Source organism: Nicotiana tabacum, chromosome 14, assembly GCF_000715075.1.
Source record: "Nicotiana tabacum cultivar K326 chromosome 14, ASM71507v2, whole genome shotgun sequence".
Classification (NCBI taxonomy): Eukaryota; Viridiplantae; Streptophyta; class Magnoliopsida; order Solanales; family Solanaceae; genus Nicotiana; species Nicotiana tabacum.
Genome location: NC_134093.1, coordinates 85,483,001 through 85,627,179, shown reverse-complemented (window position 1 = coordinate 85,627,179; position 144,179 = coordinate 85,483,001). Strand labels below are relative to the sequence as shown.

The 144,179-nt window shown below is 40.4% G+C and overlaps 2 protein-coding genes across 2 annotated transcripts; one reads left to right on the top strand and one right to left on the bottom strand.

Annotated features, from left to right (window-relative positions):
• Positions 1–42,706: 42,706 nt before the first annotated feature.
• Positions 42,707–64,237, top strand: LOC107780970 (protein neprosin-like). Its single transcript, XM_075230216.1, has 9 exons — positions 42,707–42,815; positions 61,789–61,961; positions 62,180–62,272; positions 62,370–62,561; positions 62,659–62,706; positions 62,970–63,125; positions 63,313–63,366; positions 63,499–63,639; positions 63,746–64,237. Exons 1-9 carry the CDS (start codon positions 42,707–42,709, stop codon positions 64,118–64,120), a joined length of 1,341 nt encoding a protein of 446 aa, XP_075086317.1. The 3' UTR covers positions 64,121–64,237.
• Positions 64,238–109,545: 45,308 nt separating this feature from the next.
• LOC142169028 (uncharacterized) lies at positions 109,546–110,169 on the bottom strand. The gene has a single exon (XM_075230215.1). It carries the CDS (start codon positions 110,167–110,169, stop codon positions 109,546–109,548), a length of 624 nt encoding a protein of 207 aa, XP_075086316.1.
• Positions 110,170–144,179: the final 34,010 nt, after the last annotated feature.

Genomic DNA, 144,179 nt, shown 5'->3' with positions numbered 1-144,179 from the left:
GAATTGGAATAGTTTCGTTATTTCATTTGGGACTTGTGTGCAAAATCTGAGTTCATTCCGGATTGATTTGACATGTTTCGGCGCGAGTTTAAGTTTTTGATTCGTCGTTTTGATGTTGTTATGCATGATTTGAGGCCTCAAATAGGTCTGAATTATATTATGGGACTTGTTGGTATATTTGGACGGGGTCCCGAGTGGCTCGGGTGAGTTACGGATGTTGTTCAGATCATTTTTCCTCTTGTTGCATTGTGGACGATTTGCTGGTACTGGTGTGCGGCATCTGCAGAGTCTCGGTCGCGGAAGAGACTTTGCAAATGCAGGTTGTCCATCATAGAAGCGAGAAGAGGCTGGGTGAGGAAGATCGCAGAAGCGGAGAATTTCGCACAGGTGCGGATGTGCTGGTGCGATGAATTGGAGAGCAAGGCCGAAGGTTTTCGTAGAAGCGGAGTATTGCAACCGCAGGTGCGAGGGGTGATGGGCAAACTGTTTTCGCAGAAGCGAAGAACTTTACCGTAGAAGCAGGGGTCGCATATGCGGAATTGCTGGGCAGGAGCTATAAAATTGAGGTTTTTGGTTATTTTATCATATCTTGAGATTTGGGGCTCGGAGTGAAGCGACTTTGAAGGCAAATTTCACCACAAGGATTGGGGTATATGTTCTATACTAGATTTTGATTATATTTCGTGAATCTATCTTTGTTTTTGGTAATTGGATTATGAGTTTTAAAGAGAAAATTGGGGGTATTGTCTAAAGTTTCATAGAGCAAAATTTGGAGGTTTGAACAACGATTTGGAGTTGGATTTGAGTGAAACTAGTATGGTTGGACTCGTAACTGAATGGCTTGTCGTATTTTACAAGTTTTGTCGGGTCCCGAGGCACAGGCTCGGGTTTGACCTTTTGGTCGAATTTGCGCTTTTGATTGAAGATTCGACCTTTATCATTTGGAATTGTCCCTTAGGCACTATTTGATGTTCTTGAGTTGTTTTTTGCTAGTTTCAAGCCTTTCGGAGCTCGGTACGTGCGAGATGGCATTTCTGAAGCATCGCTTGGCTTGCTCGGTATTGGATTTGGCTTGTTCAGGTAAGTAACATTTCTAAACTTGATGCTGAGGGTATGAAACCCTGAATTACGTGTTATGTGATTGATGTTGAGGTGTCTCGCATGCTAGGTGACGGGTGTGTGCGCGTACACCGTAGAAATGGTTATTTTGTCGATTTCATTGAACTATGTAGTTATCTTATCTGAATACTTGTATTATACTCGATGTGTTAGAGCACTTGAGCTGTGATGTATGCTATAAAACATGTTTAGGCTATATATTGGTACTATTTAGACCGAAAGTGGTCGTTCTTTGTTCTTGAGTTATTTTCTTAATTGTAGTTATGTACTCAGTCGCATTCATCATTACATATCATATCTTAGTCTATGCTATTGTATATTTTCACATCTCATATCATTGATTTAGGTTGCTTAGCAGGAGTGTTGTGAGCTCAAGAGACTGGAAGGATTGATGATTGAGTGAGGCCGAGGGCTTGTTGTAAGTGATATTTATGGGATCGGGCTGCACGCCGCAGTAGGCTTTATTGATTCATGCCAGGACTTGGATTATTATAGCGCTTGGGTTGGATCGGCCCCTCCAAAATCTACATATCCACAGTGGGCCCAACTGCTAGTAATTATTTACATTTGGGCTTGATTTGCCCTGCTTTATTTGCATTTGGGTTGGATCTACCCTAGATTTATTATGTTTGGGCTGGATCTGCCCTGTACAATACCGAGTGATTGAGTGTGCTGAGTATCGAGCAGGGTGAGTGAGAATACGGGACAGGGAGATTGAGTACTCTGAGAGTGTGAGTACATGTGTTCATCATTGAGATGCATTATATTTGACATGCGTACTTGAGATACAACCATAGAGATGTATTCCCTCACGCCACCCAGTTTTGGTGATATTTATGATTTCACCTGCATATTGACATGTAGGCATAGAGACGTACTTTCCTCATGCTATCTGAAAAATGAAATATCTTATTTATTGTTGAAAGGATTTCGGGAAAATCACAGTTTTCAAACTTACTCATATGTTTTTTTTGGTGTTTTTGGTGAAAGATTTGGGACTTACTGTCATACTTGAAAAGCATGCCTATTTTCTGTAACTGTGAACGAGCTGAGTTATTTCGTGTACCATCTTTAATATATTGTTATGAACTGTTGCTGGTTACTGGAGTTGGAATCTGACCCAGCTCATCACTAATTTCAACCTAAGGTTAGGTTTGTTACTTATTGAGTACATGGGGTCGGTTGTACTCATACTACACTTCTACACCTTGCGTGCAGATGTTGGATGTTGATATTGCTACATACGGCAGAAGCTGGATCTGAAAGTGTACCTGCATTCTAGTTATGGCTATCACTTGCCCTTGGTAGCATTAGATTTGAATTCTGTTCAGTTACATTTCAAACAGATGATGTAATTATTTCAACTCAGTCTTATAAAAACCTAAATCTTAAAAGCTCGTAATTTGTACTACCAATCCTTGGGGAGTTGTATAAAATTCAGTTATCTTATTTTTGACTCATATCAGTATCCTTATATTGTATTTTATTGTTAATTGGATTACCTAGCGGGTTGGGTTAGGTGCCATCACAATGGTTTGGATTTTGGGTCGAGACAAGTTGGTATCAGTGCTCTAGGTTCATAGGTTCTACGAGTCATTAACAAATGTCTAGTAGAGTCTTGTGGATCGGTATGATGACGTCCATACCTATCTTCGAGAGGCCACATGGCATTTAGGATAAACTTCCCATCTTTCTTTCCGTATCGTGCGACACTGATTATGCTTGAAGCGTTACTCTTAGAATTCCTTCCACACATTCGTATGCACGTGTAAGTACTCGGTATCAGCTGTACATCGACAGCTTGTAATTTCATGAATGATGTGCAAGATATGATATCTATGTGCTGATGATGGGCCAGTATGGAGGACTTGAGGACGGGTTTTGACTATAGCTTGAGCACGGGGATTTCGGTTTTGTAAGCACGAGCTTTTGGACTTATAAGTCTGGTAGTGTCCCTATAAGTGGATTTTATTGCTCGATGAGTGATTGGATGGCTATATGATGAGTATGATGTGATGAAGAAATGTGTTCAAGTGGTTTGAATGTGATGAGAAGAGGTTGCTTGAGATGTAGAAAAGACTATTGGGTGCTTAATTTCTGTCTTGATATGACGTATAGTCTCGAGTTATGATCGTAATGCAGAATTTTTCATGTTGATTAATTGTGGAACGAATTACATTCTCATGTCTTATTGATGAGTTCAGACTCATGAAGATTATGTAATGGCGTAGTAGTTTTGGCTGCTAAATGGTATAAAGAGATTTTCGCTTGAGGCTAAGCAGGTGGGTTATAACCTGCGCGGTAATCTAAGGATTTGTGATCCTTATGATGTTGTGTGGAGGTTTCCTATTCTACCAGTGGGTTATATTTGTGTGATCAAAGTTTGGATCGATTGTAATAGTTGACCTGACCACCACGAAGATGAATGTGAGATTTGCAGATGATTTGGGGTATTAGATGGTTTGTGTTACATGAGCTTATAAAAAATTGATTTGAATCTCACTGCGGTATTATGGAAGTAATGGAGTATGGTTATTGTAAGTTATCAGATATTTTATTCTATGGCTTTGAGCCAAGTGGGGGAGTCGGCTATCGACGTATTGATTGCACGATTACGTGTTGTATTGGGTTCGATTTGAGGTGTACTTATTAATCGGTTATGAGTTGCAGAGATTAAGATCGAGGATGACTCAAGTAAAGAAATTTCTGAATACAGGTTATGTTACACTTTATGGGTATATGGAAATCATGGAATGAGTTGAGTTGTTATTCATTACAGATGTAGTGCGCATGGTGTATGAATTTGCTCGGTTGCCTTAAGGTAGGATTAATTCTTTGGGTGTTACCCCGACAATGGGGCACAAATCATTTGGCCAGTTTGATCAGTGCAATTGAGATTTGAGCAGAGTGGATGAATCTCGGGAAGGTTCTAATGGAATCAAGATTTATATGTAGCCATTGAAAATTTTGCGGATTGGTATTTGGCTGGAATCTGAGATTTACATTGGCTGATATCGAGACTCGTGGTCTTTTTATATCATTATGGATTCTACATTTCAGTATTACGAGGGTGAAGGAAACGACTTTAGATTTACAAAAGGTCTTTTCAGAGTGGGTGTCTCGGTTGTGGTACTTTTGGGGTGATTAAGAGGGAATCCGCGGCTTATAGGCTTTAGGGTGTGTAGTTTTATGCTAGGATCTCTTGTGGTGAGTTTGGGTAAGGATCGTGGTGTTCTTGCAAGGAGAAGTGTCACCTTGAGGGTAATTCGGAAGGAACTCATAGAAATAAGACAGCTTAGTTGTAGGTTGGATCAGTACGACAATGAATATGATCGGTTCTTTGGGTACTTATGATGTGGTGAGTCTCTATAGGTGTTTTGTGGAAATACTCATGGATTTAGCGACCCGCGTGGCTTGGTTGAGTTAGAGATATTCAGTTCTGATGGCTTGGATATGTGAAAATAGGTTTCGAAGAGTTCTCGATGGTTACTACCCCCGTTTGAGATGGATATTTCCTACCGGCATGAGGAGAATGTTACGTGTAATGATTTTCTCCTAGATGGGATCAAATGGAAGGTTCCTAGCTAATTGAGTATGTAATTTGATTCTGCCTCAGAGTTGATTATGAGATTCTTATACTTTTTCTATGATGGCATGATAGGTGTGGCGTGTTGTGTGGGATTGAAATTTGCATGTGCAAGGTCACAGGTCAGTTTTGAAGGAAAGATCATAAATATTTAGACAGCATGGACGATTTTTGATGTTTAGATGAATGATATAACTACTTGGTATTTCCTGAGAAGGGTGCGTATCTCAAGAAGTGCACTGATGTTTGACTTACGGACGCTTCATTGGTATTGCGGTACTTGCCTGGTTGATCGACAGCTGATATTCAGATTTTGCTATGTGGCACGGAAGAATTATATAAGTTTCCTCATGGGATGATCGTGTATGAGAGATGTGATAAATATTCGGGCAGTGGAGTTGGAAACAAATATGGTGATTTGTATGTTCTAAGGATTCAGAGACCGGGAGTTCTCAGCAGTAGATTGTTTTGTGGTTATGTACTGTGAAGATGTGGCCAAAGCTAGCCAAACAATAGTTTGTGTTATGTTTCAATCATAGTGGACTTTCAGAGGGTTATTTATCTATTTATGGATGACCAGGGTTGATCTGGGGCCCATTGGTAGGCCTAATGAGGATGTGCATCCTATACTGGATCGAATTCATGTTTAGATATGTTCTATGAGTTACTCTTCTATGCTACGAGGAGTTGTGATTCGTTTGTTACATGCATACATGGTGCGGTTCTATTTGGGCCTTATAGCGGAATTTGAGCGAGATGGATATTAGGGTGTTTAATGACCGATTGCGCATTGGTTATATTCTTTCCGAACTGTGGTATTGTGTTATTTGTTACACCGTGGTTATGGTCATGTACCTTGGGTACTTGATGTCGAATTGCACATGATGGTTGACTTTGGGCATTGTGGCTTGAGGTATTTCATATAGACCAGTGTTTGGGTGGGGTCACGCATTGCCGCAGGGCTATGTTGAGATATGATACATTGTGTTAGATTCGTGTGCCTTGGTTCTACTATGTATGATAGACTCATGGCATTGCAGTTGTGGTGGTACTTGTTAAACTTGCGGGACGGTTCTCTCATTTGATTCATTTTCTATATTTTAGTACACTTGAATTGTTGCATATTGGTGCACCGATTGCACGGTTTATGGCTTAAGGTTGTATTGGTATGGCATGTCAGTAGAGCGGTTGTATTTGATAAGATGAGGTCATCGAACCTAGAATGGGTGCTATCAGATCTGATTGCGATTTATTTGAAAGGATAATGTCACCGATAGGCTTAGAAATTGGCTATAGTTCTTGTCGAAGGAGATGAAGCTCCATGATTTGTTGATCTGATAAGTTGTTATGAGTTTCTGCGTGTTTCTTTCATCATCGGCAGTGTACGAAGGTTTTAGAGCAATGTTTTATTTGATATGAGGTTTGTTACCGGTATTGGGTTGGTTATCGAGCAGCTACGGTGATTAGAAATTATTGCTATAAGTATTCGAGTAATGTGGTATAACTTGTGATTGTGTCTTGAGTGATGGTTATGGATTGATGCAGCATGTACAGACTTATACAGTGTGTAGATGCGAGATTCGGGTCTTAAAAGAAATTATGGGTGGGAAAAATTTTGATTTCAAGGTTTATGGGCTCAAGTTGAATTAAGGATCATCAGCTAGGTTGTGTCGTCAAGCTTATATAGATTAGGGTGACGCGGGATCACCCCAGGGTATGTACATGGTAAGTTTACACGATGGTTTGATGTCTTTGGAACGACTCTTGGCACGTTCGAGGACTAACGTATGTTTAAGTGGGGAAGAAAATAACTACCTGACCGGTCGTTTTGAGTATTTTCACTTTGCTTGTAGTTTAAGAGCATAAGTAGCTCCGTATGATGTATTAATACTTGTCTGAATTGTTAGTTTTGGTTTTTAGCTTGTATGGAATCGATTTGGATGAATGAATTTCATGATTTAAGCTTTAAGTTGGATGAGTGGACCAAGTTTGACTTTTTATTATTTAACCTCGGATTGGAGTTTTTATGGTTCCATTAGGTCCGGATGGTGATTTTGGACTCGGTCGTATGCCCAGATTTGCATTTGGATATTTCTAGAAGGATTCAGCACAAATTGGCGAAAGTTAAAATATCGAAGGTTTGAAAAGTTCATAAGTTTAACCGAGAGTTGACTTTGATGATATCAGATTCGCATTGTGGTTTCGGAAATTGTAATAGCTTGGTAATGACATTTAGGACTTGTGTGCAAAATTTGAGTTCATTCCGGGTTGATTTGATATGTTTCGGCGCGAGTATTGGAAGTTGAAAGTTCAAAGTTCTTTAAGTTTGAATTGATGTGCGATTCGTCGTTTTAATGTTGATATGCGTGATTTAAGGCTTTGAATAGGTCTGTATTTTGTTATAGGACTTGTTGGTATATTTGGACATGGTCCCGAGTGGCTCGGGTGAGTTACTGACGTGGTTCGGTTCATTTTTCCACTTGTTGTATTGCGGAAGAGTTGCGGGTACTGGTGTGCCGCATCTGCGGAGTCTAGCTCCAGAAGCGACTTCGCAGATGTGGAATGTCCATCGCAAAAGCGAGAAGAAGCTGGGTGAGGAAAATTGCAGAAACAGAGAATTTGGCGCATGTGCGGATACGCAGGTACGACGAATTGGAGCGCAGGCACGAAGGTTTTCCCAGAAGCGGAGTTTTGCTATTGCAGGTGCGAGGGGTGCTGGGCCAAACTGTTTTCGCAAGAACCAAAGCAATTTACTATAGAAGCGGGGGTCGCATGCGGAGTTGCTTGGCAGAAATTTAAAATCGAGGTTTTTGGTTCTTTTATTATATTTTGAGATTTGGCGCTCGAAGTGAAGCGATTTTTGTGGCAAATTTCATCACAGGGATTGGGGTAAGTTTTCTATACTCGGTTTTGATTATATTTCGTGAATCTATCTTCGTTTCTTCAAATTGGATTGTGAATTTTATAGAGAAAATTGGGGAGTTTTGTCTAAAGTTTCGTAGAGCGAAATTTGGAGTTCTGAACATCGACTTGGAGTCGAATTTAAGTGAAACTAGTATGGTTGGAAATGTAACTAAATGGGTTGTCGGACTTTACAAGTTTCGTCGGGTTCTGAGGCATGGGACCGAGTTTGACTTTTTTGCCGATTTTGGAGTTTTGAATGAAGATTTGACCTTTATCATTTGGAATTGTTCCTTAGGCATTATTTTATATTCTTGAGTTGTTTTTGGCTAGTTTTGAGTCGTTCGGAGGTCGGTACGCGCGAGATGGCATTTCTGGAGCATCGCTTGGCTTGCTCAGTATTGAATTAGGCTTGTTCGAAGTAACACTTCTAAACATGGTATTGAGGGTATGAAACACAAAATAACGTGTTATATGATTGATGTTTAGGTGACGTGCATATTAGGTGACGGGCGTATGGGTGTGCACCGTAGAAATAGTGATTTGGTCGATTTCATGGAACTGTGTAGCTATCTTATCTAAATACTTTTATTGTACTCTATGTTTTAGAGCACTTGAGCTGTGAATTATGAATGAGGTGCAAGATGTGATTTCTATGTGCTGATGATGGGCCAGTATGGAGGACTTGAGGATGGGTTTTGACTATAGCTTGAGCACGGGGATTTCGGTTGTGTGAGCACGTGGGCTTATAAGTCCGGTAATGTCCCTTTGAGTGGATTTTATGGCTTGATGAGTGGTTGGATGGCTATATGATGAGTGTGATGTGATGAAGGAATGTGTTCAAGTGGTTTGAATGTGATGAGAAGAGGTTGCTTGAGATGTAGAAGGGACTATTGGGTGCTTGATTTCTTTCTTGATATGACGTATAGTCTCGAGTTATGACTCTGGAAGATTAAGTAATGGTGTAGTAGTTTTGGCTGCTAAATGGTATAAAGAATTTTCCCTTTGAGGCTAAGCAGGTGGGTTATAACCTGCACGGTAATCTAGGGATTTGTGATCTTTATGATGTTGTGTGGGGGTGTCCTATTCTACCAGTAGGTTATATTTGTGTCATCAGTTTGGATCGTTGTAATAGTTGACCTGACCGTCACGAGGATAAATGTGAGATTTGTAGATGATTAGGGGTATTAGATGGTTTGTGTTACATGAGCTTATAAAAGATTGAGTTGAATCTCACTCCACTATTATGGCAATAATGAGGTATGATTATTTTAAGTTATCAGATGTTTTATTCCATGGCTTTGAGCCAAGTGGGAGAGTCTGTTATCGACGAGTTGATTGCACGGTTACATTTTGTATTGGGTTCGGTTTGAGGTGTACTTATGAATCGGTTATGACTTGCAGAGATTAAGATCGAGGATGACTCGAGTAAAGGAATTTCTGAATACAGGTTATGTTACACTTTATGGGTATATGGAAATCAAGGAATGAGTTAAGTTGTTATTCATGACGGATGTAGTGCGCATGGTGTATCAATTTGCTCGGTTGCGTTAAGGCAAGATTACTTCTTTGGGTGTTGCCATGACAATGGGGCACATATCGTTTGACCCGTTTGATCGGTGCAATTGAGATTTGAGCAGAGTGGATGAATCTCGAGAAGGTTCTTATGGATTCAAGATTTATATGTAGCAATTGAAAATTCTGCGGATTGGTATTTGGCTGAATTCTGAGATTTACATTGGCTGGTATCGAGACTCGCGTTATTCTTATATCATTATAGATTCTATATTTCAGGATCAGGAAAGTGAAGGAAACGACTTTAGATTTACAAAAGGTCTTTTCAGAGTGGGTGTCTCGGTTGTGGTACCTTTGGGTGATTAAGAGGGAATCAACGGCTTATGGACTTTAGGATGTGTGGTTTTATGCCAGAACCTCTTGTGGTGAGTTTGGGCAAGGATCGTGGTGTTCTGGCAAGGATAAGTGTCACCTTGAGGGTAATTCGGAAGGAACTCGAAGAAATAGGACATCTTGGAGCGCTGGCGCGAAGGTTTTCACAGAAGCAGAGTTTTGCTACTGCAAGTGCGAGGGGTGCTAGGCCAAACTGTTTTCACAAAACCGAAGCATTTTACCGTAGAAACGGGGGTCGTAGATGCTACAGTGTGACCGCGTATGCGGAGTTGCTTGGGAGAAACTATAAAATCGAGGTTTTTGGTTTTATTTTTTCATATTTTGAGATTTGGGGCTCGAAGTGAAGCGATTTTGGAGGCAAATTTCATCACAAAGATTGGGGTAAGTGTTCTATATTCGGTTTTGATTATATTTCGTGAATTTTAAAGAGAAAATTGGGGGTTTTGTCTAATGTTTCTTAGAGCAAAATTTGGAGTTTTGAACATTGATTTGGGGTCGGATTTAAGTGAAACTATTATGGTTGGAATCGTAACTGAATGGGTTGTCGGACTTTACAAGTTTCTTCGGGTTCCGAGCCGCGGGCCCGGGTATGACTTTTTGGTCAATTTTGGGATTTTGAATGAAGATTCGGCCTTTATCATTTGGAATTGTGCCTTATGCATTATTTTATGTTCTTGAGTTGGTTTGGCTAGTTTCGAGCCGTTCGAAGGTCGGTACGCGCGAGATGGTATTTCTGGAGCATCGCTTGGCTTGCTCGGTATTGGATTTGGCTTATTCGAAGTAACACTTCTAAACATGGTGTTGAGGGTATGAAACCCCAAATTACGTGTTATGTGATTGATATTTAGGTGACACGCATGTAGGTGACAGGCGTATGGGCATGCACCGTAGAAATAGTGATTTAGTCGATTTCATGGAATTGTGTAGCTATCTTATCTAAATACTTGTACTGTACTCTATGTGTTAAAGCACTTGACCTGTGATTTATGAATGAGGTGCAAGATGTGATTTCTATGTGCAGATGATGGGCCAGTATGGAGAACTTGAGGACGGGTTTTGACTATAGATTGAGCACGAGGATTTCGGTTGTGTGAGCATGTGCTTTTGGACTTCTAAGTCTGGTAGTGTCCCTATGAGTGGATTTTATGGCTCGATGAGTGGTTGGATGGCTATATTATGAGTGTGATGTGATTAGGGAATGTTTTAAGCGGTTTGAATGTGATGAGAAGAGGTTGCTTGAGATGTAGAAAGGACTATTGGGTGCATGATTTCTTTCTTGATGTGACGTATAGTCTCAAGTTATGATCATAATGCAGAATTTTCATATTGATTAATTGTGGAACAGATTAGATTCTCATGTCTTATTGATGAGTTCAGGCTCAGTAAGATTAAGTGATGGCGTAGTAGTTTTGGATACTAAATTGAATAAAGAGATTTCCGTTTGAGGCTAAGCAGGTGGGTTATAACAAAACCGAAGGGCTACGACGGGCACCTGGTACCTTACTCAACCGAGTACCAACGTAACGTATCTTTCTTATTACATCATCGTATACACGTGACATACGGGCCTAATAGGCCAACATCATCATTTATAAACACAAAACATAGGCCGACAAGGCCGTATAATCTTTCACGTACACGAGATATGTCTACAAGCCTCTAAGAGTACATAATTGTCATAAAGGTCGGGACAGAACCCCGCCATACCAAACCATACACATCTAAATCATACTGACCAAACAAGCAACTCTGTAGCAAATAAAGTGCACCAATATCTTCTGCTGAGCTGATCGCCTACTAGGAGGACTCTCGACCTATCTATCGAGACCTGCGGGCATGAAACGCAGCATCCCCAGACAAAAGGGATGTCAGTACAAATAATGTACCGAGTATTTAAGGAATGAAAATCAGTAAATAACAGACATGACAGAAACATGGAGTAAAAGACTCGACATGTACGTCTGCATAGCTCTGTGAATCATTTTATTTTTATAATGTCATGCATATGCGTATAAATTTCATATCATGCATTGGTATATGCGTTCATAAAATCATCAAGCCTCTTAGGGCATCCAATCATATCATTTCGGCTACTGAGGGCAAATCATCAACGTATACCAGCTGATCAAGTGGTGGTGCGTATGTAATGCCATAACCTTTTCCCTTAACCCATATACATATAATATATGGGTATATAACGTCATCTAGTCATGGGTCAATGTACATGTATAAATGCATGAAATGCATAAGAAATACGTTGATAAGATTTTCTCGGAATGTCATAAAAATAATATGCCTGTCGGATAAATTTTATCAAATGCGTATTTTTCTGAGACCCATGAATAGAAGATATAAAGATAATTCACATGGGGAATCAAGAATATAGACACCCCTAATATTTCTATGAATAGAGTCATTTATGAAAATTGTGCGTTTGCTCGTTTCGTTTGTATCGTATTGATCATGCCAAAAAGAAAGAAGGGATAGCCTTAACATACCTGGAGTAGGAAAAAATCAATATGATGTTCTTGGAAAAGGTTGCACTGTACTCCTTTAGAATCGTAAAATTTTACGTTGCTAATAATTCTCGTTGGATTCCTTTTGATTGCAAGAATTCACGTTTTTATTTTGTGGGAATTTGCAGAAAATAGGTAAGAAGTCACGTTGCTAACATCTCATCTTTTGTGAGTGAGTTTGCTGAATGTTTCTTTGAGCTTTGTATAGATTTACTAGTGCATTAGAGAGGTTTCTTTTTAATATTTGAGTGTGGGCCCCACTTAGCAAGACTTGGCTACAAAAATTAATCTAACTTTGCCACCATGCTTTGTGAATAAGGAGTCATTTGCTTGACTGTGTCTTGCTGCCACGTTGGGATTCAAGGCTTATCCAAAAGATTTCAATTAATTATCCCTCAACTTCTTAATTAACTTGGTAATCCCCTATTAGTTCAATAATTAACCAATTACCCACAAAATTAAGAATTATCCCAAATTACTTAAAATATTGCTCATTTTTAGCATACCTTATACACCTTACTATCATGGCCATGTGGTACCTTGTATGGTACTAGTCCATAAATATCGGGTATTTTAGCTCGGGCCGTATTTTATCCCAAAATGCCAAACTTCGACGAAACTCATTTTTTTTATTTGCTTACCCTCTCACCTTCACGAATTTACTTATCCCTTGTCTGAAATAGCATAATACTTATAATCCCAAAATAATCTCATTCCCGAGCTTATATCAATTTACTTATGGCATACTTTTATGTATGAAAACATGGGGTGTAACATCATTCCCCCCTTTGGAACATTCGTCCTCGAATGTTGACTGATGCACTTATCATTCTCATAACCCATAGCTCTTGCGAATACTTTAATACTCTTCTTGCCATTTAGGCAACTATTCTTTGAATAAATCCAAAGGCCAGGGAATTCCCCCCTTTAGGCCTCTTTTTCACACCACGGTCTGTGGTCGGAATTCTTCCTATCTCGTAACTCTTGCTACCTTCTGTCATGTAGCTTGTACGACTTTTTCCTTGTATGTGCGCCTATGCGACTCTTCTCTCCTTTTTCCTCCAATTTTTAGCCAATCTCTAGGCCTTACTTTTTAAGCATATACAGAGCTTGATAAGATGTCTCTCTGGGCATCTATAGGTATACTGAAGTTCTTTGCTCGATACTTTGTTGAACTTACGAATATTACTATATCTTATTTCATAGACTCGGTTATCCATTCGTATGACTTTACTGCATCTAGGTAGGTCATACTATACCATAACTCTTACTTAGATTTATTGATACTGAGGTCTGCTATCGAACTCCAGGTTACTTTTGTTGCTTGTCCCATATGTAAAAATCTAAATCCTTTAATGCTTCCTCATTACTGTTCATCTTAAGAATGACGGCCTAATCTCATCTTATACTTTGTGACTTTTGTCCAACCATTGTTGATTCAGCTCAATATTGATCTACAATATACCACTGATGACTTGAAACTTCTTACGTAATACCTTGCCACTAGGGCTTACGTTGCATCGAGGAATATTTGAAGTGATTTTCTTGATCCACTTAACGGCGATACTGTACTTCAATAACCATATTTTGTAGCATCCCAATATGATTCACCTACGTGGGTATTTTAATCTAGTGCAATTCATGAAATCCTCATCAAATCATTACTTAATCGAGGGCCCAATCATCATTCTTTATCTATCACAATCACACATTCATTCTACTACTAGGGCAATATTCCATCTCTTCCAAATGCTATTAGTCTTAGAATCCTTTGAGTTCATTCAGGCTTATACTGAGCTTTCTATAACTTAGAGAGACAATTAGATCTCTTGTTTTCATGGGCTTAATCTCAAGAACTTATCCATTCTCGTCACCTTCTCACTCATCTTTTCTTACCCTTACTCCTGTCGTCCTAAAACCTTGTCGCTCCACCATACTTTAGTTTGCGACCTACATATCTATTTATATTATTCACAACCTTTCTTCAACTTGCTTGCATCATAGATTTCCTTATGTCATCCTGGAACATCAAGTGAGACATCACATCCTCTCTAAATCTTCTTTACTCTCTTAATTATGCTTCTCGATATCTAGAAACCATAGGCTGGAAGATATGCCACTAACGAAGCCGCTATCATTCTTGGATACTGAATCCTAGAGCTTCTAGCCTTCTATCTGATGTATAGATTATTCATAACCTTCTGCACCTGAGTATCTCGTGCGTTGTTCACCTTTGCCTTAAAATATCGCATCATATCTTCTATCTCTTTCATGCCCTCCCTTCCATATAGGTATAATTCACATCCATAACTTGAAGCTCTTATTATAACACTTGCACATTTGGTGCATACACAATCCGGTTGGAGCTTCATACTGACTTTTAATGAGGCTGGTACTCTTCTAACTAGCTTTATCGTAGAGCCATTATAGAATAGGGCTACTGCACTATCTCTCTTGTACCTCTGATATTTAAGAGTGATCCTGCAATGTTCTCAATCACGAGGTCTATAATTTTCTGGGTCCAATAATCAGACTCCTGATTTACTTGGTTGATGTAACTCTTTAGTTTCCCCTTCATTCTGATCAACATTTATGTAGGCTTAAGCTATCTTCCGATTTACGGCTCCTGGTATTAGTTATTACTTTAGCCCATCATGGACGCTATGGAATATCCATGATACTATCTCCCAACAATTCAATCCTTTGTCTATGACCTGGGCTCAATTCTTTCTTTTAACTTATACCGGAATCTTCTACGGCTATATGATTGTCAACATATATGATGCATGGATAATACTCCAAACTATTAAGTGCATTCATAACGTAACTAACTCTAACTTCTTATCTTATTTGAGTTGACCAGTGAGTTCCACATCATATGCAACAAAAGTAAAGAGGGATAATTCTGTTCTATTCACAAATAGAACTCTCAACTTCTTTATGAGATAATTAATCCTTCCTCAAACCATCACTTGGAGAAATAAGGTTTCTTAGCAGTTACTGCGACCATCATTCTGCAAACGTCTTTCATCACCCTTATCCACATCCATGTGACATTCCAACAGTTGTTTTTAGCAGCCATTCAATACTTAACCAATATATCCCCAATTACTTAGGTAATATCCCATTAATCAATAATTAACCAATTACCCACATAATAAAGAATTATCTCAACTTACTTAAAATACTACTCACTTTTAACATACCTTATACACATTACTATTATGGCTATGTGGTACCTTATATGGTACTAGTCCATAAATACCTAGTATTTTAGCTCGGGCACAAATGAAGTGAGCGGACTTGGTCAGCCGATCCACAATCACCCAAATAGCATCAAACCTCCTCAAAGTCCGTGGGAGTCCAACTACGAAATCCATGGTGAGTTGCTCTGTCACGACCCAAACCGATGGGCCGCGATGGGCACCTGGTACCTTACTCAACCGAGTACCAATGTAACGTATCTTTCTTATTACATCATCATATACACGTGACATACGGCCTAATAGGCCAACATCATCATTTATAAACACAAAACATAGGCCGGCAAGGCCGTACAATCTTTCACGTAAACGACATATGTCTACAAGACTCTAAGAGTAGATAATTATCATAAAGGTCGGGACAGAGCCCTGCCATACCAAACCATACACATCTAAATCATACTAACCACACCAAACCATACACATCTAAAACATACTGACCAAACAAGCAACTCCGGAGCAAATGGAGTGCACCAATATCTTCTGCTGAGCTGATCACCTACTTGGAGGACTCTCGACCTATCTATTAAAACTTGCGGGCATGAAATGCAGCGTCCCCAAGCAAAAGGGACATCAGTACAAATAATGTACCGAGTATGTAAGGAATCAAAATCAGTAAATAATAGACATGAGAGAAACATAGAGTAAAAGACTCGATATGTACGTGTGCATAGCTCTGTGAGTCATTTTATTTTTATAATATCATGCATATGCGTATAAATATCATACCATTCATAGGTATATGTGTTCATAGCATCATCAAGCCTCTGAGGGTATCCCATCATATCATTTCGGCAACTGTGGGCAAATCATCAACGTATACCAGCTGATCAGGTGGTGGTGCGTATAAAATACCGTAACCTTTTTCCATATCCCATATACATATATAGACATATATACGCGTATATAATGCCATCTGGTCATGGGTCAATGTATATGTATAAATGCATGAAATGTATAAGAAATACGTTAATAATATTTTCTCGGAATGTCATAAAAATAATATGCTTTAAGAAATACGTTAATAAGATTTTCTCGAAATGTCATGAAAATAATATGCATGTCGGATAAATTTTATCAAATATGTATTTTTCTGAGACCCATAAACAGAAGATATAATAATAATAATTCACATGAGGAATCAAGAATATAGACACCCCTAATATTTCTATGAATAGAGTCATTTATGGAAATTGTGCATTTGCTCGTTTCGTATAGATCATGCCAAAAGGAAAGAAGGGACAGCCTTGACATACCTGAGCCGGTTCTCTGGACAATCCTTCTAACATATGACAATTGCGACAAAATGCGTGACGGCAAGATTGGAGTTTTGAAAAATCCGTATAATATTCTCTAGAAATATTGTAGCGGGCTTTCTTTGAACTAGCCTTTCATGTTGGATCTTGTAAAATTTCAGAGAGAATTCATGTTGGATTATTGTCATCTTCTCTGTTAATGGTATAGGAATGTTATCTTAACTTTGAAAAGTCCTATAGTTTTTCAATAAAGAGGCCAAGAAATCTTTACGTGTAAATGGGTTGTCACTTTTTCTAGTGACTCATTTGTATAATTTTCCAAATAATATAATGGTTTAAAGAGTCATTCTTGGGGTTTAAGGGATGCTGCCACGTGAGTGCCCCTTACTAATCCAATTATCTACCCCTTTTTTCTTAATCAATCCATTAATTCCCCCACTAGTCCAATAATTAACTAATTACCCACATAATTAAGAATTATCTAAAATTACCTAAAATACTACTTCTTTTTATTACACTTTATACATCATACTATCATGGCCATATGGTACCTTGTAAGGCATTAATCCATAAATACCGGGTATTATAGCTCGAACCGTATTTTATCCCAAATTGTCAAACTTTGAGGAATTTTATTTTCTTCGATTTGCTTACCCTCTCTCCTTCATGAATATTCTCATCACTTGTTTGGAATAGCATAATACTTATAATCACAAAATAATCTCGTTCCTGAGCTTACGTCGATTAACTTAAGATGAAATATTAGCGTACAAAAAAAATACGGGATGTAACATCTCATTTTCGAGCTCTCATCAATTTATTTATGGAGTGCTTTCATATACGAAAATGTGGGGTGTAACATCATTCCCCCCTTTGGAACATTTGTCCTCGAATGTTGACTGGTGCACTGATCATTTTCATAGCCTATGTCTTCCGAATACTTTATTACTCTCCTTGCCATCTAGGCAACTATTCTGTGAATAAATCCAAAGGCCAGGGCATTCTCTCCCTTTAGGCCTCTTTCTCACACCACGACTTGTGGTCAGAATTCTTCCAATCTCGTAACTATTGCTACCTTCTATCATGCAGCCTGTATGACTCTAACCTTGTAAATGCGCCTATGCGACTCTTTCATTCGGCTTTTAGCCAATCTCTAGGCCTCACTTTGTGAACATATACAAAACTAAAGATGTCCCTCTAGAAATCTAATCTAGGTAGGTCATAATATACCATAACACTTACTTCGATTTATCGTTACTGAGGCCTGCTACCAAACTCCAGGTTATTCTCGTTGCTTATCCCATATGTATAAATCTAAGTCCTTTAATGCTTCCTCATTACTGTTCATCTTAAGAACGACGGTCTAATCTCATCTCGTACGTTGTGACTTTTGTCCATCCTTTGTTGATTCACCTTAATATTGATCTACAATATACCACTAATAACTTGAAATTTCTTACGTAAAACCTTGCCACTAGGGCTTACGTTGCATCGAGGAATATTTGAAGTGATTTCCGTAATCGTATTTCATAGTATCTCGATATGATTTGCCTTATAGGGGTATTCTGATCTCATGCCGTTTGCGAAATCTTTTCTCCTTCTCCCCTTTATTTTTCTTTCTTCAAATCATTATTCAATCGAAGGCCCAACCGTTATATTTTATCTGTCACAATTACACTTTCATTTCACTACCAGGACAATATTCCATCTCTTCTAAATGCTACTAGTCTTAGACTCCTTTGAGTTCACTCAGGCTATACTGAGCCTTCTATAACTTAGAGAACCCATCGGCTCTCATGGTTTCATGGGCTTAATCCCGAGAACTGACCCATTCTCGTCACTTTCTTACTCGCCCTTTCTCATCCTTACTCCTGTCATAAAACCATGTTGCTTTACTATACTTTAGCTTGCGACCTCTACGTATCTATTTATACTATTCACAACCTTCCTTCAACTTGCTTGCACCATTGATTCCCTTATGTTATTGTGGAATATTAAGTGAGACATCACATCGTCTCTAACTTTTCTTTACTCTCTTGACTAGATCTCTCGGTATTTAGAAACCATAGGCTGGAAGGTACACCACTGACGACGCTACTATCGTTCTTGGATATTGAATCCCAGTGCTTCTAGCCTTCTATCCGAAGCATAGACTATTCACGATCTTCTGCCTTGGCGTATCTTGTACGTTGTTCACCTTTACCTTACTTACCTTAAAATCCCGCATCGTATCCTCTATCTCTTTCATGACCTCCCTTCCACATAGGTATAATTCACATCCATAACTTGAAGCTCTATTATAATACTTGCACCTCTGGTGCATACACAATCCGTGGGAGTTTTGTACTAACTTCTTATGAGGCTGGTACTTTTCTAACCGGCTTTATCGTAGGGCCGTTATAGAATATGGTTGTTGTACTATCCCTCTGGTACCTCTGATATTAAGAGTGATCCTGTAATGCTCTCAATCATGATTTCTATAATTTTCTGGGTCCAATAATCAGATTCTTGATTTACTTCGTTGATATAACTCTTTAGTTTCCTCCTTCTTCTGATCAGTGTTTATGTAGGCTTAAACTATCTCTTGATCAGCGGCTCATGGTATTAGTTATTACTTTTAGCCTTTCATGGGTGCTGAGGAATGTGCATGATACAATCCTTTAATAATGCAATCCTTCATCTATGACCTAGGCTCAATTCTTTCTTTTGACTTATACCGTAATCTTCTACGGTTGTATATGCTGCATGTATAAAACTTCCAAACGCTTAAGTGTGTTCATAACGTAACTAACTCTGGATCATGAATCTAATAATTCTTTTTGTTCCATCTCAGCTTTCTTCAAACGTAAGCGATTACTTTTCCTGGTCTTTCTGCCCCCTTTTTTGCGTGCATACTTAGCTTATCTTCGTGCCCATGCATATTGGAATTCCATACAACTCATATGATCTTGAATATCACTTCTGATTTCACTTCCCATTCCTTAGCCACAGTAGGTGCTATTTTCTTATTGGGTGCATACAATGTTGTTGTGAGACTGTTGTTATAAGACCATTTCCTCCTTAGGTCACCCAGCTTAGGTTAAAGCTTCCTTCCTTACTTTCTCAGCCAGTCTTTCATTGTAGTATTTAGGGAGGATTCTCTGACTATTGTAAAGCTGCGAGCTAATTACACCGAATACTTAATGTCCTTTCTCTCCTATAATTATCAGTAGTTTACACTCGTGTGCTTGTAGGGTTGCTTTTGAAATTAAATGTTGACTGTTTCCAGTGGCATCCTCTTTTATTTACGTAACACTTATACGTCACCTTTCCATCTTTTCAGCATATTGGCACAACTGGCTTTAATTATAAAGTCGTTCTTGGCACTTGGCCTTATTTCATAGTTCAAGTTCTTTTCCACAATCCAACATTATTATTATCATCAATAACAACACGGTTTTCATTCAAGACTCTTGATTTCACATGTGAGAAATTTAGAATTCAAGGCACATAGAGGCTTTTCACACAATTTGGCATAACATGCTTTAATCGTATTTGACTTGAAGTCTAGGCATATTAGCATATATACTAAGTCTTGAACATTTCCTCATATGAGGAGATAACATGATGAAAGCATGTGAATACATATTACACATATATTTGCAAAGCAAGCACATTCGGGATAGCAATTTGCGGCCGTTATGCGGCCCGCAGACCTGTTCTGCGGTCGCATAATGCGCTGCAGAACCTCCCACCGCAAACGTCCAAGGACGATTATGCGGACAAAGTGCAGCCCGCGAAACGGTTATGCGGTCGCATAATTGGCCGTGGAATTCACCTCAAAATTGTCCAAAAAGGTTGCTTCACTCTGCGGCCCGCGGAGTGATTATGCGGCCACATAATGGGCCGCAGAAATGCCTATTTCTACAAAACTATTTCCTTCAACTCCCCAGCGCACTGTTGTTTTTACTATATTTATCTTGCATGGTCTGCTACCTCATCAGTAACCCCCTGTTTAGCCATAACTAGGCTCTTCCTGGATCAACTACTAACTACTCGTTGGCCCCTTCTCATATCAATATTAAGCGTAATCTTTCTTGGGTCATTTCCTTTATCTTAACTTACGTCTCACACGTGCTCCTTATTTATTAATAACATCTCAAGCATGAACCCTTACTTCCTCTCCTTGACGTCATGCTTGCATAATATTCTGGAATCGTAGCACATGTGTAGGATTTGAATACGTGCAATTTCATCCCCTTTTCATTTTTGTCGCACTCTTCCTTTACCATTTCATAGTTACTAGAATTACTTAATTCCCACTTAATGCCAGGTAACTCCATATTCCCCCCTTTAGGAGAGTACTAAGAGCTGAAGCCACGAGGATCTACCTATAGATGTTTTACCTCTTCATCTTTGGCATCGTTTCACAACATCAATAACCCTTACTCTCCTTGCGGCAATCCTTCTGTACCCAGGATAACAAATTCCCTTACTCACAATGGTGACAGTGCAACAGGCACATACAATCCCTTAAGCTTAACTTTGCTCATATTGCTTGCTTTAGGGAAGCGTCTTCCTAAATGACCATTTTCTGAATTTCTCATGAATCGTCTTCTGTTGTCCATTCTATTATCGCCGGAACGCAAATCAAAAATTCTCGTGATACTAACTATTATCAAGTCACTCAGTCCCTAATTCATGTTTAATTTATCTTCTTCACCAGCCCATACTGATTTCTATTATTCTGGGGTCTAACTTTTCCTTTCGATAGATGCGTTGGAGTCACGAACTTATTTTTCGAAGTGAGGCAATGAATTTATGGCATATACTCTTTTGTTGCCTCAAGGCCTGTCATCTCTCGTATTTTCCTTCCCCTGACTATTGACTCTATAATACTGCCATTTTTGTTTTGATCTACCGTTGTCATCCATGTTGACATCTTACTCATAATGCTTCATTAACTCTCTTCTTATTTACCTGCTAACATTTGTGTCTATCACCTTATTCTAAAAACTGCAACAAGACATTCTCTTGCTTTTAGCTCCCCTTGCTCCATCTACTGGCTCTTCGGGTTGTCTAACATTCTTTCTCTACTTGGGATGGGAGCCATACTAAGATAATATTTATCCTTTCCAGGCTTCCAGTGCTTATCTTTGTAGTACTCATATGTAGCTATATTACCACGTTTGCACTATCCTTCGGAAATATCAACCAACTCAAATATTCCATCCACCCTTTTTGGGTCACTCTAACCCCAGTCGGACCTTGATATCCGTCCTTCTCTTATACTACTTCTGTTAGCTTCCATATGGCATAAATGAGATGGGTGTGGCCGGTTGTACATACCTCTACTACCATTGAAGGTAACTCAAAATGCTTATATCTCCCGTCATGAATGGTAAATAATGATAGTCTTCATTAACTGGGCGCTTCGTACCCTTCTTCGCCTTGCTTCATTTACTTGTTGAGACTTGTAATATCTTCTGAATTCTCATTGCCTTTCACCTTAGGGGTGGATAGATATCTTTGCCTTAAGGCTTCTTATCAAGAGGCTTACACGTTTTAGTACACACATGATCTAATGAAGACCTTACATTTTCTCATCATAAGCATTATGAAAAATCGAGTTCCTCTAACTCAATTCTTCCATATCAGTATTCAATCTCTTACCAATTGGAGGTATCATCATATTACGGATAAAATAGAAGCTAAGAATTTGAATTCTTATAAATGAGCTCTACCATACGATCTAGAGTAAGAAGAAAGAGCGACAGTCCTAAATGCCATATAGCCTCCTGCTTATAAGTGCGGTGCACGACACACCCATAAACAAGACTCTACTAGACATGGCTTGTAGACTCCCTAGGACAAAACTGCTCTGATACCACTTTTGTCATGACCCAAACTGATGGGCCGCGACGGGCACCCGGTACCTTACTCAACCGAGTACCACTGTAACGTATCTTTTTTATTAGTATCATCATATACACGTGACATACGGGCCTAATAGGCCAACATCATCATTTATAAATTCAAAACATAGGCCAACAAGGCCGTACAATCTTTCACGTACACGACATTTGTCTACAAGCCTCTAAGAATACATAATTGTCATAAAGGTCGGGACATAGCCCCGCCATACCAAACCATACACATCTAAATCATACTGACCAAACAAGCAACTCTAGAGCAAATGGAGTGCTCCAACATCTTCCGCTAAGCAGATCGCCTACTTGGAGGACTCTTGACCTGTCTATCGAGACCTGCGAGCATGAAACGCAGCGTCCCCAGGCAAAAGGGACGTCAGTACAAATAATGTACCGAGTGTGTAAGGAATGAAAATCAGTAAATAATAGATAAGAGAGAAACATGGAGTAAAAGACTCAACATGTATGTGTGCATAGCTCTGTGAGTCATTTTATTTTTATAATGTCATGCATATGCGTATAAATATCATACCATGCATAGGTATATGCGTTCATAGCATCATCAAGCCTCTGAGGGCATCCCATCATATCATTTCAGCCACTGTGGGCAAATAATCAACGTATACCAGCTGATCAGGTGGTAGTGCGTATATAACATCGTAATCTTTTTCCATATCCCATATACATATATATACATATATACGCGTATATAACGCCATCTAGTCATAGGTCAATGTATACGTATAAATGCATGAAATGCATAAGAAATACGTTAATAATATTTTCTCGGAATGTCGTAAAAATAATATGCCTTAAGAAATACGTTCTTAAGATTTTCTCGGAATGTCATGAAAATAATATGCCCGTCGGATAAATTTTATCAAATACGTATTTTTCTGAGACCCATGAACAGAAGATATAATAATAATTCACATGGGGAATCAAGAATATATACACCCCTAATATTTCTATGAATAGAGTCATTTATGAAAATTGTGCATTTTCTTGTTTCGTATAGATCATGCCAAAATTAAAGAAGGGATAGCCTTAACATACCTGAGCCGGTTCTCTGGACAATCCTTCTAACATACGACAATTGCGACAAAACTCATAACGGCAAGATCGGAGTAGGAAAAAATCCGTATAATATTCTTGAGAACTATTGTACTGGCCTTTCTTTGAACTAGCCTTTCACGTTGGATCTTGTAAAATTTCAGAGAGAATTCACGTTGGATTATTGTCATCTTCTTTGTTAATGGTATAGGAATGTTATCTTAACTTTGAAAAGTCCTAGACTTTTCCAATAAATATACCAAGAAATCTTTACGTGTAAATGGGTTGTCCCTTTGTCTAGTGACTCATTTGTATAATTTGCCACATAATATAATGGTTTAAAGAGTCATTCTTGGGGTTTAAGGGGTGCTGCCACGTGAGTGCCCCTTACTTATCCAATTATCCACCCCTTTTCTTAATCAATCCATTAATTCCCCCACTAGTCCAATAATTAACCAATTACCCACATAATTAAGAATTATCTCAAATTACCTAAAATACTACTCCTTTTTAATACACTTTATACATCATACTATCATGGCTATATGGTACCTTGTATGGCACTAATCTACAAATACCGATTATTATAGGTGGGACCGTATTTTATCCCAAATTATCAAACTTCGAGGAATTTTATTTTCTTCGATTTGCTTACCCTCTCTCCTTCATGAATATTCTCATCACTTGTTTTGAATAGCATAATACTTATAATCCCAAAATAATCTCATTCCCGAGCTTACGTCGATTATTTTACGACGAAACATTAGCGTACAAAGAAAATACGTGATACAATATCTCATTTCCGAGCTCTCATCAATTTATTTATGGCGTTCTTTCATATACAAAAATATGGTGTGTAACATCGGGGCGAGACCATTTCCTATTCTACCAGTGGGTTATATTTGTGTGATCTGAGTTTGGATCGGTTGTAATAGTTGACCTGACTGTCAGGAGGATGAATATGAGATTTGCAGATGATTTGGGGTAATAGATGGTTTTTGTTACATGAGCTTATAATATTTTGAGTTGAATCTCATTACGGTATTATGGCAGTAATGAGGTATGGTTATTGTTAGTTATCAGATGTTTTATTCCATGGCTTTGAGCCAAGTGGGGGAGTCTGGTATCGACGAGTTGATTTCACAGTTACGTGTTGTATTGGGTTCGGTTTGAGGTATACTTATGAATCGTTTATGACTAGCAGAGATTAAGATCGAGGATGACTCGAGTAAAGAAATTTCTGAATACATGTTATGTTACACTTTATGGGTATATTGAAATCATGGAATGAGTTGAGTTGTTATTCGTGACGGATGTAGTACGCATGGTGTATGAAATTGTTCGGCTGCGTTAAGGCAGGATTATTTCTTTGGGTGTTGCCCTGACAATGGGGCACAGATCCTTTGGCCCGTTTGATTAGGGCAATTGAGATTTGAGCAGAGTGGATGAATCTTAAGAAGGTTCTAATAGATTCAAGATTTATATGTAGCAATTAAAAATTTTGCGGATTGGTATTTTAATGGAATCTGAGATTTACATTGGCTGGTATCAAGACTCGAGGTATTTTTATATCATTACGGATTCTACATTTCAGTATCAGGAAGGTGAAGGAAACGACTTTAGATTTACAAAAGGTCTTTTCAGAGTGGGTGTCTCGGTTGTGGTACTTTTGGGGTGTATAAGAGGAAATCAGTGGCTTATGGGCTTTGGGGCGTGTGGTTTTATGCCAAGATCTCTTGTGGTGAGTTTGGGTAAGGATCGTGGTGTTCTGGCAAGCAGAAGTGTCACCTTGAGGGTAATTCGGAAGGAACTCGGAGAAATGAGACAGCTTGGAGCGCATGCGCGAAGGTTTTCACAGAAGCAGAGTTTTGCTACCTGACCGCGTATGTGGAGTTGCTTAGGAGAAACTATAAAATTGAGGTTTTTGGTTCTTTTGTCATATTTTGAGACTTGGGGCTCGAAGTCAAGCAATTTTGGAGGCTAATTTTATCACAAGGATTGGGGTAAGTGTTCTATACTCGATTTTGATTATATTTCGTGAATCTATCTTCGTTTTTGCAAATTGGATTGTGAATTTTAAAGAGAAATTTGGGGGGGTTTGTCTAAAGTTTCATAGAGCGAAATTTTGAGTTTTGAACATCGATTTGGAGTCGGATTTAAGTGAAACTAGTATGGTTGGAATCGTAACCAAATGAATTGTCGGATTCTACAAGATTCGTCGAGTTTTGAGGCGTGGGCCCATGTTTGACTTTTTAGTCAATTTTGGGCTTTTGAATGAAGATTCGACCTTTATCATTTGGAATTGTTCCTTGGGCATTATTTTATGTTCTTGAGTTGGTTTTGGCTAGTTTTGAGTTGTTCAGAGGTCGGTACACGCGAGATGGCATTTCTGGAGCATCGCTTGGCTTGCTCGGTATTGGATTTGGCTTGTTCTAAGTAACATTCTAAACAAGGTGTTAAGGGTATGATACCCCAAATTACGTGTTATGTGATTGTTGTTTTGGTGTTGCGCATGCTAGGTGACAGCGTATGGGCGTGCACCATAGAAATGGTGATTTAGTCGATTTCATGGAACTGTGTAGCTATCTTATCTAAATACTTGTACTGTACTCTATGTGTTAGAGCACTTGAGCTGTTATTTATGAATGCGGGGCAAGATGTGATTTCTATGTGCTGATGATGGGCCAGTGTGGAGGACTTGAGGACGGGTTTTGACTATACCATGAGCACGGGGATTTCGATTGTGTGAGCACGTGTTTTTGGACTTATAAGTCCGGTAGTGTCCCAATGAGTGGATTTTATGGCTCGATGAGTAGTTGGATGGCTATATGATGAGTGTGATGTGATGAAGGAATGTGTTCAAGTGGTTTGAATGTGATGAGAAGAGGTTGCTTGAGATGTAGAAGGGACTATTGGGTGGTTGATTTCTTTTTTGATATGACGTATAGTCTCGAGTTATCATCGTAATGCAGAATTTTTCATGTTGATTAATTGTGGAACGAATTAGATTCTCATGTCTTATTGATGAGTTCAGACTCAGGAAGATTAAGTGATGCCGTAGTAGTTTTGGCTGCTAAATGGAATAAAGAGATTTTCGTTTGAGGTTAAACCGATGGGTTATAACCTACATGGTAATCTAGGGATTTGTAATCCTTATAATACTGTGTGGAGGTTTCCTATATTCAACCAGTGGGTTATATTAGTGTGATTTGAGTTTGGATCGGCCGTAATAGTTGACCTGACCGTTACGAGGATGAATGTGAGATTTGCAGATTATTTAGGGTATTAGATGGTTTGTGTTACATGAGCTTATAAAATATTGAGTTGAATCTCACGACGGTATTATGGCAGTAATGAGGTATGGTTATTGTAAGTTATCAGATGTTTTATTCCATGGCTTTGAACCAACTGGGGGAGTCTGCTATCGACGAGTTGATTGCACAGTTACGTGTTGTATTGGGTTTAGTTTGAGGTGTACTTATGAATCAGTTATGAGTTGCAGAGATTAAGGTCGAGGATGACTCGAGTAAATGAATTTCTGAATACATGTTATGTTACACTTTATGGGTATATGGAAATAATAGAATGGGTTGAGTTGCTATTCGTGACGGATGTAGTGTGCATGGTGTATGAATTTTCTAGGTTGCATTAAGGCAGGATTACTTCTTTGGGTGTTTCCCTAACAATGGGGCACAGATCGTTTAGCTCGTTTGATTGGTGCAATTGAGATTTGAGCAGAGTGGATAAATCTCGAGAAGGTTCCAATGGATTCAAGATTTATATGTAGAAATTGAAAATTTTGCGGATTGGTATTTGGCTGGAATTTGAGATTTACATTGGCTGGTATCGCGGTATTTTTATATCATTATAGATTCTACATTTCAGTATCAGGAAGGTGAAGGAAACGACTTTAGATTTACAAAAGGTCTTTTCAGAGTAGGTGTCTCGGTTGTGGTACCTTTGGGTGATTAAGAGGGAATCAACGGCTTATAAGCTTTAGGATGTGTGATTTTATGCCAGAACCTCTTGTGGTGAGTTTGGGTAAGGATCGTGGTGTTCTGGCAAGGAGAAGTGTCACCTTGAGGGTAATTCGGAAGGAACTCGGAGAAAAAGGACATCTTGGAGCGCAGGCGCGAAGGTTTTCACAGAAGCAGAGTTTTGCTACTGCAAGTGCGAGGGGTGCTAGGCCAAACTGTTTTCACAGAAGCAAAGCATTTTACTGTAGAAGCGGGGGTCGTAGATGCGATAGTGTGACCGCGTATGCGGAGTTGCTTGGGAGAAACTATAAAATCGAGGTTTTTGGTTCTTTTATCATATTTTGAGATTTGGGGATAGAAGTGAAGCAATTTTGGAGGCAAATTTCATCACAAGGATTGGGGTAAGTGTTCTATACACGGTTTTGATTATATTTTGTGAATCTATCTTCGTTTTTACAAATTGGATTGTGAATTTTAAAGACAATTTTGGGGGGGTTTTATCTAAAGTTTCATAGAGCAAAATTTGGAGTTTTGAACATCGATTTGGAGTTGAATTTAAGTGAAACTAGTATGGTTGAAATCGTAACTGAATGGGTTGTCGGATTTTACAAGTTTCGTCGGGTTCTGAGGCACGGGTGTGGGTTTGACTTTTTGGTCGATTTTGGGCTTTTGAATGAATATTCGACCTTTATCATTTGGAATTGTTTCTTAGACATTATTTTATGTTCCTAAATTATTTTTGGCTAGTTTCGAGCCGTTCGAAGGTCGGTACGTGCGAGATGGCATTTCTGGAGCCTCGCTTGGCTTGCTCGGTATTGGATTTAGCTTGTTCTAAGTAACATTTCTAAACATGGTGTTGAGGGTATGAGACCCCAAATTACGTGTTATGTGATTGATGTTTAGGTGAAGCGCATGCTAGGTGACGGGCGTATGGGCGTGCACCGTAGAAATGGTGATTTAGTCGATTTGATGGAACTGTGTAGCTATCTTATCTAAATACTTGTAATGTACTCTATGTGTTAGAGCACTTGAGCTGTGATTTATACTAAAAACATGTTTAGTCTATATGATGCTACTATTGGGACCAAAGTGGTCATTTTTTGCTGTTGAGTTGTTTTCTTAATTGCAGTTATGTACTATGTCGTATTTATCATTACATATAATATCTCAGCATATGTTATTATATATTGTCACATCTCATATGTTTGATTTAGGCTACCTATCACGAGTGTTGTGAGCCCGATAGACTGGAGGGATTGATGACTGAGTGAGGCCGAGGGTTTGTTGTGAGTTATATTTATGGGATCCGGTTGCACGCCACAGCAGGCATTTTTGATTCATGCCAAGATTAGGCTTATTTTTGTGCTTGGGCTGGATTGACCCTTCCGGAGTCTGTACATCCACAAGGGGCGCAATTGCTAGCAATTATTTACATTTGGGCTGGATCTGCCCTGGTTTATTTCATTTGGACTGGATCTAACCTGGATTTATTATGTTTGGGTTGGATCTGCCCTGTACAGTACTGAGTGACTGAGTGTGCTGGGTATCGAGCATAGTGAGTGAGAATATAGGACTAAGAGATTGAGTAATTTGAGAGTGTGAGTACATGAGTTCATCACTAAGATGCATTATATTTGACATGCATACTTGAGATATAGGCATAGAGATGTATTTCCCCACGCTACCTGGTTTTGCTGACATTCATGATTTTACCTGCATATTGACATGTAGGCATAGAGATGTACTTTTCTCATGCTATCTAAAAAATGAAACATCTTATTTATTGTTGAAAGGTTTTCGGGGAAATCACAGTTTTCAAACTTACTCATATGTTGTTTTTGGTGTTTTCGGTAAAAGATTTAAGATTTACTGTCATACTTGAAAAGCATGCATATTTTCCATAACTGTGAACGATATAAATTATTTCTTGTACCATCTTTATTATATTGTTATGAATTGTTGCTGGTTATTGGATTGCACTCTCACCCTTGTCCCAGCTCGTCACTACTTTCAACCTAAGGTTAGGTTTGTTACTTATTGAGTACATGGGGTTGGTTGTACTCATACTTTACTTCTGCACCTCGCGTGCAGATATTGGATGTTGATTTTGCTGCGTACGTTGGGAGCTGGATCTGAAGGTGTATCTACGTTCCAGTTACGACTATCACTTGTCCTTGATAGCATTAGATTTGAATTCTATTCAGTTACATTTCAAATAGATGTTATCATTATTTAAACTCAGTCTTGTAACAACCTGAATCTGAGAAGCTCATGATTTGTAATACCAGTCTTTAGGGAGTTGTATAAAATTCAGTTATCCCATATTTGACTCATATCACTATCCTTATATTGTATTTTATTTTTAATTAGCTTACCTAGCGGGTTGGATTAGGTGTCATCACGACGGTTTAGATTTTGGTTTGTGGCAGAGGGGGATGAAGATTTTATTATGATGTGATCGAACCACGAGGCTTCCTAAGTATCCCCTATTAAATAGGAATCAGGTCAAGCGTAGTTTATGTTACATCAAAAGAAAGTGAAAATACAATCTCAAACATAATATCTCTTGATGGCATCTGAATTGATAAGTTTTGGCCATATCTCTCAGTCTGTATCTGTAAGTATGAGTGCTCCTCCTTTCCATACATAATGCACCACGTAAGGACCTTTCTAGTTGGGTGAGAATTTTCCTTTTTGCTTCATCCTGATGCAGGAAGGTCCGCTTCAACACCAATTGCCCCGATATGAATTGCCTCGATCTAACCTTCTTGCTGAAAGCCTTGAGCTGAGCTCATTCTATTCTGGTAGAGTTGACCGTGAAACATCACATTCATAATTTTACCGTCAATGAGAGCTAGTTTCTCATACCGGCTTTGTATCCATTCCGCATCGCTGAGCTCGGCTTCCTATAAGATCCTGAGGGAGGGAATCTCCACCTCGGCGGGTATGACGGCTTTTGTACCGTAGACTAGTAGATAGTGGGTTGCCCTAGTTGACGTGTGAATCGTGGTGCAGTGCCACATCCCAAACTCGGGGAGCACGACCGGCGCTTAACCGAGAGACCCCGGCCGAGCAAGCCTGTTAGATTTTCTTCTACCCAAACTCATCCATGAATAAAGAGGAGATGTATTTCATTAATCAAACACTGAAAAGATTTTATTAACACCTTCTTTTTAATTCTCATTAGCAGCTTCATTCATAAATTCCAAAATATTACGAGTTTATATAATTAATGAAAAATATGATTTCCAAATACCAATATTTCTAGTTCAATTCCCCAACATCAACCACAACCCACTTATTGTCTACAGAACCTCTAAGTACAATAGAAGAGTAATATGGAGATGCCGGCAACAAGGCCCCAGCTGTACCTCAAAACACAGTACATGAGAAACAAAAGATACATGACCCCCAAATGAAGTGGGGCTCACCAAATCAGCTGAAAGAGTGTACTGCGATCACTGATCAATGCCGCCTGTTGTAGAACCAGCTGCATCAATTAAAGATTCAGCGCCCCCGGAAAGAGGGACGTTAGTACCATCGAATAGCACTAGAATATATAGCTAAAAGTCCTCTTCCAAAATAGAATACCCATATAAGAAAAGGCAACACATAGAAACACCAAGTCACCATCCACAATAGCCAAATGTCCAGTTAAAAATATAATAATTTTCAAAATACGAACTTCATTTACAATATTTGGTTGGGAGATCATTATCACTGATATACCACCGTCTTTGTTAGCACGGAGTCCGATCACGCTGTTGATACCCAATTTTTCCCTCATATTTTAAACATATATATATATATATATATATATATATATATATATATATATATATATATATATATATATATATATATATATATATATATATATATATACATACATACATACATACATACATACATACATCATTTGATTTATAAGCATACACAAGTATTTTTCATTGTTTTCCATTATTTTTAAAGACTTTAAACAAATTTATTTCTGAATTTTTATTGTATAAATATCCAATAATTATCCTTCAAATTATTTTATGATGATTTAATCATCTAAACTTATCATTTATACCAACATGAGGTTTTAAATATTTTTCAGTGCATTTCTAAGGCTAAATTGCACATTTTGCAATAATAGCCCACATGCATATATAATTACATTATTTATGCAGAAAATGACTTTTTATATTTTTATAATGTTAAGTAGTTAATTTTGATCACTTTAGTGCACAAATGATATTTTTGATATTTATTAATTACTTTTATAAATTATTTATTTATTAAACATTGGGTATTTAAAATCTGGCCCAAACCTTACCTATTTTCGGACCAAACAATGTCCCAAAGTACCTAATACACTATCCCAAATACCCCAGCCTAAACCAAATTAACCCAACCTCCTAAACCCGGTCGCGACCCGTTTAACCACCCGACCCAAGACCCCTTTTCAATCATGGTCGTTGATCTCTGAGATCAACGGCCCACATTACACCCTCCCTTTTATTTACCACCCAAACCCCCTAACCCTAATCACTTCCTAGCGTCTGCCGCCCTCAAATCCCACCTCCCTTCTCCCTCCTAAGAACTCTAGCGTCGCCTCCCCTAAAATCTCTCATAATCCCACCAGACATGGGGATTATACGGCCATTTCTTGCCATATACGACTTTTCCCTGATACGGGATCCTTCTCTATACTGCTTTCCTAAACATGGAAAGTGGATCTTATCATAATCGAACCAAAGTCGGTTAAACTTCTTGACCTTTCTGCTATTCCGTCTATGTTCATTCTTGTTCTATTATGGGTATGAATCTCTGTGTATCTCTGTTGATTCTTACTTACCCTAAAAATTAGGGTTTTCAGATCTCTTTTAATCGAACCAAGATTGGTTTGATCCTCAAATTTTAGGTATTATTATGTCCATATTCACCCGATATTCTACTGTGGCCTAATTTCATTTTTATTTCTGTCAATATTTGACTTACCCTAAAATTTGGGTTTTCAGATTTTTCTTAAAGTAGTTTGATTCTCTGATTTTAGTACTATTTATGTCTCTATTCATCTTGTGCTACTTCGTTTTTGAATATGCTGTTAATATTTGTCTTTTTTCCTAAAATTAGGGTTTACCGGTTTACTTTCCTTATTTGATTTTTAATCAATTTATGTGTTTCTTTCCTTTTATGGTCTGATTGTTTATATTTCCTTATATATGTGATTGTTCTACTGCTATATAAACTGATCCCCCTTCCCTTTTGTGGGGAAAATTTTGGGGAATCACTATTTTCTCACTAAAAACTGAAGTTTTCTACTCTATATTTGTTCACTATTCTATTCTGTTTGGCTCTTGGCTGGCTGAAAGCCACGGCCACCGGATTTCTACTCTTTTGACCTCTCTTGGGTGTGGGCACTGCCTGGGTTCTTGAAACCCTTGGAACTTGACACCTTCGGGATTCTAGGTCCTTTCTGCAATCTTTTCTTGTTTATCGAATAAACACTGGTTAGTTTCTAAACCTTTGTAATGTTTACTCTATTATGTTAAGCAAGTTCTCTGAAACTGCATAATCCAATGCATCTCCTTGACTCTTTTCTGCCTAATTCTTCTTACTAGCTTAATGATGTTCTGCACTTAGCCTAATTAATTTAGATACAATGAAGCATGCTTAGTTTAATTCATGATGACTGGAATGATATGTTTGACTATATGCTTTGAGCCATGTTCCCTGCCTAATTCTGAACTTCTAACGACCAATTGGTATTATTAGTATGCCCTAACTTATTTAATATACCTTTAATCTGAATGTTGTATGCTCCTATGACTATGGTTATCACCCTATTAACTTCTGCTATGTCCAACCTATACCCTTAATGACATATGATCTTTTGAAACTAATCTCCTTTGTTTTAGTACCCGCCATGATACATGATCTTGTTTGTGTAATGCTGTTTAAACCTAGGTTAGCATGATCTGACCCCTTTAGTAATTCAGTTGCAATAGCCTAATACTAGTGCATGTTAACTTGTCATCCCAGGCTCCTTGTTCCTTGTCATAAGCCACCCTGTCCAGTGTGTTAATTTGTTTTTCTTTGGAATTCATTATGTTATTATCTTACCAGCTAGCAAATGCTTTCAAAACCTATTACCCTACTATTATTTTTTATGGGTTGTTTCTCGTTTAACTCTGGGGCTGGCTGAAAGCCAAAGCCCTTCCATAAGTCTCCTCTGTCAACCTCCCTAGTGTGAGTACTACCCTGGGTTCTTGAAGCCCTTGGGAACTCTGACACACTAGGGTCTAGGTTTCTCTGCCACTTTTCCCTAATTGCTCAAACTCTGCCCCTCTTCTCACCCACTAGATTAAACAATTTGATTTGTGTAAACGGTTATACTTCTGGAACTTTTGTTCAAACTATGGTTGCTGGATGTGGTCTGTTTTGTGTAAAATGGAGATTGGTTTTGGGTTTTTGAGAAATTGTATAGACATGAGAACGAAGGCCTGGCCAGGCTGGGTATATTTTGGGCCTATTGTAGGCCCACTATAGCTATTCTATAATTCTATAATTTATTTCACTCATTGAGCCTATAATAATATTGTAATAGCAATTGGGGTGTTAGTAAAAATTGGAAAAAGGGGGTTTATCTTAATACTTACATTGAAATGGGTAGAAATCCTGCCTATAGGTGTTTTACTTTGCTCAAATATGTTCTGCTATTCTGTGTGTTAGATGACCTGCCTATAGGTGTTTTCTTTGCTCAAATATGTTCTGCTACTGTGGGAGTTAGATAACCTGCCTATAGGTATTTAATTTGTTTGACATATTTTGCTTCCACATACTAGAAACCGTGCCTATAGGAAATTAAATGACCAATGTCTCAATCTGCATTACAGCATACTCATTAGGCGCTATAGGATTCTGTTAATTTATATGCTACCTAATCTACAATTTAAAAATCCTGCCTATAGGTCTTAATTATTGATTATAGAAATCATGCCTATAGGATCTAAAATCAGTCTTAATTATTGATTATAGAAATCATGTCTATAGGATCTAAAATCAGCCTTAATTGTGACTATAGAAATCATGCCTGTAGGATCAAAAATCAGTCTTAATTATTGATTTTCTTGCTCGTTTCCTTTGAGTGCTAATGTTGAACTTTCAACATTGTGTCATTATCGCTATTAGAAAGGACGCCTATAGGATCCAACTAAGCAGTTCTGAATATTCTCCTGCAATTATCATTGCTAATTACTGCATAAATTACCTAGATATCATGCCTATAGGTTTAACCTCTTATAACCTATAATCAGTAGGCAACTGCGTAGTCACTTAGAAGTCATTCTAAAATTGCATCTTGCACTAAAACTGCCTGCACGCTTGAATCCCAAGGTCACATAGAAACCATGTCTATAGGGCTTAATGGCTTTAACTTGTCTCAATTATGAAATTGTCAAATGCCTAATTTGTTGGCGTGCATTTGTTGTCTAAGGGTGGAGGCTAACTTGAGCCTTTAATTGCCTTCACATGAAGTCCAACTTTTTTTGTATGTCGCCTAGTTTTATCATTTTGAGCAACCTAAGTTAAGTCTAGAACCACCCAAAATAGAGGTCCAAACGCCTTCTGGACCATAGGCGTGGGACATGTAGTGCACGCATAAGTCACGGTTTAGAATCAACTAGCGCGTTTTAGGTAAAAACTTAAAGATAGTAATGGGTAGCAGGAGATGATAGTTTGTGCCCGCTAAATAATACGAGTAACGCCCCACATCGAGGGATTTACGAGGTATTATTTATGTTGCACGGGGTGATCCTTTAGGCTAAAAAACATAGGACCCCCCATCTTGTCTTAAAGTCAATTGTTTGTGTTTATTTGTAGACTTTTGATAATAATTGCCCAAACTTCTTGTTTTTACCTCTTGTTTTTGACTAATTCATATAATTCGAGTTCGGCCGGGATCCACAGTTGTGGACTTCAAGGAATGCCTAAAAACTTCTCCTCGAGGTAATTTGAGCCCTTACCTGATCTTTGGTAACGCAAACTGGTTAAAGCAGAGTTATTTGCAAATAGGTGCCCTAACACACCTCAAACCCGCTAGGTGGAGACTCTCTCTTTTAACACCTTTCTTTAAAAGAGTTGTCACGTGTCGAAACCCGATTTCACAGGAAAGAAGGGGTGCGACAGCATGGGGACTCTGCTGGAGATATTTTTAGGCTCGTACCATTCAAACTTAGTCTATATGAATTAGTCTTCTTTTATGAATGTGTTTCCTTGTTCTTTATTGTTACATGAACATCCCGCTTCCATTTTCCCTTTTTATGGCTACATGCACACCATTTCCCCTATTTCCCTCTACTTTGAATTTGTATTAACATGCAAATCTTTTCTTAATTTGGTTACAATGTGCGTTTTCCTTTATTTTCTAGTCATGTTCACTTGCTCCGAATCATTTTTAAATTTTCTACATCATGTCTCTCCCTACCCCTACCACTTTGCTTGCTTTATTACAATTCTTTCATATTACGCGAACTAACTTCTTCCTTGTTTTCCTTTCTTTTTTATGTCTTTACGCTCCATTTAATACTGCGTTTATTGTCTTCATCATGCAAAATACTTGACAACGTGTTGTTTTATCTTTACATAAAGCATGCTCCACATCGTATTCCACTCGTGCGTAATTAATACCATAGCGAAACTTGATGAGTGTCCGCGCTCTTCCTAAATCACCCTTTAAATTTGGAAAGGCTTATTTGCGGTAAAACTAGTCGATCAGCAGTGCAATCGACGGTTCCGTGCCTTCCCCTCTCAAGTTGTCCACTTGAGGGTACCGGTCTTGACTCTTCTAGAAACCCCCACTCTAATATTAACTGTGAATGCATCATGTCTAAACCTAGTATGGGTTAGAACGCTGTCCGCGTAATAACTCTCTAAGGCAAGCCTTGTCCAAAGCCCGCCGGGATTTCCTTAAATCCCAATAGGTACAATCATAATATGTGCATTATTTGGAGAAAGCATGTATGCTAATCATTAATGTGTTAATAGTCGAATCCGAAGGGGGAAAATGGCTAACTTTATTTGTTTTGTAGAAATGAGGCACGAAGTCCCCAGGTTCAGCATGGTTCGAAGTATCCCACCTTTGTTGATAGATTGGTGGGAAAATCTCTCACCAAGTGACAAAAACCATATGAAAAGAGTTCTCGGGAATTTACCTTCTTTGTTAGATATTCAGCCAAACAATGTGTTAATTGAGGCTGCCACCATGTTCTGGGATGAGAAGAGGGTCGTCTTTCATTTTGGTGATATAGAAAAGACTCCCCTTCTAGAGGAAATAGGAGGCTTCGCTGGGCTCCCGTGGGATAGCCCTGGCTTGTTGGCACGGGAAAATCGTACTTCTCGAGGTTTCCTAAAAATGATGGGTTTCAGGAAAAATGATGAGTTAGTCTGTAGAACAAATCTTACATACCATTCGACTTCCTTTATGAGCGTTATGGTCACAGCAAGTCATATCGTTTTTACCATGATGAACTTGCTATCTCTTCTTTGGGTTGGACTCACCGCCAGGATTTTGTATTCATTGTCTGTTTTCTAGGGATGCTGATATTCCCGATACAAGGAGAAAGGATCCATACTCACCTAGCTATGGTCACTAAGACCCTAATGGAAGGAATTGAGGGGCAAACTTACACTATTGTCCCAATGATCGTGGCTGAGATGTACCGAGCCTTAGACCGTTAAAAAAAGGGATATAGGCATTTCGAGGGTTGCAATATGTTGCTGCAAATATGGTTGTTGGAACACCTTCAGAGAGGACAATACCGTCAAGAATTTCCGCGACGACCATTGAATGACCACATAGCTTATCACCATCCGAAGAGAATGACTTTTATCCTAGACAAATTTGCACAACCGGGAAACACTGTGAGCTGGGTACATTTCTTTAGCAATTTGACTGATGACAAGGTACATTGGATGTTCGAGTGGTTCCCTAGCAGTGAATTTATCATAAGGCGAGAGATGTTCCTCATCTAGTGTTAATCGTATTAAGGGGAATCTATCCTTATGCTCCTATCAGAGTCATGAGGCAGGCTGGGAGAAAATAGGTTATACCACGAGTTTCCAAAATGGTTCATTACGAAGCAAACTTCCAAGGGAATGTCATTCCATTCAAGTTCGAGGTACAACACATGTGGCATCAAAAGATTATTGAGGAGAAAGATACCATCGATCCAGACATGTATCATGCCAGCCATATGTAGTTCTACCCATCATGGTTGGTCGATGACATAGCAGGAGAGGTCAAGCCAGGGGTTGATTTGAGAAATAGGGTCATAGATGACGCTGCTAAGCACAAGTCAAATACATGAGGTTGCGCAAAAGGGTCTTTGAATCTGAGGCCAGGCATTTGGAACAACATAAAGTGGACATGGAAGCCATCAATGAATGGAGGGTAATCGCTACTAAATCAACAGAAAGGTTAGAGTATTTGGAGCAGGGTTTGATGGAACTTGAGGGGAAGATGAGGAAAAGGGTCTCAAACTGTCAGAATACAGAGGGCAACAAAGGAGGGAATCTAGCAAGGGCATATCTGTTGTTGGACGTGTGCGACCTGGGGAATCCGATTGATGGAGCCAAGAAGGCCAAGCATGGAGAAGGTCCCTCTGGGACCAAATAGATTAGGAATGATGTTTTACTTGCTTTCTAAATTCGTTTTAGACTTTGGTTGTAATAACGCAAATGTTGGAGTTACAAGGGGAACTTGAGCAGGTCCGTAACTTGGAAAACCTTTCCCTTACCCTGAATGTTCCCGGCATCAGCCAACAAAATGCCCAAAATCCAACACCTCCTCAAAACACACAAAACCAGTACCCGCAAAATCCTCCCGCACCTCACCAATATGCCACGCCTCCCCAAATTTAAATCCTCCACCAGTACCAACTCCTCTATAGCATCATCATCATCAGATCCAATACCCACAAATACCACCTACCACACTTCTCAGAATGCACCACAGCCTACTCATGACCCGCAAAACTCAACCAATGACCACCATTACACCCAGATTCCCGGAGTCCACCAAAGTAATCCCATATATGTGGAAACCTTACCCCTATACCCCACAACAGACCCTATACATACTTGAATCCGCCGAGAAGGACCTGCTCATCAAGAACATGGCAGAGGAACTCAAGAAACATACCGGCAGGGTTCAAAGTGTCGAAGGGGGCAAAGGCATTGAGGGTTTGAATTATGAAGATTTGTGTATTCAACCAGATGTAGAACTGCCAAAGGGTTACAAACCTCCTAAGTTCAAAATGTTTGACGGAATTAGTGATCTGAAGGTGCACTTGAGAACATATTGTGACAAGCTTGTAGGAGTTGGCAGGGATGAAAGAATCTGCATGAAGCTGTTCATGAGAAGCCTCATTGGAGATGCTCTGTCTTGGTACATCAGTCAGAACCCAAAGAAATGGGTTAATTGGGTAAGCATGGTATCAGATTTCATGGATCAGTTCAGGTTTAACACAGAAAATGCACCAGACGTTTTCTACATTCACAATCTCAAGAAGAAGCCAATGGAAACTTTTTGCGAGTATGCTACTCGGTGGAGATCTGAAGCTGCAAAAGTAAGGCCAGCGATGGAAGAAGAACAGATGAATAAGTTTTTCTTCAGAGCTTAGGATCCGCAATACTACAAAAGATTGATGGTTATTGAAAATCATAAATTTTTTGATATCATCAAGTTGGGAGAGAGAATAGAAGAAGGGATCAAAAGCTGAACAATGACAAATATTGAGGCACTTCAAGCCACAAATAAGGACATGCAGTCAGGAGGTATCTCCAAGAAGAAAGAAGTAGGTGCAGTAATGGTAGCCCAAGGTCCGAAGTCTCCTCTCACAAACCAAACACCTCCACCCATATATCAGCCTTCACCTCGCAGATACCAACAACCTGCCACCACTTACAATACCTATAACACCCAAGCAGCGTACTACCACTCACCACCAACCCGCCAAAACTACCAAAAACCTAGACCAAATTTCGACCATAGACCACCCAGACAATACATTCCAATTGCTGAACCTATAGACCAATTGTACGAGAGACTGAATGTTGCCGGTTATATCACTCCCATTCCCGTTGTTGCTATGGAAAACTCTTCCCAGTGGATTAATCCAAATAAGACATGTGCCTATCACTCAGGCATGAAAGGTCATACTATTGATGAGTATCGTACTTTGAAGGATGAGATTCAGACATTAATTGACACCAAAGTCATACAGGCAAAGGAGGTTGCACCCAATGTCCGTAACAATCCTCTCCTGGATCACAGGGGCGGAGGGGTAAACATGATAGAGACCGATGAAGAATGGGACTCGGAAGGGGATAATCCTGAAACATCTCCAGTCACTCTCACACCTATCATGGTACAAACTCAGGCACCAATTGAAGTTTAGGTAGTTGCACCAACTCCGTTTGAGGTTGAAATAACAACACCCTTCAACGTGATGGTAGCACCTACACCGTCTTATAAGTCTAATGCTATACCATGGGATTATGTTGCGGAAGCAGGGAGGAAAGGAAAGGAAAAAATGGAAGAAACTGGTGCAGCGTAAGGCCTGACCAAAACTAGTAGAATTTATACACCAGAGCATTTGGAAGGAACGAACAAAGAAGCGGCCTCTAAACCGCCTATCAGTGAGACTGGTCTAGATGATCTTTGGAGAAAGGTGCAGGCAAGAGAGTATTCTGTGGTTGATCATCTGAACAAAACCCCTGCTCAATTATCAATTTTATCACTACTGCAAAACTCTGAGGCATATAGGAATGCCTTGATGAAGGTGTTGAACGAAGCCTATGTACCCAATAACATTACCAGTGGGGAGATGGCTAATATGGTAGGACAGGTGTTAGAAAGCCACAAGATCACTTTTCATGAAGACGAGCTGCCACTAGAAGGACTAAGTCACAACAGGGCACTGCATATCACAATGCAGTTTGAGGATAAGTTCATTGCCAGAGTCCTGATAGATGGGGGTTCGAGTCTTAACATATGTCCATTAACTACTCTGAAAAGATTAGGTAAAGGCCTGCACGAGATACGAGCAGGAAATATGAATGTGAAGCATTTGATGGGTCTCAAAGGGACACAATTTTGGGAAACCAAGCTCAACCTACAGATGGGCCCAACCTTATTTTAATGTTGACTTTTAAGTGTTGGACATATCTTCTACCTACGACCTATTGTTGGGACGACCTTGGATACATGTCGCTGGGGCCGTAGCTTCTACTCTACATCAGGTCGTGATGTTTGAGTGGAACCATCAGGAAGTGATCATCCATGGGGATGGAAGTAATCCCATTTACACCAGTCAAACTGTTCCGAGAATAGAAGGAAGTTGGGTGGAGAAACATACCATCGCATCGAGCGCGTCAGCGCAATTAAAAAGGACAAATGGTAGAGAAGTAAGATAGAAGGCATATTGGCATGGATAGGGTATGAGCCTGGCAAAGGTCTCTGTAAGAATCTCCAGGGGATCACCAAATTAATACAGCTAAAGCGTCATGACACAACTTTGGGTTTTGGGTATGAATACACCTGGCATGAGTATCAAAATTGGTCGCCACCATGGCGTGGTCTTTATTACCCTCTAGAGCAACTAGTACCACACTTGAGCTAGTCATTTCATCAAGCTGACATAATGTGGCAGTCCGAAGAAGATGAAGTTCTAGCTGGTACAAGGAATCCGTTTTTGGATGATGAAGACATGGATTGCAGTGCGATAGTTGAGGAGGAGGAGGAGGAAGGCCTTATTATTCAGACCATGGAGAAGGGAGCTATTCTCAAGAACTAGACTGCTGCACCATCAAGGGCCCGTCAAGTTCCTGGGTAGCCTAGCAATTAGCATTATTTATTTTAAAAGCAAATTTTTTATGAGCATTTAAGACATTTTCAGTATTTTGTTTAAAGCATGTTTTGTTTTGAAATAATTGCTCGGGTTATCGAGCCGTACTTGTTTGATGTTTTCAAAATTTATCTAATGCATTGTTATTTTTAGTATTTATTATTATTCTTTACTTTTTTTCTCTACAACATTATTATTACCTATCTAGATGAACTTACGACAGTGACATGTAGTGAGATAATGCAACATAAGGATAATGATTCAGAGGATCTGGTAGAGGATATAATACCCGAGGAAATTGTCAGAGAAGTGGAAAACTTTGAAAACAAGCCTAAGTCCAATTTGGATGAGACTGAAACAGTTAATCTAGGAGACTCTGAAATAGTCAAGGAAACACGTGTAAGCATCCACCTATCACCATCAGAGAAGGCAGAGTATGCACGGTTCTTGAAGAAGTATGAAGATATCTTTGCATGGTCCTATGATGATATGACCGGTTTGAGAACGTCCATAGTGGCTCATAAACTACCTACCAACCCAATGTGTCAGCCGGTAAAGTAGAAGCTCATAAAGTTAAAGCCAGATATGAGTTTGAAAATCAAAGAAGAAGTCACCAAGCAGATCAAAATTAAGGTTCTCATAGTGGTTGAATATCCAACTTGGTTGGCTAACATCGTGCCAGTTCCAAAGAAGGATGGGAAAGTCAGAGTATGCATCGATTATCGGAAGCTAAACAAAGCAAGTCCCAAAGATGATTTCCCATTACCCAACATACACATACTGATTGACAACTTCGCCAAGCATGAACTCCAATCCTTTGTGGATTGCTTTGCGAGATATCATCAGATATGGATGGTTGAAGAGGATGCCGAAAAGACAGCTTTTATTACACTGTGGGGGGTGTACTACTATAAAATGATGTCGTTTGGTCTGAAGAATGCTGGGGCCACTTATATGAGGGCCATGAGAACTATTTTCCACGACATGATACACAAGGAGATAGAGGTATATGTGGATGACGTCATCATCAAATCCAAGAAACGTACAGATCACATAGTAGACTTGAGGAAATTCTTTGATCGGCTTCAGAGGTAAAATTTGAAATTGAATCCCGCAAAATGTGCCTTCTGGGTCCCCATAGGAAAATTATTAGAATTAATCATCAGCCTCCGAGGAACTGAGCTAGACCCATCAAAGGTCAAGGCTATCCAGGATTTGCCACCTCCAAAGAACAAGAAAGACGTGATGAGCTTCTTAGGATGTCTTAATTACATCAGCCGCTTCATAGCACAATCAACCATGATCTGTGAGCCGATTTTCAAAATGTTAAAGAAGGATGCTGCAACCAGTTGGACTGAAGACTTCCAGAAAGATTTTGATAGAATCAAAGAATATTTGTCCATACCACCAGTCCTGGTCCTGCCAGAACCTGGTAGACCGCTACTACTCTATCTCTCTATATTAGATGGGGCTTTCGGTTGTGTCTTGGGACAACACGATGAGACGGGAAGGAAAGAACAGGCCATATACTATCTGAGTAAGAAGTTCACACCCTACGAAGCACAGTATTCTTTGCTGGAATGCACCTGCTGTGCTTTTACCTGGATAGCCCAGACACTGAGGCACTACTTCTGTGCCTATACCACATATCTCATATCAAGGATGGATCCTCTGAAGTACATCTTCCAGAAACCCATGCCTACAGGGAACCTGGCAAAATGGCAGATATTGTTGAGTGAATTCGACCTCATCTTTGTGACTCATAAGTAGGTTAAGGGACAAGCATTAGCGGATCATCTTGCGCAAAATCCTGTAGGAGGAGAATATGAACCACTAAAAATGTATTTTCCTGATGAACAAGTATCATTCGTAGGAGAAGATATCGATGAAGCCTACGACGGATGGAGAATGTTTTTCGATTGAGCCACAAAATTCTAAGGAGTGGTTATTGGAGCCGTTTTGGTGTCAGAAATAGGTCAACATTATCCGGTATCGAAATTCAGATTTCCGTGCACCAATAATATGGAAGAATATGAGGCTTGCATATTAGGGCTCAATTTGGCCGTTGACATGAATATCCAGGAATTACTGGTAATTGGTGATTCAGATCATCTGGTACATCAGGTGCAGGGAGAATGGTCTACAAAGAATACCAAGATATTACCATATCTATATCATGTGCAAGAGATGATGAAGAGGTTCACTAAGATAGAGATTAGACATGTCCCGAGAATCCAGAATGAGTTCGCAGACGCATTGGCCACTTTGTCCTCCATGATACAGCATCCGCACAAGAATTTCATCGACACCATTCCGGTAAGTATTCATAATCAGCCAGCTTACTACGCTCATGTTGAAGAAAAAGGAGACGGGAATCCATGGTTCCATGATATCAAGGAGTACTTGGCAAAAGGAGAGTACCCGTAGTATGCAAATCATACTAAAAAATGCATGCTCTGAAGATTGTCCAACCATTTCTTCCAAAGTGGAGGAATTCTATACAGAAGGACTCCAGATCTAGGGTTATTACGGTGTGTTGATGCCAAGGAAGCTTCCAAACTGCTCGAAGAGATGCACTCTGGAACTTGCGGACCACACATGAATGGTTTCATTTTAGCCAAGAAGATACTGAGGGCAGGTTATTTTTAGATGACTATGGAAACAGACTGCATCAGGTATGTCCAGAAATGTCATCAGTGCCAAATACAAACAGATATGACATGGGTGCCGCCAAATGAACTCAATACACTGAGTGCACCTTGGCCTTTTGTCGCTTGGGAATGGACGTCATTGGACTAATCGAGCCCGCCGCTTTAAGCGGGCATAGGTTCATTTTAGTGGCCATAGAATACTTCATAAAATGGGTCGAAGCTGCATCCTACAAAGCTGTAACCAAGAAAGTCGTTGCAGATTTTGTCAGAGATCGTATTGTTTGCCGATTCGGGGTTCCATAGTCCATCATCACAGACAACGCCGCCAATCTCCACAGTGACCTAATAAAATCTATGTGCGAGTCCTTCAAAATCAAGCACAAGAATTCCATAGCATACATGCCTCAAATGAATGGAGCCGTGGAGGCCGCAAATAAGAATATCAAGAAAATACTGAGGAAGATGGTAGACAACCACAAGAAATGGCACGAGAAGTTACCATTTGCCTTATTGGGGTACCGTACCACAGTCCGCACATCAACCGGGGAAACTCCCTATTTGCTGGTCTACGGTACCGAAGCTGTCATTCCTGCCGAGGTTGAATTACTTCTTCAAGAATTATACAAGAAGCTCAACTCAGTGATGCAGAATGGATAAGAAGCCGCTATGAACAATTAGCTCTCATTGACGTGAAAATAATGAATACAGTGGCACCGGGGCAGCTAGTACTGAAGCGGATCTTCCCGCATCAAGATGAAGCCAAAGGGAAATTTTTGCCCAATTGGCAAGGGCCCTACATGGTTCACAGAGTACTAACAGGAGGATCACTCATACTCGCAGAAATGGACGAAGAGGTTTGGCCAAAGCCTATCAATTAAGTCGCAGTCAAAAGATATTACGTTTAGAATGTTCGCATTTCTTCATCTGATGTAATTCAACTACGCTCGACCTGATTCTCGTTTAAGAGGGGATACGTAGGTAGCCCTGTGGGTTTGGTCACAATTCAATAAATTTTTATTTTCCCCACAACCAGAAACTGGGGCAGAATTTTGAGGAGGACCCTCAAAATTCCGGAGCAAGTCCAGTCAACGTCATCATATGCAGAACGATCAAACTGGGGCAGAATTTTGAGGAGGACCCTCAAAATTCTGAGGAAGTCGCAATGCCTCTAAAAGTGTCACAGTCATTGGTTCATCTAATTTATCCGATATTGCATACTAGTGTATTTTAAATAACCACATTCATCATATGCACGCAGATTTGTCGAAAACGTTATTTTATGAAACAGCCAGATGCTACCCATGGTAACTCGAGTAGGATTCCTATGCAGAGCAAGGCAAAGCAAGCAGGCGAAGGCACGAACCAACCTTCCCCGTAGAACTCACGATTTCCCTTTGGATGAAGGAACAAAGAATATTCGCAAATACGTGCACATCTCAGGATCACTATCTTCATAACGACAAAGTTGCCAAACGCAAACACATTTCCAGCTAAGAAATACTCTACTACTACTTATTATCTATTCATTGCAAGAGACTAAGCATTGTCTCCATCTTGCATGAGTCTAAGCCCTGCCTACTCAATTGCATAAGGCTAAGCAATGCCTTCCCTTGCATGAGACTAAGCATTGTCTCCGTTTTTCATGAGGCTAAGCCTTGCCTCCTCAATTGCATAAGGCTAAGCACTGCCTTCCCCTGCATGACACTAAGCATAGTCTCTATTTTGCATGAGGCTATGCCATGCCTCCTAAATTTTATAAGGCTAAGCATTGCCTTCCCCTGCATGAGACTAAACATTGTCTCCATCTTGCATGAGGCTAAGCCCTGCCTCCTTAATTCCATAAGGCTAAGCACTATCTCCAATCTTTGCATGCGTCTAAGCCCTGGCTCCTCAATTGCATAAGGCTAAGCACTGCCTTTCATTGCATGAGGCTAAGCCCTTCCTCCATTATTGCATAAGGCTAAGCACCGCCTTCCATTGCATGAGACTAAGCACTGTCTCCAATCTTTGCATGAGAAGCCCTGCCTCCTCAATTGCATAAGGCTAAGCACTGCCTTCTATTGCATGAGGCTAAGCCCTGCCTCCTTAATTGCATAAGGCTAAGCACTGTCTCCAATCTTTGCATGAGGCTAAGCCCTGCCTCCTCAATTGCATAAGGCTAAGCACTACCTTCCATTGCAGGAGGCTAGGCCCTGCCTCCTTAATTGCATAAGGCTAAGCACTGGCTTCCATTGCATGAGACTAAACACTATCTCCAATCTTTGCTTGAGGCTAAGCTCTACCTTCTCAATTGCATAAGGCTAAGTACTGCCTTCCATTGCATGAGGCTAAGCCCTGCCTTCTTAATTGCATAAGGCTAAGCACTTCCTTTCATTGCATGAGACTAAGCACTGTCTCCAATCTTTGCATGAGGCTAAGCCCTGCCTCCTTAATTGCATAAGGCTAAGCACTGCCTTCCCTTTGCACGAGACTAAGCATTGTCTCCATTCCTGCATGAGACTAAACATTTTCTCTCCTTGCATAACCATAAATGCTATGCTATTCGAAACCTTGCATTATTCTCTACCTCGGGGCTAAGCTCTGCCCTTGATCTTACACGAAACCAATATCTGTCTTGTTTCGTTTTGCATCATGTCTTTGCATTTCATGGGCTGAAATATCGCCATTCTGTCCAAAGGCGTCATAGTCCGAGGGCATCATCCTCATAGCCGGAAGACACCATGCCATGGTTTGAGGATCTATATATTGCACATCATTATTCAAAGGTGTCATAGTTCAGAGGAACTATCCTCATGGCCCGAGAATATCATTTCATGGCCTGCGAATCCCCTATCTCACGATTCATGGCCCGGGACATCATGGTCTAAGGACACCATCCCCTTCGTCCAAAGACAACTTTCATGATCCAAAGGGAATTTGCATCATGTTTAAATTCTCGCAATAATCCATATATACTTGCATGCATTGTGTTTTAAGTTTTGCAGGTAATCCAGGAAGTAACCGTTCTCCTAACAGGAGCAATCTTCGCTCTGGTTTCCGTTCAATGTTCATATCTTGCAATTATTTAAAATGTAACCAACCACCGTCTGTTACCCGTTCCCATCTGATATCATCCTGTCCAGAAAACCTTGTCCATTCCTACATAACTCTATCGGTTTATTCCACCGTTGGATCCAGAACTACACATAGCCTGATTCCTGTAAAACTAGGGATATGTAGGCAACTCAGAAACCAGGGTTCGGCCTATATTTTTTCAAAATCACCCCATTCGGTCAAAATCGGTCATCATTTCTTTACCCGACAACTCTTTCATCATTCCCGGGTAAAGAGGGGCAGCTATTGATACCCAATTTTTTCCTTTATATTTTTTAAATACAAAATGCTTTCAAAATAGCATGTATATGCATATGTAAGTATGTCCCAAGGTTTTAATATTTTTCTCTTAATTTTAAAGGATTTTTAAATCAATTTATTGCCTTATTTTAGCAAGAAAAAAACAAATTTGTTTCTGCATTTCTACTGTATAAATATCCAATAATCATCCTAAAAATTATTTTATTATGATTTAATCATCTAAACTTATCATTTATACCAGCATTAGGCTTTAAATATTTTTTAGTGCATTTCTTATAACTACATTTGCATTTTTACGACTAAATTGCACATTTTGCAATAAGAGCCCACATGCATATATAATTACATTCTTTATGCAGAAAATGACTTTTTATATTTTTATAATGTTAAGTAGTTATTTTTAATCACTTTAGTGCACAAATGATATTTTTGATATTTATTAATTACTTTTATAAATTATTTATTTATTATACATTGGGTATTCAAAATCTGGCCCAAACCTTACGTATTTTCGGACCAAACAATGTCCCAAAGTACCTAATACACTGGCCCAAATACCCCAGCTCAAACCAAATTAACCCAATCACCTAAACCTGGTCGCGACCCGTTTAACCACCCTACCCAAGACCGCTTTTAAATCGTGGCCGTTGATCTCTGAGATCAACGGCCCAGATTACACCCTCCCTTTTAATTACCACCCAAACCCCCTAACCCAAATCACTTCCTACCGTCCATTACCCTCAAATCCCACCTCTTTTCTCCCTCCTAAGAGCCCTAGCGTTGTCTCCCCTAAAATCTCTCCTAATCCCACCAGACATGGGATTATACGACCCTTTCTTGCCATATACGACTCTTCGCTGGTACTGGATCCTTCTCTATACCACTTGCCTAAACATGGTAAGCGGATCTCATCAGAATCGAACAAAAGTCGGTTCAACTTCTTGACCTTTCTGCTATTCCGTCTATGTTCATTCTTGTTCTATTATGGGTATGAATCTCTGTGTATCTCTATTGATTCTTACTTACCCTAAAAATTAGGGGTTTCAGATCTCTTTTAATCGAACCATGATAGGTTCGATACTCTGATTTTAGGTATTATTATGTCCATATTCACCCGATATTCTACTATGGCATGTTTTCATTTTTATTTCTGTTAATATTTGTCTTACCCTAAAATTAGGGTTTTCAGATTTTTCTTAAATTAGTTTGATTCTCTGATTTTAGTACTATTTGTGTCTCTATTCATCTTGTGCTACTTCGTTTTTGAATAATCTATTAATATTTGTCTTTTTTCCTAAAATTAGGGTTTACTGGTTTACTCTCCTAATTTGATTTTTAATCAATTTACGTGTTTCTTTCCTTTTATGGTCGGATTGTTTATATTTCCCTATTTATGTGCTTGTTCTACTGCTATATAAACTGATCCCCCTTCCCTTTTATGGGGGGAATTTTGGGGAATCATTATTTTCTCACTAAAAACTGAAGCTTTCTACTCTATATTTGTTCACTATTCTATTTTGTTTGGCTCTTGGCCGGCTGAAAGCCAAGGCCACCGGATTTCTACTCTTTTGACCTCTCTTGGGTGTGAGCACTGCCTGGGTTCTTGAAACCCTTGGAACTTGACACCTTTAGGATTCTGGGTCATTTCTGCAATCTTTTCTTGTTTATCGAATAATCACTGGTTAGTTTCTAAACCTTTGCAATGTTTACTCTATTATGTTAAGCATGTTCTCTGAAACTGGATAATCCAATGCATCTCGTTGACTCTTTTCTACCTAATTCTGCTTACTAGCTTAATGATGTTCTGCACTTAGCCTAATTAATTTAGACACAATGCAGCATGCTTAGTTTAATTCATGATGACTAGAATGATATGTTTGACTATATGGTTTGAGCCATGTTCCCTTCCTAATTCTGAACTTCTAACGACTAATTGGTATTATTAGTATTCCCTAACTTGTTTAATATACCTTTAATCTGAATGTTGTATGCTCTTATGACTATGGTTATCACCCTATGAACTTCTGTTTTGTCCAACCTATACCCTTAATGACTTGTGATCTTTTGAAACTAATCTCTTTTGATTTAGTACCCTCCATGATACATGATCCTATTTGTGTAATGCTGTTTAAACCTAAGTTAGCATGATTTGACCACTTTAGTCTTAATTCAGTTGCAATAGCCTAATACGAGTGCATGTTAACTTGTCAACCCATGCTCCTTGTTCCTTGTCATAAGCCACCCTGTTCAGTGTGTTAATTTGTTTTTCTTATGAATTCATTATGTGATTATCTTACAAGCTAGCAAATGCTTTCAAAACCTATTACCCTACTACTATTTTTTATGGGTTATTTCTTGGCTAACTCTGGGGCTGGCTGAAGGCCAAAGCCCTTCTCTAAGTCTCCTCTATCAACCTCCCTAGTGTGAGCACTACCCTAGGTTCTTGAAGCCCTTGGGAACTCTGACACACTAGGGTCTAGGTTTCTCTGCCACTTTTTCCTAATTGCTCAAACTCCGCCCCTATTCTCACCCACTGCATTAAACCAGTTGATTTGTGTAAACAGTTATACTTTTGGAACTTTTGTTCAGACTATGGTTGCTGGATGTGGTCTGTTCTGTGTAAAATGGAGATTGGTTCTGGGTTGTTGAGAAACTGTATGGACATGAGAACGAAGGCCTAGCCAGGTTGGGTATATTTTGGGCCTGCTGTAGGCCCACTATAGCTATTCTATAATTTTGTAATTTATTTCACTCATTGGGCCTGTAATAATATTGTAATAACAATTGGGGTGTTAGTAAAATTGAGAAAAAGGGGTTTATCTTAATACTTACATTGAAATGGGTAGAAATCCTGCCTATAGCTGTTTTACTTTGTTCTGTTATTCCGTGTGTTAGATGACCTGCCTATAGGTGTTTACTTTGCTCAAATATGTTCTGCTACTGTGTGAGTTAGATAACCTACCTATAGGTATTTAATTTGTTTGACATATTTTACTTCCACTTACTCAATTAAAAATCATGTGTGCATTACAGCATACTCAAATTGCTCAAATATGTTCTGCTACTATGTGCATTACAGCATACTCTTTAGGCACTATAGGATTCTGTTAATTTACATGCTACCTAATCTGCAATTTAAAAATCCTGCCTATATGTCTTAATTATTGATTATAGAAATCATGCCTATAGGATCTAAAATCAGTCTTAATTATTGATTATAGAAATCATGTCTATAGGATCTAAAATCAGCCTTTATTGTGACTATAGAAATCATGCATGTAGGATCTAAAATTAGTCTTAATTATCGATTTTCTTGCTCGTTTCCTTTGAGTGCTGATGTTGAACTTTCAACACTGTGTCATTGTCACTATTAGAAAGCATGCTTATAGGATCCAACTAAGCAGTTCTGAATATTCTCCTTCAATTATCATTGCTAATTACTGCATAAATCACCAAGATATCATGCCTATAGGTTTAACCTCTTATAACCTATAATCAGTAGGCAACTGCGTAATCACTTAGAAGTCATTCTAAAATGGCATCTTGCTCTGAAACTGCCTGCACGCTTGAATCCCAAGGTCATATAGAAACCATGTCTATAGGGCTTAATGGCTTTAACTTGTCTCAATTCTGAAATTGTCAATCGCCTAATTTGTTTGCGTGCATTTGTTGTCTAAGTGAAGAGGCTAACTTGAGCCCTTAATTGCCTTCGCATGAAGTCCAAATTGTTTTGTATGTCACCTAGTTTTATCATTTTGAGAAACCTAAGTTAAGTCTAGAACAACCAAAATAGAGGTCCAAACGCATCATGGACCATAGGCATGGGACGGGTAGTGCACGCATAAGGCACGGTTTAGAATCAACTAGCACGCTTTAGGTAAAAACTTAAAGATAGTAATCAGGTAGTAGGAGATGATAGTCTGTACCCGCTGAATAATACGAGTAACACCCCACCTAGAGGGAGTTACGAAGTATTATTTATGTTGCACGGGGTGATCCTTTAGGCTAAAAAACTTAGGACCCCCCATCTTGTCTTAAAGTCAATTATTTGTGTTTATTTGTATACTTTTGATAATAATTGCCCAAACTTCTTGTCTTTCCCTCTTGTTTTTGACTAATTCATATAATTCGAGTTCGGCCGGGACTCGCAGTTGTGGACCTCGAGGAATGCCTAACAACTTCTCCTCGAAGTAATTTGAGCCCTTACCCGATCTTTGGTGATGCAAACTGGTTAAACCAGAGTTATTTGCAAATAGGTGCCCTAACGCACCTCAAACCCGTTAAGTGGCGACTCTCTTTTTTAACACCTTCCTTTAAAAGAGTTGTCACGTGTCGAAACCTGATTTTGCGAGAAAGAAGGGGTGCGACACATGCCCGATCGGCTAGGCCATCTCCCCACGAAAAATGTGGTTTGACATGTGATGCGAAAGAAAGTTGTTATCAAGAGTAGTACCACCATATGCGCAATATGACGTCTGATCTCCACCAAATCAGCTAGGTCACCTTCCCACATATGCCATGTGGGTTGACTTTTCCAATCCACAAAGGTTCCAGTTTCATCCCAATTAAGGGGAATAATATCACAATTTCCCAAAGGATCCAATTTCATCCCAAATAAGGGGAATAATCCCAATCCACCCCTACACCGACACGTGTAGTTTCAGGTGTGGGCCTTATGACCCACCCTACCTCGGTTTTGCTAATGATGCTCCCAAAAATATATTTTTTTGATTTGTACACAGAGGTAACATAAATACAATTGTACTCACCTCAACATTTTTCACATTGTATAAATTCTCATTAGTATTTTCAGTCATTCACAACGACAATATTTCAATGGCTCATTTAGTTATTCACAAGATTCTTTATTCATGGAACGATGGCCGTATTTCATATTGCACACTTTTACCCCTTTCAATTTCAAAGATCACCATCAAATATCAACATATAGAAAATTTCAGAATCATATACTTTAAATCCATTTGAAATGGAAACTTCAAACTCAAATGGTCTCTTCCCAAAGAATGAGGCATACCAACCAACAATAGAAACACACATGAAAAATCATAAACAATCAATACACTGTTTACTCTTGCAATACTCTTCCCCAAAAATGACAAAGTACAATTTCAACACATGAGTATATAGAACTCGAATCACACTGGATATATTTATAAAGCAAAACATTAGTTAAAACAGCCACTAATGGGCATGAATTGAGTACAAAAGTTCTTAGGCAAATTCTATTTTCCAAATCACTTTTAACACAATTGAGTCGAGTCTTATTTCATATTCTTTAGCGCATTCTCTCAAATCATTTGCACTACTAGGAATAGTCATAACTTAAATTCTCGGCACGTTGGCCACACTCTATATCCCCAATTCAATTATTTCGTTTCTGACCACCTTTATAGGTTATGAATAGTAAGGCATTTCCAATCAAGACTTTTAGGTACACATATGAGCAATTAAGAGTCTTAAGAATATTGAGATTTCCTCACACGATTTGGCATACTAGCTTTTATTTGAAATACGATTCAAAGCCACAACATTTTAATACGCAACCCATACATTAAAACTGACGGGAACATTATGGAATTCGATTCTAAGAGAGAAAGTTTAGCCAACATACCTTGATGGAGCTCTTTAGCGATATTAAAACCACCAACTACTCTTACAAATTCAATCTACATCAACATAATTCAATTGGACCGATATTAGTAAATATTTCCAGGTTTTGGTCATTTTGGCATTTTATCAAACACCTAGAGTGCATAGCATTCAACTACCTCTAGTAATGGTGTTTCTTCCTCCAACAATACCTCCTTACCACCAACAAGAGATACTACAACATCCTTTGTCCACTAACTACCTTCTTAGCACCATTATAATCATCAATGGACTCACATCTACCAAATCTTACTAATTAACTCATTACACAATCTCTACCACACCCAATAATCTAGTTTAAGTATTTATGGCTTCCAATCACCATCTCATAAGTGCTAGTACTTATTCCTTGCTCATTTATTCACTAACAATCTATGCATGTAAGTTTAAGGGTGAAAGATTACCTCTTGTAGACCAAATCTTGAAAGTCAACTTTTGGGGTGTTCTTGAGATTTTGAAGAAATCCTATGGAATCCAATACAAAACCTTGTTGTAACTTGTGATTGATAAGTGAAATCATCATAAAAACACACTTAAAAACTCACCTTAGATGTGTATTTGAAGCCTTGGTTGGATGGGTGGTGGAGAGAAAGGCCTAGTCTTGAAAAAATGACTTAGCCCCTAGTCTGGGCGCCCATATGATACAGGTCCCGTAAAATTGTCATAACGTTTTCTATACATATCCAAATGACGAGAGGTTTGATGCGTTGGAAACTAAACTCAAAGGGCTTTAATATTATCGGTAGATCACCACCTAAGTCTTTATATGGAGGGAGTTATATTCATTTGAAATCGGGTCTTGTGCCAGTGTAAACATCCTTTCCACTTAATGTATCCAACTTGTTCCACACAAGTTCTTGCCATTGACAAAACTCCCTAGTATGTTCCAATACACCTTAAACATATATTATCAATTCAACATGATGTGTCTCTATCCCATAGGTCTCCTTTAATACTCAAATAAGTTATTCCCAAATACCGTTGGCGCACTTTAAAAACTTAAATCATTAGGAAATTTTTACGGGGCCTTACATGCAGTATCCGAGCAGAACAAATGGTAGCTTCTCATGACACTACTAGTTTTTGTCCACCATATTCCTTAATATATTCTTGATATTCTTTTTGGAGGCTTGTACGACTCCATTCATTTGTAGCCTATATGTTGTAGAGTTTCGGTGCTTGATTTTGAATAATTCACACATGGCTCTTATCAGATCACTATTGAGATTGGTAGAATTGTCGGTGACGTTTGATTCAGGCACCCCGAATCGGCAAACAATATGATCCCGGACAAAATCTGCTACAACCTTGTTAGTCATAGCTTAATAGGAAACGAGTTCAACCCTATTTGTGAAGTAATCTATCGCCACCAAGATCAATTTGTGTCCGTTTGAGGTAGCTGGTTTAATCAGTCTGATGACATCCATGCCCCAGGCGGAGAAAGGCCATTGTGAACTCATTGCATTGAGTTCATTGGGTGTTACCTGTATCATATCAGCATACACCTGGCATTGGAGAAACTTCTATGCATATTTGATGCAGTCCGTCTCCATAGTAATCCAAAAATACCATGCCCTTAATATCTTCTTGGCTAGAACAAACCCATTCATGTGAGGTCCGCAAGTTCTGCCGTGTATCTCTTCGAGCAACCTAAATGCCTCCTTGGCATTAAAAAATCGTAGCAGACCCAAATCGGGAGTACTTCTATACAGAACTTCTCCGCTCTGAAAGAAATGGTTGGCCAATCTTCGAAGCGTGCGCTTCTTGATGTGTGTAGCATTTTCTGGGTACTCTTCTTTTTCCAATTACTCCTTGATATCGTGAAACCATAGATTTTCGTCGAACTCTTCTTCAACATGAGCGCAATAACCTGGTTGCTTATGGATTTCAATTAGAATGGGATCAATATAGTTCTTGTTTGGATGTTGTATCATGGAAGTCAAGGCAGTCAGCGCATCTGCAAACTCATTCTGAACTCTCGAAACATGTTTGAACTCTATCTTTTTGAACCTCTTGATCAAGTCTTGTACAAAGTGTAGGTATGGCAATATCTTGGCATTTTTGGTGGCCCATTCTCTGAGTACATGATATATTAGCAAATATGAATCTATGATTACTAGAAATTCTAGAATATTCATGTGGACAGCCAACCTAAGTCCCAAGATGCAGGCCTCTTTTTCTACCATATTGGTGGTGCATGGGAATCTAAGCTTGGTGGATACCGGGTAATGTTGACCAGTATTTGATACCAGGACAGCTCTGATGCCCACTCCAAGTTTACGGCTCCATCGATAAACATCCTCCAACCATCATATGCATCAGCAATGCCTTCCCTTATAAATGACGCTTCCTCGTCGGGAAAATACGTCTTCAAAGGAGAGAAGTTAGCATTGCTTACGAAAATGTTCGAGAATGCAATTAAATGAAGCAAATAGGGGAGATAGGGACGAGAGATATACAATATAGTAATTTAAAGAAACTAAGGGAAATAGGGAGGGGATGTACATGAAAGAAGTCAAATAATCCAACAATCCACACAAGTGATAATTTCATTATGGTAAGAGCGTAAGTATGTCCCCAGCGGAGCCACCATGTTGTCGCACCCCGTTTTCTCGCGAAAGCGGATTTTAACGTGTGACAACTCTTTTAAATGGATATTAAAAAGAGAAGAGTCTCTACCTAATATTTTTATGGTGTGTTAGGGCACCTATTTGCAAATAACTATGTTTTTAACTAGTTTGTGTTAACAAAGATCGGGTAAGGGCTCAAATTACCTTGAAGAAAAGGTGTTAGGCACTCTCCAAGGTCTACAACTTTGCGTCCAGGCTAAATTTTACGCAATGTGGGATTATTGAATTAAAATTATACTATATGATCATATAAGTTAAAGTAATATAGGGAGTCTAGTTTACAAGACAAAAAAATTGCACATAAGAAAAGAAAGCAGATTATTATTAATAAATAGGTATACAATCCTTGAAGATTACAAGATATGGCCTAGGTTCAAACAAGCGTACCAAAAATAACGAATTGGGAGGAGGGGGTAAGTTTTTTAGCCTAAAGGATGACCCCGTGCAACATAAATAATACTTTGCAACTCTCTTAAAAGTAAGGGTTTCTCATATTATTCAGCGGGCACAGACTATCATCTCATGTTACCCAATTACTATCTTAAAGTTGTTTACCTAAAGAGTTCTAGTTCAATTCTAAATCGCATTCCATGCGTGCTTTAGCCGTCCCATACCTATGTTCCAGCAGGCTTTGGACCTACTACTTTGGTAGTTCTAGACTTCACTTAGGATGCTCAAAAATGATAAAACTAGGCGCACAATTAAAACAATTAGGACTGCACATAGTTAACAATTAAAGGCTCAAATTGACCTCCACACATAGGCACAGATGCACACAAAGAGTCATGAGCTTATTCTAACGGCATTACAAATTATGAAGTTAACGACTATAGGTAGGCATATATGAAATTGGAGCACTATTGAATGGCGCAAAACTTATAGGCATGCTTTCTTTGTGGTTTATTGATTCAATAGTTGACATAAGATCCTACAAACTGCTGATTTTAACAGATGGTTCGTTATAACCTTATAGGCATGATCTCTAGGTGACTTATGACTGGCCTATGGGGTCATTGAAAGTTCATAATTATTCGTCTTGGAGCCAATAGATATGATTTCTATATGAACAGCGAAACCCTATAGGCATTATATCTACACAGTAATATCCAGATAGCAAAGTAATTAGGAATGGACACTTGTTTTACTTTATTCCTATAGCCATATTATTTACGCAGCAGTATGATGAGGACAACAGTAGCAGCAATCTTAATTAAACACATTGAAGTCCTATAGACATGGTTTCTAGATGAACGGATTTGGGCAATGAAGCTGTTCTAAATGCAGGTTTGTTTCATTAGTCCTATAGCGATGTTTTCTAGGTGAGCCACACAATTGCAAGAGGTATCAATGTAAATAGTTCTTGATTACTCAAATGAGATCTTATAGGCATGTTGTATAATAACGCGTAGAAATAGAGCATGTTAAGCAAGTAGCGAATGAAGCATTTAGATCCTATAGGCATGTTTTCTACCCTTTAATACGAGAATTAAAATATCACAACCCCCCACTTTCACTAATTCCCTATTATTTGTCATTAAATATTATTACAGGACCGATAAGAATAATACAAACTCAAATAAATGACCATAGGTCCAGCTAGGACAACTATATGCCCTACATAGATACAAATTAAATCAAGGATTATTCTGGGCTTTCGACCAAACTTGGGGCCTCATGTCTATGAACATGCCCATACCCCGGATAGCTATAGATATGCCTCAACTCCCAGCACCAAACTGGCCTGACAATAAGGCAAAAACCAATGCCTTGCTTACCCGTCAAATTAACCATTCAAGTGACAAGTTATATGCTAAGTCAATTATGCACTTAGCTCTTAGGGTTGTAGCTAAAAAAGAAACAGATGCTTTCCAGACCAAAGGAACATAAGCAGGATTACACAAGTTCTCAACAGGCATTGTATACATATGATAGATTCAAATTATATTCTCCAGAAAACATGTTAAGAGATATCAAGCCAAAGTTAAGCATAATTTCCAAGTAAGCATGGTTCAGAATTAACCTAGAGGAGACTTTAAACCTAAGAGTCTTAACAAGGAAATTTCGAAACACAGGTAAAGAGCAGTTATACCGAAAAGCCTTAAACATGAGAGCCTAATGAAGATATGATTCCAGCTAGCTTGTAGCCAAGTAAAATAACAGGCACAGTAGTTGACATGGGGAAGTAATCACTTAGTTTGAACATGAGAAACTTAACATATTGAGTGTTAAACAGATATCAGTCATAACACAAAGGTTCAAAGTCTTAGAGAAAGTATAAGAACTCGTGGTAGGTGAAACATATCAACTTCAGAGTAACATGTCAAACAACCATAAGGACTTATCCAGTTTACCATATAGGAAGAATAGGCTAGATATATTCATCCCAGCAGTTTTAAGAAATCCGTGAGCACATAATGATAACATAACATTAGAGTTTACAAACAGTAGAAAGGCCTAATTGGGATAGTATTGGCATGTAGATTTCTCATGAATTGACTCTAAGAAAGTAGCATATTGTAGATGAAGGACTCAACAGGAAGTAACTTATTTGAACAAATTCTAGGCATGAATTAGTTTCTCACAAAAATCTAAGGCATGGACTCATAACAAGCAACAAATATAAGTACTCGGCTATACATAAACATAATGGTCAGAGATAATTCAGGTTGAACACATTTAATAGTCATATATTAGAGTTTAGCAATGGCAAGGGAGCATATTAGGCTAAACATCTACATAGTATTGTCACATGTGATGGTCAAGGGTTAATTTGCAGAGAAATAGCAAATTATGCATAAAGAGATTCAGTAGGAATAGACTACTCAAAGCAATTCTGAGCAGGAACATATTTCCTAAGGGGTTTCAGTACAAAAAGTTCATGGTAAGGCATGAGAAAGGATTCAATATTAGACAGCCAATATAGGAATTCAAGCATAGATAAACCCAATCTCAAACAAGCATACCAGCTTGAAATCGTCCAAATTGACTACACTAAATAAACCTATGTAAACATATACAAGTTTTTATGATGGATTGCAGAAGAAATTCAAAGAAAGGTCAACACAGTTTCATATTGGTTTAGAAAAGTTCACATAACACATATGTTCAGAAGCATGAACACTAACAGGGGAGAAACAAAATTGCGAGGGTCTGAACACTTACCTGCTTGCAGATTTAACAAGCAAATAAAGGAGAAAACTAAGTGCCAGCAACAACTCTCGTATCAGTAGCAAAGATCGAGAGCAACAAGACCCAAACCCCTAGTGCGTCAAAGTTCATTAGAGCTTCAAACGAGCCTCGAGCAATGCTTGCACTGGAATGTCAATAGAGCGGATTCTGATGGCCTTGATTTTCAATCGGGCATAGTCAAGAGTTTTAGAATAGTATAGAATGAGTCAGAGTGAGAGAATAATAGTAGTTAGGTCCGTTTAGGGAATTGGGGAAGGGGTTTATAAAGTGAAAGATTAGGATGACAAAACATGAAAAATAATCAAATAAACACAAATAAGGAAGGAAACGATCACATGCAATCAGTAACAGAGCCAGTAAAAGAGATGAAACAAAATTTCAAAACCTAGTTGGGTCCAACGACCATGAATTGGAACAAGAATGCAAGAATCATTCATTGTACAATGTATATAGGCGAAACATCGTCAAGATCTTCACAAAATCGGAGTCAACCAGGCCTGCTTTTGTAAGGCACTACTTGCAAAAATTGGGGAATAAGGCAAGCAAATCACAAAAGGATTCCATCATATAGCAAGATTCGGAAAGGATTTGGGGGATAAGGCGGCTAGGGTTTTGTGAAGAGATGAGGGAAATAGAGAGAATGCAAAGGCGGATAGTTGATTATGGATCGTTGATCATTTGAGATGAATGGCCGAGATTAGAGGGTGCTAGGGTCAGGTATAATGGGTCGCAGACAGGTGCATGTTCTTGGGTCGCTAGGTTTTGGGCTTCCGATGGGTCAATTGAAGTGGGCTATAGCATTTCGGACCTCTTTTGGTCCGATTTTGGACTGAATTTAAAAATAAAATGAAATTTAACAAAATAAATTATAAAAATAGTTATAAAATAATATAAAACTGTTGGTTTTGAAAATAAATGACTATAATTGTAAAATATAAAAAGTCATTTTGATCTAAAATTAGCATAATAAAGACAATTATTGAAAATATTGGCCATTATTCCAAACGATGTACAAATGATGTAAAGAATGCAAATATTATATAAAAATGAAGCAAAATATTATGAAATATGCATGTGGGTACAATTAATAAATTTGAATAATTAAATCACCCCTAAACAATTTGAAGGGATAGTTAATAAATATTTTAATAATTATAATGCATGAAAAATTCATTTTAAATCTTTAAAAATTATAAAAAATAATTATATAATCCTTGTAAATTGGGTAAAAATATAAAATAATATTTTTAAAAGTATACGGAGTACTCTATAAAATATGAGAACAAAATTATCAACACCTATCATTAGATATGTACATTTTCTCCTCTGAAATGGAAAATAATCATTTCATTACTCTATAAGCAACTTTAAATTTAATGGTTGAACAAATCACTTTGACTATATTTGATTTTTCTAAGAAGTTAGGTATTACTTTTACTATGTTTCTGAAAATATACAACATTAATTTTATACCGTTAATGTCACGGTCAATATGATATGGATTTTCTCAATTTGACCGTAAATCAAGGAAACATCATTCAAATGAAAATAATAATAATAATGAGTTTATGAAAGTATACAACAATAATTTTATACCATAAATGTCGCGGTCAATAAGATATGGATTTTCTCAATTTGACCTAGTAAATCAAAGAAACATAATTCAAATGGAAAAAAAGTAATGATGATTAAGGAATAGTTTTATATTACGATAATCAGAAGCTATGCTATATTGCACTATTTAAATAAAGGCATAACAACAGTAGCTTAGCCAAAAAATATAGAGAAGCAGTTCTTGTCTTTTGGAGAATTGTCAGGTATGTGAGTATTCCTTTTATTATTTTTTCTTGCGTTGAAGTTGAAGTTGACATTTGGAAGTGTTTGGAAAATATTTTCCATAGAAAATATTTTTATGCAAAATGAGTAGTTTTATCACTTATTTTTTCTTATTTGGTTGGTGAGCGAAAAACGTTTTCCAAAAAATATTTTCTAGTGTTTCGTTAGAGAGTGGAAAATATTTTTTAGGAAAATAAATTTTTATTCTCCTCACCCCCTTTCCCCAAGTCTCCATGTTTCCTTGCTCCCCACTCCCCTCCCCAAAAACCCAACGTTTTCAGGACTCTATTTTCAGGACTCTATTTTTGTTCAACGGTTTAATTATTCTTCTAAACATTCACACAAAAAATCCATAACTATAAAGAAAATACTCTTTTTTGGTTGAAAAAGAAAGTACTCTTTCTACGACATGAAAATAAAGTAATTATTTTATTGAAATAAATAAAAATACTTTTTTAACATCATGAAAAGAAAATACTCTCTTGGTAAGGAAAATATTTTCCTCCAATTGGAGAAAAATAAGTTTATGAGTAAAATATTTTCCAAAATATTTAAGCCTAACAAACATGGGAAAATCGAAAAATATTTGAATTCAAGTAGTGATATGAAACTAGTTTACCTCAATCAATAGATTGATATTATAATACCACGGCAGATACTTTATTTTCATCTTTTCTGGTCTTATTTTGTCATTGTTTTTCCTATTTTTACTTTGAAATAACTATTCAAAAAAATTAATTAGCAAGAGATAAATAAGCACACAAACACAAAGTTAAAGAATTGGACAAACTCGATCATATATTCTCGTGATATAATAGAAAAGATGAGAATATAGTAATAAGAGGGACAAAGTAAGATACATAATTTAGTTTATAGCCACTGTGTGAGAATTACAGAGAAATAAATAATAATATATTATTAGTTGTATGCAAGGAATCAAATTTTACCTTGCTTCTTTAAGTATTCAAAGTAACTTATATTCTGGTACATGAATAAATATCTTTATAACTCGATTCATGGACGTTGTAATATTATCTTATCTAATTGCCATGATTAAAATAATGTGGTTTTTCAGGTTTTACAATGATGATACAACAGTGGGCAATAGGTTACATATTAGTACTTGCCATATCTCTTCTTCTGAGCTGCAATGAGGTCCAAGGAAGAACAAAATTATCCTACCTTGAAGACTTAGAATTAGAGAAGCAGTTAAAGCTTTTAAACAAGCCAGCTGTAAAATCCATCAAGGTATTTTTTTTGTTGGTATGCGCTCTAAATAAAGAAAATCTCTGTTACAATTATTTGTTATTTTGTTCAATAGTAATAGAATGATTAATGTTCTCTTTAATAATATTCTACTCCTAATCAATCAATTGCATTTATAATATAAATGTGACTTAGAAATCAGGTCACCTTCCTAAGCAAAATTTATAAATGACATAGTATATTTACTATTGGGTCTACAGACGAAATATGGTGATATATACGATTGTGTGAATTTCTACCAACAGCCTGCATTTGACCATCCATTGTTGCAAAATCACACATTTCACCCTCAGGTTTGTCACTACATCATTCTCTTAAGTCCAAATTGAAATTAATTATATTATAATATATATTAATATTAATATTCTTTTGAGGTTTTCATCCACACAGATGAAACCAACATTGCCTATAATGAAAGAGTATTCTGACGAATCAATAATTGATTGGCCTATGGGAAGATCAGAAGGAGTCGGTTGTCCAAAAGGAACAGTTCCCATAAGAAGAACTACTAAAAATGACCTTATCAGACAAAAACTTATGCCACCCGCAGAGGATGTCTCTTTCAGCACTTCGTTTTCCTATGTAAGATTATGAATTTAACTATATTAATTAATGACGATGGCTATTATACCTTCTTATAACAATACTTAACTCATGATAAAATTCTTACTGTATGTAGGGAAACAATTTGAGTAATAAAGTAACTTTTCCTTCCAAAGGGTACAAGGTAAGTATCCATAAAATCAATATTGCGTCGTATTTCTTTGAATTTACTGTTTTAGTGTTATTTCTTAATAGGACAAGATAATTAATATAATATCTTAAATAATATTCATTCTTCTCAAATACACCAAGTTTACTAGATGTATCATGGGGACAATGAGAGATAAAAGAGAGAGAAAAGCAAAACTTAACAAAATGTTGGGCAATTCAAGATAACAAATAGATTTTTTTTAGCCGTTCTATGACCTCATATTTTCTGTTATTTAGCTTGCTATTGTTCAAACCGAAAATAATCCAAGCAACAAGTTTGGAGGAGCTGGTATGGTGACTGCTATTTATACTCCCCGTGTGAAAGGCCAACAACATAGTGCTTGTCGATTGAAAATACAAAAAGGACCAGAAAATATACAAGTCGGATGGAGAGTATGTATCTTGACTTTTATTAACAGTTCATTATTTTTTCCTTATATTACTTATAATTCCTCTAATGTGTTGGTGAGTATTAACAAGTTTTTCTAACTCTCAACCTGCAATCATATTCTTTTCTATCTTTACAAATGCTTTTATCGTCTTTTTAGCTGTGTATTATTTTTGTATAATGTTATTGCAGGTGGATCCTACACTTTATGGAGATGGTCGAAGTAGGCTATATACACATTTTCAAGTGAGTTATTTATAACTTTTTTGGAATATTATTCTTACCTTTTGTATAAGATGTGCATGTCTTATATATCTTTCCATTAATCTATATTCACGACATCTCAGTAACAAAGTATATGTTGCTTTTCTTTTGTAGGCAGGAAAAAATCAATGTTTTAATACACAATGTCCTGGATTTGTTATTGTAAACAGAGATATACCTTTAGATTTTGTATACTCTCCTGTTACACAACGTGGAAGTAAGGATGCGTGGGTAGATAAAATGTACATAACGCGGGTAAATTAGTCTCAGACCTATTTCAGTAATTCATGAGTTATTTGATACTCTGTTAATGTATAACACTAAAATATTTTTTCTTTTTTGTCTTTTTTGAAAATTAAAGGACCTTGTCAACGGGAACTGGTGGCTTTTGCTCACGCGAAATCAAACACAAGTTGGTTTTTGGCCAAAACAGATTTTTGATGAATTGAATGATTTTGCATCAACGATTGAATGGGGAGGAGTAGTATATAGTCCACCTGGGGTACTTGAACCTCCAATGGGCTCAAGCTTTTTTCCAATTGGAGACACACGTTACGATGCATATTGTAGGAATATTGGGACAATAGATGACAATGGCCAAGAAACAGAAGCTGGCAACTTAATACCTTACATGACCAATCCTGATCTATACAAGGTTGTCGATGCTTCAAGTGAGGGATCTAGTTTTAAGCATTCAGTTTTTTATGGGGGCCCTGGTGAAAGCACAGAGGTCTAACCTAAATAAGTTATGTCAAATACTATTGAATTGATAAGAGATTAACATGCTTTATAATTTAATTTACTATTGAAATTATAATGCATAAATTTATCTCAATATATCTTTTAATACTATAAGAAAACGGTGCAATATTGCTTCTCTTACCTTTGATACTTGGTCATAATTTTTGTTGCGCGAGTTCTTCGTATTTTTATCTTTATTTTATTCTCTTCTTCGCTCACAACTTTTGGAGGATAGTTCTCTTGTCTTTTTACCTTCTTCTTGACGTAGAAAACCTTTTTATTTTGTTATGTATTGTATACGGTTGAAATCGGGCATACCCAATTTCGTTGGCAGGGGTGTTGCTTTGAATATAACCTTATAATAGATCGGGCTCGATCTCGAAGATAGAACATCAAGCCTGGAGATCGAAGTGTTCATTGAGATCGAGGCCAGCAACAATCGAGATCAAGCATGACTGACTTCGAGTAAAGCGTAATAACGGAATGGCGAGATATCAGTAACCGGTCGAAGATCACGGCGAAAATTTCGGAACAAATCAAATCAAAGCGGTTATTAGTGGCAATCATGGGATCTACTTCCGTTATTAAAGTTGTACCTTATTTAGGATTCCTCTATTATATAAAGAGGGATCCCATTCACATGTAAGGTGAATTTTCATTATTCATTGATAAGAAGAGACACATACGCTGCTTTCTTTGTTTTACTTACTATTCATCGTTGTTTGTTCCATCCTCTATTGTTCTTATTAACTAAACTCGAGACTATCTCGAATCGAGGTCGAGGCATTGTTTGCAAACAGGTTTGATTTATTTTATTGTCCAATTTATCTATTTAATTGGTACTGGTTTAAATCACATATCCTTTAAATCATAATATAAGTTTAATTATTACTCAATTTTTAGGATAAACAGTTTGGCACCCACCGTGGGGCTAAGGATAACAGTGATAGTTCAATACTGATTCTGGTAAAACACACTATTTTACGCTTGTTCTTGTCTAGTATCTTTGCTTTCAGGTTAAAACATGTCAAACTCACAAAATGCATCCACACACGGTGACAATGGCCTCAGATTCCACGGTGAAAACGAAAATGTGATTGCTCCAGAAGTCGAGGTGCAACAGGCTAATCTCGAGGGAGCACCGGTTGCTAACCCGGTCGATGTCAGTTCGCACGTTGCTCTAAACGCGGGGCGCAGATCTCGATGGGAGTGTACGCAGAGAAGGACGATCTAGTGGCCGAGGAACATAGGGAAAAGGAGACAAAGGAGTAAGTCTCCAAGTGATATTCGAGATGCTTCAGGCTTAGCAAGCCGCTATTACTCAGTTACAAAATCAACATAGAGCTCCGAATAGGGTCGAGCCGGAAATTACTCATCGTACCGAGCCAGTACTGGAAAGGTCGAATGGTAACGAATCGGGGACTGATCCTGCGGTAATGAAAATGCTCGAGGAGCTCACCAAAAGAATTGAATCAGGGGAGAAGAGAATCGAAGTCAACGATAAAAAAGTGGAGACATACAACTCTCGAGTTAATCAAATATGGGGGGCACAACCAATCTTGAAAGTGATGGATTCGAAGAAGTTTGTACAAAAGTCGTTTCCTCCAAGTGCGGCTCCGAAGCCTATTCAAACGAAGTTTCGTATGCTAGACATACCCAAATATAATGAGACCACCGATCCCAATGAGCATATTACTTCATATACATGCACCATCAAGGATAACGATTTAGAAGATGATGAAATCGAATCTGTACTGTTGAAAAAATTCGGAGAGACCCTTTCGAAGGGAGCAATGATTTGGTATCACAACCTACCATCAAATTCCATCGACTCATTTGCCATGTTAGCAGATTCTTTCGTAAAGGCACACGCCGGGGTCATAAAGGCCGCAACGAGAAAATCAGATCTTTTCAAGGTAAGACAAAGGGATAATGAAATATTTGAGGGAGTTCGTGTCGCGATTTCAAATGGAACACATGCAGTTGCCACCGGTCACAGATGATTGGGCCGTTCAAGCTTTCACGCAAGGGCTGAACGAGCAATGTTCGATAGTATCACGTCAGTTGAAACAAAATTTGATCGAGTATCCAGCTGTAACTTGGGCAGATGTGCACAATCGATATCAATCGAAGATCAAGGTCGAGGATGACCTATTAAGAGCCCATTCCGGTTCAGTACATCCAAATAGGTCGGCAGTTAAAAACCAAAGGGACGTCGACATGGAGCCAAGGTCGAACAGAGACCGATATCAAGAATATACCGCAGATCGAAGGAATAATTGTTCAGGATGCAATTCCGCCTGGAACGATCGGAAAAGTGATCGAGGACAAAATTCTCGGGGACTTATGAGAAAAAGTTATTTTGGCAAGTATGCCGATCCCACAGAGGCACCTCAGTTATCGGAATATAACCTTAGCATCGATGCATTGGGCATTGTATCGGCAATCAGAAGGATCAAAGATACTAGCTGGCCTAGACCCATACAAACTGATCCTTCCCAAAGAAACCCAAATTTGATGTGCAAGTATCATGGCACGCATGGTCACAAGACCGAGGATTGCAGGAAATTAAAGGAGGAGGTATCCTGTCTATTCAACGAGGGCCACCTTCGAGAGTTCCTCAACGATCGAGCCAAGAATCATTTCAGAGAAAGGGACTCCAACAGGAAAAATGAACATAAGGAACCCAAACATGTCATTCATATGATCGTCGGTAGGGTCGACATTCCACAGGGACCCATATTCAAACGCACTAAGGTATCAATCACTAGGGAAAAATGAACCCGAGATTATGTGCCCGAAGGCACTTTATCATTCAATAACGAAGAAGCAGAAGGCATTTCTCAGCCCCACAACAACGCTCTGGTAATTTCTATCTTATTAAATAAAGTTCAAGTTAAGCGTGTTTTAGTGGATCTAGGTAGCGTGGCAAATATCATCTGATCGAGGGACGTGGAGCAGCTCGGCCTACAAAATCAAATCGTGCCCGCAGCTCGGGTCTTAAACGGCTTAAATATGGCCAGTGAAACAACAAAAGGGGAGATTATTCTACCGGTGAACGTGGTTAGAACCATTCAAGATACCAAGTTCCACGTAATCGAGGGCGACATGAGGTACAATGCCCTGCTCGGAAGGCCTTAAATCCACAATATGAGAGCAGTCCCTTCGACTCCCCACCAAATGATGAAATGCCTGACGTCGGACGATGTATAAATAGTATACGGGGAGTAGCATGCGATAAAGGAAATGTTTGCGGTCGATGAGGTAACACCAATATCGACACTATCAACCTCGGAAAGGTTGAGCATCAAAGATAAATAGGAAGTCAAATAGCAATCACAGCCACCAGCCTCAACCGAATTGGGGAAGCAGGAGATAGAAGAAGAAGATGAGGATTTTCTGACCCCTCGAATCTTTATTGTTCCCGAAGATTCTGACTCCACCTAATCAACGGTCGAAGAGCTGGAACAGGTTATATTGATCGAGTACCCGCCCGAGCGAAAGGTATACATGGGAACGGGATTAACCCCCAAACTCGGGAAAAAGCTTATTCAATTTCTTATTGATAACATAACTTGTTTTGCTTGGTCCCATTTAGACATGACAGGGAGCCCACTGGAGATAACGACGCATCATCTACGCCTGGACCCTAGGTTCAAACCGGTGAATCAAAAGAGAAGACCCCAATCCGAGGTAAAGCACGCATTCATAAAGGACGAGGTAACTAAACTTCTCAAAATAGGGTCCATTCGGGAGGTGAAATATCCCGATGGTTAGCCAATGTAGTTGTAGTCCCTAATAAAGGGAACAAAGTTAGAATGTGTGTAGATTAAAAAGATTTAAACAAGGCGTGCCCCAAAGATTCTTTTCCACTGCCTAACATCGATCGTATAATCGATGCCACGACCAGCCACGAGATCCGTACTTTTCTTGATGCCTATTCCTGGTACAATCAAATCCAAATGAACCTAGAGGACCGAGAAAAGACTTTATTTATCACCAAGTATGGAACATATTGTTATAATGTAATGCCCTTTGGGCTAAAAAATGCAGGAGATACTTACCAACGCCTAGTAAATAAAATGTTCGAAGAACAAATAGGTAAATTAATGAAAGTTATATTGATGACATGCTAGTTAAGTCCCTCTGCGCAGAGAACCATTTGGCTCATTTGCAGGAAACGTTCGAGATTTTAAGGAAATACAACATGAAGCCCAACCCCGAGAAATGTGCTTACGGGGTCGGTTCGGGCAAGTTCCTTGGCTTCATGATATCGAATCGGGGGATCGAGATCAACCCAGATAAAATCAAGGCTATCGAAGGCATCACCATCGTGGACAGTGTAAAAGCCGTGCAGAGGCTAACTGGATGGATAGCTGCCTTAGGCCAATTCATTTCTAGGTCGTTGGATCGAAGTCACAGATTTTTCTCTCTACTCAAAAAGAAGAATGTTTTCACTTGGACCTCGGAATGCCAACAGGCATTAGAGGAATTAAAGCGATACCTATCGAGCCCACCGGTGCTTCACACTCCAAAGGAAGATGAGAAACTTTACTTGTACTTGGCAGTATCGGATATCGCGGTAAGTGGTGTCCTAGTTCGAGAAGAGCAAGATACGTAATTTCCCGTTTATTATGTAAGTCGAACCTTAGGAGAAGCAGAAACTAGATATCCACACTTGGAGAAATAGGCACTTGCACTGATAAGTGCCTCTAGAAAGTTAAGACCATACTTTCAATGTCACCCCATGTGCGTAATAACCACTTACCCACTTCGTAATATTTTGCATAAGCCCGAACTATCAGGTCGATTGGCCAAATGGGCTGTCGAACTCAGTGGGTACGATATCGAATATCAACCCATACGAACATCAAGTCTCAAATTTTAGTGGACTTCGTGGCCGATTTCACGCCAACTCTCGTACCCAAAGTTGAAAAGGAACTCTTGTTAAAATCGGGTACATCATCGGGGGTATGGACCCTCTTCATAGACGGTGCTTCGAATGTGAATGGGTCTAGGCTAGGCAACATTTTGAAGCCGCCCACGGGTAGCACTATTAAGCAATCTATCAAAACTTCTAGGTTGACTAACAATGAGGCCGAGTACGAGGCCATGATTGCAGGTCTCGAGCTAGCTAAAATATTGGGAGCAGAAGTCATTGAAGCCAAGTGTGACTCTTTACTGGTGGTGAACTAAGTAAACAAAACCTTTGAAGTTCGAGAGGATAGAATGAAAAGGTATTTGGACAAACTACAGGTAACTTTGCACCATTTTAAGGAATGGACTTTACAGCATGTACCTCAGGAACAAAACAGTGAGGTCGATGTACTTGCAAATTTGGGGTCATCGGTCGAGGAAGATGAGATCAGCTCGGGGACTGTCGTTCAACTCTCGAGATCCGTAATTGAGGAAGGTCATGCCGAGATAAACTCTACAAGCTTAACCTGGGATTGGAGGAATAAATATATTAAATACTCGAAGAACAAAAATCTCCCATCGGACCATAAAGAGTCGAGGACCCTACAAACCAAAGCTGCTCAATTCACATTGGCTGAAGATGGAACATTATATAGAAGGACATTTGATGGACCATTCGCAGTATGCTTAGGACTAGGAGACACCGATTATGTTCTACGAGAGGTCCATGAAGGCACTTGTGGGAACCACTCCGGCGTCGAATCACTGATTCACAAAACATTAGAGCGGGATACTACTATGATAGCATGGAAAAAGGCACTAAGGAGTTTATTCAAAAATGTGATAAATGTCAAAGGTTTGCACTGATGATCCATCAGCCCGGAGAACAACTTCATTCAGTCCTATCCCCATGGCTATTCATGAAGTAGGGAATGGATATCATTGGCCCTCTGCCATCGGCCCCAGGTAAAGCTAAGTTCATTTTATTTATGACTGATTATTTCTCTAAATGGGTTGAAGCACATGCATTCGAGAAAGTGAGAGAGAAAGAGGTTATAGACTTCATCTGGGATCACATCGTATGTCGATTTGGGATACCCGCCGAAATAGTGTGTGACAATGGAAAAGAATCGGCAGCAAAGTTATGAAATTCCTCGAATACCACAAAATAAAAAGAATATTATCAATGTTATATCACCCTAGTGGGAACGAATAGGCCGAATTGATGAACAAGACTATCATTCAAAACCTAAAGAAAAGGTTGAACGACGCTAAAGGGAAATGGAGAGAAATTCTACCTGAAGTTCTTTGGGCATGTCGAACAACATCAAAGTCCAGTACGGGGGCAACCCTGTTCTCCTTAGTATATGGCTCTGAAACCTTGATTCCAGTCAAAGTCGGGGAACCCAGTGCCAGGTTTTAACATATAACAGAAGAGTCAAATCACGAGGCTACGAATACTAGCCTCGAATTATTGGATGAAAAATGAGAAGCCGTACTTGTTCGAATGGCTGCACAAAAGCAACGAATCGAAAGATACTACAATAGGAGAACCAACCTTTGCCACTTCAGAGTCGGGGACTTACTCTTGAGGAAAGTCACCATCAACACTCGAGATCCTAAAGAAGGGAAGCTTGGTCCAAATTGGGAGGGACCCTGCCATGTCCTTGACATCGTCGGAAAGGGATCTTATAAGCTCGGCACGATGGACGGCGAACAACTGCTAAATAATTGGAACATATCGCTTCTCAAACGGTATTATTGCTAAGGTATGACTTTATCCCTTTTTTTAATTTATATATTCGACACTAACTCACTGTAGGTGTTCGATCGAAGATATCGAGACCTCGGGTTTTAAAGCATGCATTGCTCTCTTTTTCCCTTAGATTGATTTTTGTCACAAGTGGGTTTTTCCGGCGAGGTTTTTAATGAGGCAACAATTATGTGCCACCTGAGGACAATTCAACAGTATCCAAGGCTTCTTTAGAATCAACCTCGAATACTGGGGGCATCACCCTCGGATGTTACACTTTCGAGGAAAATACATCGTGTCAAAGGGTCACGATAGAGAAACTTTGTAATGGGCCATACCCTCAAATGAACCGTGTCCGTATAGATTAGTCGAGCCTAGATGGAAAAACATGTACGCATGTATATATTATACAAAGAAGTATTCTTTCTATATCAAACATCTTGTATCTCAAAGAAAATTTTCTACTATACAAGCTCCATACTTATGATTTTTTGAGAAATGGCTCAAGGGCCAGGTGCAAATATACCTCGTACACTCGGGGACTATCGTCGACGATCGACATATTCGATTAATCTAAACTCAAATTCATAAGACCTCAAATAGGTACCCCTCGATCTGTAGGCCACGGACATCACTCTCGGGGACTAACACTTCGAACAAGTTCGAAGTGTTATTGGGAAATAAGCCCAAGAGGCATACCCAAAGGCTACGGCCAAATTAAGGCAGCTCGGAGACGTCCGAATCCCGCAATAAAAATAGGCCTTCAAATTCTTTGAAAAACCGATTAAAAAGGCTACCCTCGAAAAGTAATCAAAAGGGCTTCGATGAAATCAGCCCTCGAAAAACCTTAAGAGGTAACAAATTATCTTAACACAAACGTGCTAAGGCACAAAAAGCAAAGGGCTTTTAATCGACATCAAGCCCTCAAAAATCCCAATGGGTAAAGAATACGTGTTAAGGCATAAAGAAATATTTTACTAAGTCTTTTAAGCCGAAAAAGGGAAAACATAGCCATCTTTTAGAGGCCATATCGGCCCAATCTAAAGAGCCTAAGGGCCAATACACTTAGAGTCCGAGATTTTGTTCTCACTCAATTCGGACCTAAGGGTTTCACTATTCCGAGCTCAAATAAAACTGAGTTGAATATAGCTCGAGGATTCATCATTATTTGATATAAAACCTTAAGGGGTCTGTTACTGTGAGTTTGAAACTTACTCGAACTCGGCTATAAAACCAGTACAAATACGGCTTCGATCAAGCCATCCAAAATCAAAATCCCGAACATATTGATGAGCTCGAGGACTCTCCCTCGCTTAACTAAAAAACCTAAGGGTTTGTTCTACTCTGAGTTCGAGTTATTGCTCACTCGATTATGGAAGCTACAACAACCCGATTGCAACAAAGTTTTCACAAGGCAAAGGCAAAGCAGAATTTATCATAAATCACAAATCGGAGACGAAACAGAAAGAAAAGGAATCTTTCATATATGCAAAGTATTTACAAAGACGACACATGGTCTTAAAAAAAATTCTAAATGCCTAGTCTGCCTCGGGAGCCACATCTTCGGGAGCTTCATCTTCATCTCCTCCATTCTCGGATCCACTCCCAGAGTCTTCATTATCGGAAAAAAAAACTCCGACCTCATCCTCCAAAACCTTCGCACTCTTGATATCATCTGTGAGGTCGAAGCCACGAGCATGTACCTCCTCAAGAGTCTCTCTCCGAGACTGGAGCCTAGCATACTCCGCAACACGGGACAATCTAACCTCAGCAGCGTCAAAAATTTCCTTTTCTCGAGTGTTAGCAGCTTCAGCGTCGGCTCGGTAGGAGGCAACGAGTGCCTCTGCCTCGGATGTGGCCATTGTAAGCTCAGCGGCCAACCGAGTCTCAAGCTCTTCAACCTTCTAGGCTCGAGCCAAGTTCTCCACCTTCACACTTTGGAGTTGACTCTCTACCGAAGACAGTTGGGACCGAACTACATCTTTCTCCGAGGCGAGACGGTCCATGTTCTACTTCCACCCCAAAGTCTCTGCCTCTTTCATCATGGCCTCCTTACAAAGCTGCTCAACCAATTCGGCCTTCTGCTGAACCTGCAGGATCAAAGTGTTAGTCGCCAATATCAAGTTAATACATAACAAGCTCCAAAAAATTTACATTACCCGTTGAATGAGCTCGGTCTGATCTTGATGAGCTTTTGTCAGCTCGGCTCAAATACTCATCATCTCCTCTTCCTTTTGCACATAGAGGAGTTTGAGGGTGTCTCTCTCCTCTGTAAGCCTTTTGAGATCAGCCTCACATTGGGCTAACTCAGCTCGGTATTTGGAGGATGCTTCTCGATGGAGCAACGTAGCCTGTACGAAAAAGAAGGAAATCAGACTTAGAGAAATAAGAACAAACGCAAGAATGGTAACATGGGCTAAAACTCACTTGGTTCAGAAGCCGGTGTGCCTCATAAAAAATGAGTAATACGTCCAGGTCGTGAATATCATCGACCCCCGCGAAGCAGCCACGAAATATATCATCCCCTTTGGGGGCCGTCCCCAAATCGGGGGACCCCATGGACCGGGCATCCCGAAACTGCCCCTCAGAGAATGTGGGGCCGGGTGGAGAATCATCGATGTTAATTGCCCCGAGTGAGTCACTTGAGGCATTCTCTTCTCTTTGACTAGACCCTTCGGGCACAACCACTCGGACCTTAAAAACCGATGACTCAGGGACTCTGCTCGGACCTTCCTCCGAGATCACCTCGGTGTGCGGCTGAACCTCCTCGACTATCACCGGCTCAGCAGTTCTTGAAACTTTGATGCCTTCCCTCTTCCGAGCCACCAGCAGGCAGTCAGCACCTTCTCCCTCCTCGTCTTTATCTCGTAGCGTTTGAACTACATTGGTAGACAGAATAGCGGGATCAGTCTTCGACTTTCGAGCCCTTCTTTTCCTGGGCTTTGGGGTATCTGGAGGCGAGGCCCTTCTCCTTTTCTTGTATTTGGTCGGCTTCGGGACCTCCTCTTCCCCGGGGGGAGGCGGCCTCATGACGACATTATCTCCAAGGCCTGTATGAGAAGAAATAAAGTTAAAAAGAAGTATTTCACAGGAATGAAACAAACACAGACAAAGGAACATACCATGCTTTTTGGCTTTCCATCGACCTTTGGCCAAATCGCGCCACGAGCACTCAATATATGAAGAGGTGGAAACCAATTGTCGAACCCAACCTGCAAGGTTCGGGACTGCACCAGGAAACCAGGTGGAAGCTGCACCATAAATAAGAATATAGATGAGAAGAGGTAAAGGAAACATAACAAGTAATCAAACGTTATCGGTGAGGTTCTACTTACGCTTCATGTTCCATTTCTCGGGCAATGGCATCTTCTCGGCGGGGATTAAGTCGGAGGTCCTGACTCGGACAATCCGTCCCATCCATCCTTGGTCCTTGTCCTCATCTATGCTCGAGAATATCACCTTTGTGGCCCGGTGCTGAAGCCTTATCAGTCCGCCCCGATAAAGACGGGGGTTGTATAGCCTAATGAGATGATCTAGGGTGAAAGACATCCCCTCAACCTTGCTCGAGAAGAATCTGAGAAAAATGACAATGCGCCAAAAAGAGGGGTAGATATGGCCTAGGTTTACCCGGTATTGGCGGTAGAAGTCGAATATGACAGGATCGACAGAACCCAGTGTGAAAGGGTAAGTATACACACTTAAGAACCCTTTCACATGAGTGGTGATGTCCTCCTCGGGGGTAGGAATCACCACCTCTTTATTCTCCCAGTGGAAGTCTTTTTTCACCTGCTCGATATTGCCTTCGGATATCGAATAGATGTATCTAGACATGGGCTCGCATCGGCCAGGAACCGAAGAGGGTTTTCAACTTTAAAGTCGGAAGTAAGTTCATATGGCCCAGGGATGCACTCCTCGATACGTGGCTCCAATGGTGTTTTGTCACCAGCCGGCCGCAATGAGGAGGCATGTTCTTCTTAAGGAACGGTCTTTGATGTTTGTGCCATTGCTATATGAGGTTTAAGGAATAAGAAGGCGGAATTTGTGTTTTAATAAGAGATTGGCAAACAGAAACCGGCAAAGTTGATGAACTTGAAGAGAATAGAAGAGCTTTTGCAGATTAGAAGAAGTTTGAAAGTAAAGTTTGAATAGATTATGAAGGTGGTCTATTTATAATAGCCACTTTGATGGTTTGAAAGCATTGGTGGACGACCATCAACTGGCGTTAATTAATGACCTTGGGAACTGTGCAGATGCGATGCTTCAATCGCTTCTGTCGCATACATCACGATGTTGACGTCATAATTGATCGAGGTATTAAATCAAAGTCTCGAATTCATTTCTTCTCATTACACTCCAAAAAATGAGGGGACTATCTATATATGGTCTAAATCGGGCATACCCGATTTTATTGGCATGGGAGTTGCCTCAAGGGTAACCTCATAATAGATCGGGCTCGAGCTCGAAGATAGAATACCAAGCCTGGAGATCGAAGTGTTCATTGAGATCGAGGCCTACAACAATCGAGATCAAGCATGACTGACTTCGAGTAAGGCGTAATAACGGAATGGCGATATATCAGTAATTGGTCGTAGATCACGCCAAGAAAATTCCGGAACAAATCAAATCAAAGCGGTTATTGGTGCCAATAATGGGATCTACTTCCGTTATTAGAGTTGTACCTTATTTAGGATTCCTCTATTATATAAAGAGGGATCTCATTCACTTGTAAGTCGGATTTTCATTATTCACTGATAAAAAGAGACATATACGCTGCTTTCTGTGTTTTACTTATTGTTCATCGCTGTTTGTTCCATCCTCTACTGTTCTTATTAACTAACCTCGAGATTATCTCGAATTGAGGATGATGCATTGTTTGCAGACCGATTTTATTTGTTTTATTGTCCAATATATCTATTTAATTCGTTGTTTATCAATTTGTACTGATTTAAATCGCATATCCTCAAAACCACTATATAAGTTTAATTGTTACTCAATTTTTAGGGTAAACATGTAATATTATTATATTAATGGAAAATAAATTCAAGCGTTTATGATACAAGTCAATCTTGACACTTAACATGAAAAGGGGAAGTTATAGAGAGGAAAAGCTTAACAATCTAAAGAACAAAATAATTTTTCTTTATGAAAAGTGGATGATATATAGCAAAAAGTAGGAGTACGTATGATTTTAACCTTAAAAAATTAAAGAGCAATAGATTGACAAAATCACATACATATGGGGTAAATGATTTTTCAAAAACAAGCATTTTTATTAAAAATTTCAACCAAACAACTTTAATGATATGCTCCTATTGAAAGTGAAAAATATAAATTTAGGTCCGAAAAACCTTAGATTAAAATAGAATCAGCCAAAACCAATATGTATTCATTGTTTTAGTTAAAGAAATAGTGGTGCAGGGTGTCACGACCCAACTCCCACTGGAGCCGCGACGACGCCTAACACTGTTAATACCCAATTTTGTTCTCATATTTTCTCAAATAGTATATATACCTTTCAAAACATCATATTGCATCATTATTTAGTTTACAAAATCTATACAAGAATTTTCTATAATTTTCCATAGTTTTTAGAACTTTAGAATCGATTTTCTTGCATTTAAATTACTTGAATATTTATTAATTACTCCTTCAAATTATTTTGTGATTCCTTAATTATCTAAAATTATTATTTTCACCTTTAATACATGTTTCAAATACTTTTACTTCATTTTATATAATTAAAATAGTATTTTTAGCTGTTTGCACAATTTTACAATAATAGCCCATATTTGCATATTTTATTGCATTTGTCATCTTATTCAAGGTCAGAATAATATCTTACATTTTTTATAATTTTCTACTATTGTTTTAAAGTATTAATTTGCATAAATAGCATTTTTTATATATTTATTTACCTATTTTATGAAATCATTTCTCTTGTAATCTCCTATTTAAAAACTGGCACAATGTTTAGGCTAATTTTCGGACCAATTGTGGCCCAAATACTTAGTCCATTCACCTCAGCAGGCCAATCAAATAACCCTCTAATTTAACCCGGCCAGAGACCTGTTCACTTGACCCGCCCATTCCCTATCCGGTCTTGGTCGTTGATCTTAAATGATCAACGACCCCTATAAACTTACCCCTTTTAATTACCCAACCCTCTAACCCTAATCCCTATTTCCCTAAATACCGCCGCCCAGTTTCCCCCCATCTTTTATCTCTTCTCCTCTCAAACCGTTGAAGTTGCCTCTTCTAAATCTCCCAACTCCAATTCTAATATGGAATCTCTCCACAATTTGCCTTCTGTATATGCTCCATCTCTGTGTTACTTATACTATTTTTGGTATCACTTAGTACTTGCCTATTTTTGAAAAGTACCAGGCTTGAATCATGTGAAAATCGTCTTCAATCTTAAAGATCTAGATGGTATTCTATCTATATACATTCATGGCAAGGCGATATGAAGCCGATTCACCAAAACCATTAGTCGATTCCTTGATTTCTATCAAATTAGGGTTCAGAATTTTATACTTTTCCTTTTACTCGTTCCATTACTGATAGAATGAGGTACTTTCTTTCCATATTTATGTATGATTGATTGCTTTCCTTATTTGTTCACTTGATTCCTACTACTATATAAACCCCTCCCCGTTCCTCTTTGAAAAAGACTTTTTTTAATCACCCGGATTCACTTAAATCGAAGCTATTACTCTATTGTTCTATTATTCTCTTGTTCTATACTCTTGATTCTTGGCCGGCTGAAAGCCAAGGCCATCGGGATTCGATTTGCAACTTGTTTTGGTGCGAGTACTGCCCGGGGTTCATTTGAAGCCATTGGGAACTCTGACGTACTAAGAATCTGGGTTCTTGCTCTTTGTTGATATCCAGAGCACTGTGGAATTTGTTCTTTCTTATTGTTTGTTTATTCAACTGATAACTAGTAAGCCTCTTGGCTTTACGGTTTCATTCTTCTGTATCCATGCCCTGCATATTTATGCCTCTGAATTTCATGACCTAAATATGCTCTTAGACCATCTCTATGTGTAACTGTACTAGCATTGCACTCGTATTCTAATTTGAACCTCTTTAGCATTTGGCCTTTTACTTAAAATCTCCAGTTTTTGAGAGATGTTATTTGAATATGCTTCCCTTGAATAATTTATACCCTCTTAAGTTCATTTAGCCTAATGTATTGGTACCTGAATGTCTACATTACTGTTTTACATGAATTTGCTTTCCTACTCTACTTTGAATTCTTGCAATGGCTGCCTCACATCTGTAATGTGTTATTAACTATGACTTACTCCCCTGCCATTGTGTCACTGAGCATGTCTTTGTTTTTCTTGATTCTATATCCTTAGCAATTATTTGGGACCTTTAGAATGGCTATCTTAATCTGTGTTTCCTTACATTGTTTGAGACTGTTTGTCTTAGTGATAAATTGGCATGTCTGCTTTCTGGTGTTGTGATGGATATTCAGCATGATTTGAACCCCTAGGCTTTAAACCCTTTAAGTTAGTGCTTTACTTAGACTCGTTTGGTATTATGCACTTTTGTATGCTAATCTTGTAGTCTCAGAAAACTTGATTCCCCTCTAACTCTCTCAATGTATTTTCTGCCAATATGTTACTTCTTGCTAAGTGTTAAACCTGTAATAGAAACCTGCCTCTAAGTCTGGTTGACCCTCTTAACTAACATGTTCTGTGTTTTGGGCACCTTTGCTATGTCTGCTTTCGAAAAATACAAGTGCATCTCTCCAAATTCTGTCCCTTATCCACTGTTCTCTCACTCTCATTTGTTGCCTATACTACTTTGAATCTACCAATCCTGGTCCACTGAAAGCCAAGGCCACTAAGACTTTCTCTATTGACCTCCCTAGTGTGAGCACTGCTCGGGGTCCCTTTGACACACTAGGATTTGGGGTTCTTTGGACACTCCCTTTACTACTGAGACCTTAGTTGTGTCTGACACTCAGTTCTTTCCTCATTCTACCTACTAGGATTTATGTGTGATTCAATGTTTGGGTCATATGATCAATCTGTGGCGGTTTTGGTTTGGTTTGAGTTCCACTATGGTTTACGGGCAATGCTGATAAATATAGTCCCCTGTTGGGATCTGGGTATGCTATTTGTGAATAAAGCGTTTGTTGAAGGCCCAGGCAATATTGGGTATCTCGTTTTGGGCCCAGGCGATGCTGATCAATCTATTACTTGTATAATATGTTGTAATTACATTCATCATTGGGTCTGTAATAATTGTGTAATAAACAATTGGGGGTGTTAGTGAAATCGGAAAATGGGTGTACTCTAATGTTTGCATTAAAGGATAGAAAGCATGCCTATAGGGTTTGTATGGTCTACTTGTTATCAAACTTGCTGTATATATCCCATTTAATTTCCATGTGCACTGGTAGAAATCATGCCATTAGGAAAATAACACACTCACACAACTTGTCTACTATCAAAGCTTAAGTATTGTATTTTTTCCCATGACTACTACTGTGTGTTACTAGACAGCATGCCTACAGGAAATAAACATTCTTTCAATTTGCAGAACTGCTTCATGTTCATTAGATGCCATGCCTATAAGATTCCACTAGCTTATGTTCTGTTGATTTTCACCTAGAAAGCATGTCTATAGGACATTAATTAATCAATTAGCTACTATTATCGTTATTGCTCCGCCTAGATAACCTGTTCACAGAGGTAATGCATTATAAAATCATGGTTCGATTGTCAATCACTAGAGATCCTGCCTATAGGATATTGTCCTCGCATAGTATAATTTATCCCCTTGTCAAGGTTGGGTTTCCAGAACTTTTCTCATTTGTTAGCTATGCCACTATTAGATATCATGCCTATCACTCCTTTCTAAAACTGGTATCTAAAACTAGCGTTAACAGCAAATGGCTTACTGTTTCCTCGCCTTAGCCACTAAAAGCAGTAATGTTATGCATACGTGTTTGAATCCGAGGTGACATAGAAACCATGTACATAGGGCTTAATGATTTTTAATTGGCTTCAATGTTGAAACTGTCCAACGCTCAATGTGAGAACCTATTTTACGTGCATTAGTTGTCTAAGGGTGGAGGCTAACTTGAGCCTTTATTTGCTCTCATTTGAAGTTCAATTTGTTTTGTATGTCCCCTAGTTTTATCATTTTGAGCAGCCTAAGTTATGTCTAGAACCTTCCTAATAGAGGTCCAATGCCTCCTTGACCATAGGAATGGGACGAGTAATGCACGCATAAAGCACGACTTAGAATTGAATTAGCGCACTTCAGGTAAACATCGGGTAGCAGGAGATGATATTCTGTATTCGCTGAATAATATGAGTAACTCCTTATCTCAAGGGAGTTGCGAAGTATTATTTATGTTGCACGAGGTGATCCTTTAGGCTAAAAAACTTAGGACCCCCCCCCCCTTCTCCCTCTTTTTTATGTTGTTATTAGATCCAAATAGTCGTATACCTATATTCGTACTAAGATATGTACTAATCATGTTGTAATAAAATTCTTTGACCTTTACATTCACTTTGTTTATTTGATTACTTAGCCTAATTGTAATCCACATAATCTTAAGTTTGGCCGGGACTCATAATTTTGGACCTCGAAGAGTTCCTAACACCTTCTCTTTGAGGTAATTTGAGCCCTTAACCGATCTTTGGTGACGTTGACTAGTCAAACAGAGTCATTTGCATAATAGGTGCGCACCTTAAAAACCGTTAGGTGGTGACTCTTTTCTTTTAACACCCCATCTCCTATCCAAAAGAATTGTCACATGTCGAAACCCGCCTTCGCGAGAAAAAGGGGCGCGACAGCATGGCGACTCTGCTAGTGAAATACTTAGGCTCTTACCATAATGAACTTGGCTTATGTGGATTATTTTCTTTGTTATAACATGCACATCCTTTCCCTTCTCCACCTTTATTTATTTAAAATTGTTTTAACATGCACATCCCTTCCCCATTATTTTCTATGGCCACTCTTCATTTGACTTCTATATCATGCCTCTCCCATCCCTACTCCCTTACTTTCTTTATTACATTCTCGCATATATTCCACGAACTAACTTCTTCCTTTGTCTTTCTTTCTTATGTTTTTCATGTTTTAACTTATTACCGTATTTGCTGGTTTTACATATTTATCATGCAAATACTTGGCAACGTGTTATTATCTCTTCATAAAGCATGTTCCACATCATAATCCACTCATGCCAATTATCAACATAGCGGCACTTGATGAGTGTCCGCGCTCTTCCAGAATTACCCTTTTTAAATCGGAAAGGCTTATTTGCGGTAGATAGTCAATCAGCAGTACAATCGAATGTACATTCATCATGTTAAACCTAGTACGGGTTATGACGGGATTTCCCCAATCCCAATGGACACTACCATGTTATATGCATTACTTGGAGAAAATGTGCCAATATGTTGATCATTATTGTGTAACTGGTCGAATTTTAAGGGGAGAGGGCTAACTCTATTTGCTTGCAGAAAATGAAGCACAAAGTCCGCAGGTTCGGCATGGTCAAAAACATCCCACCTCTGCTACTTGATTGGTGGAAAAATCCGCGCCTTGCGACAAGAATCATGTGAGAAGGGTCCTTGGTAATTTGACGTCCTTGCTAGACATCCGACAAAATAGGGCATTGATTGAGGCCGCTACCATGTTCTAGGATGAGAAAAGGGACGTCTTCCGCTTTGGTGACATAGAAATGACTCCTCTCCTAGAAGAAATAGGAGGCTTCGCTAAGCTGCCATGGGATAGTCCAGGGTTATTAGTGCCAGAGAATTGCACCCCTCACGGTTTTCTAAAAATGCTAGGTTTCAAGAAAAATTATAAGTTGCTTCGTTTGAAGAAGTCATACATCCCATTTGAATTCCTTTATGAGCGTTACGGGCACAGTAAGTCATATCGTCTTCGTCGTGAGGAACTTGCCATTACCTCCTTAGGTTGGACGCACCACCGAGTTTATGTATTCATCATTTGCTTCTTGGGTTTGTTGATATTTACAATGAAAGGGGGAAGGATTCACACTCGTTTAGCTATGGTTGCAAGAACTTTAATGGAAGGCATCGAGGGGCAAACCTACACCATCATCCCTATGATCCTAGTTGAACTGCACCGCGCTCTAAATCGGTGCAAGCAAGGGTGTGGACATTTTGAAGGTTGTAATCTATTATTGCAAGTCTGGCTATTGGAACACTTTCAGAGGGGAGAATACTGCCAAGAGCTTCTGCGATGACCGTTGAATGACTACATAGCTAACCATCACCCAAAGAAAATTACATTCATCCCATATAGGTTTGCACAGCCCGAAGGTGCTGTAAGTTGGGTACGTTTCTTCAGCAATCTGACAGACGAGAAGGTACATTGGATATTCGAGTGGTTTCCCAGCAGCGAGTTCAACATCAGGTCGAGGGATACTACTCATTTGGTATTGATCGGGTTGCAAGGCATTTATCATTATGGTCCTATAATGGTAATGAGACAAGCAGCAAGAAAACCACACTAGATCCATAGGTCCTCCACCTCCTCCTCCACCAAGTGATCCTAAAGGAAGAAGCAAAGGGAAAGGAAAGATGGATGATTTAAGTGGTATCAAGAAGGACAATGCAGAAAACGTTGAAACTTCGGATGGTCGGAGTACTTCAGCACAGAACGAATTGGTCCTACGCCTAGAACATAAAATACTGGAGCTACAAGGAGAATTTGAGCAGGTCCAGAACTTAGCAAACCTTTCACTCACCTTAAATGTCCCTGATGTCAACCAACAAAATCCAAACGCTCAAAACTCGGCACCACCCCAAAACACGCAGAACCAAAATCCACCACCGAATCCTCCCGTACCACATCAATACACCACAGTTCCTCAGAACCACAACCCTCAACCGGTACCTACTCCTCCATAACACCATTATTATCCAACTCAATACCCACAAACTACCACTTACCACACTCCTCAGATTGCACCGCAACCTACTCCTGATCCCCAAAACTCAACCAACGACCACCATTATGCCCAGATTCCTGGAGTCCACCAAAGCAGTCCCATATATGTGGAAACTTTACCCCATACCCCATAACAAACCCTATATATATCGGAATTTACTGAGAAGGACCTGCTCATCAAGAATATGGCGGAAGAACTCAAGAAGCTCACTGGAAGAGTTCAGAGTGTCGAAGGTGGCAAGGGCATTGAGGGTTTGAATTATGAGGACTTATACATTCACACCCAGATGTAGAACTGTTGGAGGGTTACAAACCTCCCAAGTTCAAAATGTTCGATGGAACTGGTGATCCGAAAGTGCATCTAAGAACATATTGTGACAAACATGTAGGGGTTGGCAAAGATGAACGAATTCGTATGAAGCTGTTCATGAGGAGCCTCATTGGAGATGATTTGTCTTGGTAAATCAGTCAAAACCCAAAGAAGTGGGTGAATTGGGTGAGCATGGCGTCACATTTCATGAATCGATTCAGGTTCAACACAAACAATGCACCAGACATTTTCTACATTCATAATCTCAAAAAGAAACACACGGAAACCTTCCGCGAGTATGCTACTCGGTGGAGATCTGAAGCTGCAAAAGTAAGGCTGACACTTGAAAAAGAACAGATGAATAAGTTCTCCGTCAAAGATCAAGACCCGCAATACTACGAAAGGCTGATGGTTATCGAAAACCATAAATTCTCTAACATCATCAAGTTGGGCGAAAAAATAGAAGAAGGGATCAAGAGCGGAATGGTGACAAATTTCGAAGCACTCCAGGCCACTAATAAAGCTTTGCAGTCAGGAGGTATCTCTAAGAAGAAAGAAGTGGGTGCAGTAATGGTAGCCCAAGGTCCGAAGTCTCCCCTCACATACCAAACACCTCCACCCACATACCAGCCTTTACCCCCCAGATACCAACAACCAACTGCCACCTACCACACATATAACACCCAACCTGTATACTACCACTCACCACCACCAGCCCGCCAAAATTACATAAAACCAAGCCCAACTTTCGACCGTAGACCACCAAGACAATACACTCCGATTACTGAACCTATAGACCAACTATACGAGAAACTGAAGGTTGCTGGTTACGTCACTCCCATTCGCGTTGTTGCTATGGAAAACTCTTCTCACTGGATTAACCTAAACAAGAAATGTGCCTATTACTCAGGCATGAAGGGTCATACCATTGATGAGTGTCGCACTCTGAAGGACAAGATTTAGACATTAATTGACGCTAAAGTCATACAGGCAAAGGAGGTTGAACCCAATGTTCGTAACAATCCTCTTCCGGATCACAAAGGTGAGGGAGTAAATGTGATAGAAACCGATTAAAAATAGGATCCGGAAGGGTCAATTGGTCTCATTCGGGAGGAGGATGATCCTAAAACATCCCCAGTCACTCTCACGCCTATCGTGGTACAAACCTAGGAACCGATCGAAGTTGAGGTAGCCGCACCAGCGCCGTTTGAAGTCGAGGTGACCACACCCTTCACCGTGATGGTAGCACCTATGCCATATTATAAGTCTGATGCTATACCATTGGATTATGTTGCGGAAGCAAGAAAGAAAGGAAAAGCGAAAATAGAAGAAACAGGTGCAGCACAAGGCATGACTAGAACTGGTTGGGTTTATACACCCGAGCACATGGGAGGAACAAGAAAAGAAGCTACATCTAAGCCGCCTGTCATTGAGACTGGCCCTGACGACCTTTGGAGAAAAGTGCACGCAAGAGAATACTCTGTGGTTGACCATTTGAACAAAACACCCGCTTAGATATCTATCATGTCAGTGCTACAAAACTCTGCAACACATAGGAATGCCCTAATGAAGGTGCTGAGTGAAGCCTATGTACCCACCAACACACTAGTGGGGAAATGGCCAACATAGTTGGGTAGGTACTGGAAAGCCACAAAATCAACTTTCATGAAGACGAGCTGCCACCAGGAGGACTGAGTCACAACAAGGCACTACATATCATAGTATAATTTGAAGATAAATTTATAGCCAGGGTCCTGATAGATAGGGGTTCGAGTCTCAATATATGTCCACTGACAACTCTGAAGAGATTGGGTAAAGACCTGCACTAGATACAAGTAGGAAGCATGAATGTAAAGGCGTTTGATGGATCTTAAAGAGCCATAATCGGAGAAATCAACCTCAGCCTACATATGGGCCCAACCTGGTTTGATCTTGAGTTTCAAGTGCTTGACATATCTACTACCCACAATCTATTATTAGGACGATCCTGGATATATGCCGCTGGGGCAGTGGCCTCTACTCTGCATCAGTCCATGAAGTTTGAATGGAACCACCAGGAGGTGATCATCCACAGAGACAGAAGTAATACGATTTATACCAATCAGACTGTTCTGGTCATCGAGAATAGGATAAAGTTAGGTGGAGAAACATACCATCGCATTGAGCGCGTCAATGCAATTGAAAAGGACAAATGGTGGAGCAACAAAATAGAAAGCATACTACTATGGACAGGGTATGAACATGGCAAGGGTCTTGGCAAGAACCTCCAAGGGATCACCAAACTGGTACAGCCGAAGAATCATGGTACAACTTTCGGAGTTAGGTATGAATATACCTGGCAAGAGTGCCAGGATTGGTCGCCACCATGGCGCGGTCCTTATTATCCGCTGGAACAATCGGTACCACATTTGAACCAGACATTTCATCAAGCTAACATGATCTGGGAGTTTGAGGAAGATGAAGCCTTAGCTGGCATAAGGAAGCTGTTTCTCGATGACGAAGACATAGATTGCAGTGCGATAGTTGAGGAGGAGGAGGAGAAAAACCTTACCATTCAGACCGTTAAAAAAGTAGTTGTTCTGAAGAATTGGACTGCCGCACCATCCTGGGCTCATCGAGTTCCTGGGTAGCCTAGCAATTAGCATCAATTATTTTCAAAGAAATTTTATGAGCATCTAAGGCATTTTCAGTATTTTGTTTTGAAATAATTGCTCGAGTCATCGAGTCGTACATGTTTGACGTTTTGAAGATTTATTTAACGCATTGTTATTTTTAATATTTATTATTATTATTTACATTTTATCTCTACATCATTATTATTACCTATCTCGATGAACCTACAATTGTGACATGTAATGAGACAACGCAACATAAGGATAGTGATTCAGAGGATCTGGAAGATGATATAATACATGAGGAAATTGTCAGATAAGTGGAAAACTTTGAAAACAAGCCTAAGTATAATTTAGACGAGACTGAGACAGTTAACTTAGGGGACTCTAAAATGGTAAAGGAAACACGTATAAGCATTCACCTATCGTCATCAGAGAAGGAACAGTATGTTCGATTCCTGAAAGAGTATGCTGATATGTTTGCATGGTCCTACGATGATGCGACTGGTTTGAGCACATCCATAGTGGCTCACAAGCTACCTACCAATCCAATGTATCCACCGGTAAAACAGAAGCTCAGAAAATTCAAGCCGGATATGAGTTTGAAGATAAAAGAGGAGGTCACCAAGCAAATCAAAGCCAAGGTTCTCAGAGTGGTTGAATATCTGACTTGGTTGGCAAATATTGTGCCGGTTCCGAAGAAAGATGGGAAAGTCAAAGTGTGTGTTGATTACCAAGATTTAAACAGGGTGTGTCCCAAAGATGATTTTCCATTGCCCAATATACACATACTGATTGACAACTGTGCCAAGCATGAACTCCAGTCCTTTGTGGACTGCTTCGCGGGGTATCATCAGATCTGGATGGATGAAGAGGATGCCGAAAAGACAGCCTTTATCACACCATGGGGAATATACTGCTATAAAATAATGTCGTTTGGTTTGAAGAATGCTGGAGCCACTTACATGAGAGACATGACAACTATTTTCCATGACATGATACACAAGTTAATAGAGGTGTATGTGGATGAAATCATCATCAAATCCAGAAGAAGCACCGATCATATAGTAGAATTGAGGAAATTCTTTGATCGGCTTTGAAGGTATAATCTGAAACTGAATCCTGCAAAGTATGCCTTTGGAGTCCCTACCGGAAAATTGCTAGGATTCACCGTCAGTCGTCGAGGGATTGAATTGGACCCGTCAAATATCAAAGCTATCCAGGACTTGCCACCGCCGAAGAATAAGAAAGATGTGTTGAGCTTCTTAGGGCGTCTCAACTACATCAGCCGTTTCATAGCACAATCAATCGTGATCTACGAGCCGATCTTCAAAATGCTAAAGAAAGATGCTGCAACAAGCTGGACCAAAGAATGTCAGAAAGCCTTTGACAAAATCAAGGAGTATTTATCCAAATCGCCCGTTCTGGTCCCACCAGAGCCAGGAAGACCATTGCTGCTTTATTTCTCTGTACTGGATGGAGCTTTCGGTTGTGTTTCGGGACAACATGATGAAGCTGGAAGAAAGGAGCAGACAATATATTATTTGAGCAAGAAATTCACACTTTACGAAGTCCGGTACTTTTTGCTGGAGTGCACCTACTGCGCTTTAACATGGATAGCTCAAACGTTGAAGCATTATTTCTGTGCATACACTACATATCTCATATCAAGGATGGATCCGCTGAAATACATCTTCCAGAAACCCATGACTATGGGAAAGTTAGCAAAATTGCAGATATTGCAGAGTGAATTCGACATCATCTATGTAACCAAGAAGGCGGTAAAAGGGCAAGCACTGGCAGATCATTTGGCAGAAAATCCTGTGGACGGAGAATACGAACCATTGAAAACATATTTTTTCGACAAAGAGGTATCATTCGTAGGAGAAGATATCACCGAAGCATATGATGGTTGGAGAATGTTCTTCGACGGAGCTGCAAACTTCAAAGGAGTGGGTATCGAAGCTGTCTTAGTATCAAAAACTGACCAACACTATCCGGTATCTACAAAACTTAGGTTTCCATGTACCAACAATATGGCAGAATATGAGGCTTGCATCTTGGGACTCAGGTTGGCCATTGACATGAATGTTCATGAGTTCCTAGTGATTGGAGATTTCGATCTTTTGGTGCATCAGGTTTTAGGAGAATGGGCTACCAAGAAAACCAAAATATTACCATATTTGTACTGTGTACAAGAGCTGACAAGAGCTGATCAAGAGGTTCACGAAGATAGAGTTTAAACATGTTCCGAGGATTCAAAATGAGTTCACAGATGCATTGGCCACTTTGTCTTCCATGATACAACACCCAGACAAGAACTTCATCGATCCTATCCCAATAGGAATTCATAAACAACCAGCTTATTGTTCTCATGTTAAAGAAGAAAGTGATGGGAATCCTTGGTTCCACGACATCAAAGAATAATTGGCAAAGGGAGAGTATCCGGAGCATGCAACTCATACTCAGAAGCGCACACTCCGAAGGTTAGCCAACCATTTCTTTCAAAGAGGAGGAATTTTGTACATAATAACTTCAGACCTGGGATTATTACTGTGTGTCAACACCAAGGAAGCATCCGGATTGCTCGAGGAAATACATACCGAATCCTACGGACCGCACATGAATGGCTTTGTCTGAGCTAAGAAAATACTAAGAGCAGGATATTTCTGGATGACTATGGAAACACACTACATCAAGTATGTCCAAAAGTATCACTAGTGCCAGATACATGTTGATATGATACGAGTGCCACCCAATGAACTCAATGCAACAAGTGCACCCTGGCCTTTCTCCGCTTGGGGCATGGATGTCATCGGTCCAATCGAACCCGCTGCTTTAAAAGGGCATAGGTTCATTCTATTGGCCATAGATTATTTCACAAAGTGGGTTGGGGCCGCATCTTACAAAGCTGTAACTAAGAAGGTCGTCGCAGATTTTGTTCGGGATCACATTGTTTGTCGGTTTAGAGTACCAGAGTCAATCATCACCAACAACGCCGCCAATCTCAACAGTGATTTAGTGAAGGCCATGTGTGAAACTTTAAGGATCAAGCATAAGAACTCCATAGCATACAAGTTGCAGATGAATGGAACTGTAGAAGCCGCCAACAAAAAATCAAGAAAATACTATGGAAAATGGTAGACAATTACAAACAATGGGACGAGAAGCTACCCTTTGCTCTGCTCAGGTATCGTACCACAGTTCGCACATCAACTGGGGCAACTCCTTACCTGTTGGTCTATGGTACGGAAGCGGTTATCCCTGCCGAAGTAGAAATCCCTTCTCTAAAAATCATACAAGAAGCTGAGCTCAGCCACGAAGAATGGGTACAAAGCTTCTATGAACAACTGGCCCTCATTGATGGAAAGAGAATGAATGCAGTATGTCACAGTCAACTCTACCAGAATAGAATGGCAAGAGCTTTCAACAAAAAGGTCAGACCAAGACAATTCACACCGGGGCAGTTGGTGCTAAAGAAAATGTTCCCGCATCAAGATGAAGCTAAAGGAAAATTTTCACCCAATTGGCAAGGTCCCTACATGGTTCATTAAGTATTAACATGAGGAGCACTTATACTTGCAGAAATTGACGGAGAGATTTGGCCAAAACCTATCAACTCAGACGCAGTCAAGAGATACTATATTTAGGATTGTTTACATTTCTTCATTTGATATAACTGAACTACACTTGACCTGATTCCTGTTTAAGAGGGGATACGTAGGCAGCCCTATCGGTTCAGTCACATCTTAATAAAATCTTCACTTTGCCATGATCAGAAATTGAGGCAGAATTTTGAGGAGGACCCTCAAAGTTCTAAAGCAAGTCCAGCCAACTTCGTCATACGCGAAATAGCCAAAGTATTGTCAGAAGTATGCATTTAAGGCAAGGAGGTCGCAATGTCTCTAAAATGTGTCACAGTCACCGGTTCATCTAAATTATTTAATGTCGCATACTACTACATTTCAAATAACTATATTTATCAAATACATTGTATATTTTTCGAAAATTTTATTTCTATGACAGCCATATGTTACCCAGGGTAACTTAAACGAGATCCCAAGACAGAAGTAAAGATAGAGCAAGAAAATGATAGCGCGAACCAACCTTCCCCATAGAACTCACACTTTTTCTTTGGATGCAGGCACGATAAAACAACATTATCCACAGATACATCAAGTCACTACCTTCATGGCGACAAATTATCTAGGGCAGGCACCTCCAGCTAAGAAATACATTACTTTCTCACCTTCTTCTCATCATTTGCATAAGGTTAAGCTCTACCTCCTCTTCTTGCATGAGGCTAAGCATTGCCTCTCTAATTGCATAAGGCTATGCATTGCCTTTCTTCGCATGAGACTAAGCATTGTCTTTTCTTCTTGCATGAGGCTAAGCATTGCCTCCCCAATTGCATGAGGCTAACCATTTCCTCCCTAATTGCATAAGGCTAAGCACTGCCTTTCCTTGCATGAGACTAAGCATTGTCTCCTCTTTGCATGAGGCTAAACATTGCCTCCCTAATTGCATGAGGCTAAAAATTGCCAGGAGACACCATTCCATGGCCTGAGGATCTCTCAAAATTGCACTCCATTATGCAGAGGCGTCATAGTACAGAGGCACCGTCCTCATAGCCCAAGGACACCATTTCATGGCCTGCGAATCCCTTATCACACGCTTTATGGCCCGGGATGCCATGGCCTGAGGATATCACCCCAAAACCCGGTGTCACAAGTGCATGATCATCAACTAGGAATGTAAAATAAAATACAACATCTGTCCAGAATACAAATTCGATACAAAAAATATAAATACACTGAAGGAGACTCTGCTGGCTGCGGATCATAGTATAGAGTGCAGCTCATCTAAGCCCCCGCTATAACCGTGCCTCTGCGCCCACAAGGCCACTAGGCATATATGTACCTGCACAAATATGTGCAGCAAGTGTAGTATGAGTACGTAAATCAACACATACCCAGTAAGTATCCCGCCTAACCTAAACAAAGTAGTGACGAGGGGTCGGCTCTGACACTTACTATGGGCTATAAATAAAATACCAATGATATAATTTAACATGGATTACGTAGAACGGCTGTAAGCTAAATATCATGAAATAAGTAAACAATTCTTTTGTAATTAAGAAATTTCCAAATTTATTTTTCATCGTTTATCATTTTGTATCTCAGGCCAATGAAGAAATATCAATTATCATAAATTCCAACGAAACCAATTCAATCATGCGCAAATCATGCCGAGGTCATACGGCCCGATCCAACATCATTATTTAAAATGTGCACTGCTGAGGGTCTAACAGCGCGAACCATAGATGCATCTATCTGCTACCGAGGCATTCGACCCGCTCCACAAAAGAGAAAACACATTAAACAACCAATTCAAGATTTATTACTGGGAAAATATTCCAAGAATTTCAAATTCCCATTTAACGGTCAAGTAAATGAAGTTTAACCTTTTTACGATTCCTTTATCGAGTTTCTAAATGTTTTGAACAATTAATTTAATAAATAGGGCACAACATCGCAAGTACAACATGATATGGGTCCTAGACTACCCGGACATAAACATAATAGTAGCTACGCACGGACTCTCGTCACCTCGTGCATACATAGCCCCCACAAATAGAAGCACATAATGATTTGATTCACCTATGGGGCCAATTCCCTCTTACAAGGTTACAAAGGAGACTTACCTGGCTCCAAAGTTCCATAGACGGCTCCAAAGCCTTTCAAAAGACTCAATTCGATGCCCAAAACTCCGAAACTATTCAATAAATGTGCAAATCCATAAATATATACTCTAATACTCATTATAATTCAATTTACAATAATTTCCAACTCCGCTCGAAAAGTCGATAAACCAACCCTCAGGCCCACGTGCCCGAATTCCAAAAATCTTCGAAGATAAACATTACCCATCACCCCACGAACTCAAATATATAATTTATTCTCAATTTCATGCCAAAATTTGTGATCAAAATCCAAGAATACCATATTCTTACCTTGACATAGATGATGAAAATCCCTCCTCGAAGCTCTCAAAAATCTCCCTAACCAAGTAAAAACAATAAGAGAAGAAGAGCTAATTCCCGCTCTTTAAACGATTCTGCCCAACGATTTTTCGCACCTGCGGTGCCTTGGCAGCATCTGCTGTCCCGCACCTGCGACAAAATCCTCGCAAGGGACCACTTCTGCGAACCCATCCGCTCCTGCGACTACTGCTCTCGCACCTGCGGTCATGCAGGAGCACCAAAACTTCCGTACCTGCGGTGGCTGGATTGCCCTCGCTCTTTCGCTTCTGCGGCTCATACCTCGCCCCTGCGGCTGGCCAAGCGCAGCTGCGATTATGACAGAAACTGGGAGCTTCAGTTGTTGCTCCAAATTTCCAACTTGGTCCGAGCCTCATCCGATTGCCACTCGGGGCCCCCGGGGCACCGCCCGAACATACCAACAAGTTTGGAATCATGAAACGGACTCGCTCGAATCCTCAAATCACGCCAAACAACATCAAAATCATGTATCGCACCCCAATTCAAGCTTAATGAACTTTAGAACTTCAAACTTCTACATTCGATTCCAAAACCTATCAAATCACATCCGATTGACCTCAAAATTTTCACACAAGTCATAATTGACATTACGGACCTACTCCAACTTCCAAAATCGGAATGCGACCCCGATATCAAAAAGTCCACTCCCGGTCAAACTTTTCAAAAACCTTAAAATTTCCATTTTTTTCCAAATGACCCCGAAATGACCTACGGATCTCGAAATCCACTTTCGGACGCGCTCCCAATACCAGAATCACCATACGGAGCTAATCCCAGACTCAGAATTCCAAACGGACATCGATAGAATTGAAATGCACTTCTACCCAAATTTATGAAATCCTTCCAAAAATGACAACTTCCACAATAGGTGCGGAAATGCTCCCGGGTCATCCAAAACCTGATCGGACATACGCCCAAGTCCAAAATCATCATACGAACATGTTGGAACCTTCGAATCCCGATTCCGAGGTCGTTTACTCAAAAATCACACCTTAGTAAATTCTTCCAACTTAAAGCTTCCGAAATGAGAAATTCAATTCCGACCACACGTACAAGTCATAATACTAGAAGTGAAGCTTCTCAGGGCCTCAAACCGCTGAATGACGTGCTAGGGCTCAAAACGACCGGTAGGTTCGTTACATTCTCTCCCTCTTAAACATACATTCTTCCTCGAACGTGCTAAGAACTGCTCCAGAGTTGTCTGAAATCACTGTTTAACACCTTGTGCACCTACCTATGCTACCACAACTCAGTTGAGCACATTAGCTCGAGCAAATCTTAAGATTCTCCCCTTTATTTAGGCAAATAATCCTTAGAGCCAAATTCCAACATCCAAAATTCTATACTAGGCCTGCTTCCAACATACGAACACCGTTTCAATCACTACACGATGTACCAATACATGATTGTATACTCTCACTGAATTCACACCATGCAATGCATTATTCACATGACCATAATAATAGCCTCTGATGACAATAGCCGAAATACCATGAATCTGATGCTCACAACACACTTCATGACACATATAAGTCTTGTTCCAATTTATAGGCTGTGCAGAACTCATAGCCACCTGCCGAACTACAATTTATGGAGTCTCTCCTCTCGACAAGAACCAATACCTCATTCTGAACTAAATAACAATATCTACTCTTTAATATGCTCCATATAAATCTGATCGCACTAATCCTAGGTGCAATAATCTCTTCTCACCCAGTACAAGATGCTCAAGCAATAAGCCACCTCAGACACTGCCAAAAATCTCATATGATGCCACAATGTGCCCACAAGCTATAAACTCGAATGTGATACATAAGGAAACGAACAATGGAAGGATCTACTCAACCCACGTAACTAATTTAAACCACCAAAAAGATGTTATGAACCTTTCTCAGGAAACGAGGAATAAAACACACAATAATAAATGTGGGAAACTTTATTCAATAACACACTGTTGTGGCGTGCAACTCGATCTACACATGATACCGTTGCGGCGTGAAACCCGATCCAACCATGATACCCGTGGCGGCATGCCACCCGATCCACATATGATAATAAATAGGGAAGTACCCATCAAGCCAAAACGCTTATACTTACGAAATACCCGAATGTCAACCACAAGCACACCAAGTGCACAATACCATCCCTGGGGAGACAGATAGAGCCATAAGCTACAAAACTCTACCACGACTAAGGTGCAATAAATGACATGCATCTCGAAAGCCATCCTGCTCATATAACACCACAAACTATATTGAATCTCAATATGAGTGTGAATAATCAAACCGCCTCACAACCCACATTGCACAATAGAGACTACACGGAAGGGCCGATAGCAGAAATAACATCCAAGGCCCAAAGAACCCTCTGAAAACAATGTTATGCTGAAATGAATACATCCGGCCTGATATAGAGCCCACATTCACATTTAGATCCATCCACGCACCTCAAGCCGATTCTGATTGTACCGCACTGGGCTAATAACTTTTCAAGGATCCACAATAACCGTTATTTTTTTTCCATGACACACAAGAACAGCCATCAAATCCGGAACGAACTTCTAGAGTCCACAATCAAATGAACCGAGCGCTCTTCTGGCATAAATTCTCAAATTAGCGATAGTACCACAATCTCTAAACTTGGTTTCAATCTTCAATCAAGCAAGTGACTACATGTCACACTTATATAATCTTCACGTAGGACACACTCTCATGACTTTCCGCACCAGATAACAAGTCTATACATCCATACCACCAGCCATACTAATGCTATAAAGCAAATCAAGAATTCGCAGTTAGTACGCAAAGCCTCCTACATATGACACCGATCTCAGGTGACGGTAAAGACAATACCAGCTTACTCTAACCATCTGAATTCCGTTTCCTGCTCATCCAAGCTTGTGGCATTCTTGTCAACACCGAACCGCAACCTTGATCCTCAACTTCAAATTCTCATGCTACTCACTGCACCTAATCATGCCAATGCGCAAGAGTACAAGGATTTCATCATCACTCCTGAACCACTAATAGAATACACACTTCATCATATAGGAACCTCTCACTTGACTCATTTCAGGAGAACCATTGCAATACATGACTGAATTCTCAAAACCGCAAAAAGTACAACCCCAAGTGGTGGTCTAATCCACCATGTCCCTTCCGGGATCCATCTATACATAACAAGCTATAATAACTGATGCCTCTGAATAAATCAAATTACGGCGGCCATCAAGCCTCGCACGTACCGCCATAACCACCTGTAAAACTTAACACGTTGAAAGAACCGATCATTGCCTCCATTATGACAATTCAACCATTGCTAACTGGTCCGACTTCTTCTAATTTACCCTGGACTTGCCTTAGGAATAATAATGGTTCCGTTCAAAACATAACAAACGCAAATCCGCACCTATCCTGAGTGACCTCATTTCAGGAGACCACGTTGTCTCAAAACCCACGAACTATCTCATACCCTCTTTGTGCGCATATTCCCATCTTCAACTGGTACACTCATTCTGATAATTCCTCTATGAATTCGAAGTTACTTTCTCCCATTCCTCCAATGCTACACCGCAGATCGAAGATAACGTAGAATACTCCCGGCCCCTTTCATAATCCACTGCAAAGCTTGATACTTAACCATACTACGGACTCGATATCCTAAGGCACCGCACTTTAACTTTTGAAACCACTAAGACCGTTGTTGAGAGTCACCCACTCTTGCTTGATCCCGAATATAACCAACTCCAAGGCCTTGCTAGCATATGAACACTCTCTCAAAGAAGCACCCGGCTGGATCACTTTCCTTGTACTTCACATCTATATGAAGCATAAACTCTGAGTCTTCCCAAAGCCTGAACATGAATCGATAAGGCCAATTACAGCACACAATCCTCAAATCCTTGGCTCAAATTATCACTAATGTTCTCTTTATTTAGTCATAATAACCCATCAATATGCCGATAACCAGAAACCTCAAAAGTAGATAACCATGCACTCAAATTGTAGATGGTGGGGCTCTCCCGCTTAGCTTGGAGGTACCATTGCATAACGTTGGGACCCACCAAGACTCCTTATCCCCCATTGACATGATTTTGCACCATCAACCTGCCAAATTCCTCGAATCCTTCTGTTAACACTTCATGAACATTCCGAATTACTATCCACATTTACATATCCGACCTCTTACCGGATAGCCAGTAGAATCCTTCACAGAAGCTTTGTCAACACCACACGACCGCTAACCTGCTCACAGGAGATAACCCACCTGTGGAAATTATATGCCGACATCTTCCAACAGCGTTGCACCGAGTACAATTACTATGAAATTAATAAACCACCCTGAGCCCGTGCTCATTCACCAGCTGTACAAGTTCGTTCATTCCCCATTGACATCAACTAAAGGTGTGACGATAAATTCCGATCCAACTCCCTCCTGTCACACACAATGTTCCTCAATATAGCAGCCAATATTCCAAATTAAGCATGTAGACCTAGTCACTGTCCCCCATGAATTCCCCAAATCACTCTAAACTTTCCTCAAGGCGTGCAATTATCCTACCACAGAACCCATATGCTACTCTGCCACTCTCCCACTTTGGTCAAACCCTCTTTTTAAGCAACTACTCGACTTCTGTTTCCTTACACTTGGCCTTCTAGAAGTTTAACCATCGCAAGACACCTCCCATATGTCCTTCCTCATCCTTCGCTTCCCAGTTGTTGCCTTAACTCAAAGTTCATCTCTGTAGTACCCGAACCAACCGATTGCCGCCAACTCTAAACCTCCCCGAAGAGCATCCTCCTTGAGCCATCATCATTAGGATTACCGATTCGATTCTGAACCACAACACACTGGGACATCTGATAGCCGCTTCCCTGGCACCATTCACAATACTCTGCCCCAAAGGAGATTTGAAGAAGGCCATAACACCGGTGAACATAACACATTCAATCAAGGATGACAATATCACATCTCGGATGAAGATTCCATCACATTCGAAGATACCAAGTCTCGTTACTCCATCAATCCAACCTAAACATTCTTAGTCTGATTGCCTTTCCTCCACTGGAAATAAAACACTGAATCTTTGAATCACGCATTGAGAAAAACCTCCTTTCAATTCATTCACTGCCCCTATATGATAACAACTCATGAATATCATAGCAGTTGGTGCATAGCCCCAAAACCATCAGAAATATCGCTACTGAGCTGAGATGACAGAACATCCTTCCATAAAGCGACGACATTAGACCAATCAAATACGCAGGGAGAAACATCCTTCTCTACATCAGTAGTGCCATTAAAATTCCTCGATTCCAAATTTAAAACAAGCGCTTCACATCACATAAGATCGAATAGGAAGGAGATGAAGGCATAAGCCTCAAAGGAATCAAACTGTACGATGAGGAATCAAGAAGGAAAGTTCTCTTAATAGTCCTGTAGCCTCTCGAAGATAAGTACATACGTCTCCGTACCGATTCGCACGACTCTACTAGACTCACTCATGACTCGTGAGACCTAAATGAACCTAGTGCTCTGACACCATATTGTCACGACCCAAAATCCATTTAAGGTCATGATGGCGCAGGACCTCGCTGTCAGGCAAGTCAAAAATAAAGACTTCATTTGGTTCTCATTTTAATATTTATGAAATCATATTTCCTTCAATTAAATAGTAAAAAATGGAATTTACAGTGTAGATAATAATATTTTTAACAATTTCAATACATGACAACCCCTAATCACTGTAAGGCCCCGTACAATTTTGCAAAAAAATGTTAATAATATTTCGTGATGCCGAATTGGTTTTACGTGTTGTGTATTATAGAAATTCTTCACGGTGAGCTTTTTGGGTTGAACAATGCATCAGAAAGTAAAGGAAAATATTTGGCAGAATTACGTAATTCTACAGTCCATTATGCGACCGCAGAATCACTCTACAGACCGCAGAGTGAGGCAGTTTTTGGGTCAGTCTGGGAGCAATTATGCGATCGATTATGCGAGCAAATAACTTTTCTGTGGTGCATTATGCGACCGCAGAACAATTATGCGGGTCGCATAGTGACCACAGACACGGACAGCTTTTTGGCCATTTTGGTCTGAAATTATGCGACCGATATGCGGTCCGCATATTGGTTATGCGATCGCAGAACCTGTTACAGAGCTTCCTTTTTGGGATTTTAATCCCAACCCTATTTCATTAAAACACACCCCCATGGACCATTTTGATCATATTTTTTTAATATTTCTAGAGTGAGAGAGAGAGGGTCATAGAGGGAGAAGTGATCTTCATTAAATTGTAATTCAATTCTCACTTAAATCTTGAAGATTATCAAGAGAGGAACTTAGGTCTTCTTCCTAAAAGGTAAGACTTCATCACCCCAACTCTTAATTCTAAACATAACTATAATGGGGTACTAGTGTGATACTTCACGGGGATGAGGGTGACTACATTGCATGCATGTAAGATAAAAGGGTGTAGGGAGATTGTAAGCTAAGAATGGAGATGAATGGGTTATGAAATATGAAACCTCCCATGAAAAGAACCTTGAAACCTTAATATACACTTAGTATTTGATAAAATGTTCAAGTGGGCTAAAGCCATGAATGTATTCCTAATTTTGGTTCAACTTGTTATATTGCTAAAAATAGATTGAGGTTGCTAAGAGTTTCGGATAATTGTAGAATCAAAGAAGCTCGATTGAGGTATGTATGGATAACTCTCTTCTTCTTAGAATCGAACTCCTGGTGTCCGAATAATTGGTGTAAGTTCCGACTTGGTCATACTAGAATTGTTACCTTAGTGTATTGGGTTGAAAGATTCATGCTCCCTAATTGTTCTAGATGTTTACCATGTCATCATGCTATTTGAGAACGTAATTATGATTTTTCAAGCTCCTTCCCTTAAGTGTGCAATGCCTAATGTGATGGTACTTATCGACATGAATGATGATGTTATTTGATCAAATAAAAAGGGAAAGACTTGAATTGTAAAATATGCCCAAGTGCTAGGAACTACTTAATAAATGAGGCTGTTTGTGTCATGTAATGAAAGATGGCAAAGAAATGTGAATTGAGTGAACAATTGAAAGAGATTATGTCTCAAGTGAGATGACTTAGCCGATCGGGCCGAGATCAGATTGGGGATTCATTCGGAGGTGGGAGATCAGCTTTTTGGGGAGGATCATCAGGGTCTTCCCAGTCTTATGCTCAGTCTTCAGCTAGTGCCCTACCATCAGGGCATGGTCAGCAGCAGGGGAGTCGCTTTAGGCCCAGTCAAGGCAGCAAGGGGGTCCCACCATCAAGGCCGATCAAGAGGGAGATTCCAGCAGCAGCAGAGGGTTCCATGCCCTAAGTGTGGGAGGATACATTTTGGAGTCTGCTACCTGGATATGCCAGTATGTTACGGATGCGGAATGAGAGGCTATATTCAGAGGGAGTGTCATGCATCTCGTTAAGGTGCAGGCAGGGGCAAAACTCAGTCATCCAGTCCTAAAGCTGCTACATCTTTAGCACCTCCTCTAATTCGAGGATCTCCAGTACCCGCAGGGCGTGGTGCAGCTAGGGGTGGTGCACAGAGTTCGGGAGGACCCAACCGGTTCTATGCTATGAGTTGTCGACAGAGTGCAGAGGCTTCCCCAGATGTCGTCACAGGTATATTGACTGTTCAATCTCATGATGCGTATGCCCTTATTGATACCAGATCTTGTTTATCCTATGTTACTCCTTATGTTGTTATGAGCTTCGGGATAGAACCGGAACAACTTTATGAGTCGTTCTCTGTATCTACTCCGGTTGGCGAGTCTATTACGGCCGCGCGGGTTTATAGAGATTGTGTTTTCAAGGTGCATGGTCGGGATACCATGGTTGATCTCATTGAACTGGGGATGATTGATTTTGATGTAATAATTGGAATGGATTGGCTTTATTCATGTTTTGCAAAACTCGACTGCCAAACCAGAATTATGAGGCTTGAGTTCCCTAACGAGCCAGTTGTTGAGTGGGAGGGAATAATGTTATGCCAAAAGGTAGGTTTATTTCTTATCTTAAGGCCACGAAGATGATCAGGAAGCGATGTATTGATCATTTGGTCCGAGTTATGGACACCACCGCTGAGGTGCCTACCCTTGAATCCATGCCAATTGTGAATGAATTCCCCGATGTCTTTCCGGATGAGCACCCTAGAATTTCTCCAAATAGGGAGATTGATTTTGGGATTGATGTGATGCCTGGAACGCAGCCTATATCCATTCTACCTTATAGAGTGGCGCCGACGAAATTAAAAGAGCTAAAGGAACAACTAAGGGATTTGCTAGAGAAAGGTTTCATTAGACCGAGTGTGTCTCCTTGGGGCGCACCGGTTCTCTTTGTCAGAAATAAAGATGGATCGCTGCGGATGTGTATTGATTACCAGTAACTCAACAAAGTCACCATCAAAAACAAATACCGATTGCCTAGAATAGATGATTTGTTTGATCAATTACAAGGTGCTAAGTTCTTCTCCAAAATTGATTTGCGGTCTGGGTACCACCAATTGAAGGTAAGGGAGCAGGATAATCCAAAAACAGCTTTCAGAACACGGTATGGGCACTTTAAATTTTTGGTAATGTCATTCGGGCTAACAAATGCCCCGACAGCTTTCATGGATCTTATGAATCGAGTCTTCAAGTCGTTTCTTGACTCTTTTGTGATAGTATTCATTGACGACATCCTTGTATATTCACGAAGTTGAGAGGATCAGGCCGACCACCTCAGGTTAGTTCTGTAGACTCTTCATCAACACCAATTGTATACAAGTTCTCGAAATGTGAATTTTGGCTTGAATCTGTTACATTCCTGGGTCATGTCATCTCTGGAGAAGGAATTAAGGTTGATCCTCAAAAGATTGCAGCGGTGAAGGATTGGCCTAGACCTACTACTCCAACAGAGATTCGCAGTTTCTTGGGTTTGGACGGGTATTATAGGAGGTTTGTAGAGGGGTCCTCCACTCTTGCCTCTCCATTGACTAAATTGACGTAGAGGGCGGTTAAGTTCCAGTGGTTCGATGCTTGTGAAAGGAGCTTCCAGGAATTGAAATCAAGATTGACTTCGGTGCCTGTATTGACCCTGCCAGAGGGTACTGAGGGGTTTGTGGTGTATTGCGATGCTTCAAGGTTTGGTCTTGGGTGCGTACAAATGCAACATGGCAAGGTTATAGCATATGCTTCAAGGCAACTTAATAATCATGAAAAGAACGATCCAACTCATGACTTAGAGCTTGCGGTGGTGGTTTTTGCATTGAAAATTTGGCGTCATTATTTGTATGGAGTCTATGTAGATGTATTCACGGACCACAAGAGTCTTCAATACATTTTCAAGCAAAAGGAATTGAACTTAAGGCACAAAAGGTGTCTTGAGTTGCTCAAAGATTATGAAATCGACATTTTGTATTATCCGGGGAAAGCTAATGTGGTGGCAGATGCTCTTAGTCGGAAATCTATGGGTAGTTTGGCTCACTTGGAGGCATGTCAAAGGCCCTTGGCCCAGGAGGTTCACGAGTTGGCCAGTTTGGGAGTTCACCTTACAGACTCTAATGAAGGGGGAGTGATTGTGCTAAATAGGGTGGAATCATCGCTTGTGGCGGAAGTCAAGGAGAAATAATACAATTATCCAGTGTTGGTGCAGCTGAAGGAAGAAATTCATAAACATAAGACTACGGCTTTTTCTCTTGGCATAGATGACGGTACATTACCCTACCAACAACGACTGTGTGTTCCAAACGTAGATGGTCTTCGGGAAAGAATCATGGCAGAAGCTCATACTTCTAGATATTTCGTGCACCCGGGTTCTACGAAAATGTATCATGACCTCAAGGAAGTTTACTGGTGGAATGACTTGAAGAGGGGTGTGGCGGACTTTATGGCAAAATGTTCAAAATGTCAACAGGTGAAGGTCGATCATCAAGGGCCCGTTGGCTTAGCACAGAGTATAGAAATTCTAATGTGAAAATGGGAAATGATCAATATGGATTTTCTGGTAGTGTTACCGTGCACTCCGCGTAAGTTTGACTCAATTTTGGTGATCGTCGATCCACTCACGAAATCAACTCACTTCTTGCCGGTTTAATCCACCGACACTGCGAAACAGTATGCTCAATTGTATATCAAGGAGATAGTCATGCTTCACGGCACTCCAGTTTCCATCATTTCCCATCTAGGGGCCCAGTTCACAGCTAATTTCTAGAAGGAATTTCAGCAAGGTTTGGGTATGCATGTAAATCTTAGCACGGCTTTCCATCCACAAACTGATAGGCAAGCAGAGCGGACTATTCAGACGCTTGAGGACATGTTGCGTGCTTGTGTGCTTGACTTGAAGGGTAGCTGGGATGATCATTTTCTGCTCATAGAATTTGCTTATAACAACAGCTTCCATGCAAGTATTCAGATAGCACCATTTGAGACCTTGTAGGGTAGAAGATGTAGATCACCAATTTGGTGGTTCGAGGTTGGAGAAGATGAACTAATAGGACCAGACCTTGTACATCAGGCTATAGAAAAGGTTAAGATCATAAAAGAGAGGTTGAAAACTCCTCAGTGTCATCAAAAATCCTATTCGGATGTTCCTCGCAGAGACTTAGATTTCAAGAAAGATAAAGGGGATCATGCGGTTTGGAAAGAAAGGGAAATTAAGTCCGAGGTATGTCGGGCCGTATAGAATCATTCAAAGGATAGGTCAGGTGGCATACAAGCTTGAATTACAACTTGAGATGTCATTAGTACACCCGGTGTTTCATGTGTCTATCTTTAAGAAAGTAGTTAAAGATCCTACACTCATCGTTCCGGTTGAGACCATTGCAGTTAATGAAGAATTGTCATATGAAGAGATTCCAGTTTCCATTCTTGATAGGCAGATCCGAAAGTTGAAGAATAAAGAAATTGCCTCCTTGAAAGTGTTATGGCGAAACCAGCAGGTTGAAGAAGCCACGTGGGAAGCCGAAGAAGAGATGAAGGAGAAGTATCCTCACTTGTTTGAATAGTTGTGTAATCCTTTCTTTTATGAACCTGTCACCTAAGAATTTTGTACCACCTGTTTAGTTAATGTAAAGATGCTCCTTTTGATTATATGTTGTTTACATGAGGCCACGGTTGGTGTGGTTATGAGTTATGCTATGTCGTTGGGTTCTATACATGTTTGTAAGATGTGTTTCAGGGGCTCTCTGACTGGTGGATAGGCCTAGTTACAAACGAAACTCTGGCGAAATTTTTGAGAATTTAGGGAGTTAATCGGATTTGGGGCTGCTGGTGTGTGGTATGAAAACTTAGTCCCACAAGATGCTAATAATAGGTTTTTACCCTCATTCGAGGACGAATGATCCTAAGTGGGGGATAAAGTAAGGCCCCGTAAAATTTTGCAAAATAATGTTAATAATATTCTGCGGTGCTGAATTGGTTTTACGTGTTGTGTATTAAAGAAATTCTTCGCGGTTCGAACTTTTTGGGTTGAACAATGCATCAAAAAGTAAAATAAAATGTTTGGCAGAATTACGCGTTTCTGCGGTCCATTATGCGACCGTAGAATCACTCTGCGGACCACATAATGGGCGTAGAGTGAGGCAGTTTTTGGGTCAGTCTAGGAGCAATTATGCGGTCGACTATGGGACCGCATAACTGTTCTGCGGTGCATTATGTGACCACATAACAATTATGCGGGCCGCATAGTAACCGCAGACACGGACAACTTTTTGGCCATTTTGGTTTGCAATTATGCGACCGATATGCGGTCTGTATATTGGTTATGCGATCGCAGAACCTGTTCCAAAGCTTCATTTTTTGGATTTTAAACCCAACCCTATTTCTTTAAAATATACCCCCATGGACCATTTTGAGCATATTTTCTGATATTTCTAGAGTGAGAGAGAGAGAGAGGGTCCTAGAGGGAGAAGTGATCTTCATCAAATTGTTCTTCAATTCTCACTTAGATCTTGAAGATTATCAAGAGAGGAATCTAGGTCTTCTTCCTAAAAGGTAAGACTTCACCACCCCAGCTCTTAATTCCAAACATAGCTATAATGGGGTACTAGTGTGATACTTCATGGGGATGGGGGTGAGTACATCGCATGCATGTAAGATAAAAGGGTGTAGGGAGAATGTAAGCTAAGAATGGAGATGAATGGGTTATGAAAGATGAAACCTCCCATGAAAAGAACCTTGAAACCTTAATATACACTTAGTATTTGATAAAATGTTCAAGTGGGCTAAAACCATGAATGTCTTCCTAATTTTGGTTCAACTTGTTATATTGCTAAAATTAGATTGAGGTTGCTAAGAGTTCCGGATAATTGTAGAATCAAAGAAGCTCGATTGAGGTATGTATGGCTAACTCTCTTCTTCTTAGAATCGAATTCCTGGTGTCCGAATAATTGGTGTAAGTTCCGACTTTGTCATACTAGAATTGTTGCCTCAGTGTGTTAGGTTGAAAGATTCATGCTCCCTAATTGTTTTAGATGTTTACCATATCATCATGCTATTTGAGAACGTAATTATGATTTTTCAAGCTCCTTCCCTTATGTGTGCAATGCCTTATGTGATGGTACTTATCGACATGAATGATGATGTTATGTGAACGAATAAAAAAGGAAAGACTTGAATTGTAAAATGTGCCCAAGTGCCAGGAACTACTTAATAAATGAGGCTGTTTGTGCCATGTAATGAAAGATGGGAAAGAAATGTGAATTGAGTGAATAATTAAAAGAGGTTATGTCACAAGTCAGATGGCTTAGCCGATCGGGCCAAGATCGGACTCCATGCTCTACACATTGTGGCATTTGTGTTGGAATTATTGATTTACATTGTGGATATAGATATGTCTCACTTGAGATGGCTTAGCCGGTCGGGCCGAGACCGGACTCCTTGTAAAAATACGGTGGCATTATGAGCTGTGGCGTTTGGCACTTGGCACTAAAGATTAATAACCTAAAAAGACGGAAAGATTAACTAAAAAAGTATGTGATCCTTACTTTGTGTTTCTTTGAATGTTGTGAAGCACTTTTTAATTATTAAGACTGTCTTCTCTTTGTGTCATTGTTCATTCTATTAAGATTGGTGTTTGCCCTTACATACTAGTACTATTCGACAGTGCTAACGTCCCTTTTGCCGGGGGCGCTACATTTTTTAATGGATGTAGGTGGTTTCATTGCAGATAACGCCGATCACAGATAGTGGTACTCTCCCTCTTACTCTCCTCACAACAGTCTTCTTGAGCCCCATTTCTTCCATGGGTCATGTAGTTCTTCTTTTGTATAAGTTTTCACATTTTGAGGTATAGCCGGGGCCTTATTGCCGGCATTGTCATGTTGGTCTTTTGTACCTTTAGAGGCTCTGTAGACATTTATGTGGGTCATGTATGAATGTTGGGGTGGTCATAGGATCAAGTTGTATTTTGAAACTTTTTTCCATTAGATTGTAAAAAGTATGTGCTTTGGGAAACTTAACTATGTCATAATCTATATAATGAAAAACAAAATGAACTAGCAATGTTTATAAATTTATATAATTGATCACTCCCCTGTTTAACAAATTGTGATGCGTTCCTTTTTTTTGGATTATGAATAAGTCGGGTAGGAAAGGTTTAATAGGCTTGCTCGACCGAGTTCACTCGGTTGAGCGCCGGTCGCGCTCCCTGAGGTTAGGGCGTGACAATCACCCCAAAACCTGGTGTCACAAGTGCTTGAGTATCAACTAGGAATATAAAATAAAATACAGCATCTGTCTGGAATACAAATTGGACAGGAAAAATATAAATACTCTACAGGAGACTTTGTTAGTTGCGGATCGTAGTATAGAGTGCAGCTCACCTAAGTCCCTGGTACAACCGCGCCTCTGTGCCCATAAGGCCACTAGGCATATATTTACCTGCACAAAAATGTGCAGCAAGTATAGTATGAGTACGTAAATCAATGTGTACTCAGTAAGTATCTCGCCTAACCTCGAAGAAGTAGTGACGAGCGGTCGGCTCCAACACTTACTATGGGCTATAAATAAAATACCAATGATATGATTTAGCACGGATTACGTAGAACAGCTGTAATCTCAATATCATGAAATAAGTAAACAATTTTTTTGTAAATAAGAAATTTCCAAATTTAGTTTTCATCGTTTATCATTTATTTCTCAGGCCAATGAAGTAATATCAATTATCATAAATTCCAAAGCAACCAATTCAATCATGAGCAAATCATGTTGAGGTAGTACGACACGGTCAAACATAAATATTTAAACTATGCACTGCCGAGGGTCGAACAACGCGAACCATATATGCATCTATCTACTACCGAGGCGTTCAACCCGCTCCACAAAAGATAAAACACATTAAACAACCAATTCAAGATTTATTAAGGGGCAAATATTCCAATAATTTCGAATTCCCATTTAACGGTCAAGTAAATGAAGTTTAACCTTCTTACAATTCCTTTATCGAGTTTCTAAATGTTTTGAACAATTAATTTAACAAGTAGGGCCCAACATCGCAAGTACAACATGATATGGGTCCTAGACTATCCGGACATAAGCAAAATAGTAGCTACGCACGGACTCTCGTCACCTCGTGCGTACGTAGCCCCCACAAATAGAAGCACATAATGATTTGATTCACCTATGGGGTTAATTCTTTCTTACAAGGTTAGAATGGAGACTTACCTGGCTCGAAATTTCCATAGCCGGCTCCCAAGCCTTTAAACCGACTCAATTCGATGCCCAACGCTCTGAAACTATTCAATAAATGTGCAAATCCATAGATATATACTCTAATACTCATTATAATTCAATTTACAATAATTTCCAACTCCGCTCAAAAAGTCGATAAAGCAACCCTCAGACCCACGTGTCTGTATTATGACAATTATCGAAGATAAACATTACCCATAACCCCCACGAACTCAAATATATAATTTATTCTCAATTTCATGCCCAAATTCGTGATCAAAATCCAAGAATACTAATTTTCTAGGTTTTTCTACAAAATCCCAAATTTCTATAGATTTCATGCTTCAATCCATGTATAAATCTTGTATTTAACTCACAATATGCGGGAATCACTTACGTTGACATAGATTATGAAAATCCCTCCTTGAAGCTCTCCAAATTCGCACCAACCAAGTGAAAAATTAGAAAAGGAGAGCCAAATTCCGCTCTTAAAACGATTCTGCCCAGCGATTTTTAGCACCTGCGGTGCCTTAGCCGCATCTACGGTCCCACACCTGCGACAAAATCCTCGTAGGTGTGCATTTCCCTTACCTGGCCAAGCTCCGCATCTACGGACAAAAAGAGACCGCTTCTGTGAGCCCATCTGTTCCTGCCACTACTGGTATCGTACCTGTGGTCACGCAGGTGGGCCAAAATTTCCGCACCTGTGGTGGCTGGGCTGCCCTCACTCTTTTGCTTGTGCGGCTAGTAGCTCGCACCTGTGAGCTCGCACCTACGGCTGGCCAAACACATGTGCGATTATGACAACAACTGGGAGCTTTAGTTATTGCTCCCAATTTCCAACTTGGTCTGAGCCTCGTTCGATTGCTACTCGGGGCCCCGCCCGAACATACCAACAAGATTCTAATCATGAAACTGACTCGCTCGAACCCTCAAATCATGCAAAACAACATCGAAATCATGAATTGCACCCTAATTCAAGCTTAATGAACTTTAGAACTTCAAACTTCTACATTCGATGCTGAATCCTATCAAATCACGTCTGATTGACCTCAAATTTTGCACACAAGTCATAATTGACATTACGGACCTACTCCAACTTCTGGAATAGGAATACGACACCAATATTAAAAACTCCACTCTCTATCAAACTTTCCAAAAACCTTCAAATTTCTTTTTTTTGCCAAATGACTCCGAAATGACCTACGGACCTCCAAATCCACTTCCGTACGTGCTCCCAATACCAGAATCACCATACGGAGCTATTCCCGGACTCAAAATCCCAAACGGACATAGATAGCATTGAAATGCATTTCAACCCAAATTTATGAAATCCTTCCAAAAATGTCAACTTCCACAATATGTGCCGAAACACTCCCGGGTCATCCAAAACCTGATCCATACATACACCCAAGTCCAAAATCATCATACGAATCTGTTGGAACCTTCGAATCCCGATTCCAAGGTCATTTACTCAAAACACACTCCTTAGTAAATTCTTCCAACTTAAAGCTTCCGAAATGAAAATTTCCTTTCTAAACCGACTCTGGATTTCCCGAACTTCAATTCCGACTACACATACAAGTCATAATACCTGAAGTGAAGCTGCTCATGGCCTCAAACTGCTGAACGATGTGCTAGGGCTCAAAATGACTAGTCAGGTCGTTACAACTCGAAACGACCGGCTGAGTCGTTACATTTACCCCGACAATCCTCTCAACAATACCACGTTTGCCAAAAACATCACAACACAATATAACAACTTGCACCACGTGCCCATATGCCACAACATTTTGTTGAAGACTATTCCAATACCACAACCACACATAGCCTTCGGCTCAACAACACTGAATCTAACAACAACAACAACAATAACATGGGAGTATGGCAAGTAAAAAGAACAAGTGTAACCACCCGGCCAGTCGTTTTGAGAGTAATATCCCCAATCCATTATTTACTGCTTCTCCCATATCTATTTCTGCTATTGTGATTTGTCGGGAGGTTTCGTTTTGGTTTTTGGAGTGTTTTGGGACACTTAGTCCCTAAATGGAGGTTTAAGCCTTAGGATTTAGACCGTAGTCGGAACAGTGTGAATAAAACTCCAGAATGGAATTCTGTTAGTTTTGTTAGCTCCGTTAGGTGATTTTAGACTTAGGGGCGTGTCCGCATTGTGTGTTGGAGGTCAGTAAATCATTTAGGCTTGAAATGGCGAAAGTCAAATTTTTGGAGTTTTGGGCTGGTAGTGGAATTTTTGACATCGGGGTCGGATTCCGATTTCGGAAGTGGGAGTAGGTCCGTAGTGTTGAATATGACTTGTGTGCAAAATTTGAGGTCAATCAGACATGGTTTGGTTGGTTTCGGCATCAGTTGTCGAATTTGGAAGTTTCAAGATTCTTTAAGTTTGAATTGGAGGGTTATTCGTGATTTTAGCGTTGTTAGATGTGATTTGAGGACTCGACTAAGTTTGTATGGTGTTTTAGGATTGGTTGGTATGTTTGGATGAGGTCCCGGGGCCCTGGGGAGTGTTTCGGATGCTCAACGGGTTGAAATTTTGACTTATGCGATTGCTGAAGATTTATGGTTGCCGGTGTTTTCGCATCTGCGGTTGGGGAACCACAGGTACGGACTCGCACGTGTGGAGAATCAAGCGCAAAAGTGGTTTGGAAGGAGGAGCTCGGGGATCACAGGTGCGAGGTAATATTCCGTATCTGTGATGTCCGCAGATGCGACCCTGGAGCGCATGTGCGAAGAGAGACCGTAGAAGCGGACCAGTTTCCGCATGTGCGCACGCGCAGGTGCGACCACTTTCTCGCATAAGCGGTCCCATGTCCCTTAAGTTATTTCCGCACCTACGATGGAATTTCTGGAGGTGCGGTGCCGCGGGTGCGATGAATAGGTCTTAGGAGCGAATTTGCTGGGCAGAAAAAGGAAAAATATTCGACGATTTGATTCATTTCTCCATTTTTGGACTTGGGAGCTCAGAAATTGGCGATTTCTTTGAGGGATTTTCAATGGGAGTCATTGGGTAATTATTCCTAACTCCTTTATGGTTATAACCTAGTAATCTATCATTTATTTTATAATTTAATTTCGGATTTGGGGTGAAACAAATTGGAAACAATTGAGAAAAGTTCTTAGACCTGCTTCCTAACCAACTTATACCACTCCAAATTCAACATCTTCTCCTCCTCATCAATGCTTTCTACTAAATTCAGATACGTTGCTTTCTTGGTGTTCACCTTTCCTTGGACCTCTCTATTCCACCACAAGTCTCCGTTGCGACCATCGTAGTAACCCTTCGAGACCCCTAATACCTCTCTGGCAGCTTCCTTAATGCACTGCGCCATCATGGTCCATATCAGGCTCGCATCTCCACTACTCCTCCAAGCTCCCATCGTCAACAACTTAACCCCCAACTCCCATGCTTTGTCTTCAGTCAAGGCTTCCCACTTGATCTTAGGTTGGACATACAACACCCTTATCCTCTTTTTCCTCGTGATCTCGAGATCTATCACCAGGAGTTTATGAAGGGTCGTGAGGTTCTCACTCGGGATGACCTTGAAATCCGTGCAAGGTCCTTTATTGGACCTCCTGCATGGTATATAGTAAATCTGGGTCTTGGCCACCGAGCTCCAGAAGGTGACTGAGTGTTCCACCCTCTTCGGAAAATCAAAGTTTTCTATCACCAAATCAAACGCTCTAGCATAATCCAGCAACAATTCTCCCTCTACTTCTATCTTTAAAACTGAAACCACCATGTACATCATCATAGCCCCTAGACGTCGCTCCAATATGGCCGTTCAAATCTCATCTAATAAAAAGCTTCTCTGTGTGCGGCATACCGCGCACCATCTCATCCAAATCCTACTAGAAATACCTCTTGACTTCCCCATCCAAGCCTGTCTGGGGTGCGTACCTACTGATCATGTTCAAAGTAAATCCACCAATAACTGGCTTAATACTCATTAACTTGTCGCTCACTCGCCTTACCTCTACCACTAAATCCCTAAGGTCCTTATCAACCAAAATATCAACCCCGTTCCTGCCCCCCTTGCTCCTAGAAAACCATAGTTTAAACCCGTCTGCATCCTGTGCCCTATCCTCTACCCATTTAGTCTTCTGTACATAAGCTATCTTAATCTTCCACTTCCATGGAATCTTCTCTAACTCTATAGATTTTCAAGTAAAAGTTCCTATGTTCCAAGACCCAACTCTCAACCTAGTGGCTCCCTTCACCCTCTTACCCCCTTACCCCCATATCACCCTCTTACCCCCCTCCTACCCCCTTACCCCCCCATACTAAATCCCTCGCAATGACCCCCCTGCCTCTCAAGGACAAGAACTTACCCTATCATCATTCACCAAAGCCACTATAATATAAGGGACACTACACAAGCACTACCCCAAAACAAGCGACAAATTTTCAAATAAAAAAAATTACCGAAATATAATCTTCAACTACATGCACTAAAATAGGCAACGGATTAAACTACACTAACTAAAGGGAATAAATCCTACAACTAGTAGTGACAAAAACAAGCAAGCAAAGATTCAAGACAAAATCGAGGCAGTAAGATAAAGGACAAAATCGAAACCTTTATTGATGCTCTTGCTAATGTAATTAGTAAGAGTGAATATGGACAAGATCAAATAAGAAGTCAACGAATATTGTTAGTGCTAAAATAGAAAATATCGAGAAAAAGGAGGAATGGTAATACCTGAATCGCAGCGCCTGAAGTTCTGTTTGTCAGAAGTAATGGAAATCTGTTGGTCATTCTTGAGCCTTGATTCTTGGGGGGGAGAAGAACACATCGGAAAACCGGCTGGATGACGGCAATTGCACTGGCGTGTGGCTGGATCTTCGGTGGAAGGTTGGCTAATTTCGACGGGGTCCGCCGCTATATCCCTACACACACGTAAGATATGAGGGGAGGGGAATAGAGAGAGAAAGAGAGCAGTGCATTATGCACTCCAACCAGTTGCCGGAGAGAGAATAGAAGAAGAAGATTGGAAGAAGGGGGAAGAATAGAAAGAGAGAGAAAAAGAGAAGGTCGGAGATGAAGGGAATAAGAGAGGAGAGATAGAGGTTAGAGGCCTTACCTGTGCTGCTTGCAGTGATGGTGGAAGATGGTAGTGATGGCGATGGCAGACGGTGTTAGTCTTTTTATGAAGAGAGAGAGAGAGTGCATTCTGTTTATACATCATCCACAGGTTATAGCAAATATCATTAATAATTCGTGCTTCTTTACCTTGCCAGGGTTAGTTATAATACTTGGTGAGTACATTGGGATGGTTGAAGTCATGCTACACTCTGCAATAAATTGTGCAGATCCAGGTGTTGGGACCAGTCAGCAGTAGTAGAATTGCTTGTTGAGCTGAGTATGTACCGTTATTTTTAGTTCATACAGTATTGTTATTTAGCTTTCAGACTTATATTCCGTTGTAGAGCTCATGACTCTGTATTCACCAATTTCACGGGGAATTATCATATATTAGCGGTATTGTGCTTTATTAAGGTTTCAGACTCATGTTATATTTGTCTTTTCTGCTGTTATGGTTTATTATTGTTATGTCCAGCTTGCCTTCCAGGTTGGGTTAGGTGCCATCACGACTAGTTGGATTTTGGGTCGTGACAAGGTGGTATCAGACCTCTAGGTTCATAGGTTCTACAAGTCATGAGCAAGTGTCTAGTAGAGTCTTGCGGATCAGTATGATGACGTCCATACTTATCTTCGAGAGGCTACATGTCATTTAGGATATATACTTCCCATTTTTTTTTCCTTATCGTGCGAGATTGATTCAGCTTGAGACATAAACTCTTTGAACTCCTTCCACATATTTGTATGCGCACATGAGCGCTCAGTATCAGCTGTGCATCGTCGGTTTATGATTCTATGAACGAGGTTCGAGGTGAGTATTCTGTGATTTGGTGATAGGCCATTCCGGAGGACTTGAGGCCATGGTTAGACCAATGTAACTTGCAAGATCTAGACTGAAAAGAGAGGGTTAACTCCTCAGTTTGAAAGTCTGCTAGCATTGTACCTCTGGTGAAGCAGAAGTACTGTTGTATTATACCAATAACCATGATAGTTGATAAGCATGAATAGTTCTTGGCGGCTTGGCCTGTTAATTTAGTTTTGTTAACTGTTGAGTTCATAGTTCTTACCCTTGAAACTATAGGGATCTGTTATGTTCCAACTTCAATATTTCAAGACTCTTAAACATCTAAGTAGCATTTCTAGTTATGGGAACTAGAAACAATATATTTATTTGGGATGCGTGTTACAATATGTCTAGTGAATTATGAGACCCCCATTTATATAGTAAAGGAGTCCTACTCTAGGTATATTTCCATAAAAGGTAAAAATCTCTAGATTTGCTAATTTTCGGTTCCTTGGAGATATGCGCTGAGATTCCTGCCGCAATATCCGGTCGGTCGCGGATATTTTGGTCTTCCGTTTGTTATCTCCGAGCTCACTCGACGCTAAGGTCGATACCGGACTCAACGTTCCTCGAAGGCAGGTCTTCTGACCTAAATGTCTAGCTCGGTGAGACTCGAGGTCAACCTCCAGTCCGTGATCGCCACATTCTAAGCCAAATCTACCAAGTTGTAATCGAGCTCGACTTCGACCGTATACAGATAGTCCCCTCATTTTTAGGAGAGTAGACGATGAGAAATGACATGAACTTCCAATCATGATCTCAATTTTTTGCGACAGAAATGATAAAACAGTCAAAATGTCTCATCAGTCAGATCTTAATGGCATTATATGCATTTCAGTTGCCTGTCGGCTACTCCCAGATATGAACAATCGCCGAGAAACTACAAATACCCCTCATTATCGCATTCAATCTTTACTTCCAACACTTTTGCCCTCTTACCTTAGAAATTTCTATACTCCAAAACATCAATTTTCTGATTACTCTAAAATCACTTTATAAGAACTTCTGTTCTTTATCCCAAATTATCAAGCATATCCTTTTAACTTCCTCTTTTCCCTTAACTTTCCCAAAAAAAATGGCGAAGACCTCAAAGTCAGTTCTTCAAAATGAAACTCTATCTGCCTCGCGACCGGCTGAAGAGGAAAATGTTTTGTCTGCTGCTATTGAGGAAACGACACTGGAGCCCTCCATAAAGATGTTCGTTCCTATGGGGTGCCTAACCAGTGTGGATTTTAAGGTCTAGAAAATCACTTCGGTACCGGGTCAGTGCGAGCCGGTATCGATATATATATGCTCGATCACCGACAGTCTCCTCTCCAAGGTCAAGGAGGATTGCAACTGGGTTGATAAGCACGTGGTGGTGCCTACGCCCGAGGAAGCGATTACTACCCACGTGGAGAGTTTTTTAAGTGTTTACGCTTATCCCTTCACGTTAGGCCCCTTGGACCGATCATCATAGTCATTTGTAAGGTACGAGGTGGCCCTCGATAAAATTCATCCCTCTTTATGGAGGATATTAATTCTCCTCCGATTCTTCATAAGCAAAATTGAGCAGTGTCCCTTCACCATCGATCACCTCATACGTCTGTACAGTCCCTGACTCTATAGAGAGGGATTAATAAAACTTGCCCGTAGGGCCAGTAAGGCCCTATTCTCGAGCATAGATGAGGATCGAGACCAAGGTTGGTTGGGCCGATTCGTTCAAGTGAAGACCTCGGATATAATCCCGGCAGAGGACATGCCATTTCTCGAGAAATGGAGCATGAATCGTAAGTATAACCTTGCCTTTAAGATTTCATTTATTGCTTTTCCTTTTTCTCCCTTCTTATCGATGTTTCATGGTGCAGTTGTTGCTCGGATGCCAGATACAGTTCCTCGACTCAATGAGTGGGTCTAGGGCATCATGTCACAGAAACCCTATTCCGATCGCGCATGGCGCGAACATTTGAAGGGCCGGTGGGAGGCCCATTCCCATGGTGACATTCCTCTATTGAATGAATAACACTTAGTTTTCTTGATGTGCTGCTTCTCACTTTTTCTTCCTTTGCAGGTCTTCCCAAATATGTTGAAATGAGGCCTCCGTCCGGTGATGAAGATATCCTCCACGAACCATCTACTCAGAGGCAGGATAAATAAAAGAAAAGAAGAAGGGCTCCGAGAAGAAAAAACCAAAAAGGAGGCTGGTGTGCAAATCCAAGCAAAGTACCAAAACCCGGGAGGTCCCATCGAGCTCATTGAATCGACTAAAGGATGAGTCCGAAGACAAAAATGAAGAAGCTTCCGAGCTGATGACTCGCGTAAGAAGCGGTATCGAACTGCCTCAAACCAGGGTGGTCGACGAAAAGGCAGTGGCCGAAGCCTCCGAACCAGGGAGGGACGAGGCCATTTTGTCCCGAGCTGGGGAGGTCGACAAGGAGACCACGGTCGGTACTCCTCGAGCAGAGGAAAGTTCCCCGAAGGATGCACTTGGGGTGATAGATCTCTCCGGGTCGCTTCTATTTACCGACTCTATGGTCAATGAGGCCCACTCAAACGAGAGGCCTAAAAGGGTGGCAGATTCTTTCAATAACTTCTTCGATGGCTTAGATTCTATCGCCTCGGAGGATGTCACCGGACTGGGTGACTTATTGGTACCAAAGAAGGTACTGTCTTCAGGAGACAGTGGATCTTCTTCAAGTCCGAGATTAGTGGACCGGTTCCCAGCTCCAAGTTCAGATCCTGATCGGAGGCGGTCAATCATTATGTCTATCCCGGATTATGCTCGGGTTCTCTTCACCCAGTGGGGGTTTCCAGTTATCTTCGGTGCTTGGTGACCAAAGAGGACCAGGCCAAGATGGACTAGGTGTAAGCGCCTTGCCTGTTCAACGAAGCTCAGCATGCGTTAAATCGGGTAACTTCGAATGCCTCTTTATTATGTACTTAGATTTAAGTCGCAAAAAATCATAACATCTCTCTTCGTGTTTGCAAGCCTCGGTGCTTCATCACAAAACTTTTCTCTGATATCGAGAAGAGTTAAACCAACATGAGGCCAAGACTCAGGAGCTTACTGAGAAGAGGGACGCTTACAAGCTTCTTAGTGAGAAACTCCAGGCTGAGCTAGAAGTAGCTCGAAAGGAGCATGCTGACCTGGTCGAGCAGGTAAGATGAGTATTTGAAGTTAGTGATGATGATTCAAACACAGTGGCTAGTGACCCTAACCCGCAGGTTCAAAATAAACTAGACCAAATCGATCAGCTCCAAGAGGCGGTGGATACAGTGAAAGCTGAGGCCGAAGAATGGAAGAGAGCATGGACTTCTTGGCCTCGGAAAAGAAGACTGCCCGAGAAAAACTGGCTTCGATTGAGGTCCAGCTCCGGGTAGAAAAAGAAAAAAGCCTTGGTAAATGCCAAAAAGATCGAGGAGATCCAGTCTCAGCTGAGCTCGGCGATTTCTGGCCAAGAAAATCTGGCCAAGGAACTTGAGGCAGCCAAATCGGATATTGTTGTGGTCAAGGCCGAGGCTTTTGAGAGGGTGGCAGAGCGTAAGGCCGATGCCGAAGTGACTCAGGACCAAGTGGGAAATATGGTGGACTATATGAAGTGGAAATCATGAAGGGAGGCCCTCGAGGGAGATCAAGCTCGGGGTTTTGACCTGTTGGCTAAAATAGAGAATGCCAAGATATCCGAAGCCAAGACCAGGAAACTGGCTTATCATGAGGTGGAGGATTTTGAGGGTTCTGAATATTTGGATGAGCCCAAAGGTGGAGGAGACCCCGAAGGTGATGACGCGGCCCCCGGCGAAGACTAGGCCACTTCGGGTCATTTTAGATGTTTTTGTCCTTTTTTTTTGAAGCCGTTTTGGCCGTTGTAGAATTTTGTATCGGGGCCATTTCGCCCTTGTAAAAAAGATTTTGGATAAATACAGAAGTCTTTCTTTTCCTTTCACAACTTTCAAAAAAATTCCTTTGATTTATTATTTGTATTCACAAAGATCGAAATGCCTTAGCATGAAATAATTAGGTTATGTTCGAAAGTTCAAACAAACCCTGCCTTTACATTTTTCTGTTTTAAGGCATCTTGGGGGTTTGGTGTTACCGGAAACTCTCTCTCAAAGTGAGTAATTTAGATTATAGTTTCTTGAGGGTAGCCTTTATAACCGGTTATGAAAAAATTTCTTTTTTAGGCCTTGTTTTTGTTACGGGTCTCGAACGTCTCCGAGCCGTATTAATATTGTTGTAGCCTTTTAGTTCGGGTGTCACCCAGTGGGCTTCCTTTCCCGAGTTATCCGGGCTTGCCTAAGGTAACTGTCCCCGGGTAGGGGTTGCCTTAGCCTTTAAAATTCGGGCTTAGCCTAATAGGACTTATGCCCCCGAGCTCTGATAATTCGAACCGTCCGAGTTTGGTTTCGGATATCAGTCCCCGAGTGGGATTGATCGCATGAACTCGGACTAAGGTGACCCTTGGGCTCGATACTTTTAGGAGATCGGAAGTAGGGAATTTCTTAAGAAATGCAAAAAACTTAAAAAGACAATGATACTTATCCGCAAGGAAGAGACTACTTTTCATTCTTGTGTGTCATAATTACTTATGTGTACAAGCATTGTGTTGGCATGGTTCATTTGATTGTTTGGACCTTATAATAAATCCTATCGATCGAGACCGTTCGGTTACGAATTTTCTTCCCTTGCTTAAGTCGATATTCGAGGTTATTGTAGAGAAGCCTCGGATACTGTTAATGTGATCTTCGACATCGATTATTGACCGGTCTTCGATTCTAAGTTAGCACGATCCACTGTTACCTCATTAAAAACCTTGCCGGAAAATTCATTTGGGAAAAAACTAGTTCAAGGGAAAAAGAGTGCAACGCGTACTTACATACCTAAAAACTTTGTACTGCTTCTTGCCGGTTACCAGCAAGCGTTAGTCCGAAATATAAGTTAAAGAAAATGAATGGGACCGTAGCTTAGCAGTAATATCGTTTTAGGTGAGTTACATTCCAATTGCTCTGTAGTTGTTCGTCGTTCATCGTTCCGAGCTTGTAGGATCCTTTTCTGGTGATTTCGATGATATGATACAGTCCCTCCAAGTTGGGCCCCAACTTTCCCTCGTTCGGGTTTTGGGTGTTCAACGTGGCCTTCCTTAGTACTAAGTCCCCGACATTAAAGTATCAAATCTTGGCCCTTTTGTTGTAATATCTCTCGATATGTTGCTTCTAGGCAGCCAACAGAACAAGGGCAGCTTCGCGCCTTTCATCCAATAGCTCCAGGATCGTATTCATGGCCTCGTCATTTGATTTCTTTGTTGCATATCGGAATATGATACATGGTTCTCCGACTTTGATTGGCATTAGAGCTTCGACGCTGTAAACCAATGAGAATGGAGTGGCCCCGGTGCTGTACTTCGAGGTCATACGATATGCCCAAAGGACTTCGGGTAGGATTTCCTTTGATTTTCCTTTGGCATCGGTCAACCTCTTTTTAAGGTTCTGGAGTATGGTTTTGTTGGTTGATTCGGCTTTTCCGTTCTCGCTAGGGTGGTAAGGCATTTATAGGACCCTTTTGATCTTACGGTATTCGAGAAATTTGGTTACTTTGCTACTGATAGACTGCTTTCCGTTGTGGCACACAGTCTCGACATATGATGTGGTCCCAAATGAAATCGATGACCTCCTTTTCCCTGACTTTCTCGTACGCCTGGGCTTCTACCCACTTAAAAAAATAGTCAGTCATAAACAAAATAAATTGGGCCTTACCGGGTGCCCATGGAAGGGGGCCGACGATGTCTATTCCCCACTTCACGAACGGCCATTGTAATAAAACCAATTGCAACCGCTCCTCTGGTAGGTGTATCATCGGAGCATGTCGTTGGCACCCATCACCATTTTGTACGAACTCCTTCGCATCCTTTTCCATATCGATCCAGTATTAGCCTGCTCTAATCACCTTTCGAACCAGTGACTCGGCGCCCGAATGATTTCCACAGGTGCCTTAGTGAATTTCCCTCAAAATATACTCGGTATCTCCTGGTCCTAGACATATTTCTAGTGGGTCATCGAACATTCTACTGAACAAGGTTCCATCCTCGGACAAACAAAACCAGACTGCTTTTGTACGTAGGGCCCTTGATTCTTTTGGATCCGAGGACAATTTTCCATTCTTTAGATATTTTATGTATTTGTTTCTCCAATCACAATTCAGGATTCTAGAGTTTATCTCGGCATGACCTTCTTCCACCACCGATCTCATGAGTTGCACTACTTCCCCCGAATTAAGCTCATTGTCTTCGACCGATGACCCTAAGTTAGCAAGGGCGTCAGCCTTACTGTTTTGGTCCCGGGGTATGTGTTGTAAGGTCCACTCCTTGAATCGATGTAATGCTACCTGCAACTTATCTAGGTATCTTTGCATTCGTTCTTCTCTGACCTTGAATGTTTTATTAACTTCGTTTACCACGAGGAGGGAATCTCACTTAGCTTCGATCACCTCCGCCCCCAGGCTTTTGGCTAGTTCGAGACCTACAATCATGGCCTCACATTCGGCCTTGTTGTTAGTCAATTTTACAGTCCTTATATATTTTCTAACTACATTTCCTGTTGGTGGCTTCAACACAATGCTGAGTTCGAGGCACCATCTGTAAAGAGGGTCCAGATTCCCGAGGACGTTCTCGAGTTTACCAATAACTCTCGTTCAACCTCGGGTATTAGGGCCGGCGTAAAGTCGGGAACAAAATCTGCCAGAATTTGAGATTTGATGGATGTTCCGGGTCGATACTCAATATTGTACCCACTGATTTCCACAACCCATTTGGCCAATCGCCCTGAGAGCTTGGGTTTTTGCATAATATTTCGCAACGGGTAAGTTGTCACAACACATATGGGGTGGCACTAATAATAAGGTTTTAGTTTCCTAGAGGTGCTTAGCAAAGCGAGCGCCAGTTTTTCTAGGTGAGGGTACCTAGTCTCGGCCTCACCTAGGGTCCTGCTAAAATAGTAAATTGGACATTTCGTACCTTGTTCTTCTCGGACCAGGACTCCACTTACCACTATTTTCCGATACTGCCAAGTACAAGTACAGTTGTTCATCTGATTTCGGTGTATGAAGCAGTGGTGGGCTCAATAAATATTTTTTGAGTTCCTCCAGTGCACGTTGACACTCCGGGGTCCACAAAAAGTAGTTCTTCTTTTTGATTAGCGAGAAGAATCGGTGACTCTTATCCGAGGACCTCGAGATGAATTGTCCTAGGGTGGCTATACGTCCGGTTAATCTTTGCATGGCCTTTACGTTGTCCACGACCGTGATATCTTCGATAGCTTTGATTTTATCAGGGTTGATCTCGATTTCTCGGTTAGATACCATGAACCCGAGGAATTTACCCGATCCGACTCCGAACACACACTTCTCTAGGTTCAGCTTCATATTGTACTTCTTCAAAATGCTTAAAGTTTCCTGCAAATGTTTTATATGGTCCATTGCTCATAGGGACTTAACCAACATGTTATCAATATAAACCTCCATCGATTTACCTATTTGTTCCTCAAACATCCGGTTTACTATGTGTTGATAAGTGGCACCGGCATTTTTTAGTCTGAATGGAATCACGTTATAGAAGTACTTTGCCATACTTAGTAATGAAGGAGGTTTTCTTCTGGTCATCTGGTTAATATGTATTTGGTTGTACCTGGAATAGGCATCGAGAAATTTGAGGATCTCATGGCCGGCCGTGACATCGATCATGCCATATATGTTAGAAAAAGGGAAGGAGTCCTTCAGACATGCTTTGTTCAAATCCTTATAGTCTGCACACATTCTTAGTTTGTTCCCCTTTTTATGGACTACCACTACGTTTTCTAACCAATCTGGGTATTTAATCTCCCGAATGAACTATATTTTAAGGAGTTTAGATACCTCGTCCTTGATGAAAGCATGCTTGACCTTGGACTGAGGCCTACTTTTCTTCTTGACCGTATAGAATTTTGGGTCCAGGCTTAGCTTGTGGGTGGTTATCTCCTGTGGGATCCCTGTCATGTCAAGATGGGACCAAGGGAAACAATCCATGTTAGCTATAAGAAATTGAATGCGTTTTTTCCTAAGCTCATGAGTTAAACCCGTGTGCAGGTATACATTCCAATCGGGTAGATGTTCGATCAATATGACATGTTCCAGCTCTTCAACCGTTGATTTAGTAGCGTCGGAGTCATCGGGGTCTATAAAAGATCGGGGAACCCCATAATCATTGTCTTCGTCAGTACCCTGCTTGCCTGGTTGGGTCGTGGCTGGTATCGTTGATTGCTATTTGGCCTTTCGCTCTGCTCCCGAACTTGGTTCCTTCGACGTTGCGAGGGTTGATATCAGAATCACTTCATCGACTGTAAACATCTCTTTTGTGGCTGGTTGTTCTCCGTAGATCGTCTTAATCCCTCTCGGCGTTGGGAATTTTAACACTTGGTGAAGAGTCGAGGGCACTACCCTCATGTTGTGGATCCACGGCCTCCTGAACAGGGCGTTGTACCTCATGTCACCTTCGATCACATAAAACTTGGCCTCCTGGATGGTCCTGGCAGCATTGACTAGTAATGTTATTTGCCCCTTAGTGGTTTCACGTTCCATGTTGAATCCGTTCAGAACTCGGATTGGGGGCACGATTTGATCTTTTAGACTGAGCTGTTCTACGACTCTCGACCGGATGATGTTGGACGAGGTACCTGGATCAATTAACACATCTTAACTTGAGCTTTATTTATGACTACTCATTTTGCTAGAGCATTGTTGAGAGGTTGCATGATCCCCTATGCGTCCTCATCGCTGAAAGACAAGGTTCCTTCCGATATGTATTCACGAGTCTGTTTTTCCCTTGTGATGGATACTTTGGTGCATTTCAGCATCGGTCCTTGAGGGACATTGACTCCACTGATGATCATGTTGATATCATATTGAAGTTCTTACTGTTCGGTCTATTTGTTAGAATCTCTGTTTTTGAATTGATTCTTCGTTTGTTTGCTTAGAAATTCTCGAAGGTGCTCGTTGTTGAATAACCGGTCTACTTCCTCTCTGAACTGTCAGCAATCCTCCGTTATGTGGCCATGAGTTCCATGATATTTGCATATCTGGTTGGGATCTCTTTGGGCTGGATTGGATTGTAAAGGTCGAGGCCATTTAGTAACTTTGATGTGTCTGATAGCTGATACGATGACACCTACATCAACATTAAAGTTAGATTCCGACAATCATAGTGCTTCTTTAGGTACGACAGGCATGTCGAAGCCGTTCTTGCTCATCAGTCTCCAAGAGCTCTAACCTCGATCACTTCTCCTTTCACTTCGCATAGAACCTATCCCGGACCCACTGCTTCTACGATCTCCATTATATGGCTGGTACCAATCTCTGTTTGACCTCGATTCTCGGTCAATATCTCTCTTGATTATGTCGATGGGTCTGACAGGATAAATGTACCCGGAAGGAGCCCCAAGTTGATCGTCTTTGACCCTAATATTTGATTGATACCCGTTATGCACAGCAGCCCAAGTAACAACCGGTTACTCTATCAGATTCTACTTCAACTGTTGTGAAGCCACCAAGCTTCGAACATTGAATCCTTGGGTGAAGGCTTGAACGGCCCAATTATCAGCGACCGACGGTAGGTCCATCCGTTCCATTTGGAATCGAGACACGAACTCTCTGAGCATTTCATTGTCCTTCTGACTTACTTTGAAAAGGTCCGACTTCCTGGTCTCAACCTTGATAGCCCCGGTGTGTGCCTTCACGAAAGAGTCTATAAGCATTGAAAATGAGTCAATAGAATTTGGTGCAAAATTGTGATACCATATCATAGCTCCCTTCGACATGGTCTCTCCAAATTTCTTCAGCAAGAGAAATTCGATCTCGTCATCCTCAAAATCATTCCCTTTGATGGCACATGTGTAAAAGGTAACGTGCTCGTTCGGGTCGGTCGTTCCATTGTAGTTAGGAATCTCAGGCATGCAGAACTTCTTAAGGATCGGCTTGGGAGCCACGCTCGGGGCCAAAGGTTTCTGCACGAACCTTTTGGAGCCCATGCCTTTCAATATTGCGGTGCTCCTGGGATCTGATAGCCCAGCCCAACTCAATTCATTTTTTCAATTCCTTGAGCATCTTCATGATTACTGTATTGGTCCTCGATTCCTCCTCATTCGATCTCCTTGAAGCCGATTCAACCCTGTGAACAACTTCCTGGGATAGCGCGGCCTCAATCCTACTCGATGGGCGACTATGGTTCTGGAGTTGGGCTATCGCTGCATGTTGAGCCTGTAACATTTCAAAGATCACTCGCAAGTTGATTCCACCATCTTCGCGGCCATGTGTGCTTTGTGCGGCCGATCGAACATCCCTACGAACATTGTCCTCGGGACGTTGAGCTGACGTCAATTGGAATTGCAGTCGGGACTCCATCGGGATTGACCGGGGGCACGTCGTTCCTGGATGCTACATTATCATTTTCACCGTGTATCAAATAACCACTATTATCCTTAGCCCCACGGTGGGCGCCAAACTCTTTACCCTTAAAATCAAATAAAAATAAAATTTATACGCGGTTTTAAGGATACGTGATCTAATTTGATACAAATTGAGAAAATCAGATTAATATTGAAATTAATAATAGAAAAGTAAATGCAAACAACGCAAGTTGAACAATCTTGGTCTTGAAGGTTGGTCACCCACGAGTCAAAATGCCTTAATCGATATCGGAACGGAATGATGAGATAATAAGAACTAGTAATAATAATATATTGCTTTTGGGTGCGTGTTACAATATGTCCAATGAATTATCAGACCCCCTTTATATAGTAGAGGAGTCCTACTCTAGGTACATTTCCATAAAAGGTAAAAATCTCTAGATTTGCTAATTGCCGGTTCCTTGCCAATATGCGCCGATATTCCTGCCGTACTATCCGGCCGATCGCGGATACTTAGGTCTTCCGTTTGTTATCTCCGAGCTCACTCGAGGCTAAGGTCGACACCGGACTCAACGTTCCTTGAATGCAGGTCTTCCGACCTCAAGTTCTAGCTCGGTGAGACTCGAGGTCAACTTCCAGTCCGTGATCGTCGGGTTCTAAGCCAAATCTACCAAGTTGTAATCGAGCTCGACTTCGACCGTATACAGAGGTGACTAATGTTCTATATTCAAGAGTTGTCAGTTTAAATGTATTTAAAGTACACAAGACTGAATTGATTTTTTTTTATTTTGGTATGTGCCTTGTTATATACAAGAACATGAATTAAATTCCACTGACTAGTGCTTTTGTATTTTTTATGTAGTTTTTTTTAACCGAAAATTGAAAACAATTTGGTTGATTGGTGGCGCCTTAGTAGTGATTGAGGAATCTTTTTGAAAAGATATTCTTCCCGATGAAAGGTAGTGATAGAGGAATTGTAAGTTTGTTCATACATTCTTCTGTTGCTGAATAATTAATAAAAGTAGTTGTACCAACCCATTACTCGAGATGAGCTGTTGCATATGTTAGTGGCGGTGGTAACCAAAAATTCAGGCATAACAGGAAAAAAAACTGAACAAAGTAAAATATTAACATGGCGGAATAGCCTAAGAGGCTCATGTACTTGTTCAGTTTTGTCATGCCGGTATTTGTACTTACAAGTTTGCCAACCAAACCCCTCTACCCTTAAAAATTGATCATTTTAAACCTCGTTCATCCTATGTGGTGTTTTTTTTATTGAAGTGAGTGTGATACAGTCGTTTAAGGAGTGTGAGGCCTATTAAAAAGGCACCAACAACTATTTTTGGCTGTCATCTTCTTCCCGATTGTTCATCCTCCATTGTTGAACAAAAGTGAACTTTTCTTCTTTGCTTTTCTCTCTCTCTTCAACATTTTCTGTCCAATTCTTTCTCCCCTCCCCTATCTTCTTTGTTTGTTTCTTCCCTCGAATTTGAAACTTTGTCATTAATTTAGAATCCTCTAGCCAATAATTCAGATCTATTTTGAAATTCAATTATATGCCCTTTTTGTAGAAGGGAAACCCATCAAACTACAAAAAATACCAACAAACAAAAAGAAGGTCAACTGAAAAATTCTCCAAAATCCCCACACTTCAAAATTAACCCATAAAGGATTTTGAAGCACAAAGTATACATCTTTTATCAATTAATACACTAAAAAGATTTGAACTTTTCGAGAAAATTTAACCCCAAATTTTACAAATCAAACAAGGTAAGACTTTTTTCCTATCAGTAAAAGAAGAAGAACAACAACAATGAATTGTCCCCCCCATTTTCGAGCTAGACATAAAATGGACCATCGAAGTTCTTCTCCGCCACCTAACGCCTTCAGCTATAGAAATGGACAACCGAACTTCTTCTCCCACTTTTCGATCTGGAAAAATAATTACTCCAATTTTACCTCAATTTCTTTTCTTTATTCCTTTTAATTTTATTTCTACAATATAAAAAGGGATAAATTGGAAAGGGAGAGGAGGAAGTACATGAAGAGAGAGAAACGAGATGGGCAGGAGGAAGACCGTGAGGGGAGAGAGAAAAATCAATGAGGGAGGACTAGGGGATTAGTGTTTAAATTTTTATTTATTTATTTATTTTAATTTTTTTTAATCTGCCATGTGACATGGCATCTACACATTGTTATTTGTTGATGTATTAGTCAACGTGGAGGCGTTTAAACAACACGCACCATGAGCAGGCTGAAGCGGAGTTTAAAATGCTTAGTAGAGTGGTTTGGTTGGCAAACTCGTAAGTATGAACACCAGCATGATAAAACTGGATAGGTACAGGGGCCTCCCAAACTATTTTGCCTATTAACATTGTTTTTCTCTTTTCGACTTGTTTCTTCTGTTAAGTCACCATTGTAGACTACCTGGTGATAGATTAGCCTTTATGAATTACTAGTTTCAGAGTCTGCACTTTACGCATATAACTATATCAATGAATTAAAAAATTTAAAAAATTATATACATATTGTTAGATAATTTTTTTCAGTTATAAATTAAGATTTAAGATTTTTTTTAAATAATAAATATTATTCCCATTTAGTTAGCTTAACAAACGAAGGAATTTTATTTAGAAGCCTTATTATGATTTATCCGGACTTAATGTCGAAACTTATGAAAATTGCTATTACTTATGTGACCTAATACTAAAAATAAAATATAAAAATATTATTTATCACAATTCTTTAAAGAATTGTTAAATAAAACAAATTAAAAATTAATTCTTTTAGTCTTTTAAAAATTTGCGCTTAAAAAGTTAGCGTTATACCTTCTAAAAATTGAATAATGACAATGTAATGTTTAAAGAATGGCTAATATTGAACTAATTATACAAGAAAAAACTTAGTATAAAAATTATAGCGAGACATTTTTATTTGTTGGACTGAATGCAAGAATGAAACAAATGACAACTCATTTATAATCTAGTTGTCTTCTAAAATTTTTTCTTATTGCTTCAAATTTGTATTTTTACCGATTTGAATTTGAATTTGAATTTTATACTATAATTGTATATTTTATTATTGCTTTCACCGTCGACACTCTTCATACAAAAATAAATTTATGTACTTTGAGTGTTTTGTCAGTTTAACAAATAATTTTTCTTATATGATAATTTTTTTAAATAATTAAATTGGATTCGTTAGCTAATTATTTAATTCAACGATTTAATTAGTTTTTCTCAACATTAAAAAAAGTAACGTCTGGACCGGTCGTTTTGAGCTTTAGCGATCCGCTCAATGGTTCAGGGTCTTGAATGACTTCATATAGTGAATTTTGGCTTGCGTACGCGGTCATAATTTATTTTCCGATGCTTCGGGATGAATTTGGATGATGGTTCTCACTTTAGAAGCTTAAGTTGGAAATATTGAACGAGATTTGACTTTTATGGAAACAACCCCAAAACGGTATTTTGATGGTTCTGATAGGTTCGTATCGTGATTTTGGACTTGGGCGTATGTCCAAAATCGGATTCGGAGGTCCGTAGTTTGATTTGTGTTGGTATGCCAAAAGTTGGCGATTAAAGGCTTACAATTTTGATAAGTTTGATCGTAGTTTGACTTCATAGCTATCGTGTTTAGATTTTATTTCGAGACTTGCAATAGGTCTGTTTTTTCACTTGGCGTCATTCCGAGTTGATTTGATAAGAATCGGAAGCGCTTGTGTATTTAGAAGTTCTTCAGTTTCATATTGATTTCATGTATTTTGGAGGTCCGATTCATAATTTCATATGTTATTTTGATGATTTAATCATGCGAGCGAGTTCGTGTTATGTTTTTAGACTTGTGTTGATATTTGGTTTGGGGCCCTAAGGGCTCGGGTGAGTTCTTGACGCATTCCGGAATGTTTGAAAGAGTTTTAGTTTACTGGTTTTGATCAGATGCTACAGGTCTCGCAAATGCGATAGTTTGTTCGCATCTGCGGCACTTGCATTTGCAAGGTGTGGGGTCGCATTTATGAGAATGGCTTGAGTCTGATCGGTTCTCACTTGCGAACCCTGTGTTCGCATTTGCAAAGGGGGTCTAGGCTTACCAGTGATCGCATTTGCGATCATCCTGATCGCTTTTGCGATGGTCCACTCTTCGCAATTGTGAACTGGTCATTGCATTTGCGATGACTGCAGCGGTGTGAGGGGCTTCGCTTTTGCGATTGTTTCCTTGCATTTGCGGGGTTCGCGTTCGCGAATCCCAGGTCGTAATTGCGACACCTGTGACTGTACATAGACTTTGAGGGACGGAATTTTGGTCTCATTTTCATATTTTTTAACCCCTGACTCGGTAAGATGCAAATTAAAAGAGGGATTTTTATCTACAATTATTGGGTAAGCAATTTTGATCAATTTTCAACTATTTTACATGATTATATGTGAATTTTAACATCAAAATTATAATAATCAACGTGAAATTTTAAGAAACTTTATCTATGTTTTGAAAAATGAGAATTTGAGTTTTGAGATTCGATGTGGACTCGGATTTTGAAACAAAACATAGACTCATGGGTTACGGGTAGTCAAAATGTATCCTTGGACCCGGGGTTTGACCTCTTTTATTGACTTTTGAAGAATTTTGCAAAGATCCTAGTTTTATTTATCGAAATTGACTTCTCTTGATTAGATTTGAGCCGAGTAGAGGTGAATTGTAAAGGAAAAGCTATTTTAGAGTATTGATTGAGGGCTTTTGAGGTAAGTATCTTACTTAACTTTGTTGGGGGAGGGGAGGGGGGGGGGGGAACTACCCCGTAGGGATTGATTTGTTTGCGCTATTTGAACTATGTGGAAGACGTGTACTCGAGGTGACGAGTGTGTATACGTCTTATATGTGAAATTTGGCTGTTTTAGACACTTAGGTTTCTCATTCACATTAAACTGAAGTTAATTTATCATGGTATATCCTTCATTGCTAAATTTACCCTTACACGCCTTATTTGAAGTTGATTGGTTCATGTTCTACCCTTTATTGCTAAATGTACTCTTGTATGCTTTAATGAAAAGTTGTTGTCTCTTTTATTACATGTTATCTCTTCCAATGTTGATATATTCTTATTTGAAGCCATTATTACTTGATATGTATTTCATTGTGAGCTCGTTCTTCCGTTTCATTGTGTTTTTGTAATTCTTGTTGTCACGACACAATTTCTCCCTCCATGAACCGTTGTGACGGCACCTAGTCTCTACGACTAGGTAAGCTTAACACTTTGCGGAAATGAAACAAAAACACGAACATTAAGTACTAATAGTAACAAATTTCTAATAAGTAACTGAATGCCACTCGGCATATATAATTATCACCTCTGAAAATGTACAAAACAATTCCCAAAACCCAGAATACCGTAAGTCATAAACTACTAAGAAGTCTTAACTGTTCTATACATCATTTCTACAGAAAGAAGGAAAAATGAACATAGAGGGATAGAGGGGGACTCCGAGGATCTGCGGGCGCGAGCAGATGTACCTTCAATTCTCCAATAAGATACAACGACTGCAACTATTGATGAGGCTGGTAAGATGAACCTGGATCTGCACACAAAAAACATGTGCAGGAAAGGGTGTGAGTACACCACAACGGTACCCAGTAAGTGCCAAGCCTAACCTCCGTCGAGTAGTGACGAGATCATGTCAGGGCCCTACTAGTATAAATATAATAAAATAAGACAGAATGAAATATCGCAGTAAAATAAATATGGAAATCTAACATGAATAGAATCAATGAAAGACAATAGCTCAGAACACAATGATAACAACAAGGGATCTCCCGAGATATCGTCTCGTTGTTCCAAACGTAAATGTGAAGGGGGATCTCCCGGAATACCGTTCCGTAGTCCCAATATAAATATGCAAAACAGGGGGATCTCCCGGAATACTGTTCCGTAGTCCCAAGTAAATATGCAGTACAAGGGAATCTCCCGGAATATCATTCCGTAGTCCCAAAGTAAATATGTAGTGCAACCAACCGAAGTAACAATTACAACAAGAAATCCTACAGTTTAGACTAAATTCAAGTCAAGGAAAGCAAAAAATTTCACTAAACATGTTGCACCGTGTTCAAATAGGTAGTTAAACAATGTAGGCATGCTATTCTAGTTTAAACAAGATAGTTACATATGCCAGTGTATTTCAAATAAGGAGAAAAACAAGTTATGACTTAGTGAAAAATAGAGTTTTACAACAAATATCATGTGTACGTACTAGTCACCTTATGTACACGGCGCCCACATATCCAACAGTACCAAATTCTAAGGGGAGTTCCCCCACACAAGGTTAGGCAAGCCACTTACCTCGAACCAATCTCAAATCAATCCATCACAATGCTATTTCCAGGAATATCCAACTCTGAATGGCTCAAATCTAGCCAAAACCAATTACATAACATAAATATAGCTACAAGAAACTAATCTATCTAACGAAATCATAGCTAAGGCAAGAAATTAGAAAAACGCCCAAAACGCCTCCCCGGGCCCACGTCTTGAAATCGGGTACAGGTCACAAAATACGAACACCCATTCACTCATGAGTCTAACCATACCAAATTCACTCAAATCCGATACCAAAAGCTTGATCAAATCCCCAAAATTTGGTCTAAGAACGTTTCTCAATTTTTCCCAATGTTTTTCATCCCAAATCTGAAATTAAATGATAAAATTAATGATAGATTAGTGGGTTATAACCATAAAGGAGTTAGGAATCATTACCCAATGACTCCCTCTGAAAATCCCTCAAAGAAATCGCCAATTTTCGAGCTCCCAAGTCCAAACATGGAGAAATGAATCAAACCGTCGAATATTTTTCCCTTTTCTGCCCAGCAAATTCGCTCCGGCGACCTATTCATCGCACCTGCGGCAGCGCACCTGCGAAAAATCCATCGCAGGTGCGAAAATGACTTAAGGGACCTGGGACCGCTTCTGCGAGAAAGTGGCCGCACCTGCGCGTGCGCACCTGCGGAAACTGGTCCACTTTTGCGGTCTCTCTTCGCACATGCGCTCCACGGTCTCTCTCTCTACGGAAACTGGTCCCTGAGCTCCTCCTTCCAAACTATTTATGCGCCTAATCCTCCGCACGTGCGAGTCCGCACATGCAGTTCCCCAACCGCAGATGTGAAAACACCAGCAACCAGAAATCTTCAGCAATTGCATAAGTTCAAATTTTAACCCGTTGAGCATCCGAAACACGCCCAACGGCCCCGGGCCCTCAACCAAACATACTAACCAATCCGAAAATACCATACGAACTTAGTCGAGCCCTCAAATCACATCCAACAATGCTAAAATCACGAATCACCCTCCAATTCAAACTTAAAGAAACTTGAAACTTCCAAATTCGACAACGGATGCCGAAACCAACCAAACCACGTCCGATTGACCTAAAATTTTGCACACAAGTCATATTCAACACTACGGACCTAGTCAAACTTTTGGAATCGGAATCCGACAATGATATCAAAAATTCCACTACCAGCCCAAAACTCCAAAAATTCAACGTTCGCCATTTCAAGACTAAATGAGCTATGGACCTCCAAAACACAATCCGGACACGCCCCTAAGTCCAAAATCACCAAACGGAGCTAACGGAACCAATGTAATTCCATTCCGGAGTCGTCTTTACATAGTTATGACTACGGTCTAAATCCTAAGGCTTAAACCTCCATTTAGGGACTAAGTGTCCCAAAACACTCCCAAAACCAAAACGGAACCTCCCAGCAAGACACAATAGTAGAAATAGATATGGGAGAAGCAGTAAATAGGGAATCGGGGCTATTACTCTCAAAACAACCGGCCGGGTCGTTACATCCTCCCCTCTTAACACAATTATTCGTCCTCGAACAAGCATAGAGACATACCTGAAGTGGTGATAAGATGAGGATAACGGCTGCATATATCCTGCTCGATCTCCCAAGTTGCCTCCTCGACCGGCTGGCCCCGCCACTGAACCTTTACTGATGCAATGTTCTTTGACCTCAGCTTTCGAACTTGCCTGTCCAAAATAACCACTGGCTCCTCAACATAGGGTAGATCCTTGTCCCACTAGACTGAGCTGAAATCCAACACATGAGATGGATCGCCGTGATACCTCCGGAACATCAAAACATGAAATACCGGATGAACTCCTGCTAGGCCGGGAGGTAAGGCAAGTTCATAAGCAACCTCCCCAACTCGCCGCAACAGCTCAAAGGGGCCAATAAACCTTGGGCTAAGCTTGCCCCTCTTTCCAAACCTCATAACGCCTTTCATAGGCAAAACCCGAAGCAGGACCCACTCTCCAACCATGAATGCAACATCGCAAACTTTTCGGTCCGCATAGCTCTTCTGTCTAGACTGGGCTATGTGAAGTTTGTCCTGAATCACCTTCACCTTCTCAAGAACCTCCAAACTCCAAGTGGCAAGAACTGATCCCAAGAACCTTCAAACTCCATCACACACGTACGAAGCATATCCTCAAGAATCTGAATAGTGCGTTCGGACTTTACATCCGTCTAAGGGCGAAAAGCTGTGCTCAACTCCACACGAGTACCCTACTCCTGCTGTACCGCTCTCCAGAACTGCGATGTAAACTGCGTGCCCCAGTCATAGATGATAGATACCGGTACGCCATGAAGTCTGACAATCTCATGAATGTAAATTTGAGCCAGCTGCTCGGAAGAATAGGTAGTCATCACAAGAATGAAATGAGCTGACTTGGTCAGTCGGTCCACAATCACCTAAACTACATAGTGGACGTCCAACAATGAAATCCATAGTGATCCGCTCCCATTTCCACTCCGGAATCTCTATCTTATGAAGAAACTCACCCGGTCGTTGATGCTCATACTTCACCTGCTGGCAATTTAGACATCTAGCCACACACTCTACTATGTCCTTCTTCATCCTCCTCCACCAATAATGCTGCCTCAGGTCCTAATACATCTTTGCGGCACCCGGATGAATGGAGTTCTGTGAGCTGTGAGCCTCCTGGAGAATAAACTCACGCAAACCGATCCACATTGGGCACACATAACATGTCCTGCATCCTCAATGCACCACCCTCCCCAATAGTGACCACCTTAGCATCACCGTGCTGGACCGAGTCCTTAAGGACAAGCAGATGGGGGTCATCATATTGGCGCTCCCTGATATGATCATAAAGAGAAGACAGAGAGACCACACATGCCAATACTCGACTCGGCTCAGAAATATCCAATCTCACAAACTGGCTGGCTAAGGCCTGAACATCCAATCCATAGGCCTCTCTGCTGTTGGTAGATATGCTTAACTCCCCAAACTCTCTGTTCAACGACTCAAAGAATCGGCCACCATATTGGCCTTCCCAGGATTGTACAAAATGGTAATTTTATAATCCTTAAGCAGCTCTTACCACCTCCTCTGATGCAAATTAAGATCCTTCTGCTTGAATAGATACTGCAAACTCTGGTGATCGGTGTAAATCTCACAAGGAACACCGTACAAATAATGCCTCCAAATCTTCAAGGCATGAACAATAACTGCTAGCTCATGGTCCTGGATAGGATAGTTCTTTTCATGCACCTTCAATTGTCTGGGCAATCACCCTACGGTCCTGCATCAACACCGTGCCGAGGCCAACTCGCGACATATCATAATAAACTGTATAAGACCCCAAACCTGAAGGCAATACCATTACTGGGGTTGTAGTCAAAGCTGTCTTGATCTTCTGAAAGCTTTCCTCACACTCCTCTGTCCACCTGAATGGAGCACCCTTCTGGGTCAGCCTGGTCATAGGTGCTACAATAGAAGAAAATCCCTCAATAAACCGACAGTAATACCCCGCCAACCCAAGAAAGCTCCGGATCTCTATAGCTGAGGACGGTCTGGGCCAACTCTGCACTGCTTCCACCTATTTTGGATCCACCTTGATCCTCTCACTCGACACAATATGACCCGATAATGCCACGGAATCTAACCAGAACTCACATTTTGAGAACTTTGCATACAACTTCTTTTCTCTCAAAGTCTGAAGCACTATCCTCGGGTGTTGCTCATGATCCTCCTAAGTCCGGGAATACACTAGAATGTCATCAATGAATACGATGATGAAAGAATCAATATAGGTCCGGAACACACTATGCATCAAGTGCATAAAGGCTGTTGGGGCATTGGTCAACCCAAATGACATCACAAGGAACTCGTAGTGGCCATATCGAGTCCTAAAAGCAGTCTTCCGGATATCTGGCTCCCGAATCTTCAACTGATAATAACTTGAACGCAAATCAATCTTGAAAAATACTTTGGCACCCTGTAGCTGATCGAATAGGTCATCAATATGAGGCAAAGGATACCTGTTCTTCACTGTGACTTTGTTCAACTAGCGATAATCAATACACATATGCATAGAACCATCCTTTTTCTTCACAAACAAGACAGGAGCACCCCCAAGGTGACACACTGGGCCGAATGAAGCCCTTATCAAGCAACTCCTTCAACTGCTCCTTCAACTCCTTCGACTCAGGAGGAGCCATATGGTATGGAGGAATAGAGATGGGTTGAGTGCTCGGCAACAAGTCAATGCCGAAATCAATATCTCTATGGGGCGGCATGCCTGGAAATCAGCTGGGAACACATCTGGATAGTCCCTCACTACTGGAACTGACTGAACTATAGGGGTATTAATACTGACATCTCTCACATAAGCTAGATACGCATCACACCCCTTCTTAACCATTCATTGAGCTTTAAGAAATTAGATAACTCGGTTGGGAGTATACTCTAAGGTACCTCTCCACTCTAATAGAGGTAAGCCTGGCATAGCCAACATCACGATCTTAGCATGTCAATCAAGAATAGCATAATGGGGTGACAACCAGTCCATGCCCAAGATAACATCAAAATCTACCATGCTGAGTAATAATAAGTCGACACTGGTCTCAAAACCAGTAAGAACAATCAAACACAACTGATACACGTGGTCCACAATAAGAGAATCTCCCATGGGAGTAGACACATAAACAGGGGAATTCAAAGAATCCCGAGATACGCCCAAATGTGGGGCAAAATAAGAGGACAAATATGAATACGTAGAGCCTGTGTCAAATAATACCAACGCATCTCTATGATAGACTGGAACAATACCTGTAATGACAGAGTTGGAAGTAACTGCCTCTGTACGAGCTGAAAGAGCATACTACTTGGCCTGGCCTCCCCCTCTATGGCGACCTCGACCTCCCCGACCTCTACCTCGAGATGGCTGAGTAGGTGGGGCAGAAGCTGGTGCTGGAATCATGGCCTAAGGACCTAGTGGAGCACGTGGTGGCTGAGAAGTCTATGGAGGTGCAACCCTCCTAAGTCTGGGGCAATCCCTCACCATATGGCGGGTGTCGCCACACTCAAAACAACCCCTCGGAGGGCGTGGCTGCTATGACTGACTCGGGCCAGGTCTGCTGGACTGGCCGCTAAAAGTACCCCGAGTAGGAGGTACACTAGATACTGGTGGTGCATAATAAGGCTCCTGGGGCCTAGAAGGGGCTGGAACACCACTGGCAGCTGGAAGAGCTAAATGAATGGGGCGACCCACATAACCCCTACCACGGCGAGCTCCTGGGGCATGAGTTCCAAAATAAGAACCAGTCTCTCGAGACCTCTTGGCCTCTCTCTCCCCTCGGTCCTGGGCAAGCATGCTCTCCAATCTCCTAGAAATACTCACAACCTGCTGGTAAGGAATATCCATCTCCAGCTCCCTGACCATACTAATCCTGATACTGGGGTGAAGTCCCTCAATAAATCGTCGAACCCCCTCTCGAACTATGGCAACCATGGCCGGTGCATGTCGGGCCAAATCACTGAAGCAGACTGCAGACTCTGACACAGTCATAACACCCTGGCACAGCTGCTCAAACTCCACGTGCCATGAGTCCTTGAGGCTCTGAGGGACATACTCTCTCAAAAACATGTCCGAGAACTGAGTCCATGTAAGTGAAGCTGCCTCATCCGGACTACTCAACTCATAAGCACACCACCACCGATAGACTACTCCTCTAAGCTGGAAAGTGGTAAAAGAAACCACGCTCGTCTCATCTACACCCATAGTACGGAGAATACGATGACACTCCTCCAAAAATCCCTGAGCATCATATGTAGCCAATTCGCTGAAGGTAGGTGGGTGGTACTTCTTATACCTCTCAAGTCTAATTTGCTCTACCTCAGAAGCGGCTGTCCTAATCTCGTGCTGAATCGTGGCTACCGATGACATAGGAATGAACTCTGGGCCTGATCAACCTGGACCATCTGCTCAGGAGTGTGGGCTATGGGAGTCTGTGCCCCACCCTCGTCCTGAGATATGGCGGGTGCTAACGAAATCAATCCAGCCTGACCTAAGGTGCTGAACATGCTCATGAACTAGGCTAGAGTCTTCTGAAGGGTTGGTGCAGTAATAGGAACCTCCGATGCCTGCCAGAGGGCTCCTATGTCGCAGCTCGCACGGGTGCTCTGGCTGCACCGTGTGGCCGTACTCTACCCCAGCCTCGGCCTCTGGCGGCCCTAACAGGGGGCGTGGGTGCCTGGTTGTCAAATCTTCCGGTACGAGGTTTCACCATCTGTGAGAAAGAATATAATAGAGAATTTTTAGAATTTGATGCCAATAACTCGCATGACAAGGAAATCAAAGAAGTATGTTTGTTCCTAACAGTTCCATAGCCTCCCGAAGATAAGTACAGACATCTCCGTATCGATCTGCGAGACTCTAATAAACCGGCTTGTGACTCACGACTCCTATGAACCTAGAGCTCTGATACCAACTTGTCACGACCCAATTTCTCCCTCCGTGAACCATCGTGACGGCACCTAGTCTCTACGACTAGGTAAGCCTAACACTTTGTGGAAATGAAACAAAAACAAGAACATTAACTACTAACAGTAACAAATAGCTAATACGCAACTTAATGCCACTCGGCATATATAATTATTACCTCTGAAAATGTACAAAACAATTCCCAAAATGCGTAATACCGTAAGTCACAAGCTACTAAGAAGTCTTAACCGTTCTATACATCATTTCTACAGAAAGAAGGAAAAATGAACATGGAGGGATAGAGGGGGACTCCGAAGATCTGCTGGCGCGAGCAGATGTTTCTTGAAGTCTCCAATAAGCAGCAGCGACTGCAACTAGTGATGAGGCTGGTAAGATGAACCTGGATCTACACACGAAAAACATGTGCAGGAAAGGGCGTGAGTACGCCACAACGGTACCCAGTAAGTGCCAAGCCTAACCTCGGTCAAGTAGTGATGAGATCAGGTCAGGGCCCTACTAGTATAAATATAATAAAATAAGACAGAATGAAATATCGCAGTAAAATAAATACGAAAATCTAACATGAATAGAATCAATGAAAGACAACAGCTCAAAACACAATGATAACAACAAAAGATCTCCCGAGATATCGTCTCGTAGTTCCAAACATAAATGTGAAGGGGGATCTCCCGGAATACCGTTCCTTAGTCCCAAAATAAATATGCAAAACAGGGGGATCTCCCAGAATACTGTTCCGTAGTCCCAAAGTAAATATGCAATACAGGGGGATCTCCTGGAATACGGTTCTGTAGTCCCAAAGTAAATATACAGGCAACCAACCGAAGTAACAATTACAGCAAGAAATACTACAGTTTAGACTAAGTAACAATCAAACCCTCTAATTGTTTTCCTTTTTCTGCCTAGCAAATTCGCTCCTCCGACCTATTCATCGCACCTGCGGCACCAAACCTGTGGAAATTCTATCGCAGGTGCGGAAATGACTTAAGGGACCTGGGACCGCTTCTGCGGCCGCACCTGCGGAAACTGGTCCACTTCTACGGTCTCTTTTCACACATGCGCTCCAGGGTCGCATATGCGGACATCGCAGATGCGGAATATTACCTCGCATATGTGATCCCTGAGCTCATCCTTCCAAACCACTTCTATGCCTGATCCTCCGCACGTGCTAGTCCGCACCTGCGGTTCCCCAACCGCAGATGCAAAAACAGCAGCAACCAGAAATCTTCAGCAATTGCATAAGTTCACATTTCAACCCGTTGAGCATGCGAAACACTCCGGAAGACCCCGGACCCTCAACCAAATATACCAACCAATCCTAAAAAATCATACGAACTTAGACGAGCCCTCAAATCACATCCAACAATACTAAAATCATGAATCACCCACCAATCCAAACTTAAAGAAACTTGAAACTTCCAAATTCGACAACTGATGCCGAAACCAACCAAACCATGTCAGATTGACCTCATATTTTGCACACAAGTTATATTCAAAACTACGGACCTACTCCCACTTCCGGAATCGGAATCCGACCCCGATGTCACAAATTCCACTACCAGCCCAAAACTCCAAAAATTTGACTTTCGCCATTTCAAGCCTAAATGAGCTACGGACCTCCAAAACACAATCTAGACACGCCCCTAAGTCCAAAATCACTTAACAGAGCTAAGAAACTAACAGAATTCTATTCCAGAGTCGTCTTCACACATTTCTGACTACGGTCCAAATCCTAAGGCTTAAACCTCCATTTAGGGACTAAGTGTCCCAAAACACTCCAAAAACCAAAGCGAAACCTCCAGGCAAGTCACAATAGCAGAAATAGATATGGGAGAAGTAGTAAATAGAGGATCGGGGCTATTACACTCAAAACGACTGGCCGGGTCATTACACTTGTGCTGATTTACTTGCCATACTCCCATGTAATTATTGTTGTTGTTGTTAGATTCAGTGTTGTTGAGCCGAAGGCTATGTGTGGTTGTGGTATTGGAATTTTCTTCAACAAAATATTGTGGCATATGGGCACGTGGTGCGAGTTGTTATATTGTGCTGTGTTGTTTTTGGCACACGTGGTATTGTTCAGAGGATTGTCGAGGTAAATGTAATGACCCGGCCGGTCGTTTCGAGTTGTAATGACTCGACAGGTCATTTTGAGCCCTAGTGCACCATTCAGCAGTTTGAGGCCATGAGCAGCTTCACTTCATGTATTATGACTTGTACGTGTGGTCGGAATTTAAGTTCAGGAAATTCTGAGTCGGTTTAGAAAGGAAATTCTCATTACGGAAGCTTTAAGTTTGAAGAATTGACTAAGGTGTGATTTATGAGTAAATGACCTCGAAATCGGGATTCGAAGGATCCAACAGGTTCGTATGATGATTTTGGACTTGGGTGTATGTCTGGATCGGGTTTTTAATGACTTGGGAGCGTTTCGGCACCTATTGTGGAAGTTGGCATTTTTGGAAGGATTTCATAAATTTGGGTTGAAGTGCATTTCAATACTATCGATGTCCGTTTGGGATTTTGAGTCTGGGAATAGCTCTATATAGTGATTCTGGTATTGGGAGCGTGTGCAGAAGTGGATTTGGAGGTCCGTAGGTCATTTCGGGGTCATTTGGCAAAAAATAGAAATTTGAAGGTTTTTGGAAATTTTGACCGGGAGTGGACTTTTTAATATTGGGGTCGTATTTTGATTCGGAAAGCTGGAGTAGGTCCGTAATGTCAATTATGACTTATGTGCAAAATTTGAGGTCAATCAGACGTGATTTGATAGGTTTCGGCATCGAATGTAAAAGTTTGAAGTTCTAAAGTTCATTAAGCTTGAATTAGGGTGAAATTCATGATTTTGATGTTGTTTGGAATGATTTGAGGGTTCGAACGAGTCCATTTTATGATTCCAATCTTGTTGGTATGTTTGGGCAAGGCGTCGGGGGGCCCGAGTTGCAATCGGACGTGGCTCGGACCAAGTTGGAAATTGGGAGCAACAACTGAAGCTCCCAGTTGCTGTTATAATCGCACCTGTGCTTGGCCAGCCGCAGGTGCAAGCTCACATGTGTGAGCTACTAGCCGCACAAGCGAAAGAGTGAGGGAAGCCCAGCCACCACAGGTGCGGAAGTTTTGGTGCACCTGCGTGACTGCAAGTGCGAGAGCAGTAGTTGCAGGAACGGATGGGCTTGCAGAAGCGGTCCCTTTTTGTCCGCAGATGCAGAGCTTGGCTAGGTAAGGGAAATGCTCACCTGCGAGGATTTTGTCGTAGGTGCGGGACTGCAAATACGGCCAAGGCACCGAAGGTACTAAAAATCGCTGGGCAGAATCGTTTTAAGAGCGGGATTTGGCTCTCCTTTTCTTATTTGTCACTTGGTTGGGGCGATTTTGGAGAGCTACAAGGAGGGATTTTCATCATCTATGTCAAGGTAAGTGATTCCTGCATATTGTAAGTTAAATACAAGATTTATACATGGAATGAAGCATGAAAATTTGTAGAAATTTGGGGTTTTGAAGAAAAACCTAGAAATTGGTATTCTTGGATTTTGATCACGAATTTGTTCATGAGATTGAGAATAAATTATATATTTGAGTTCGTGGGGGTTATGGGTAATGTTTATCTTTGATAATTTTCGGAATCCGGGCATGTGGGCCGAGGGTTGCTTTATCGACTTTTCGAGCGGAGTTGGAAATTATTGTAAATTGAATTATAATGAGTATTAGACTATATATCTATGGATTTGCACATTTATTGAATAGTTTCAGAGCATTGGGCATCGAATTGAGTCGTTTGAAAGGCTTGGGAGCCGGCTATGGAACTTCGGAGCCAGGTAAATCTCCTTTATAACCTTGTAAGAGGGAATTAATCCCATAGGTGAATCAAATCATTATGTGCTTCTACTTGAGGGGGCTACATACGCACGAGGTGACGAGAGTCCGTGCGTGGCTATTATTATGCTTATGTCCGGGTAGTCTAGGACCCATATCATGTTGTACTTGCGATGTTGGGCCCTACTTGTTAAATTAATTGTTCAAAACATTTAGAAACTCGATAAAGGAATTGTAAGAAGGTTAAACTTCATTTACTTGACCGTTAAATGGGAATTTGAAATTCTTGGAATATTTACCCCTTAATAAATCTTGAATTGGTTGTTTAATGTGTTTTCCCTTTTATGGAACGGGCTGAACGCCTCTGTAGCAGATAGATGCATATATGGTTCGCGTTGTTCCACCCTCGGCAGTGCACAGTTTAAATATTTATGTTGGACCGTGTCGTACGACCTCGGCATGATTTGCTCATGATTGAATTGGTTGCTTTGGAATTTATGACAATTGATATTGCTTCATTGGCCTGAAATACAAAATGATAAACGATGAAAAATAAATTTGGAAATTTCTTATTTACAAAAGAATTGTTTACTTATTTCATGATATTAGGCTTACAGCCGTTCTACATAATCCATGCTAAATTATATCACTTGTATTTTATTTATAGCCCATAGTAAGTGTTGGAGCCGACCCCTCGTCACTACTTCTTCAAGGTTAGCGGGATACTTACTGAGTACGCATTGATTTACTGAACATTTACTGAACATTTTTGTGCAGGTACATATATGCCTAGTGGCCTTGTGGGTGCAGAGGCGCGGTTACAGCGGGGACTTAGGTGAGCTGCACTCTATACTATGATCCGCAGCTAGCAGAGTCTCCTTCAGAGTATTTATATTTTTCCTATCCAATTTGTATTCCGGACAAATGATGTATTTTATTTTATATTCCTAGTTGATGCTCATGCACTTGTCACACCGGATTTTGGGGTGATTATGGGTTGTCCTGTATTGAAATTGTAAAAATATTATTATCTACACTGTAAATTCCATCTTTTACTATTTAGTTGAAGGAAATTTGATTTCATAAATATTAAAATGAGAACCACATGAATTATTTATTTTGTCTTGCCTGACAGCGGGATCCGGTGCCATCACGACCTTTAATGGATTTTGGGTCGTGACAATATGGTATTAGAGCACTAGGTTCACTTAGGTCTCACGAGTCATGAGTGAGTCTAGTAGAGCCGTGCAGATCAGTACAGAGACGCATGTACTTATCTTCAAGAGGCTACCTGACTGTTAAGAGCACTTCCCTTCTTGATTCCTCATCATGCGATTTGATTCCTTTGAGGCTTATACCTTCATCTCCTTACTATTCAATCTTATGCGACGTGAAGCGCTTGTTATAAATTTGGAATCGAGGAATTTTAATGGCACTACTGATGTAGAGCAGGATGTTTCTCCCTACATATTCGATTGGTCTAATGCCGTCGCCTTGTGGAAGGATGTTCTGTCATCTCAGCTTAGTAGCGATATTTCTGATGGTTTTGGAGCTATGCACCAATTTCTATGATGTTCATGAGTTGTTATCACACAGGGGCAGTGAATGAATCGAAAGGAGGTTTTTCTCAATGTGTGATTCAGAGGTTCAGTGTTTTATTTCTAGTGGAGGAAATGCAATCGGACTAAGAATGTTCAGGTTGGATTGATGGAGTAACGAGACTTGGTATCTTCGAATGTGGTGGAATCTTCATCCGAGATGTGATGTCGTCATCCTTGATCGAATGTGTTAAGTTCACCGGTGTTAGGGCCTTCTTCAAATCGCCTTTGGGGCAGAGTATTGTGAATGGTGCCAGGGAAGTGGCTGTTAGATGTCGCAGTGTGTTGTGGTTCAGAATCGAATCGGTAATCCTAATGATGATGGCTCAAGGAGGATGATCTTCGGGAGGGTTTAGAGTTGGCGGTAATCGGTTGGTTCGGGTGCTACAAAGATGAACTTTGAGTTAAGGCAACAACTGGGCAGCGAAGGATGAGGAAGGACATGTGGGACGTGTCTTGCGATGGTTAAACTTCTAGAAGGCCAAGTGTAAGGAAACAGAAGTCGAGTAGTTGCTTAAAAGAGAGGGTTTGACCAAAGTGGGAGAGTGGCAGAGTAGCATATGGGTTCTGTGGTAGGATAATTGCACGCCTTGAGGAAAGTTTAGAGTGATTTGGGGGATTCATGGGGGACAATGACTAAGTCTACATGCTTAATTTGGAATATTAGTTATTATATTGATGAAGATTGGGTGTGACAGGAGGGAGTTGGATCGGAATGTATCGTCACACCTTTAGTTGATGTCAATGTGGAGTGAACGGACTTATACAGCTAGTGAAGGAGCACGGGCTCAGGGTGGTTTATTGATTTCATAGTAATTGTACTCGGTGCAACACTGTTGGAAGATGTTGGCATGTAATTTTCACAGGTGGGTTATCTCCTGTGAGCAGGTTAGCGGTCATGTGGTGTTGACAAAGCTTCTGTGAAGGATTTTACTGGCTATCCGATAAGAGGTCGGATATGTAAATATGGCTAATGATTCAGAAGGATTTTGAGGAATTTGGCAGGTTGATGGTGCAAAATCATGTCAATGGGGGATAAGGAGTCTTGGTGGGCCCCAGCGTTATGCAATGGTACCTCCAAGCTAAGCAGGAGAGCCCCAACGTCTACAATTTGATTGCATGGTTATCTACTTGTGAGGTTTCTGGTTATCGGCATATTGATGGGTTATTACGACTAAAGAAAGAGAACATTAGTGATAATTTGAGAAAAGGATTTGAGGAATGTGTGTTGTAATTGTCCTTATCGATTCATGTTCAGGCTTCAGGAAGACTCGGAGTTTATGCTTCATGTAGATGTGAAGTACAAGGAAAGTGATCCAGATGGGTTCTTCTTTGAGAGAGTGTTCATGCACTAGCAAGGCCTTGGAGTTGGTTATATACGGGACCAAGCCAGAGTGGGTGACTCTCAACAACGGTCTAAGTGGTTTCAAAAGTTAAAGCGCGGTGCCTCAGGATTTTGAGTCCGTAATATAGTTAAGTATCAAGCTTTGCAGTGGATTATGAAAGGGGCTGGGAGTGTTCTACGTTATCTTCGGTCTACGGTGTAGCATTGGAGGAATGGGGGAAAGTAACTTCGGATTCATAGAGGTATTATCATAATAGGTGTACCAGTTGAAGATGCAAATATGCGCACAAAGAGGGTATGAGATGGTTCGTGGGTTTTGAGACAACGTGGTCTCGTGAAATGAGGTCACTCAGGATAGGTGCGGATTTGGGTTTGTTATGTTTTGACCGGAACCATTATTATTCCTAAGGCAAGTCCAGGGTAAATTAGAAGAAGTCGGACCAGTTAGCAATGGTTGAATTGGCATGATGGTGGCAATGATCGGTTCCTTCAACGTGTTAAGTTTTACAGGTGGTTGTGGCGGTACGTGCGAGGCTTGACGACCGCCGTAATTTGATTTATTCAGAGGTATTCGAATATTATGGCATGTTATGTATAGATGGATCCCGGAAGGGACATGGTGGATTAGACCACCACTTGGGGTTGTATTTTTAGCGGTTATGAGAATTCAGTCATGTGTTGCAATGGTTCTCCTGAAATGAGTCAACTGAGAGCTTCCTATATGATGAAGTGTGTATTCTATTAGTGGTTCAGGAGTGATGATGAAATATTTTTACTCTTGCGCATTGGCATGATTAGGTGTAGTGAGTAGCATGGGAATTTGAAGTTGATGATCAAGGTTGCGGTTCGGTGTTGACAAGAATGCCACAAGCTCGGATGAGCAGGAAATGGAATTCAGATGGTTAGAGTAAGCTGGTATTGTCTTTAGCATCACTTGAGATCGGTGTCATGTGTAGGAGGCTTTGAGTACTAATTGCGGATTCTTGATTTGCTTTACAGCATTAGTATGGCCGGTGGTATGGATGTGTAGACTTGTTATCTGGTGCGGAAAGTCGTGGGAGCGTGTCCTAAAGGAAGATTATATGAGTGTGACATGTAGTCACTTGCTTGATTGAATATTGAAGCCAAGTATGGAGATTGTGGTACTATCACTAATTTGAGAATTTATGCCTGAAGAGCGCTCGATTCATTTGATTGTGGACTCTAGAAATTTTTTCCGGATTTGACGGTTGTACTTGCGTGTCATGGAAAAACAAATAATGGTTATTATGGAACCTTGAAAGGTTATTAGCCCAGTGCGGTACAATCAGAATCGTCTTGAGGTGCGTGGATAGATCTAAATGTGAATGTGGGCTCTATATAAGGCCGGATGTATTCATTGCAGCATAGCATTGTTTTCGGAGGGTTCTTCGGGCTTTGGATGTTATTTCTGTTGTCGGCTCTTTCGTGTAGTCTCTATTGTGCCATGTGGGTTGTGAGGCGGTTTGATTATTCGCACTCATATTGAGATCCCATATAGTTTGTGGTGTTATATGAGCAGGATGACTCTCGAGATACAGGTCATTTATTGCACCTTAGTCGTGCTTTAGTTTTAAAGCTTATGGCGCTATCTGTCTCCCCAGGGATGGTATTGTGCACTTGGCATGCTTGTGGTTGACATTCGGGTATTTCGTAAGTATAAGCATTTTGTCTTGATGGGTACTTCCCTATTTATTGTCATGTGTGGATCGAGTTGCACGCCGTCATGGGTATATGGTTGGATTGGGTGGCACGCCGCCACGGGTATGATAGTTCGATCGGGTTGCACGCTGCAACGGTATCATGTGTGGATCGGGTTGCACGCCACAACAGTGTGTTATTGA

Excerpts from the sequence above, each read along its gene's own strand:
- LOC107780970 (XM_075230216.1), top strand. The coding sequence starts at position 42,707 with ATGTTAAAGAAGGATGCTGCAACCAGTTGGACTGAAGACTTCCAGAAA. Across the intron at positions 61,962-62,179 it reads CAGCTGTAAAATCCATCAAG|ACGAAATATGGTGATATATA; the intron begins GTATTTTTTTTG and ends TTGGGTCTACAG. Across the intron at positions 62,273-62,369 it reads ATCACACATTTCACCCTCAG|ATGAAACCAACATTGCCTAT; the intron begins GTTTGTCACTAC and ends TCATCCACACAG.
- LOC142169028 (XM_075230215.1), bottom strand. The coding sequence starts at position 110,169 with ATGGTGGTTTCAGTTTTAAAGATAGAAGTAGAGGGAGAATTGTTGCTG.